Source organism: Ceratotherium simum, chromosome 24 (genome assembly GCF_057802395.1).
Source record: "Ceratotherium simum simum isolate JZ-2026a chromosome 24, ASM5780239v1, whole genome shotgun sequence".
Taxonomy (NCBI): Eukaryota; Metazoa; Chordata; class Mammalia; order Perissodactyla; family Rhinocerotidae; genus Ceratotherium; species Ceratotherium simum.
This window is the reverse complement of record NC_141923.1, coordinates 11402928-11544053: the sequence shown is the minus strand read 5'-3', so window position 1 is coordinate 11544053 and position 141126 is coordinate 11402928. Positions and strand designations below refer to the sequence as shown.

The 141126-nt window shown below is 48.1% G+C and overlaps 4 protein-coding genes and 2 long non-coding RNA genes across 14 annotated transcripts; 2 read left to right on the top strand and 4 right to left on the bottom strand.

The window, feature by feature from the left end:
- Nucleotides 1–17953: 17953 nt before the first annotated feature.
- LOC147913882 (alpha-1-antitrypsin-like) lies at nucleotides 17954–21683 on the bottom strand. The gene is made up of 2 exons (XM_087448546.1): nucleotides 21386–21683; nucleotides 17954–18195 (listed from the first exon to the last, which is right to left on the bottom strand). The coding sequence occupies exons 1-2, from the start codon at nucleotides 21681–21683 to the stop codon at nucleotides 17954–17956; spliced, it is 540 nt and encodes a 179-aa protein (XP_087304672.1).
- Nucleotides 21684–37053: 15370 nt separating this feature from the next.
- On the bottom strand, nucleotides 37054–42571 carry LOC147913881 (alpha-1-antitrypsin-like). Its single transcript, XM_087447751.1, has 4 exons — nucleotides 41953–42571; nucleotides 40227–40497; nucleotides 38681–38828; nucleotides 37054–37245 (listed from the first exon to the last, which is right to left on the bottom strand). The coding sequence occupies exons 1-4, from the start codon at nucleotides 42569–42571 to the stop codon at nucleotides 37054–37056; spliced, it is 1230 nt and encodes a 409-aa protein (XP_087303877.1).
- An 8202-nt stretch (nucleotides 42572–50773) lies between these two features.
- On the bottom strand, nucleotides 50774–90648 carry LOC101406319 (alpha-1-antiproteinase 2-like). Of its 7 annotated transcripts, XM_087447997.1 has the most exons (7): nucleotides 90303–90648; nucleotides 89737–89907; nucleotides 85125–85398; nucleotides 55100–55758; nucleotides 53412–53682; nucleotides 52085–52232; nucleotides 50774–51222 (listed from the first exon to the last, which is right to left on the bottom strand). In XM_087447997.1, the coding sequence occupies exons 3-7, from the start codon at nucleotides 85313–85315 to the stop codon at nucleotides 51034–51036; spliced, it is 1458 nt and encodes a 485-aa protein (XP_087304123.1). In that variant the 5' UTR covers nucleotides 85316–85398; nucleotides 89737–89907; nucleotides 90303–90648; the 3' UTR covers nucleotides 50774–51033. The 7 variants fall into 7 exon arrangements, with proteins under 7 accessions (XP_087304123.1, XP_087304125.1, XP_087304124.1 ...); XM_087447999.1 differs by lacking the exon at nucleotides 85125–85398; XM_087447998.1 differs by lacking the exon at nucleotides 89737–89907.
- Nucleotides 77659–83860, top strand: LOC106802463 (uncharacterized). The gene is made up of 3 exons (XR_015556116.1): nucleotides 77659–77748; nucleotides 79047–79111; nucleotides 83789–83860. It is a non-coding gene; the product is annotated as an uncharacterized LOC106802463 (long non-coding RNA).
- On the top strand, nucleotides 90493–97450 carry LOC147913880 (uncharacterized). 2 transcript variants are annotated; one of them, XR_015556114.1, is made up of 3 exons: nucleotides 90493–90642; nucleotides 90815–90880; nucleotides 92464–97450. It is a non-coding gene; the product is annotated as an uncharacterized LOC147913880 (long non-coding RNA). The 2 variants fall into 2 exon arrangements; XR_015556115.1 differs by lacking the exon at nucleotides 90493–90642 and having other exon boundaries at nucleotides 90693–90880; nucleotides 92464–92875; nucleotides 94367–97450.
- A 7920-nt stretch (nucleotides 97451–105370) lies between these two features.
- LOC147913879 (alpha-1-antiproteinase 2-like) lies at nucleotides 105371–119836 on the bottom strand. Of its 2 annotated transcripts, none has more exons than XM_087447995.1 (5): nucleotides 118793–119836; nucleotides 109829–110487; nucleotides 108119–108389; nucleotides 106780–106927; nucleotides 105371–105912 (listed from the first exon to the last, which is right to left on the bottom strand). In XM_087447995.1, exons 2-5 carry the CDS (start codon nucleotides 110481–110483, stop codon nucleotides 105709–105711), a joined length of 1278 nt encoding a protein of 425 aa, XP_087304121.1. In that variant the 5' UTR covers nucleotides 110484–110487; nucleotides 118793–119836; the 3' UTR covers nucleotides 105371–105708. The 2 variants fall into 2 exon arrangements, with proteins under 2 accessions (XP_087304121.1, XP_087304119.1); XM_087447993.1 differs by lacking the exon at nucleotides 118793–119836 and adding an exon at nucleotides 117321–117443 and having other exon boundaries at nucleotides 105373–105912.
- Between the last annotated feature and the right edge of the window lie 21290 nt (nucleotides 119837–141126).

The following is a 141126-nucleotide window of genomic DNA, read 5'->3' as shown; positions in this document are numbered from 1 at the left end:
CCAGTGACCCTCACCGTGTATACTCCCCACACTTTTGGGTCGGGGTAGACCCTGTGGATATGATGAGATATCACTCCTTAATTATGTTAAGTTACATGACAAGAGGGAGACTATGCAGGTGGGTCTGATCTAATCACAGGAGCCCTTTAAAAGCAGAGTGTTCTCTGCTCATCATCGAGAGGAAGTCAGAGATTTGAAGCAAGAGGGGAATCTGAGGGTTCTTACCACAGCCTCCAAATGGGAGCCAGGCTGGCTGGACCCTTGATTTTGGCCTTGTGAGCCCCTAAGCAGGGAGTGCAGTCAAGCCTCAGTCAAGATACTAAGTGGGTGTTATTTTAAGCCGTTTAGTTGGTGGTAATCTGTGACACAGGACTAGACACTAAGACAGCCTTGATACCCCAGCTCCCTTCACCAGGCTGAGGGCTCACTTGGGACTGGCTGAACTCACTCTGGCAGCCCCAGGATTTCTGACTCTCCCAGCTTCCATGGGCCCTGGGGCATTCTCTGTCCCTCTTGTGGCCAGGCGTGCTCAGGGGACTGGGCTCTGGCCTTGAGAGGTGAGCAGAAATGAAGTATGCCACTCTCCAGGCTGGCAGTTAGGGGGGTGGGTGGGCCTGCCTTTGCCTCTTGGCCCTTCCCATGGGCTCTGCTGCAGGCAGGGGAGTGGCCACCTTCACCCTGCAGATGAGAACAGCACCTTAAGCAAGGCAGAGCAACAAGACTGCGGGAGCCTGGGCCTCCGGGATCAGAGCCACCACCCTGCCTGAGACCTTTACACAACTGAGTAACAGAGGAAGAAAATCCTCTTGTTTAAGCTGTGGGAGAGCAGAATTGCCACCTCAAAATATGTCTCTTTACCTCGATTATTTTCTGAAAGACACTTTGACCACTGCCCCCACTAACTGATCCATAGACTGGGAGGGTTCTTGCAAAGCCCATTCTTATCAAAGTCCTGTTTACCAAACATTTACATTTGTAAGGGAAATCTCCATTTGTAGAGGTATCTCCCTCTCTGTACTGCGAAGAGGGGGGATGACCTCATCTAGAAACTTATCAACGTGCAAGGAGAGGCTGCAGAATAACCTTACTGTGCTTTCTGGTAATCTCCCATAACTGACTCCCCCACCCCCAGCATCCTCCTTTGTCTTGACATAAACCTATTTAAGAAGAGAACCTCCACCATTTTGTCAAGAAACTCCGTTTCCCTGGTTTTTCCCATGTAGCCATGTTATAAAGCTTTGTTTGATTTTCTCCTGCTATTCGGTCTCACGTCAATTTTATCTGTAGCCCGGCCAGAAAGGACCCAGAGTGAGTGGAGGAGAGTCTTCCTCCCCTTCAAAGCCAAAAGAGTCTCTTTTACAGCAAGCAAACATACATTTTTATGAACAGTGTAGGGAATCTTCAAATGGAAGACAGAAGACTCAGTCCAACAAAGAGGGTGTCTTTTATTCGTTCCTCACCAATGTACTTCTAAAATAACAGTAAAGGACTAAAGAAAGACTTAAACTGACATGAACAAAGAGAAGGGAAGAGAAGATGACAGTAACCCAATTCCAGGAGCCAGAAATCACATGGACATGTGGTTCCACTTGGCAGTGTCACGAAAGCTGAACCTAAAGTTGTCAGTGGAGAAGGGGAGAAAGAGGCAACTTTGCCCTGTAGCACCCCAAAGGCTCAGCTTCTAGAAGCTGGCATTAGGGTGGACTGGCAGCAAGAGGGCTGGTTGCAAGTCTGTTTAGGAAGCAGGCACCCCCGTCCAGCAGACCACTGGGCATTTATTTTTGGCAAGGTTGGGTCTCTGGGACAGGGGGCTCCAGGCACAGCTGAGAGCAGGGGCTTCATACTAAAGGTGAGAGTGTCCGTGTAAGTGTTGAGTCCCTCAGTCTTCATCGACAGGCACCCAGAAGGCTGGCAGCCCTGTATAACATCCAGAACGGGGGAAGAAGATTCTTCTGGGACTCTTACCAGCCCAAGAAAAGAAATGCTCACATGCTGACACCTGGGGAGAGGGGTGCCTATTGAAAGGCTCAGCCAGATGACAGTAGGTCCCTGAGTTGACAAGAGCCCCTCCTGTGGCAGAGCCTGTCATAGGGCATCTGTGAAGGCTCAGACATGAAAGGGGAGAGATGTAGCCCCTCATATCTCTGTTCTGCTCCCTCCTGTCACCCCCAGCTCTGGGCACTCACCCTCTGACAGAAGTGCAGCTTCATCACTGGCTTGCCCCCACCCCACGCCAGGAGACTAGACGACCTGAGGGGGACACAGAGGCTGGGCTGAGATTGAGGACAACAGTGGGTCCAGACAGGGGTCCTGAGGTGAGGGGAGTGTACCTCAGGAGGGATGTGGATGGAGGGGTTGTGACTTCCATGGCACCTACTGGGGGAGGGAGGAAAGGGCTTCTGTTTCCTAGGAGCCCTGCCCTCTGTCCTCTGGAGACCCCACAGCAACTTCTGAGACATCCCTGGGGCTCTCTAGACACCCACAGAGCAATCTAAACGTGCTGGAACAAGAGGATCAACACAAATAACATGAAACATGGATCCACTGCAGTCAAGACACTGCCCGCGATCATCACATAAAATGGGCACAGCACCCCAGCACAGGCCGTGCTGCGCCCCTCTCTTGTAGCTGTTGTTAGAAGAACCTGGAAGAAGTGATCCAAGTCCCTGACTCCTGCTGCTACTGATGACGGGCATCTTTCCACAGGCTGAGGATGGTCGACTTGTGGGTTATTTCCAGGAGACCTGGGCCCTTAAACTGGCTCCCTGCCCACCATTTCCCTCCCAGCTGCCTCCTCAAGCAACCAACCTGTGTTCGGGGACATAAAATTATTTTCATAATGAATCAGACAACTTCAAATTGATGAAGAGATTCAGGCTGGGGTGGCGGCGGGGGGAGGTGGAGTACTTCAACAGGTTCCGGCATCTTCGGGCCAGCCCAGCCAGGCTCTCTTGAGTGTCTTTGATAACAGGGATTTTCTAGAGGAAAAAGTAACTGAGAAGGAACATTTTTCAAACTGAAATTGTGCCAGGCTTTCCCTGACAGATTGCAAAGACTTAGGGACCCTCCACTAGTTTGAGAGATTTACCCTCTGACTCTTGGCTTGTGGCATTGTCCCGGGTAGCCTGGTTGGGGGGCCGGCCCCAAAGCTGAGCTGTGTTCTCTGCTGGGATTCCGACAGACCTGGGCCTGTCTGGGGTCCTGGCAGGTGGGTCACTATGAGACAGACTGTGGGGCCCCCAGTCTGAGCCGCATCCTGACGGAAAGCGATGGATAAGGCCGGACACAGCCAGATTTCAGGAACCATCTGCTAGAGTGCTGGCTGTCTCGGGTTCAGCCCCGTGGGCTCCTGAGTGGGGCCTGAGGGGAGGGCAGGAAGCCGTCTTAGGCTGAGACCCCGCGACAAGGATTTGAGTGGGAGGTGACCCCAGGGAGCACCTACAGGAGAATGGGAGATGAGACAGGGAAGGACAGGCAGCCAGGAAAGGGCCAGCAATGAGTGAGTTTGCACTGTGGGCCTCTGAGGCTCAATCCTGTTGGAGACCCCGAGAGACAGTGTGGGGCAGGCCTCAGAGTTGTCCCCCTCAGGGGTGTGTATCCGCAACTAAAATCCATCATTGGCTGAGGGCCATTCTGGGGGGACCCACACCCCGACACTTCCAGCCTGCCTTGTGGGCGTCAGGGGCGGGCCCTGGGAGGGACAGTCACAGGTGCTGGCAGTAGGCGCCCCAGGCAGGCACTGGGAGACTGAGTGCCGGGGATATGGACACGGCTCCTACAGCATCGCTGCAGCAGCTCAGGAGAGACACGGGACGGAACTTACACCGGGAATCAGGTACCCTCCTCCGTGGCCTGCAGCGGGAGGTCGGTCTTCTCAGGAGTTGAGCTGGGTCTGGGCTTTGTTGCTGCGGCTGCTGCCCGTGCTCCCCCAGCTTCACAGTGGCGCTACCTCGTGCTTCTGGCGGAGGCGGGATTTTCTGTGTGTGCTCCAGCCTCAGTTCAGACTTCCGTGTGCTGTGCATCTTGGAGAAGGTCCCTCTGGCACCTGCTCCTCCCGCAGTGTAGACATCTGTTGTTTGTTACTTGCTGGCCTGACGGCGGGGGCAATAGGGTTCTCTGTGGTCCCTTCCAGCCTCAGTCTGGGCAGGCCTTGGGGGCCTGGGCCTGGGGGTGGGGTCTTCTCAAAGCCCCGCCCCTCCCCTCGCAGTGGTGGGTTCCATCTGTCTGGGCCCAGGAAGGTTTAGCACCCCAACCTGAGCGGCAGAGGTTTTTTCTCTTTTTCTGTCCCATCTACGGTGATCTTCTCCCGCGCCCTGGGGGCTACAAGGTTTCCTGCGCCTCCCCAGCAGTGTAAGGGGAGAAGGAAGGTGGGGGGCTGCAGCTCCCCTCCTCCAGGCTTGCTCAGTGAGGGAAGTCTTCTCTGGGTTTCTGCCTGCCCGCAGTCTTCCTTGGGAGCTCCCAGCGGTCCTTGGAGAAGCTGCAGGTTGGCCTGAACCATCCTTGTGTCTGTAGCTCCCCGGGTTCTATGCTCGCTCACGCAGGCCCATACTTGCCCTTGAGCTCTCAGTTAAGACTTTTTTTAATGGTTTCCACATTTTATTTTATCTATTTTTACTTAATATTTTGTTTTGGTGAGGAAGATTGGCCCTGAGCTAACATCTGTTGCTAATCTTCCTCTTTTTGCTTGAGGAAGATGGTCTTTGAGCCAACATCTGTGCCCATCTACCTCCATTTTGTATGTGGGATGCCACCACAGCGTGGCTTGATGAGCGGTGCATGGGTCCGTGCCTGGGATCCGAACCTGCAAACCCCGGGCCGCCAAAGCAGAGCGCGCAAACTTAACCACTATGCCACCACCACCGGGCCGGGCCCTCAGGGAAGACTTGAAGCTGAAGTCTCACCTGCTGGCACTGCGGCCCCATCTGGCTCCACACTCTGCCCCAGGTGGCTCAGAGCTGTCCGTGGAGGCACTTGACCTTCCCGAGAGTTCGGGCCATCTATTGGCCTTGCACTTCAGCTCTCTCAGGGTTTCAAGAGAAGTTAATGATTTTGTAGGTCATCTGGCTTTTTCTTGGTGTTGGGTGGGAGTGACGCTCTCTCCACTTTCTACATCCTAAGTAGCCCTTCCTTCTCGACATGTCGATGAGTGGTCTACAAAATGCAGCGTGTGCACCTGGAGGCCTCCTCAAGACTCTCTATTGAGGTGTAAGCAGAAGTTGTAGAACTTCTATTTCTTTTTGTTTTATATCTTGTCCTTAAAAGAAACTCCAGAGAATGAGACCTCTCTGACAGGAAGTGAGCCCTCACCCTGGAGGTGAATGGAGACTGAGGGGACACCCAGAGTGCTTGTCACCAGTGTGGGAACTGGTGAATTTACCCAGACACGGCGTAGTGACTGTTCCTGACTCCGTCTCCTCTCCGTGAAGTGCCGGAGCCCCACTGCAACACTGGGCATCCTGTACTGTCCTGGTGTTTGCTCGTCAGCCTCCCCACAGGACTTGGAGGCCAGCAGGGAAAGGCGGGTATCTTGCTCATCTCTGCATGTCTAGTGCCCCTTCATGAGGAAGGGCAAAGGGCTCTGGGCTCAGTGGCTCAATATGTATCCTGTACCCCAGACCTCAGCCTCCTAACAGGAACCTCTGTCAACCCCATTGTTGAACGAGGGGTAAACTGAGGCCCACAGAAGGCCCAAGAATGGCCTTGGCTTATACAGCCCATCCCTTGTAAGACTAGGACCAACCAAAGCCTCCTGCCCACTGATTCTGTGCTTGCTCAGCCTGCCCCCTCCCACCGCCCCTCCACAAGGCAGGCTGGGGGAATGGGGAGAACTGGGAACCTCCAATTCACAACCCCCCAACCGGGCTGCAAGGAGCAAAGACAGGGAGGTGCATCTGCCGTGATCTTTATTTCTCAGGCTTCTCTGACCTGAGTGGGGGCTTTGGAGCTTCACCTTGGGATGCATTTTCTCCTGGCTGGTCGCCTTCAGCCTTGGCGGCCTTTTGTGAACCTCCCAGCAAGGGCCCCAATAGCTGACCCAGCGAAGCCCAGGAGGACGCTGGATGACGCGGAGAGTCCAGCTGCCCCTGGGGAAGAGACAGAGGGTGGGCACGGGGAACATGCCAGGGCCCCTCAGGGTCAGTGGCCAGGGCCCCTCAGGAGGCCTGAGGCCCAGAAATCCCATGTGGATCCCTCCTCCAGGTCCTGAAACCCCCAGGGCTCCGCTTTGGGCAGAGGATGCTGGGGGCGGCTTAGAGAGAGAGAGGAGACGGGGGAACGCATGGGAAGTGAGAGGCAGAAGAGAGTCAGCGACAGACTCCAAGAGCTACAGTTCCTCTCACCTTACTCAGGAGGCCCCTGAGGCCCAGAGAGGGGAGGGGCCCTGCCTAGACCACCCAGGCATCAGATTTGGGAGGGCTGGACCCCTGGGCTCCTTCCCTCCTCTCCCTCTCAGAACCCCTCACCCCTCCACTCCCACCGCAAACCTCACTCAGAAGGAGCCAGAAAGAGGACAGTGAGGGAGAGAAAGGACCAGTGATGCTGAGGACCAGGGAACTGGAGGGCGAGGCTGGGCCCTCCCTCAGGCTTAGCCTCTGGGCTGAATCCTGCCCTGGCTCTGGCCCTCCCCCTCGGGGCACTTACCCACCGACTGCAGAGTAGCCACCAGGCTGCCTGCGGCAACTCCGCCCCCGTTGGCGATGGCAGCTGCAGACATCATCTTGGCTGCTATGGAGCTGGCGGCGATTCCTGCCCCGGTGAAGCCCATGGCGCCCAGCACCACGGGCACAGCCGCCGCGGCCACAACTGCAGGGAAGGGGAGCTTTCAGGTTGGCCCTGTGAGACGGACTCCCCAGATCTCCCTGACATTTCCCCAGGGGGATGAAGTGGGGGGTCTGCTTTGCTCTTGTGAGAGTCATGGGGCAGGAATGTGGGCCTGAGGCAAAGGAAGGCTGTAGATGTGGACACAAGCGAGGGGACGGGCTCACAGGAGAACCTGGACCCCAGTTCTGTTTCGTGCCTCTTTTTTGCTGTGACCCTGGGAGGCTCACCCACCCTCCCTGGGCCTCGGTTCCCCCCGTGTGAAGTAAATCAGGTTGAAACACGCAGTGGTCTTCAGACTTCTCCTTTTGGCAGGGAAAACAGTCTCTCTCCCTCAAGCACAGGGTCAACAGAAGATCACATCAGAGCTGCTCCTCTGAAGAGGTGATGGGCTGGGACTTCTGCCCTCTGCCCCTGAGTGCCCCCCAGCGGCATGTGGGGGTCTCCCCAGGGCTCCTTACATCTATAGAGCAGTGCAGTCATAGAATTTTCCACAACGATGGAAGTGTTCTGTGTCTGCCCCATCCAATATGGTGGCCACATGTGCTATTGAGCACTTGAGATGTGGCTAGTGTGACAGAAACGTTTTTATTGTCTTCAATTCTGGCCACCCTGTTGGAGGACGCTGGTCAAGAGCACAGCTGGAAACCTCTGGGCTCACTGCATGAGCTCCCTGGGTTTGTAATAAGTTCTGAGGAACCAGACACGGCTCAGCTTACACGTTCCCTACAGCCCTCTGGAGGATCTCACCGGCCCTGCTTCCTAGGCGAGGAATCCTGGGCTCAGACAGATCGATGGCTGGCCCAGAATTGCGTGGTTTGCACTTGGGAGAAGCTGAGATTGGGCCTGGGATGCTGTTAATGGCTTTGCTTTGGTTCCTGTGCTTCAAGGTTCTCGTCACCTTGAGTATCCCACTGCTGTCCCCTCCCCACTCCACCCCTACCCACTCACGTCTTGGGGCTTGAGGGAATCCTGGGCTTGGTCAAGGCCGGTTGCTCCCAGAGGCCCAGGGCCAGGGGCAGATGGGGCTTGAGCTCCTTCCCAAAGAGACTCACCTCCTCCGATCATGGCTCCAGCAGCAACCCTGGCTGGAGACAAAAGGAACCTCGGTGAGCGCCCCTGCACTGGCCTCCCCCTGCATTCCTGGCTGCTGCCCTCAGCAGGGAGGGTCCTCTGGAGTTGGAATCAGAGGAGAGAACGGCCCCTGTCTGGCCTCTTTCTGCTTCTCCAGAGAAGTCCGACTTACTGAGAATGCAGAGGTGCGTGATATCCGGAGCTCTGGACGCTCCAGACGGGGAAGGGCACCTGCCTTGACAAAGCTCCACGCTGCTCTTAAAGCCAATACATTTGCTATCATTTTCTCAACAAAACAAAAACAAAAAAGCAAGAAAACATGCTGTTCTTATTTGCAGTGGAATAAACTAAACTGTTCCCTTCTCTCCCTCTTCCAGAGACTCTATCCCCATCCTAGGCCACAGGTTGGAGTGAAGGGCTCCAGGGCTGTCCTCCAGGGCTCAGATTCCTTGTCACCTTCTGCAGGAGGCCTCCCCAAGCCCCCCACCTGAAGTCACCCTGCCTCTTCAGTGTGTCCTGTCTTGTGGCGAGAGCCCCTTGCAGCATTGGACAGAGCACGCCTGGACCATCTTGAACTGTTTACAGCTCCTGGGGCCAGCGAGGACATCTCACAGGGACAGGGACTGGAGTGCTTGGGCAGCTGGGACCAGGAGTTCCGGGGATTTCAGGACCTGCGGGAGTGAGTCAGCCAGCTACCCGCCAAGAGGAGTCTTGGTCCCAGTCAAGGGAGAGAAGGCGCAAACTCAGCCTCAGGCCTCCAGGTCACGCCCAGCCATTTCTTGCAGATTGTAGCTCATGGCCCATCATCACCTCTCTCCAGCACTCCTCCTGGCCTGTCTTGATGGTTTCCATTTTTGCGTAGACGACACTTCCAACAAACCAGTCTTTCAGTTCTCGCTTCCCCATTTCCAAAGATCTTGGACTCTATGCCACACACACCGACGCTCACACCCTAGTCTCATGCCAGAATCCCATCCAGGACACCACATTACATTTTGTCTTCATGTCTCCTTAAGCTACTCTTGGCTGTGACAGTTTCCCAGACTTTCCTTGTTTTTGATGACCTTGCCGGTTTTGAGGTGTACTAGCCAAGTGTTTTATAGGATGCCCCTCTGGTGGAATTTATCCAATGGTTTTCTCATAATTATCCAGGGACTATGGGTTTTTGAGGCGAACACCAAAGAGTTACCATTTTTTTATATCATCTCAAGGGTGCATACTGTCAGAACGACTTATCACTGTTGATGTTGACCCTGATCTCCTGGCTGAGGTTGTGCTTGTCAGGTTTCTCTACTGTAAAGTAGTTACTCCCCACCCCCGCCCCTGCTTTCATACTTGGAAGGAAGTCACTATGCACAGCCCACCCTTGACGAGTGGGGAGTTATGATCCACCTCCTTGAGGGAAGAGGATCTACATAAATTCTTTGGAATTATTCTGCATGGAAAATCTGTCTCTTCTCCCCCATTTATTTATTTATTCAGTCATTTATTTATATCAGTATGGACTCATGGATATTTATTTTATATTTTGGGTTATAATCTAACATATATAGCTATACTGTTATATTCTATAATACTACTTTAATTATTTCTTTTTTGTTCAGATTGATCCAACTTTGGCTATTGGGAGCTCTTTCCATTGGTTCTGATTTGACATACCCCCCACCTATCACCGTGGGGTTTTTAATATTGCTTGTTCACTTTCTGGCAATACAGGATGCTCCAGGCTCATCTTGTATATATCCTGCCCCAGTCATAGATTCAGCCATTTCTTCAAGGATCCCTGGTTTCTTTTATTGGAGAATGGTGTTGGAAACCAAGATGTGGGCACTACACACGCTCATTGTTGCTGGGGTATCATTGCTTCTGGACCCTCTCAGCTGACAGGGCAGGGGAATATATGTATGCACATTAACCATGTATATACACATATCAATAAACATTTTTTATGTAACCGTCTGTATCTATATTAAGCTAAACATGTGTTCAACCTGATGTCTGCTACTCTAATATATAGATCATTTCAGTTTCCTCTTGCTCATCTATAATCTCCTACTCCAACCTGGCTCCCACCGTCCCCTATCCATTTACCTCATTTAGTTAGTTGCTCAATTCCTGTCTACATGTATTGTAGTACCAATTTTTAACCTGTGCTCTTGTGGGAAACGACTTTACTACCTACAGTACAGCGCTTATGTGCAGTTTCTTTTGCCTTTAGTCTTAATTTCACTCATTTCCAAAGTTACTCAGGTCAGCATCGCCCCCGCCCCACCCGCTGCTCCCTTCAGTGAGGTTTCATACATTTGAATCCAGTTAGATTGTTTTGTCACATTCTGCTTTCCACTCTGAGATTCTCGAATCTCCTAAATGAGTTCTTCTTTTAATTTGCATATTTTAGGTTAATATTCTGGGCTGCGAAGTTCTGTGGGTTTTGACAAATGCATAGTATCATGTAACCACAATTACAGTATCATATACAGTGGTTTCATCACTTTAAAAATTACCCTGTGTTTTGCCCAGTCATCTCTCTCTCCTCTCCCTGAACTCTTGACAACCACTGATCTTTTTACTGTTAATGTAGTTTTCCTTTTTCCAGAATGCCACATAATTGGAATCATATAATATTTAGCCTTTTAAGACTAAGTTCTTTCACTAGCTCTATGCATTTAAGGTTCCTCCATGTCTCTTTGTGATTTGACAACTCATTTCTTTTTATCACTTCATCTTTTTTTTTTTTTTGCAGGAAAAGATTTGCCCTGAGCTAACATCTGTTGCCAATCCTCCTTTTTTTCTTTTTTCTTTTTCCTGCCCAAAACCCCAGTGCATAGTTGTGTATCCTAGTTGTAAGTCCTTCTAGTTCTCCTATGTGAGCCACTGCCGCAGTACAGCAACTGACAGACAGGTGGTGTGGTTCTGCAACAGGGAAATGAACCCGGGCGGATGAAGCAGAGCATGCTGAACTGGAACCACCAGGTCATCAGGGCCGGCTCTATTGCTGAACTGGAACCACCAGGTCATCAGGGCCGGCTCTATCACTTCATCTTTTTATTGCTGATAACAGTTCATTGTATGAATGGACCAGTTTGTTTATCCATTCAAGATGTCAAAGGCCATCTTGATTGCTCCTAGTTTTTGGCAATTATGAATAAAGCTGCTATAAACATTTGAGTGCAAGTTTTCCTGTGGACAAAGTTTTCCTGTTAGCTGGGTAAATATGTAAGAGCATGACTGGTAGATCATATGATAAGACTGTATTTAGTTTTGTAAGAAATTTATGGCTTATCTTTTCATTTTGTTAACTGTATCTTTTGAATTATAAACATTTTATTTTAGTGAAGTCCAACTTACCATTTTTTAAAAATTCTTCTGTGGCTCGTGCTTTTTGTGTCATATCTAAGAAGCTTTTATCTAACCTGAAGTCATAAAAATGTTCTCCTGTGATTTGTTCCAGAAGTTTTATAGTTTTAGCTCTTACATCTAGGTCTATGATCCAATTCGAATTAATTGTTGTGTATGGTGCGAAGGGTTTAAATTCTTCTTTTTTTTTTTTTTTTTTGCATATGGATATGCAATTGTCTCAGTTCCATTTGTTGAAAAGACTATCCATTCACCATTGAATTTTCTTGGCACTTTTTTAGAAAATTAATTGAGCATAAATATGTCAGTTGATTTCTTATAAGTATAATTGTACATGCTACACTTAATCCTCTGGTTCTTTAGATAGTATTTACTGAATTAGTACATTTTCAGTATCTTTTCTCTCTCCCTCTCCCCTACCTGAGGGTCCCACATTTAGGGAGTTAGTTTAGGCAATTGTCATAATAGTTGAGAGGAGACATGATGCTGGTTTGGAGCAGAGGGTGGTAGTGGATGTGGTGAGAAGTAGCTGGATTCTAGATATATTGTGGAGGTCAGAAGGATGGTATTTGCTGATAGATGCAATGTGTAGTGTGAGAAAAGTGACGGATCAAGGATGACTCCAAAGATTTGAACCCAGGCAACTGGAAAGATGAATCACTATTAACTCCAACGAGAGACTGCAGGCGGAGCCAGTTTGGGATGTAGGCACCAGGAGCTCAGCTGTGCATTTGTTAAGTTTGAGATGACTATCAGGATTCAAACAGAGATGGCCAGTATGTAGTTGGCTGTGTGAGTCTGGAGTTCAGAGTAGACATTGGCACTAGAGATACAAATTTAGGAGCATCAGCATTTACACAGTTTTTACACTCATGAGACTGGATGAGATCAACTAGGGAGTGCACGTAGATAGAAAAGAAAAAATGCTCCGGACCTGAGTCCTGGGATGTCAAATGTTAAGAAGTTAGGGAGGCGAGGCAGAAGCAGTCAAGGAGGCTGAGAAGCAGCAGCCAGTGCGGGTGCAAGATGACAGGATAGTGCGGTGTCCTGCAAACCAAATGATGAAAATATTTCTAGAGCAGGAAGTGATAAATTATGTCAAATAATGCTAATAAACCAGGCAAGAATTGATAGAGGAATTAGCAATTGATCCTAGGTGCCGGGCCGAGAGTAGTTTGGTGTAATAGTGGTGGGAGTGGCGGGGCAGGAAGGGAGCCTAAATGAAGCATGTTCAAGAGAATGAAAAGAGAAGATTTTGTGGGATGCCCAACTGGTCCTGGTTTGTCTGGGACTTTCCTGATTTTAGCACTGAAAGTCCATGTCCTGAGATTGTTCTGGTTTTAAAACTGAAAATCCCATGTCCTGGAACCATTTCATTCCCAGGCAAACTTGGATGACTGGTCACCCTAATTTGGAGACAGGGGAATAAATCACTTTTTCAAGCAATGGTGTGTCAGCTGGAGGAGGAAATGATATATCTATATCTATATCTATGTCTATATCTACGTCTATGTCTATATCTATATCTATATCTATGTCTATGTCTATCTTTACCTATCTATCTATCTATCTATCTATCTATCTATCTATCTATCTATCATCTGCCTATGTACCTATCCATCCATCTCTCTACCTTAAGATGGAAGAAATAAGAGCGTGTTTGTATCCTGATTGAAAAAGTCTAGTAGATGGGGAAGATTCGTGATTGAGGAGATAGAGGGTGGGATTGCTGATGCGACGTCCTCGAGTGTGTGAGATAAAATACAACCAAAGGCATAGGTGGGGGGTGGCCTCCGCCAGGACATGACCAGGTGCTCCATTGTAACAGGAGGGAAGGTGGAGATGGGAGCAGAGCTGCAGGTGGGTGGGCGGGTAATTGCCTATATTTTGCCAGTGAAAAAGGAAGTAAGCTTATCACCTGAGAGTGATTGGAGGCAGGAGATGTCAGAGGTTTGATAAGAGGTGGAGGTATGAAAGTGAAGGTATGAAGTATTTACTTAAGACGGTGGGAGCACGAAAGGGCTCGAGCAGAGAGTGATTGCTCCCCAGGATCAAGGGCTCTCTTGAGGTTTAGTGATCACGAATTTAAAATGAGACCAGTCAGTGTGTTGTTTTTCTCTAGCTACATTCAGCAGTTAGAGTGAAGGCATGGAATGGAGGGAGAATGGGTGGGTCTTGCCAAGCAGCTATGATAAAGGCAGAGAAGGGCAAAGGAGCTGAGGGTACGACGGATCATGGAATTTAAGGAGGAAGCAAGGACCCGATTAAGAGAGGGAGCTGGAAACTGGTAGGATCAATGGATTGTGCATCCCAGTGAGGTTGAAGGATTGCTGGAGTTGAGTGTCAAAAGGAACAATCTGGAAAGAAAGGAGGTGGTGGAGAGAGAGCAGGATACTTGAGGTTGTGGAGGGATAGCGGCTGCGGTGACGGTGTGTATAGAATGACTGTAAAAGCCAAGTTCCCACGGACTCCTGCCAACTCGCAGCTGTTCTTGGGCACCAGTTTGATGTCAGGCTACACCCTGTCCTCTCTCACAGTGACTCAGGCTCTGTCAGTACTGGGATCCTCACCTATTCAGCTTAAAACTCCATCTGACCCGACTCCCAGTAAGAGCACGTACCCTATTTATAGCAAACGAGAACATATTACGCTGATTAAAACGTGCCCCCAGTCCAGGCGTGGTCGCAGTAGGCAGTGTGCTGCGCACACTCCCTGATGAGCTCTTTGAGGATGGGACCGTCTCCTCTACTCTTTCAGCCTTAGGATGGTGCCTTGTGCACATCTAGTGCTCGGTGGCTGCTTACTCGGATGATTTACACGGGATTGAATGTTGGATGGACACTTCCCTCCTGGAGAGTTTCAGGGACAGGTTTAGGGAGCATTTGTGCTGGGTCATCCTTTGCAGCAGCACGGCTGAGGCATGCAAATGCTTCCAAACACAAAACAATATTCAGTAGCCTTTCTTATCAAAGAGACCCCAAGAAGTTCCCTGTATGCTTTCCTTCTCAGCCCCCTGTGGAGGGGACCTGAGACCCGCTGGCACCTGGTAAACCTCTGGGCCTGTTGGAGGCCAGCAGACAGTGATGATAGGATGGTCCTACGTTCCGTGTCACCCAACCATGCTCCCAGGCCACTCTCAGTGGATTCTCCAAGTCCTGCCAGGGAGACTGCCTGCCCAGTGGCACCCAAACACCCTCACGCAAGGTTGTCATTAGCTGCTTTATGGAGCCAATTCCCCAAAGGAACACAGATCTGCTACAATTCAGGGCAAGGGAATGAGAGAACTAAAAGTAGGAGGAAAAATCCAGAGGCCAGCAGAGGATGTGAAGCTGGTAGGTCTTGAGAGTGACTTGGGTCTACAGATCCTCCCAGGAAGGGTGGCGCTGGGGCAACAGGTGTCTGTGAATCGAGGCTAATAACTCAGGGGGTTTTGTGCAGAGACCAGAAGACAGACTCGTAAGCTGTGTGCTTATGCCAGTGAGCTCTAGTCATGGTTTTCATTTTTCTTCTGGAGCCCAGAGCGTCAACAGCACGGGAGGATGATGAGAGTGGGGTGGAGGGCGTCACGCCTCTTGTCACCTGAGTATGACTTTGCTGTGGGAATCATCACTTTCCCCCATGAACAGGAGGCTGTGGCTGCCTTCCTAAAAAATTAATAGCAGGAAAGGTCTGTTGAAACAAAAGGGGGGGAGATGGGATTTGGGAAGCGACCGGAGGCCCGCGGTATCCTCCTCCTCTGCTCCTTTCTCATCCACGGTCAGCTCTGCCCTGTGCACCGCCTGCGAGGGACCAAGGTTCAGAGTGCTGATCCACTCCTCCTCTGGGGGCACCACACTGACCCTCGGTCTGAGCTCAGACTCTCTGGATGCTGGTGAGTAAGACCAGGTGGAGAGCTTTGTCCTGGGGTGCAGAGAGCACTGCCTGGGCCCTGGAGATCCAGAATCAAGTGCTGGTTCTGTCCCGACCAGATGCACGATCTGGCACACCCTGTCCCCGGTGGACACTCAGTTTCCTCATCCACAGGGGATCAAGGATGCTGCCTCTCTCCATCGGGCTCCGCACCCTTGGCTGGTCTCCCATCACTCTGCACCCGGAAGGGCACGCTGTCCCATTCTACCCGGTCCCTCCTCTACGACGGGGTCCCCTCTGCTCCCTGAGACTTGCCGTTGCCTTCACCACTTGTGCTTGTGTGATGAACGTGACTTGCACCACTTTCCCCCAACTGCCTCTCAGAGAAATATTTTCCTACTTATTCACTCCCTGCCCCCAAGCCAGCCACAGAAGTCCTGGTGTTTCCAGGTCCAAAATGCGTCTCCCTTCCAGCCCTCCTTTCTGTCTCTAGTGCCTCTCTCTGAGACCTGCGTTGGTTGTCACTTGCTATCTCATCCACCTGCCACCCTCAGAGCCTCAGGCTCTGATTTCCTTCTATGGGACAGTGGCCTGAGCTCCCTGAAGCTCAGATCCAATCCCGCCCTTGCTTAAAGCCTCCTGGTGTCCCCACCTCTAGCTCACAGAGTGACTCTGAGTGCCTTCGCCTGGCAGACAAGGCCCTTCTGCAGCTGGATCCAGCTCACAGTGGAGCCACACTCCCCATCCTCCCTACCCCCTCTTCCCACATCTTCCTTCCTCCAACTTGCCTTTTCCCAAAGCTGGTTAATATTTCTGGGCACTTCCTCTTTCTACTCCCCAGAGATTCCACAGTGGTGTTAAGACACCAGGTCTCAATCTAGGGGACCTCAGCCCCTCATCCTTGTGTAAACCCCCAGTCTTGTGAAACCTTCCCCCATCCTTGTGAAACCACAAGGGTACTTCCCCACCCCCAGGAGGGGTCAGTATTGCAGAAACGCATTGGACCTCACGCTCTCCACATCTCCTCCCCTCCTCCCTAGAGCAGGGGTGCTTACCTTAGTGAGGAGCTTAGGAAAGCGGTGTTACCCTCCCCCTTCCAGCCCCCGCCAGTCCTCAAGTCACTATTGGGGGTTGTAATTCACCATTTCCTCCTTTGACTTCCACCCCCGATGCGGAGCCCTTCATGGCCCAGCCCTGTGTACCCCAGAGCCTGGCACAGGGAATGGCATTGCCCACACACTGCAGTGCATGTTGAATGCGTGAGGAAGAGAGGAGATGCGTGCACTGTTATAAATGGCCCAACTTACCCTGGAGATCTTCAGGGGGATGGTTTGCTGAGAAATTCCCGTGATGCCTGTGCGGTACGTGAATATATCCGAGATGTCCACTGAGGGCAGGAGCTGGTCCAGTTGATTGTTCCCAGATAAAGAGAATTTTGGAAGATACAGCCTTCTCCTGCTACTCAAGGGAATGAGAGGAGAAAACAGAGCTGAAAGAATGTCATCTAATAAACGGCTCTGGCCAGCAATCTCACCGCAGGTAAGTTAGAATAAAATCAGCATCAGCTGTATTTAGCGGGTGCCTTCAGTGAACAGATCTGGTAATTGTATTTCTTCCTTACAGTGGTCCTGGGGGCTGGGTGCTAAAAATATCCACTTTACAGTAAGAAAATGGGGAGCCACGGGGTTAAGTGATTTGCCCAAAGTCACACAGTTCCTAAAGAGCAAGGATTGAACCCAAAACTAAAGCTCTCCCTCAACCTGTGCGGCTCCTCTAAGACTGTGGCCTGCCACTGGGCCCAGAGGAATAGGAGAGTCTCTGTCTGCCCGTCTGTCTACCTTTGGCTCAACATGTAGCCTTCCTTCCCTGTGAGTCAGCTCTGGGCAGGGCTGAGGGTCAGCACCTCCTGTTTCCTCCTGGTTCCAGGTGAACAAGCAACAGAGAGGAGAGCCGGCACCCCTCAGTCCTCCCTAGGGAAGGGCATGGGAAGTAGAGCGTACTGTCAGGGTACAAACCTCAACTCTCAGCTCAGTGCCGTTCCACCTGAAAGCGGTGGGACTTCCCTGAGGCCCAGTGGAGGGCTTCCCAATCTTTAATGTGCATGTGAATCCCCCGGGGATCTTCTTAAAATAAAGACTCTGAGTCAGTAGGTGTGGGGTGGGGCCTGACATCCTGTATTTCTGACTCCCAGATGAAGCCAATGGTGCTGGCCCGTTGACCGCACTTCGAGTAGCAGGGACCTCAACTACTCCAGGAAAGCCAGCGAGTGGACCACAGGGTGTGGCAAAGTGGAGGGCAGTGCAGGTGGCTGGAAAGCATGGCCGGGTGTGGAGAGGCCTGGTGCTGCTCCTGCTGGGTCGCCTACTGGTCACAATGGATGCGTCAGTCTATGAGCTGGGAGGACAGATCCTTGGTGACTATCCTACCATGGTTTCTGTGGAACTATCGTTTGTTTATAGGTCGTATGTTAAAATGTGTGCCATGTTCAAATCCCAAAAGCCAAGGTAAACATTGCTCAGTCCTTTACATCTTCTCAGTGCTGGGTAATGCTTAGACGAATTGTAAATCTCTCAGGGGAAGATGGAAGGTGACAATATGGCGGTGATGATGATGATGATGATGAAGATGTTGTGACGGCACACCTATTTCTATCTCTTGCAGGAATGGTTAGCTGAATCCTGCCTGGTGATTAGGGTGCAGTCTAGCACCACCCCCTCGTGTCATGGCCCAGAGACAGAAGGGGGTCCTAGCCCCCCAGCTGCAGAGGCTGAGAGGGCGGTTGTGGAGATAGTGGTCTTGTTGCACACGGGAGCAGGGAGAGCTGGGTTTTACCTTAGTGGGAGGGGCTGGTCCAGGATCAAAATTCCCCTTCGTCAGAGCCCCTCTGTGGCCCTGGCCTCCCCGGGTCAGGGAGGATGAAGACCCCGGTGCTGTCGCAGCTGTAGGGCAGCTGGAGGATGAAGCTGTGCTGGTGGTCGAAACACTGGAGCTGGAACCAGCCCTTCCGCTGCATCGTGGGCACCAGGACTGTCACCTCCTCACTCACTGGGAAAGGTCTGAGCTGAGTGAGCTTTGGGTCAAAGAGGATTTTCCATTTCCCTGATAAGAGAGATGGCAAGAATCAGAGGAGATCACCAGTATTCATAGCAGAGGGCACCAGATGTCAGGTATTTCATCCATTTTAGGGAGGTTTAGGAAGGGGCCACTATGCGCTGGGCACCATTCTGGGTGCAGGAAATACAGTCATGCACAGCAGACCCTTGTCTATGGGAGCTTACACACGGGGGAAACAAGGAACAAGATAGATAAATCATATGTTAGTGGTGCTAAGTACTAAGGAGAGAAATAAAGCAAAGGGAGATAGACAATGTCAAGGAAGGAGAGTTATAACTTCACATGAAGCCTCCCTGAGGCAGTGACATGGAGTAAAGACTAACAGGGCAAGGCAATGAGCCACGGCCTGTCAGGAAGAATATCGCAGAGAGAGGGGACAGTATTTGCAAAGGCCCGGTGGCGGGAATGGGTCTGGCATGTTCAGGGGACTTTGGGAAGCCTGTGTAGCTGAAGTGAAGGAGAGGGTAGTGGGAGGTGAGGCAGAGAGAATGGGGACCTTCAATGTCCTCAGGGCTAAACTGGGGGTAATAACATCTACTTTACTGGATATCTGTGAATGTTCTATGAGATGCTCTTAATAAAGTCCTGAGCACAATGCCCAGCACATTGTTGCTCAGTAATTCTTGGCTATTAATTTTATGATTACAGTGCTCATCGCAACTCTACACAATACAAGATGCCATATGCTTCCCTGGTACCTGTTGGAGAAGCTTGAACACAGGCGGCAGGTAAACCGTGGGTTCCCAGAGCCTGAGGAGCTTTGGCAGGGCTGGGGTGAGCCTCCTCCTCCTCCTGTGGGGCTGGCTTCCTACCTTCTTTCCTGGCAGCTGAGGCTTCTGGCCAAAAGTTGAGGGGCCCAGCTCTGAGGGCCTCTTGGGTAAGCTTGCAGTGCAGGAGGTGCTGAGGGGGCCCAGGAGGCTGAATTTCTGAGCCCTGCAATCTCGACAGTGTCGGATTCCAGTGAAGGTGGGTGTTATACAAAGCAAATTCTCCCGTATGAATGAGCCCACAGTCTTGGGGGGAGAGAGACGAGTCATCAGAAAATGACTATGTTGTGTGTTAAGTCTTCAGATCAAAGAAAGGACGTGGGGTTACCAGAACACAGAGGAGACACAAGCTTGTCCCCACCAGTGGCCCCTACCCCTTCTGCACGCTGAAGACTCCTGGGTCTCTCTGCCCAGTCCACGCCTCTCATGAGCTCCAGAGCGATTGCTTCACCGGCCATCTGGTCACCTCCAGCCAAGTGTCCAAGAGGTACCTCAAACTCAGCACATTCAAAACAAAAAACATTTCTTCCCACCACCACCTGCTTTGGTGGGCTGTGGGTAGGGTTGCCAGATAAAATACAGGACACTAAGTTAAATATGAATTTCAGAGAAACAACAAAAGTTTTTAAATATAAATATACCTCATGTTTTGTTTTGTTCCTGCCTCTGGCAACCACAGTGGTAGAGATTGTTAAGGAAGTCTTCCTGGGGCAGTGGCTTCTGAGCTGAGCCCTGAAGGATGGTACCTGATGAATGGGAACATGGAGGGGAGGTGGGACGCAAAGGGGTGGCCTGTGTAAAGACCCCTAGGCAAGAGGGATCGTGCAGTTCAGGAAAGGGGAGTTATTTCACGTGGCTAGCCTGTGGCACTTCTGGATAGAGGAACAGTGGGGAGGGTGACAAGAGATGTGGTTGAAGAAGTCAGCCGGGAACGGGTCATTCAAGGGCCTTGTGGTCCATCCTAAAGATGTGGAGCTTTATCCTAAGTGCTACAGTTGGGTTGGGGCTATGGTAGGTTTTAAGCAGTGGAGTTACAAAGTCAAATATGGCTTGTAGAATGGTCACCCTGACCACAGTGTGGACAATGGACTGCAGGTGGGGTGGGGGAGGCAAGCTGCAGACAGGAAGACCCGTTAAGAAGCGATTACAGTACTTTTGGTAAGAGATAATACGTCTTGAATTATGATAGTGACAGTGGAGAGGGACAATGGTGGACAGGTTGAAGAGAGATTAGGAAAGAAAAACCACAGGCTGTGGTTCCTGTTTAGCTGTGCAGTGTGGGAAAGAAGAGACGCTGATGGTCTGCCCAGCTAGACGTGAGTGGTGACGCCAAGGTTTCTGGTTTGGGCGGGTGCACAGAGTAGGAGCCATTTACTGGGACTTAGAGGAAAGGAGCAGGAAGAGGGGATTTTTGGGGGGTGGGGGAGATAGTGGAAAGAAACGTGTCTTGTTTTGAACATGCTGAGTTCGAGGTGCTTCCTGGCCATTTGGATGGAAGTGACCAGATGGCCGGTGGGGATGTGGGTGGAGCTCATGAGAGGGGTGGGCTGGTCATAGAGAGCTGGGAGTCTTCAGCGTACAGGAGGGTTAGAAGCCGCTAGAGGGGCCAAGCTCGCCCAAGGGAGATTGTGTAGAATAAGAAAAGAATATGGCTGAGGAAGAACTCTATGGAATGCCAACATTTAACAGCTCTACATGAGAGAGAGATGAGCTAAGGAGGCAGAAGTAGAAGGAGAATCAGGAAAGCCACGCTGAGCCCACAAGAGAAGGGTGTCAAGAAGGAGGGTCAACAAACAGAGTTAAATGTAGCAAAGCAAGGTGGATACAGAAGGCAGAGGCTCCCCAGCTCACAAGGAGTTTCTTTTTGGAGGTGGGTGGGACGTAGCTTCATAAAACAATTTGAGATGAGTAACGGTTCCAGAAGCAAGTCTTGTGTTTGGTGGAATGGGAGGCAAGTTGGGATAGCTTGTGTGGGAGGGCTGGCTTCAAGGAGGTGCAAACGGGGCTGTCAGAAGGGCACTGAAAGTAGTTTAATGTTCTGCTGTCCCCACAGTGAAATGTGATTTTTGAACCAGGACCCCACATATTTATTTTGCTATCGGCCCCACAAATTATGTAGCTGGTTTGTGTGGGGCACCCCTTCCTAAAACTTTGGTTGTGACGGGAAGGAGAGAGCTGGGACTATAGCTAGAGAGGGAACTGGAATGTGAATGTTCAGATGAAGGAACCAGAAGAGAGATTGTAGGTGTGGGAGAGGGAGGGGTTAATCGATAGAACGAAGTCTGGAAAAGGCAGGAGGGAATGCGATCCGGTGTGAGGGGAGAGGAAATGTTTATCTTGGACAAAAGATGGATTAACTTGGTAGTAAACTGCAACGGGGTCTAAATAATCATTAGAGAATTACTCACCTTGGAAGAAAATAAAGTCGGCCAGAACCAAGACAGTGTCTGGCTTCAACTCCTGAGCGAGCTTCCCAATTTTGCCGTGGGTCTGCTCCCTCGTGAAGTGGTCCGTCTGATCCCTGGCCATCTGGTTGTTCCCGAAGTGGGTGAGGAAGACCTCTGTGTGGTCCAGACTCTGGGCCGTGTCAACAAACTTCCGCACCAGGTTATGCTTCTGGTCCACAAACAGCAAGCTGCCCGTGTCTGGCTGGCACTCCGCGGGGGCGCGGCAGGAGGGCCCGGAGGAGCTGACTGCAGTGGGCATGGACCCTGTCCTCAGGGACCTGGGCGAGGCTCAGCCCCAGTCCCTCCAGGACCTGGGTGCGTGCTGCTGGCCTGGCCTGGAGAGCCAGCAGGGTGAGGGGAGTGGAGAAGCTCGGGGGGCGGGGAGAAGATGATGTTCCTGCCTGGGTCTGCAGCCGACATCTGCCTGTATAGGCTGAAGGCAAAGTGGGAATTGTTCACGCAGATTGAGGAGGCTGACAGGGTCACTGGGGTTGGACAATTTTCCTGGTCAGGAGCTCCTTGGCCACAGGCTTGAGGACCCAGTCTGGCCACCAGCAGCCAGAAGAACAGAGTGGGGTGCGCCATCCTGGACAACCAGAACAGAGACACAGCGTGCTGTCACCCAGCCCAGTAACGCGCAGCACCTCAGAACCCACCCTGCTGCTCTCCTCCTGCACCGAGTGCCCTGGGGTCAGTGATAGTGGGAAATTCAAGGGGAACAGTGAGTGTTGGGTAAGGCACAGTTTGCAGTTCAGACAGATTTGGGTTCAAATCCCGACTCTGGAACCATGTGAAGCTTGATGCGACAATACGGTTGGCAAAACACAACAGGTGTTCAACAAAACTATAGATGATAGGGAAAAAAGTCCTGACTGTACCCTGCAGGCCTCTTTAGATTTTAGTTATAATAATAACATTTCTATTTAAAATATAATATTTACAATATAAAGTAAAAACTCAGCTCCCCCTTGCTCACCCCAATCCTGCTCCCCAGAGGTAATCGGTGTTTAGAATTTGTTGTATGTTGGTCCAGAACTTTTTTTTGTATGTTTGGATCTGTATATGAATTGAATATGTAATATCTACACGTGGAACTACCTACTTGTGTGGATAATTATACACGCATATTTCAAAATCAAGTGGAGTTATCTTGTACATATTGTTTCACCACTTTTTTATTTAACAATAAATGGTAGATGTATTTCACTAACTTGTCAGTAAGTGCACATCACTTCAATATTTTAATGATTATATATATTGCACAGTAAGGATTTACTATAAATTATTGAATCATCCTCTATTGATGGGTATTGATTTTTTTCCTGCTGTTTCGAAAATGCTGCCATGAACATCTTTCTACATATATCAAAATATGAGTGATTCTACAGAGTTCATGTACGAAATTGGCATGCATATTTTAAATTTTCCTAGATACTGCCAATTTGCCAGCCAGAGTCTGTACAAATTATGTTCCTGCAAACTCTGGGTAAAAGTGTCTACTCTTTCATGCTCTTTCTGATGTTGAATGTTGGCATCGTTTTATTGTTGACTGTTTAATAGATAGAAATAGCCTTCATGGTCCTTCGTTGTTGTTGTTCTGTTGTCTTTTGCCCTCTTGTTTGGGTTGTAGGAAATTCTTACATACAGTCACAAGTCACTTAACAACGGGGACAAGTTCTGAGAAATGCGTCGTTAGGCGATGTCGTCGTTGTGTGAACATCATAGAGTGCACTTACACAAAGCTTTATGGTATAGCCTGCTGTACACCTAGGCTGTATGGTACTAATCTTATGGGACCACTGTCGCATATGTGGTCCCTCATTGACCGCAACGTTGTTATGCGGCACATGCCTGTGCATAATGGACATTAAACCTTTTTCTGACATAGATGCCGCAAACATTCTCTCGTCAATCTGCCATTTGTCTTTTAACTTTAGTCATCTTGTCTTTCATTATAAAGAAGTTTTAGCATTTTATGCATTCTGAATGCCAATGTTGTCATGCTGATGAAAACTTTCCCTGTCCCAAGATTATAAAAAACCGCACGCACCCATTTCTTCTTCTAGTATTTTTGTATTTTATAATATTATGTTTAGCTCTTTAATTTACTTGGAATTTCGTTTGCATTTGGTATAAAATAAGGATACAGGCATCCCATTCCCAAATGGACAACGGATCGAATTGATAGCACCTGGGGATTAAACCAAAGTTGCCTCGTGGATTTGAAAAGCCATTGTTGTCATATACAAAACTCCATTTATCACAGATTTTTCTGGACATTTTATATTGTTCCACACATATACTTGCCTATTTTTTCTGCCAGTACCATACTGCTTGAATTATTGTAGCTTTAAAAATACATTAGATAGCTTGCAAGGCAAATCATTTTTTTTCTTTTTCAAAAATTATCAGCTATTTTTGTGGATTTATTCCACCAGAGGAAGTTTAGAATCAATTTGCCAAATTGAAAAAATCCAGATGGGGTTTCAAGAACTATTAATTTGAGGGCAAATGTCTATCCTTCTAAAAGTGAATCTTTTAAACTAGGGATGCGATATAGCTCTCTAATAATATAGGCCTTTTAAAAGTAGCTTTTTGCCTCCGGGTCTGGCCCTTTTCCTGTTACACTTACCTTCCGTGTTGTACGGTATATTTGTGCGCATTTTTGTTGCCATTGTAAATGAGCTCCTGCAGCACGAGCTCCCCACCTCCGGCAACGCTGATTGGCATGGAGCGGGCGACTGACCCAGGAAGGCCAGACTCGTCCTTCAGAATTTGTCCTTGGGACCGAGTGGGCCTGCGCCTGTCCCATGGCCGCCTCCCCTGCCCTGTGAGCAGGGGGAACAGTGGTGCTTGCCACCACTGGATGGGAGAAGCTCGGGGGCTCGTCTGGAGAGAGAGGGGTGGGCAAGGGTTAGGCAGCTCCGTGGGAGATGGAGAGGGAGGACTCTGGGTTTCCCCAGCATTTCAGGCCCTACGTGGGGCTCAGGGCGCCCTGCCCCTCTCTCAGGCCCCGCAGGGGTGGAGGCCGGCCAATCCTCCACTGCCCTCTGCTGTGGCCATCAGTCTCCTCTACTCTGGAGGCTCTGTGCACAATACTTTACGATTTGGTCAAATACACAAGTCTGTTCTAAGGAAAACCCGGGGGTAGGGGCGGGGGTGGGAGTCACTGATCCCCCATTTCTTAAACACGTCCAGAAGCTGAATTCGCCTTCTGGGTCAGGGAGAAACTCCCTTAAACCAATGGTACAAGTTATACTGCAGTGAGTGCTTATGTGCTCAGGGCTAAGCTCCTTACGAGTCAAAATTAAATGAAATAGCTTATGTCCTCGTGACACCTCGTAGGTGCTAGCGAAAGTTGGCTATTACTGTGACTACTGTACTCGTGATATCTTTCCTGCAGGCTATTCTTCGCCAGTCCCCTGCCCAGAGCCATGGTCTGCCCTTTTCTGCCGTGTTCTGCGCTCTGGGAGGCTGACCCCTGTGGGCTGTACTGCCAGGCTCTCCTCTCCTGCCTTCTTCTTGGGTTTGTAGTGGGTGGGAGTTCTGGGCAGGAGGAGAGAGAGGTAGGGGTGTTTATCCCCATTCTTCCCTGCTTCAGCGCCGCGCCTGGAGGAGCTGCGTCCTGCCCCCACCTCGGGTCCTTCCGGGTCGCCCTCCGCCACGGCTCCTGCTCTCACCGTTTCCTCCCTTTGCTCCCTCAGCTCTGGGCGGGTGAGAGCCCCCTGGTTGTGCTAACCTCTGGGTGTCTCGCCGGAGACTCTCCTGTTTTTCCCTTAACCCTTCCCACATCTTTCTATGTAGTCCCTCCATAAAACTCTCATCCTTTGAACCACTGAGGGGACTCTGAGTAACACTCTATTTAATCCTCACAACCAGCCTCTGCAAAAACTTGAGTCCCAGGGAGGGGAAGTGGCTTCCTCAAGGTCGACAGCTAGCCAGTGACTGAGCCAGGATTGGAGTCCAGGTCTGCTGACTGTAAAGGCCAGATTTTATCTTTCTCCGGCTCTCTGTTTCAGAACAAAGTGACTCCACAGTTAGACCTACCTGCCCGTGAGCCCTGCGGGTCCTGTGGCGCTGCTCTGCTCCCTCCCCTTCCTGCCCCTCACCCCAGCCCACAGCCACACAGAGAGAGCTGTCTCCTCAGGTACTAGCTGGGGGCCATGGGGACCAGGGATGAGGCTAGGGGAAGGTAATTTTTACTTACAGGCCAGGTACTAGGAGTCTGATACAACCACAGCACCCTCAAGGCTGGACCATGTGGGCAGCGGTCCTGGGGAGAAGGAGAGAGGGTAGCCAACATCAACAGCTGATTCTGGTGGTCAAGGATGCAGAATCACACAAGCTGACCTCAGGCAAATGTTCCAGCCCTCAGCCCACTGCACGTACATCTTTTGGTGCATAGTGTGCAGTACTCGCTGGTGCACGGGGAACCAGAGGAACAGGAACTGCTGAACTCACTTGGCAGTGGATGGTGGCCTCACTACACTGTCAAAGAGCCTGAGGAGGAAGGACAGATGCCACATTCTGTGGGGAAAGTGTTTTCCCATCCTCCCATCCATCCTCTCATCCATCCATCCATCTGTCCATCTATCCATCTATCCATCCGTCCATCCATCCATCCATCCATCCATCCATCCATCCATCCATCCATCCATCCGTCCATGCGTCCATCGGTCCGTCTATCCATCGTCCCATCCACCAACCCATACATCCATCTGTATGTCCGTCCGTTCGTCCATCCATCCACCCATCCTCACATCCATGTATCTACTTCTGAAGCATTTGCTATATGCTTAACGCTGGGTGGGCGTTGAGGGGGGATTTAGAGTGATCTTATCACTGACTTCAAGAGGCATGTCTCACTTGAGGCTGTGGATACCTATTGTCTCCCTACTCAGATACCTCAGGGATGGATAGCAGGGTGTATGAACCTCTGGACTGGGGAAACTCTGAATTGACTGAAAGAACCCTGAGTTGACGAAGTTTATGTTAAACTAGTAGACTTCAACTATGCTTAACTGAGATTAAACTTCCTCCACTAGATAGAGTAGAGGCTAGAGTACTCAGGGAGCTTCTGTAAGGATGTGGGCTTGAGCGGGGTCCTGAAGGATGGCAGGATTTGGGCGGCCATAAAGAGGGGAGAGGATACACTGGCCTAGTAACCTCTGAGCAGTGCCTCAAGTGGACTCAGAGTCCACTGCGGTGTTCATCCAGTTTGTCCACCTGTCGTTGCTCCCTTTTGCTCTTCTCGGGGGCATGAGCAGTATCTTATTTCTCTGTGCAAAAGCCCGAGGACCGACAGAGCAATACAGATACAGTACTAATAATGATATTAATACATGCGAGGATAACAGCCAGTCTTATTTATTTGTTGAATATCTTCTAGGTGGTAGGATATATTCTATGTGCTAACGTGACCTGATAAGGAGGCATTAGTCTCATTTTGCAGATGAGCCCAGGAAAGACTGATTAAAGTTACTCAATCAAAAGCAAACAGCTTGTAAAGATTGAGGCAGGCTTGGCATGCAAAACTATGTGACACCCGGATCTATCCTGTCCTACAACAGGTGACTTCTTGGGAATAGGCACATTCTGAGGTTGCTGCAGAGGTAAGAGGAGAATTGGAATGGTGGTTTGAAGGCTTCATTTGTCTTGAGTATTGAAAAGAAAGCTATTCCTCTGGCACTGTTTTGAAGCACGCATAAACACACAGAGCTACTTTTTTCTTGGTTTAATAATTTGCTTTAAAGTTTCTCAGGACATATGTTCTTGGGATGAAATGGCCAATAGTTTTTCCCTGATACGTCAGTTTCAAGCAATTGGTAGGGGCTGCCTGGGAGACTGGGTTGAGAAGGCATTTGAAACTGCTTCTTCCTGTGTGGGAATGTCTTAATCTGCTAACCGTGACTCTTTGGAATAGGCAGAGGAAGTGATGAAAGAAATAATTTGTTATGAATTAATCCTGCTCTGGGGTCTCTAGGAGTTTTGAAAAGTGAAGAGAGTGAGAGAGATAGGTAGAGACAAAGAGAGAGAATTATTACTTGGAACCAGGTTACTTAAAGTAATGGAGTTACCAAAATCTAGGACCCTGGTGAGGATGTTGGATGTCTGGTCTGGGAGAAGGGGTGTGCAGCAGTAGGACAATAAAACAAGATGTAAGACCCCAGACAGTGAATAATTACCTCATGAAGTCTTGAAAGATGCAAAATAAAGTTATGTCTGGCCAAGAAAGCAATCAGGCTCAGCAAACACAGAAACTAGAAAGCTTTTTAAAGATCATCTGGACAGGACAGTAAATGGTTTCCATCCAAGCTGCCATCTTGGATATGTTGTAGTGGTTCCTGGAATATTATCTTGAGAAGGAGTCTGAAAGCGTGTCTGAATGAAGATGAAAACAGGGCCGTGGTTGATTGGTGATGCCAGTTGTGGACGTGAGAGCAGAAGGAGCTGTACGTGGCCTGTGTTTGCCATTTTTAGTCTAGTCCAACACTCTCATTTTACAGAGGAGGAACTGGAGGTTGGGAGAGGTAACAGGGACATACCAAGAGTACGTCCTGGGTGTGTATATGTCATATTTATACAGCCTGGGGCAAAGTGAGCATTAGAATCCCTTCTCTTGCCTTGTAAGCAAGTGTTCTTTCCACTGTACCACGCATTCTCTCAGGACTGACGAGAGATCACAGCCAATTCTAGTCTAATGGGAATAAACACCTGCTATCAGCCGAGTATTGATTTTGACATTCACAGTCCTGCTGACCTTCACCTGCAGCCATTTGTTGGTTGAACAAACAAGACTTTGAACCTGTTTGTTAGTCCTCACAAGGCTTATCTCAATCCTTTCTCTGGATTTTTGCCCCCATTTCTTGAGCACCTACTATGCGCTTAGAGCTTCGTGTGTAACACCTTGTTTAATCTTTGCAACATCCTGTGTCTTTGTGAATGAGAAAGTTGAGTTTAAGTGGCTTACCCAGATGATGTAGCTTGTGAGTGGTTAGTTCCAGGAATAGAACCAGACTCCAACCACTCTCTTTGCCCTGCTTGGTGGCTCGGGTTCCTGTGGGTCTTTAAACAACCTTGCAATGTGTCTTATTTGTAGGATTGTCTTGAGTGTCAAAAGCCAACAGTGGCAAGGCTCTTTGCTTATAGCCCCATGATTGGGCATTAGCTGCCCTTTAGATCCCAGTGGGCAATGACTTACCTTCATTATCACTCCCTTCATCCTAACGCAAACAGTGGCCCATGGTCAGATCCCAGCAACCCAAACCCCACAGTAGGAAGTCTCTCCACTAAAACACTGCCAAAATCCTGCTCTGGTTGTTCAAGGAGTTGATCGGGCCACTGCTAGCCTTCAGGTGCCTCCCTCCGTGCAGGCTAGGAAAAGCCATCTGTAGTGGTTTGCTAGGGCTGCATCACTAAGTACCACAAACTGGGTGCCTTAAACAACTGAAATGTATTGGCTCACAGTTCTGGAGGCTACAAGTCTGCAGTCAAGCTGTGGGCGAGGTTGGCTCCCTCTGAGGTCTGTGAGGGAAGGGCCTATTCCAGGCCTTCCTGCTTGGCTTGTAGACTGACCACCATCATGCTCACATGGTGTTCTCACTGTGTCTTTACATCGTCTTCCCTCTATGCTCATGTCTCTGTGTCCAAATGTCTTCCTCTTATAAGGGCACCAGTCAGATTGGATTATGGCCCCCCATCATGAGCTCATTTTAAGTTGACTACCTCTATAAAGACCCTAACTCCAAATGAGGTGACATTCTGAGGTACTGAGGGTTAGAACTTCCATGTACAAATTTTAGGAGGGATACAATCGAACCTCTGACAGCATCTCCCCGACCCATGCATAACTTGATGAGGAATAGCGTTCCACCCTTCCCAACATTTTATCATGACAGTGTTAAAATGTAGAGCAAATTAGAAAGGTTTTTATGGTGGATGCCTTAACTCTACCACCTAGATTCTACATTAACACTTGACTGTGCTTGTTATGACACAAGCTTGTTTTATGACATATGACGATACTTGTTTTATGACACACTCTCTGGAGTAATAGCATCTTCGTGCAAATTAAAAAGAACACCTTTTTACCAGATGAATGTCAACATGTACTAGCATGCACCACTTGGCGAGTGTAGCATGGGCTGGATTTCAGGCTCCATACTCCCTCTGCCAGGCACCTATGAGCAGTGCACAACCTGTACCACTGTCCTCATTGACCCCAAAGACAATCCTCTGAAGAAGCAGCAGGCAATAGTGTGTCTACAAAGTCCTTGCTACTTTTTACAAAGAAATTTGTAATTCATAATTATTCACTGAACTCACATGGAACTGACACATAGCACAATGGCTAGCCCAGGACTGGCACGTGGTTGGCACTGAGTACAAGAAGGTTGAATGAAAGAATGGCTGGTTGACTGAATCTACTTATTCATAAGCTTAGTTTCTGTGAGCAAAGACTAGGAATCAAAAAATGTCCAGACACAAAACACAGGGAGTGCCCACCAGGAAGAGTTATACTCTTCTTAGAAGCAGCTGTGATGGCACTCTGACTGAAATGTCTCAAGATGACAATTATCCTGAAGCCCTTTGGTTGACCATCCATGCTGCTTCTGGTGGGTTTTCTGCTCACATTCGTCCTCCACTAGGTTCTGCCCTGTCCCATGGGAGGAACGTTCCCCAACATGTAGCCACAGGGGATTAAAGCTCCATATTTATGGAGGACTGAGCAATCTAAGGCCAAGTGAGAAACGTTGAAGATCTAGCCAACAAGACGGGCAAGTCAACGTTTACCAGGGCCGCGACTCTGGAGACTGCTGATGTTTCCCCAGGCTGGGGGCTGAGTTAATATTAACAGCCCCAAGGTGATGTGGGCTTGTGTAACCGTGGGCCTGGCCACCTCCTCCCCCGCTGACCATCCTGTTTGTCCACCCTGCCTCCTGCTCCCCAGCTGCCCTCCAGTTAATGCCCGGGGAGGAGGGAGGCGGGCTGGGTCTCTGGGCAGCAACAGGTGGTGATGTCACTCTGAACCCAGAATGTCAAACGCCACTCTGCCACATTAGGACGCTTCCAGTGGATGCCACTGAGTCTCGGGGTGCGGGGGCATCTGGTATTTGAATCACTGCCTCTGGGGTTGAGGGCCTGTTAGCTCAGAAGGGGCGATAGATGTGTATGATAGGAGAGTAAGCCCACAGGTCCCCTTATACTTCATCTTGCCCTGCCAATCAATTCCCCCGCCCACTGCCTGCTGAGCTAACTCAAGGCAAGCATGTCCTTGCCCCTACCCCACGAAAGAGCCTCTTCACCTGCAGAGCGTTTGGCAAAGTGCACCCTGTGGGACCCTGGAGATGATTCACAAAAAATGGGCTCCATGGTCGAATAAGCTTGGGAAACGCTGCATCCTCTCTCTTCCACTTGGATGGTAATGTTTGAGAGGAACTGAGAAGTTCCTCAGTAAAGACTTATCCAGAATTGTCCCCACCCATTCTCCCAAGAACCTTTTCTGTGTAACACAAACTAACTCCCCAGGGAAGGCCTTGAGAATATCCCCTTCAGGACAGGCCCCCTGCTCCTCTGTCTAGGATAGAACCACCTCCCTGCGCTCTCACTTGCCCGCCCGCCTTTCCTAATCCCCCCGCATCCACTTCCATTTGATTCTTAAATTAATATTTAATACTTTTTAAATATAGAAAACTACCAAGAAGAAAACAAAATCATCTATGTTTTTATCACCCATATCTTTATGTGATTCTGTCAAACTGTCAATCACTGCCTGCCTCCGCTGGGAACCCTCTCTGGGCTCCAGGTCAGTCGGGACGAAAGCCAGTCCTTACAGGAGTGCAGTGTGTGAGCCCCTCCAGCCGGGCACTGCAGTCAGACCCCTGGCCTCTTCTGCTTCTCTCTCTCTCAGACTCTCTGCTACTCTAGGCACACTGCCTCCTTGCTTCCCCTCAACACGCCAGATACAGCCCTGCCCCAGGGCCTTTGCACTCCCTGGCCCCTCTGCCTGGCTGCACTTCTCCCAGACACTCACATGGCTTACTCTCTCACCTGCCTTGACTTTCAGATGCCACCTTCTCAGTGAGGCCTTCCCTGACCGCTCACAGTCTGAGCGTGTCTCACACCCGGCACTTCCCATCACCCACCCCTGCGTCAGTTTTGGCTGTGGGACTCCTCACCTTCCCCTATTCCGTGCAGGGTGTTGACTTACCCGGATTATGGCCTGCGTCCCCCATTGCGCTCCTGTGACTGGGATTTTGTTTGTGTGGGTCACAGCAGCACAGCCAGTGCCTGGCACATGGCGGGTGCCCAGTAAATAGGGGTCAGATAAAGGAACGTGTGTTCACAGAAGGAATCATATACGCACACTGCTCTGCATTTTGCTTTTTCCTGTATTTTTTGCTTTTAGAGATCTTTCCCTATCAGCCTATACAGAACTAGCCTTACTCTTTTTAAAGGTTGCATGACATTCCATTGTGGGGATGTGCCTAAATTTATATAATTGATTCCCTATTGATGGACATTTAGGATTTTTTTGCTCTTCAAACAATGCTGCAGTTAAAAAGAAAACTTTTCTTTTTTTTTTTTACATTTGTTCTTTGTTTGCAAATATTTCCACAGGGTAAATTTCCAGTAGTGGAGCTCCTGACTCAGAAAGGAGGTTTTTTTTTTTTTCTTTTAACTTTACTAGATGTTACCCAGTTACCTTCCAAAGAGGCTGTACAAATTTACACTCCCCATCTGTTGTATGAGAATCTGTTTCCTCACAAGTAAATCAGCAATCAATACTGTCAATCTCGAACATTTATGTCAATCTAAGTGGAAAATGGCGCTCTGTTCATTTGATTTGTGTTTTTAAAATTGTGAATGGGGTTGAGAATTCTTGCATATTTCCATTGGCAGTTCACATTTATTTTTCTGAGATCTGCCTGCTTAAGTCCTTTTGTTATTATTCTGTTATTTTACTGGGTTACTTACTGTCTCCTTATAGATTTGAAAGAGTTCTTTAAAGTTAAAATGATTCCCTGTTTGTCATATCTGTTATAAAATTTCTCAGTTTGTCCTTCAGCTTTGTTTATGGCATTTTTTGATATGGCAGTCGAATATATATTTTTTAACAAATTGATGTAAAATTACCATTAAAGCCATAAGATTATGAGGAATAGCTGAATAGGTCAGAAATTTCATTGGCTTATTTAGAAAATATTGGTCATACAATTATTATTGTTAAATTTGAAGATAGTTTGTATTATTTTGTTTTTAATTGTCATAGAACAGATATAACACAATTTACTGTCTCACCGTTTTTAAGTGTACAGTTCAGCAGGGTTAAGGATATTGACATTGTTGTGCAAACCAACCTCCAGGACTCTTTTCATCTTGCAACACTGAAACTCTATACCCTTTAAACAGCAAATCCCATTCCTCCCCCAGCCCCTGGTACTCACCATTCTGCTTCCTGTCTCTGTGAATTTGACTACTCTAAGTCCCTCATATAAGGGAAATCTTGCAATATTTTCTTTCTGTGATTGGCTTATTTCACTTAGAATAATGTCCTCAAGGTTCATCCATATTGTAGCATGTGTCAGAACCGCCTTCCTTTTTAAGGCTGAATGATATTCCATTGTATGTATATACCACATATTGTTTATTTATTCACCAGTTGATGGGCGTTTGGGTTGCTTCCATCTTTTGTGTATTGTGAATAATGCTGCTATGAACGTGAACGAACAAATATTTTTTTGAGATCCTGCTTTCAATTCTTTGGGGTATATATCCAGAAGCGGAATTGCTAGATCATATCGTAATTCAATTTTTAGTTTTTTGAGGAAGTGCTATACTGTTTCCATAGTCTGCGTCATTTTATGTTCCCACCAACGGTGCACACAGGTTCCAATTTCTCCATATCCCTGCCAACACTTGTTCTTTTCTTTTTTCTTTCTTAAAAATAATAGCCGTCCTAATGGGTGTGATGTGGTTTTAATTTGCATTTCCCTAGTGATAAGTGATGTTGAGCATCTTTTCATGTGCTTATTGGCCATTTATATATTTTCTGGAGAAATGTTTATTCAAGTCTTTGGCCCATTTTTTAATTGTTGTTTTTGTTTTTTGTTGTTGTTGAGTTGTAGGAGTTCTGTATCTATTCTGGATATTAACCCCTTATCAGATACATGATTTGCAAATATTTTCTCCCATTCCATGGGTAGTCTTTTCACTCTGTTGATTATGTCCTTTGATGCATAGAAGTTTTAAATTTTGATCTAGTCCAATTTATCTATTTTAACTTTTATTGCCTGTGCTTTTGGTGTCATATCTGAGAAATGTTGGCTAAATCAATGTTATGGAGTTTTCTTCTAAGAGTTTTATAGTTTTAGCCCTTATATTTAGGTTTTTGATAAATTTTGAGTTCATTTTTGTATACAATTTAAGGTAAGGGTCCAACTTCATCTTTTTACACTTGGATATCTAGTTCTCCCAGCACCACTTGTTGTAAAGACTGTCCTTTCCCCGTGAAATTGTCTTAACACCTTTGTCTAAAGTCATCCGATGATATATGTGAGGGTTTATTTCTGGCCTCTCTATTCTATTCCATCAGTCTACATGTCTGTTGTTAAGCCAGTACCACCCTGTTCTGATTACTGTAGCTTTGAAATCAGGAAACATGAGACCTCCAACTTTGTTCTTTTTCAAGATTGTTTTGACTATTCGAGTCCCTTGAGATTCCATGTGAAATAGGATGGACTTTTCTATTTCTATAAAAGATCCCAATGAGATTTTGATAAGGATTGCATTAAATCTATAGATTTCTTTGTGTAGTATTGACACCTTAACAATACTGAAATTTCCAATCTGTGAACATGGAATGTCTTTCCATTTATTTATATCTTCTATAGTTTCTTTCAGCAACACTTTGTAGTTTTCAGTGTACAAGTCTTTCACCACCTTGGTGAAAGTTTATTCCTAGATATTTTATTCTTTTTGATGCTGTTGTAAATGGAATTTAAAAAGAAATTGCTTTTTGGATTGTTCAATGTTAACATATGAAATGCCACTGATTTTTGCCTATTGATTTTGCATTCTGCAACTTTGCTGAATATGTTTGTTAGTTCTAACAGTTATAATTTTTTATAAGATCATGTTGTCTGTGAACAGAGATAATTTTACTTCTTCCTTTCCAACTTGGATGCATTTGATTTCTTTTTCTTGCCTAATTGTCTGGCTAGAACTTCCAATACTATGTTAAATAGAAGAGACAAAAGCAGGCATCCTTGTATTCTTCCTGATCTTAGAAGAACAACTTTCAGTCTTTCACCATGGAGTATGATGTTAGCTCTGGGCTTTTCGTATATGACTTTTATTATGTTGAGGTAGTTTCCTTCTATTCCTAGTTTTTCAAATGTATTCATCATGAAAAGCTGTTGAATTTTGTCAAATATTTTTTTGCCTCAACTGAGATAATCATGTGTTTTCCCCTTCATTCTGTTAATGTGGTGTATTGTATTGGTTGATTTTCATCTGTTAAACCATCCTTGCATTCCAGGAATAAATCTCACTTGGTTGTGGTGCCTAATCATTGTAATGTGCTATTGAATTCTATTTGCTAGTACTTTGTTGAGGATATTTGCATCAATATCATCAGAGATATTAGTCTGGAGTTTTCTTTTCTCATAGTGTCTTTGTCTGGCTTTGGTATCAGAGTAATGCTGGCCTCCTAAAATGAGTTAGGAAGTGTTCCCTCCTCCTCAATTTTTTGGAAGAGTTTGAGGAGGATTTGTGTGAATTCTTCTTTAAATGCTTGCTGGAATTCAACAGCGAAGCCATGAGGTCCTGGACTTTTCTTTGTTAGGAGGTTTTTGATTACTGATTCAATCCGCCCACTTGTTATACATCTGTTCACATTTTCTATTGCTTCGTGATTCAATCTTGGTGAGTTGTGTATTTCTAGGAATTTATCTATTTTACCTAGATTCTCCAATTTGTTGGCATAAATTTTTTGCATAGTATTCTCTTATAGTCCTTTTTATTTGTGTGAAATCGCTCATAACATCTCCTCTTTAATTCCGATTTTAGTTATTTGAGTCTTCTCTCTTTTTTTTCAGTCAGTCTAGCTCAAGGTTTTTCAATTTTGTTGATTTTTTTCAAAGAACCAATTCTTTGTTTTGTTGATTTTCCTCATTTTTTTTTTGTCCTCTATTTTGTTGATCTCTGCTCTAATCTTTATTTTCCTTCTGCTAACCTTGGATTTAGTTTATTCTTTTTTTTCCTAGTTCCTTAAGGTGTAAGGTTAAGTTGTTGATTTGAGATCTTTCTTCTTTTTTAATGTCAATGTTTACAATTGTAAATTTCCCTCTTAGTACTGCTTTTGCTGCATTCCATAAGTTTTGGTGTGTTGTGTTTTCATTATCACTTGTGTCAAGATATCAAGATATTTTCTAATTTCTCTTGCGATATCTTCTTTGATCCATTGGTTGCTTAAGAGTCGTTGCTAAATTTTCATGTATTTCTGGATTTTTCAGTTTTCCTTCTGCTACTGATTTCTAGTTTTATTCCATTTGGATGGGAAAAGATACTCTGTGTGACTTCAATCTTTTAAAATTTATTATAACTTGTTTTGTGGCCTAGCATATCCTAGAGGATGTTACACGTACACTTGAGAAAAATGTGTATTCTGCTGTTGTTGTGTGGAGTGTTCTGTATATATCTGTTAGTCCAATTGGTCTATAGTGTTGTTCAAGTCCTCTGTTTTCTTATTGGTCTTCTGTCTGGTTTTTCTATTGTTTGTTGAAAGTGGGGTATTGATTCTCCTGCTATATTGTGTTGCTGTCTATTTCTTCCTTTCATTTTGTCAATGTTTGCTTCATATATTTAGGAGCTCTGATGTTTGGTGCATATATATTTCTAATTGTTGTATCATCTTGGTGAATTGAATGGCATTTTTTGGTCATACAGTTTGCATTTTATAAAGGCAAATATATCCATCCTTATTTTACGACTTCTGGGTTTTCTGTCTTATTTAGAGAGGCCTTGCCCACTACAATATCAAGAAATAAATTAACAACTTCTTTCTTCTAGATCATTTGTGTTTTTTATGTTTTAACATTTGATCTAGCCAGAGGTCCAAACACCCATTACTTAATGTGGACTTGAGCCTTTGACACTCTGAACTGACTGTGTTCCCCCACATAAGTGCAGACCCCTTAGCTCTCTCCCTCTTGTGTGGTCTGCCTGGCTTAGCCTTGTCTTACTGTTGGCCTCTTTTCCTGCTCTTCTACCAAAATCTGAACAATTATTTAGGTGTTCCCTCCCACCTCCAGAGAGGTTCGTCTCCTGATGTTGCTGGCTCTCCGTATCTGTTAAGTAAATTGTGAGTTTCAGTCAACATTTTGTCGTGGCCTAGCACAGTGCCTGGACAGTGTAAATACATAATAAATATTGATTAAATGGTTACATAGAAGATTGCTGTGACCTGGGTTGCACACACATCCTGAGGAGGTAAAGGTAGACTCAGAGACAAGAAGATGAGGGATTTGCATGTCACACTCAAGGTTGGGCCAGGTCAGCCACTCTTTAATGTCACCTAGGGAGGCGGCCTGGCTTGGGAAGGTGAACGGCTGAACCCAGAGAGGCAGTTATTTTTGCGTGGGATTCATCACCTTTCCCATGAAGAGGGGAATGTTGGTGCTTTCATCTTTGACAATGACTAAGAGGGGCCTGTCGAACCTGATGGTCAGATGCCTATACCAGCCGCTGTCTCTCAAAGGAGTGTTCCCAGACAGTTCTGACCCATTCTCATCGATGGTCAATGCAGCCATATGCAGGGCCTGGAGGGAAGAGAGAACAGAGGCCTGTTTGAGGCAGAGACAGGCTGCACAGCCCCATCACCCAGCCTGGGAGCAAGGCCCAATGTGGAAGGAGCTGTGCTGGGAGCTCAAGGAAGGGCTCCCTCCAGGGCCCCGTTGAGGACCTGAGTCTTTCTAGCATTTCCTTGGTTTAAAAACCAAAACAATGACAAACAAGCAGAATCACCAGCTGGGTGTCTACCATTTGAGCATTTTTATTAAAGAACCACAAGATTCACAACTGAATCATCATGGTGTAGTGAAAGAAAATGAATTTCCATGACAGAGACCTGGGTTCAAATCCCACTTTTCCCACTAACTGTGTCACTTCAAGGAGATGACAAGACTTCTTGAATCCTCAGTTTCCTAAGTAGGAAAATCAGAGCTATGCAATATGATCACTCAAGGCCACTATGGTGCTTCACCCCACTCAGTATAGTTGCTCAATAAATGTGCATCTATGTGCATACGTGCCTGTGCTTGTGTGAGAAGTGTACTTGTATGTATGTGTAAACGAAGACAACAAAATTGAAGATCTTTACTTGGTAACTGTGGGGGTCAATCAATTCATCACACCTACTTACCCAGCCCCATCCCAGACTCCTCGCTTAACCTTTCACTTCCTCGGGGACTGGTCTCTTCCTTGTCCCTCAATACCATGCTCAGGCCTCTCTCATCAACTGGCCTGTCCCTCCCCATCCTCGTGCACCTTCCCTGTGAGGGGCACACCGAAATTTCTCCACCTCCTCAAGGCCGTTGCCTGACTGCACCAGCGCACCCTCACTTCTCCTCCCTCAGCAACACCCTCAGCCTCCCTGGGAAACAGCCCACAACCTCAGGAGGAGAAGATGTTCTTCACTTCATCCTCCTTGGCACGTCTCTTGTTTCTAGTAGCAGATTTTAAGCTCCTTGGGGACGAGGACTGTGACGGGCACCTTCACAGCACCTAGTCCACAACCAGGTACTCACTTTACTGTCATTGACCTGCAGTTGTCTCTTTGGTCACCTTGAATTCTCCTGAATAAATGGCATCTCAGCTGAAATCGCTCGTTAACTCGGACTCAGTGATTCGCCAATTGCTCCCAGCGTCACAGGACGCCGGGGCCAAATGTCCTCTGACATCCCCGAGCCAGGGCCTGTCTTTGTAAGGATGGTTCCTTCAAGGCCCAGAGAAGGGAAGGCCCTGAATGAAGACAAGACAGAGGGAGAGGCTCACCACCTCAGAGGAGGCCCCTACAATGCCCGAAGCCCGTGAGGCGCCTCCTGCACTCAGTCCTCTGACCGCACTCCAGTCTGGGTGACTCCAGTGCCGGTCCTCAGAGGACCTCCATCTGCAGGTGTGTTTGTTTGCTCACACTCACCCCTGAGCTGTGGCCTCCGGACACACTCTGACCTACAGACAGAGGGACAAACTCACCTTGGACACCACCAGGGCTGCTTCCTCAGTGATCCCCAAGAGGTCAGCCTGGTTGCTGAAGACCTTGGTGATGCCCAGGTTGCCCAGGACCTTTATCAGATCGTAGGTTCCAGAAATGGACAGTTTGGGCAAACGTAAATTGGCGAACCTGTCACAATGGTTAGAAAACAAAGGAGTTTCAGAGCATTGAAAGTGTTCCCTTTCTGGTCATTTCTCCCACTTAGTGCCACGAGGATGTGAGGTGAGCCTGTGTTTATTCTACTTTTAGCTCCTCCACACCTGTGTCAGAGAATGTTGGGATCACAGGAACCGTCTTGTCCTGCAAAGCCTCTCAAATGCCACCTCCTCTGAGAAGCCCTCCAGACGGCTCCAGCTGTCCTCTGGGAAGCACACTGTCCTGCAGGGTTCTGTCACCCCCAGAGTGGGAATTCTCTGGGCCAGAATCCAAGGGGAACATGGGGTGTGGTGTCAGGTTCTGAGTGACATTTTATGGTGAATGACGAGGGACTCTAGGGCTGATTTTCAGGTCTTGTCTTCCAAGGGAACAAAGTGTGGCCCCAGGAGGGTTTGACATGTGAGCTGACTGGCGTTTGGGCTCTGTCTGACCCGTTCTGTCAACCCCTCCTTGCTCTGTTCACTCAGCCTCTGGTGCAGGAACAAGGAGTTGGGTGGGAAGAGGTAGTAAAACTTCTATTCTTTTATTTTTTGGTGAGGAGGATTGGCCCTGAGCTAACACCCATTGCCAATACTCCTCTTTTTCCTTGAGGAAGATTGTCACGGAGCTAACATCTGTGCCAGTCTTCCCCTATTTTGTATGTGGGACGCCTCCACATCATGGCCTGACGAGCGGTGTTGACCCACGCCCGGAATCCAAACCCTCGAACCCGGGGCCACCGAAGCTGAGCACGCGAACCTAACCACTATGCCACTGGGCCGCCCCTTCTATTCATTTTTTTAACCTCATACTTTATATTTTCCTTTTCGTTTCATAATGTATATAATAGAATAGTACAGGGGGCATGGGCATTTTATGAATACAGAGATATGCACTAACGTGGGGTCCATGCTCACGTATTACTTCACTACGGCAGACCCAGTCAAATCACACTGATCTAGTGACAGAGGAACCTGAACGCCCTCAAACCTTCACTTTTCTGGCCTCTCCGAGCAGCTTCCCCTGCCCAGCCATGACTTTCCATCCTCTAACTCCACGTCAACTGCTCCCCTGCCGGGAAGCCCACCTCTTCCTTCTCGGTTCTCCCACGGCGTGTGTTGGTGTTGCTCGCCCTGCACTGGGCCCGGGCACTGGGGAGGGGCAGTGTCCATGCTGGGGAGGAAGTCCCCAGGGACAGGACTCTGGCCTCCTCACCTGTGGGCCTGTCCCTCCCACGGAGCCCGGCTGGTCTCCCTGAACTGACGCTGGCCTCTGTCTGGAAGCACAAGGTCGTGCACAGTGGCTGTGGCCCACGGGATGTGGGTCCACCCTCCCACCCTCTGGCCAGGCCTCGTGTGGCAGCTCCCGGGTCAGCCCTGGGCTGGGAATCACCGTCGGTCAATGAGTCTGAGGATGTTGAAGAGGTGCTTCTCAGAGAGCATGTCCTCCAGCTGCTGCATCTTCCCGGGGTCGGGCATGATCAGGAAGGCGGTGACCTTGCCCTGGTAATGCTGCAGCAGGACGCAGGAGGAGAGCACATCGATGCGGCGCACGTCAAACAGGCCCAGGCAGTTGATCGTGAGAACCTTGACGGTGGTCTTCTTGTCCACTTGGAAGTCTTCTTCCATCAAGTGCCCAGCCTCAAATTTATCCTTCCATTTGCCTGGAGAGAGGTGAAGATGTACATCAGCTGGGGGTGGGAAGAAGGTGTAGATAGGTGTGCTAGAGAAGGGAGCCCTGAGGCCCCCTGGTAAGACGCTTCTCTCTGAGCCTCAGCATTACCATCCATAAAATGGGGCTAAAATGAACCCATCAGGCTCCCGAAGGGCTTTGTGAGGATAATCTGAAGCCAGAGGAGGAACCAGAATTTCTGTATCACAGACACTAAACGGCGCTAACCTGGGTGCACAGAGCAGGCACTTTTCCTGTGATTTTATGTTTATTTATGGATGGCCTGAGGATGATTAATGAAACTTATTGGGGCCAGTTGGAAGCTTCCCAAGGCAAACTTGGCACCTCTTTGCCTGAGGTTCCCTGCACCTTGTTAGCGGGCAGTTCAAATCATTCAGGGAGATCACTCTTGTTCTTACCCTGATGGCCTTTTCCTGGACCAACACGTGAAATGTGGACGCCTGGGCAGTTCCCCTCTGCTAGACCAACAGAACGTCACCATCCTGCCAAGTCAGGATGGGCAGAGCCCCAGGGACCCCGAGCCCAATTTTCTCATTGGACGGGAGATGGAGATGGAGGCTGGAGAGGCGATGAGGCCCACCTCAAGCCCACAGCAGAGCTGGGACCTAGATGTGCTGACTCTGGCTCGGCCCTCTCCATCACACTGTTGCCTCAAGAGCAAGAAGCCAACAGTGTGAGGGAAGCAGCCCCTGGCCTTGACTCTCCCCTCCCCTACCCCCGGCTATTCCTGTGGACTGTTTAAACTGCCTGAGGATGCCCTCTGGGGCCCACAGGTTCCTGACAGTGTCAGCACTCAGAGGGAGGAAGGCTGAGACTCAAGTTTGGTTGAGCACCTACTATGTGAATGTATAGTCCGTATTCTTTGTAACTTGTTTTTTGAAAGTATAAAAATCTGACAAGGAGAACATCATTACATCCATGTTACAGAGAGGAAACTAGAAACTCCAAGTGGTAAAATGACTTGCCCACAGTCAAACAGCTAAGAAGTGATAGAGGCAGGATTTGAACCCTGGTTTTCTGACTCCAAAGCTGTCACTGTCTCTACTACACTAGAACTGTCAGAAGTGTGTCCCATAAAACTCTTCCCTTCATATACTCTACTAACATTTGTTTTTCTGGATCTCTATTTTGGGAGACATTGCTTATTGTACGTCCCTCCCTGGTAGGGATTTATAACACACATTAAGACATTAAAGGCACTGAGAAGTCCTGCAGAGAAGACAATGATTTGACTGTTGAACCCATCACTCCCTAACTTTAATGGATCATGGAAGGTATTTTAATGGCTGTGTGTATAGAATTGAGTAACACATGCTGAGATGCACTGCCATATCCTATCTTAGACTGCCAAGGAGATTTAAAGACTGTTTGTGAATATTTTTGGATGTTCCCATTTGAAACAGCTCAGGCTGGTGGTAAAACCTACCGTGAAAGAAAATGTAATTCACCAGAGCAAGACTTGTGTCGTTGTCAAGCTCATTGACCAAATCCACCATTTTTCCTTGGGTTCTCTTCTCTATAAACTTGTTGATCTCTTTCTTGGCCTCTTCAATGTTCCCAAAGTTGATGGAGAAGGCTTGTGAGTGGTACAGCTTTCTGACATCCTCTAAAAATTTATGCACTTGCTTCAGATTCTCATCAATGAGTAGTATATTGCTGGTGGTCAGCTGCAACTCATCACCTGGCTGGTTGAGGCTGTCGAGGAGATGTTGTAAGCCTTTGTGGATATCAGTCTGAACTGTCTCCTTGAAATTGAAATTGAGGCCCTGGGGGATCTGGATGTGAGTGGCACCTTTGGTCCCCAGGGAGAGAATCGCAAAGGCTATAGTGATGCTCACTGGGGAGAAGAAGATGTTGGTGGTGTAGGACTCACGGGCCAGCTCATGGTACAGGCTGAAGTCGAGGTCAGCCAGGTTGGGGGTTATGTTGGGGAGGGGTGGGTGCTGACGGAGATTTTGATCATGCTCTGATGCTTGCAGGGTGCCAGGCACCAGGCAGCACAGGCCTGCCAGCAGGAGGAGGCCCCACGTGATGGAGGATGGCATTGTCCTGCAAGAGAACGAATGGGCACCAAGCCCAAGTCAGGCCACAAGAGGAGTCCCTACGCCACTGATCAGCACCATGGAGAGCAACCACAGTTTCTCAAACAGCTACTATGTGCCAGGCCTGTGCCAAGCACTTTCTGCATCATCACCACTGAAAGACTGAGAACAATAGCAAAGACTTTGATGGTGCTCACCATATGCCAAGCTCCCTTCTAAACACTTGACTGTCTTAACTCGTTGCCCTCTTGTAACAATCCCATGACGTAGGTCACATGACAAGTCTCGATTTACAGATGAGGGGCCAAAGCTCCAAGAAGTTAAGTCACTTATCCAAGGTCACAGAGCAGTAAAGTAGCAGGACCAGAATCACCCAGCCAGGTAGTCTGGGTCTCGAATCCATGCTCTTGACGGCTCCACTAACATTAGCAATGACCTCGCTGTGCAAGTCCCACAGCCCTTATTTTACAAAAGAGGAAACTGAGGCACAAGAATCATACTGTCCATGCACACGATTACCCAGGAGGCAGGGATGATTGGGTCTGGAGCAGCCCTCGGAGGGCTGCCATTGAAGCCTGTTATTTAACAGACAGAGGCACTGTTGCCCAGAAAGGGAAGGATCCTGCCCAATGACACACAGCCAGAACCCAGCGGGGCTGTGAGGAACCCCATCCTGGCTGATTTGGTGCAGACTCTCCCTGACTCCACATACTTCGTCCCTCTCCCTCAGCGACTACAGCCCTCACCTTACAGGCCACTTGAGCCTGGAGCTGATTATCATCTGATCCTCCAACGTCCTGGGCCTGGGAATGCTGTTGAAAAATATCACACGAGAGCTCTCACCCTCGAGGCATCGCAGACGCTAACTTTGTCTCATGGGGTGTCTTGTTATCTTGCTGTTACACACTGTGAAAAGTAAGGCTTGGTGAGTTTCAGCAACTTGCTCAAGGCCACACAGCCGGTCAAGCAGAGCGGGGACAGACAACTCTCTCTGCTTCTGGTCTGGGGCTCTGTGTACGAGGGTGTTCCCCTGATAACCGCCCCCTGAGGCGGGATCTTGGTAGCTTCTCAAGGCCTGGCACTTGGGGAGTCAGGTGTCCCAGGCTCAGTACTGTTGACATTCTGGGCTGGGGAATTCTGTGCTGTGGGGCGCTGTCCTGTGCATTGTAGGATGTGTGGCCTCCTAGAGAAAACTAGATGCCAGTAGCAACCTCTCAACCCCCAGGTGTGACAATCAAAAATTCTCCAGACATTACCCAGCTTCCCCTGGTGTCAAAGTGCCCTGTGGAGGTCCCCTGATGAGGAGGAGGGCTCAGAGCACGAGGCCCACGTGAGCCTCCTCCTCTCAGGTTGGACAGACTTTTCTCATTTCAGAGTGAATTTGGCTCAAGTGAGTCCCAGCTGATTTGCTCATGGGGGCCAAAGTGCTCTTTAGACCTAGTCAGTTTGGGGTGTCCATTCTTCTTGGGTGGGGGCCCTGTCTGGGGATGCCAGGATTCTGCTGTGGGGTGTTGTGCCAGGCCTTCAGGAGACCACGGCAAATGTCCTCACCTGTCGCCTTGGGAGCTCGGATGCCCCAGTTGTCCTTCTAGCAGTGGGAGCTTAATGACAACCCCCTCTGAGTGCCAGCGGTGTCCCCACGAAACCCTCACACCCACCCACAGCCCTTACAAGCCTCTCCTGAGGTAGCTCTATGGTAAGTCTCAGGTCCTAGCCCCCTAATTGTCTGCAGTCCCTGCAGGCAGCTCACCCACCCCCCTGGGCACCACCTGCCCCCAAGCCCTGGGCTTAGATGACAGGGGCCTCGGAGATGCTGGTCCCTCCAGTGACACAGAGTGATGTGGCAGGAGGAGGAAAAGCATGATATTTAGCTTCAGACAGATCCGGCCTCTGATCTGCCTCTGTCACTTACCAGCTGTGGACCCAGGACAACATTTTAATCACTCTGAGCCTCCTCTCTGAAATGAGATTGTTGGGAGGAATGAACGAAGTCAGTCTAGTCATCAAAGCTCACAGCCAGAAGGGATCTGAGACGTCAGCTCTTTGGGGGAAGAGGGTGGTGGGTTTCGCAAAGGAAAGCTTTCAGGACCAGTGAGGAGTCAAAGGATGGGAGATGGGGCCATGAACCCAGATAAGAAAGGGGAGGAGGTGACAGAAAAGATAGCAGGGTTATCTGAGGAGTTAATGAACACACCTCAATCTTTCAGAGGAGGAATCCCAACAAAGAGTTCAAGGCCGGGGGTCCACTGTGCAGGAGGTGGGGGCTTGAGAGCAGACAGGGGAGACTATGGCCGTCCTCTGGAAATCTGGGGAACAGGCCATCATGGGGGAAACTAAAGGGCTTCTGCTTTCTCCAGCGAGATAGTTAAGTGGTGGGGCGTGGAATCTACAAGGCAAGGTCAAAGACTCTGCCTCTGCTGGAGTTGGAAAGAGCCAAGTGAGAAAGAAGGACCCTGAGGCAGAGAAGCACGTTGGAGAATAGAGGGCCCTCCAAGGGGACGTGTCCCTGCCTTCTGCAGGTTGGAGAGACACGGGTGAAGATCACCAAGACCACGGGGTCCTGTCCAAACTGGGGAGGCTGGGAGAAGGAGAAAAGTAACCCCAGTGCAGCCCCGCCCACCAGCATGGATCATTATAGCGGGCCTACTATGTGCTGGGAGTGTTTGAATGAGGCAATTGCATCCTCCTGGCTGACTGCTGAGTGGCACAGCAGAGGCTTGGCTGCCCGCCTTCGAGTCCTGACCCTGGCAGATCAGAGCCAGACCTGTCTGTGCCTCAGTTTTCTCCCCTGTCAAGAGGAGCTAATCATCCTAGCTCAGTGGCCCAGCCTCACCTACCCGCGTCAGCTCAGCAAGAGGCTGAGGGAGAACCACTCACCAGCAGATGGAACTCACTTGTTCCCCAGAGAGGCTTGCTGGGCTGGACTCGCCCCACAGGCTGTCCACACTCCCACACGGCTTCACCTACTTATGGGCAGTCTCGGGGGTTGGGACGCTCAGATAATAAGCCTGGGGTGCCTCCAGAGCTCAGCCAGCAAGGACCTGATATCACCTGGGGGCCTTGCTGTTCTCCCCTGAACTGGCCTAGTCCAGCGGAGCCAGCAGGTGCAAGGCCGTCTGGAAGGGTGGGGCGATGGGAGCCCCGTGGCCATGTAAGACCAAGGGTTCATCTCGCCTCGATGCCCATCTCACGGAGGAGTAAGTGACTGAAACATGTCTGGAGCCTGGGACTGTGCCTGATACTTGGCTGATCTTCTATAAACTTTACTGCAAGGTTCCAGATCCAGAAAACCTCACACTGGGAGCTGGAATCCGTGTCCTTCAAGCCCCAAAGCCCATTTGTCCAGGCACAGACGGGAGATGACAGGCAGCTGCCAAACGCCAAGGCTCAGAGGAATCAGTGAAAGAGGGACACTGGGCCCCCCTGCTGTGGTTACAGGCTTCCAGAATATCAAGACCTCCAAGGAACTTAGTGCTCAAATTTTGCTGGTGATAAAATGGAGGCTGACGGAGGGGAGGTGACCTCTTTGGGTCCCGGGGACGTGAAGGGGAGAGCTGAGAAAAGATCCCAGGTTGTCTGACTCCCAGCTCGGGGTCGTTGGTAACAAAATGTGTGAATATCTGTAATTTTCTGCCAGTGAATCAAGAGACAAGGGAAGCCAGGCGCCGAATGGTTGCTGAAAGGATCTACGGTCTAGATTAACGTTTACTCTTCAGTAAGAACCAGCACTATATAAAGACACTAGGCACAATCATCCATGGAAGAAACCAGTGAGTTAGGGCTCATTCCCCTCATTTTGCAGGAATGGAAACTGAGGCACACAGATCGAATGGCCTGCTCAGGGCTCCACACTAATTAGAAGGATGATTTGGGATTCCTGAATTCTTTCTATTTTGTCATACTCCTGTAGCATTTTTGTCCTAACATCTTAATGCTGAAAGTCACCTCAGAATGAAAGGAAATTACATTGACAAACTCAGAACATGTTTCGAGGCTATGGATAACTACTGACTAAGGAAAAAATCACTTTTTTAACTTAATACACATTTCTAACTTGCTCTGTTTGCTGTGCTGTCTGTGAAAGTTATGCTGTGGCATTAAAAAAATTCCAATGGCTCTGCTTTTTCATGATGTGGTGTTCACTTTGTTCCCAGATAAGTAGAGTGATGCCAAGTGACACCAAATGAGCACCTGGTGACAGAAAGGGGCTTTGACTCCTGAAAGGAAATGACCCAGGCAGTCGTCCGCCAGATCCACCCAGGCCCGACCCTTCCCTGCGGGACTGACTTGCTGTTGCCCTCTCTCCTGTGACTCAGCCCCACATACCCCAGGTATCCCGGCACACGCCCACCACCTCACTGGGCTGACATCCCCCCGCGTGCACTGAGCACTCCTTTTCCGGCACTTTCTAACGTGGCTCCCTCCTGAAGGGTGCCCTCCAGCCTTGCCTTGTCCTCCTCAGACCTCAGTCATCACTCCGGGCTTGCTTCCTCAGTGAAGATGTTGTGAGCGCGTCTCCTCGAGTTCCAGTGGTCTCGGTCAGGATGAGCGGGGCTGTGCTGCAGTAACAGAGACGCTCAGAACCTCAAGGGCTCAACACAGTGAAGGTGATGTCTCGCTCGCTCCACGTGTCTCCTGTGGGGCGAACGCGGGGCTCTGCCCCTCGTGGTGAAGCAAGGACCAGGCTGAAGGAGTCACATTCCTGCTCGGATCTTCCGTCTCTAGCTTCTGTGCTCAGTCCTCATGTAACGATTTCGATAGCAACAGCACCAATCACAAGACGGCTGCTGCCACCTGAGTGCCTGCTCTGGGCACCTGTCCAGCTTTATTAAACAGCCCTTCCTCCCCGCCTGAGTGGCAGACCAACTGAGGGAAAGGACAAAACAAGGCCTACGGGGACACGCAGCGCCTTCGTTTCTGATAAAGCTGGTATTGGAGCCTGGGGCTTAGTTCTGCGGGACAGCGGGCTTCCAGAAACTGGCCCCTGAAATAGCAGCTTCACGCCCCCCAAGCACTGTGAGATCGAGGCTGGGCCTCCCCATGGCACGACACCCAGGCCGCAGGAAGACTTCTGGGCTGCCAGGCCCAAGACAGGAGCCACTTTAGAAACAAGCCATCTCATGGAGTCCACATGGAAACTCCGCAAAGTAGATACTCTTTCTCACCTTTTGCAGATGGGGAAACTGAGGCACAGAGAGGTTGAGGAATCCCCCCAAAGTCGCACAGGCTGCTGTCTCAGAATACCTCTCGTGCTATAACAGAGCCAGTCTCCTGCCACCCTGGGCTGCTCCTGCGTCCTGCTGGGGAGGGAGCCGCCTTGGTGAGAGTGCCTAGCTCTGATTTCTCCGTCAGTCCTCCCAGACTTGGCTCAGTTTCATTCAGAAGCCGTCCAGGCAGGGCCTGGCTGTGAGTGCGGCCCGTGCTCTGCCTGCTGCCCCGATTGTGACTACCCAACAAGGAGCAGCAACAGAAAGGCCCCAGCCTCTAAAGGGGCTCCCACGTGGTTCAGCGTGTGGGTGTTTGTGGATCGTTTCTGAGGGCTCCGGAAGGGACTGAAGATGCACACTCCCCACGCGGCAGGGCTCTAAGGATTCTGCACCCGATTCCAGAGCGTGGGGGGTTTCCCACCACCAAGCAATTCTCCAACCCCAGCTGGGTGTCCTAATATTCAACTCAATTCCGACACTGTCCACCTGGAGACAGCACCTTATCCCACAGGTTAAGGGCTCAGTCCCACGAGACTGCCCCCCACACCCCACACTTCAGATGCCAATCGCAAGTCCAGGTTGTGACCTGTGCTTCTGACCCACAGGCTGTAGAATGGAGCTTCCCACAGCCCCCTCACTGAGTCAGTTAATTTGCTAGAATTCAGGGAAACATTTTACTTACTGGATTATTGATTTATTGTAAAAAGATTTAACTCAAGAACAGCCAGATGGAAGAGATGCAGAGAGCAGGGTCCGGGGAAAGAGCAAGGAGCTCCCGCGCCCTCTCCCAGCTCATCACTCTCCCAGCACCTTCACGTGATCACCAATTGGAAGGCTCTGGAACTCTGTCCTTTAGGTTTTTATGGAGGCTTCATGACATAGGCATGATTTAGTAAAATATTGGCCACTGGTGATTGATGTCAATCTCCAGCCCTCTACCCTCCCTGCAGGTCTGGGGTTGGTTCCCCTGGCAACCAGCCCCCATTCTTAGACGACCTAGGGGCTTTCACTTAGGAAATTCCAAGGGTTTTAGGATCTCTGTGCCAGAAACACGGATGAAAACTAAATATATATCTCTTATTATAAGTCACAGTATCACAGCCTCGTTCATTACCCCTTGTCCACCACCATTGACCACCGTCCATTGACCCCTCCACCAGGAGGGACCTGCTCTCCTTCTCCCTGTGTCCAGGATACTGCAGATACCCTGCAAATATTTGTTTTTCCTTGTGTGTGCCCACCCCATGGTTTGTGGAGAGGATCAAGTGAGCTCACGACACGCAAACCAACACGAGATCTGTGTTCCCCGCCTCTGAATCAGCGCACACGTGTGAGAGCCCAGAAGCACCCCTGACCTTTGTCCTCATTTGATGCTTGAGGCTCAGATGGCCCCACCAGTCAGGACAGAACTTGCACTTCAACTCAAATGTTCATTTATTTGTGCTTAAATCTCACTGGTGTGTCTTTTTCCTGCAAACTGTCAGAGAGGTGTAAATGTCACTACCGCGTCCTCCGCACCTGAGCCGGGGCCTGCTCGTGTGTTTCCCTCTTATGTGTCTCAGGGCAGAGCTGGGTCCCTGCCTGGAGATGGAAACTGATCTGGAACAGCCCAGAACACCCAGCAGCTGTGCTTCAGCTGGGGTTAGGGCAGAGAAGCGGACCCTGTGAGGACTGCGAGGTTGGAATGGTCCATACGGTCTGAGATGGACTGGAGAATGTGCACTGTCAGGGAAGCCCAGGCCTCAGAGTGAGGGACTTGCCTTCTGGGCTGTGCTGTCAGGTCTTCCAACCCACTGGGCCTCCATTTCCCCATCTGTAAATAGGGGATAACGATTCCCAGCCTGTGATCTTCAAGGACCTCTTTTGAGGGTGAGACTAGACAGTGAATACATTTAAAAACTCCAAAGAACAGGCGACGCTGAGGTTTGGGCTGTCCTGCCTGATGTGTGGCACTCTCTCGTCCTCCTGAGGACAAGGTTGCCCCAACGCTTTGCTGGTCCCGTGAATGGACCCTGGTGGTTCCCATATGAGCCCAGGAATTCCCCTCTGGGGGCTTGAAGTTGGTTTGAATTGGGTCTCTGCCAAGGAGAGTCCAAACCAATGTAATGACAGGCCATTCTTGGAGGTAAATGACGGTGTCTTAGGTGAGCGTCCTCAGCTCATTCAGCCTTCTTCACGCTCCCTGGACTCAGGAATCCCGCTGGCCTTGCACCTGTCCCTTTCCTCCCGCAGAGCACCAGTGTCGGGGACTGTGGGGTGTGGCCCAGGTTGCTTGCTCCGGGCTGTGAGCTCTTTAAGCTCAGGTGGGAAGAGCTCCAGAAGGTCGGGGGATCTTCTTGTTGCAGAGGCTCCCTGGGCGTGCGCTGCGGGTTCCCAGTGTTCTGCACACTTTGAGGAGGAATCTAGCTCTGTCTGAGTCCAGCATGGCCGTCTGGTAGGTGGTGTGGGTGACGTGGTGAGTTTTGGAGGAACAGGTGGAGCCCCTGCAGCCAGCTCTGCCACTAACCAGCTCCGTGACCTTGAGCAAGACAACCAGCCTCTCCGAGCCTCGGTTTCTTCATCGGTACAATGTGCCTATGAGAGGAGAGCAGCTGCACTCGCGACATCACAGGGCTGCTGTGAGATTAAACAAGAAAACGCTGGATAGCCCCTCCCAGGGAGCCGGGCTTACAGAGGGAGCTCATGGATGCAACAAGCACAGACCCTCCTATTGGCACCTGCTCTGCTATCCTTTAAATGTTGTTTCAACTATCTGAAGTGAACCTCACACCAACCCAAGGTAGGTTTTATAACCACGATGAGGACATGGAGGCTCAGAGAGGGTTGACAAGTCACTAAAGTCACACAGCTGGAAAGTGGCAGAGTCTGGGCTTGATCCAGGTCTCTAGACCCTCGGGTCTGGTGTGATTCTGGGTGCTGACGATGTTGGTGTCAGTAAAGGAACTGGTGGAAGGTGGAAGTCTCTAGGCAGAGAAAGCTCAAGAGGATATGAGACTCATTTGGGAAACAGTGAATTCTTATCCATTGTATTAAATTATGTTACATGACACATACGTGGCCATTTTGACTTAAAAGGTGTACATTTCACATGACTCAACCTAGGTCTTTAGGACCGCGGCATCCCCAGTGAGTGGCTCAGGCGGTGACAACTAGATTTGTGAGGGACGGGGCAGCCCTCCCACAGGACACGCACATTCCCCTGGGAGTTCAGGGAGTGGCTCCCTCAGTCTGGGGGTCCAGCAGGGCTGGAGGCAGTTACTATTTGGTGGGATCCACCACCTTTCCCACAAAGAGGGGAGCCTTGGTATCTCTGTCATAGATGATTAAGACGAAGGGCCTGTTGAACTCCACATTTTGGTCTATAAAAATGCGGGTGCCTTCCACCTCCGTGGCCGCGGCAGCTTCGGTCCCTTTCTCGTCGACGGTCAGCACAGCCTTGTGCACTGCCTGGAGGGGAGAGAGCACAGAGGCCTGTCCTGAGCAGAGGAAGGGGGCCGCCCTCCACCCGGGCCTGGGAGCAAGGCTGGTGAGGAGGGCGTGACTGGGAGGGCTCAGTCACTCAGGCCTTTCTCCACCCGGCCTGTCCCTCCCCGTCCTCGTCCACCCTCCCTGCGGGGTCACACAGGCCTTTCTCCACCTCCTCAAGGCTGTTGCTTGACTGCACCAGCGCACCCTCACTTCTCCTCCCTGAGCAACACCCTCAGCCTCCCTGGGAAACAGCCCACAACCTCAGGAGGAGAAGATGTTCTTCACTTCATCCTCATTGGCCCATCTCTTGTTTCTAGTAGCAGATTTTAAGCTCCTTGGGGACGAGGACTGAGACGGGCACCTTCACAGCACCTAGTCCACAACCAGGTGCTCACTTTACTGTCATTGACCTGCAGTTGTCTCTGATTACCTTGAATTCTCCTGAATAAATGGCATCTCAGCTGAAATCGCTCGTTAACTCGGACTCAGTGATTTGCCAATAGCTCCCAGCATCACAGGACGCCGGGGCCAAAAGTCCTCTGACATCCCTGAGCCAGGGGCTGTCTTTGTGAATATGGGTCTATCGAGGCCCAGAGAAGGGAAGGCCCTGAACGAAGACGAGACAGAGGGAGAGGCTCACCACCTCAGAGGAGGCTCCTGCAATGCCCAAAGCCCGTGAGGCGCCTCCTGCACTCAGTCCTCTGACCACACTCCAGTCTGGGTGTCTCCAGTGGCGGTCCTCAGAGGACCTCCATCTGCGGGTGTGTTTCTGTGCTCACACTCACCCCTGAGCTGCGGCCCCCGGACACACTCTGACCTACAGACGCAGAAACAAACTCACCTTGGATACCACCAGGCCTGGTTCCTCAGTCATCCCTGAGAGGTCAGCCTGGTTGCTGAAGACCTTGGTGATGCCCAGTTTGCTCAGGATGCTTATCAGATCGTAGGTTCCAGAAATGGACAGTTTAGGCAAACGGATATTGGCCAAACTGTCACAATGGTTAGAAAACAAAGGCGTTTCAGAGTATTGAAAGTGTCTCCTTTCTGGGCGTTTCTCCCACTTAGCGCCCTGTCATCCTGCCTACACGAGGACGCGAGGTCAGCCTGGGTTTATTCTATTTTTAGCTCCTCCACACCTGTGTCAGAGAATGTTAGGATCACAGGGACCATCCTGTCCTGCAAAGTCTCTCAAATGCCACCTCCTCTGAGAAGTGTCGGGGTCTGAGTGACATCTGCTTGGTGAATGTCCACTGACAGCAGGTCGGTTTCCATGGAAACAAAGTGTGGCCCCAGGAGGGTCTGACAGGTGAGCTGACTGGCACTCGGGGTCTGTCTGAGCCGTTCTGGATTCAGCCCCTCCTTGTTCTGTTCACTCAGCCTCTGGTGCAGGAACACCGAGGGGGTGGGGAGAGGTACTAAAACTTCCTGTTTCATCCTAACCTCTCCTCTTTTCTATTTTTATTTTCATATATATACGTTTATTATGTATTCTCTTATATATGATTTATTTCATCTATTTTTAATTCATTTGATTATTTATATATGTTTATATTAAGACTATTTATATATTTATGGATATTTTTATAATGTACATAATGGAATAGTGCAGGGGGCATGGGAATTTTATGAATATGGGGATATGCTCTAATTTGGGGCGCATGCTCTGGTATGACTTCACTACAAAAGCCTCGATCCAGCCACACTGATCTGGTGACGGAGGAACCCCAACATCCTCAAACATGTGCTGCAGGTCACCACTCCGGGCCTTCCCTTTTCCGGCCTCTCTGAGCAGGTTCCCCTGCCCAGCCGTGACCGTCCCTCCTCTAACTCCACATCAACTGCTCCCCTGCCAGGAAGCCCACCTCTTCCCTCTCCGTTCTCCCATGGCATGTGTTGGTGTTGCTCACCCTGCACTGGGCCCGGGCACTGGGGAGGGGCAGTGTCCATGCTGGGGAGGAAGTCCCTGGGGACAGGACTCTGGCCTCCTCACAAGTGGGCCCTGTCCCTCCCATGGAGCCCGGCTGGTCTCCCTCACCTGACGTTGGCCTCTGTCTGGAAGCACTAGGTCGTGCACAGGGGCTGTGGCCCGTGGGATGTGTGTCCACCCTCCCACCCTCTGGCCAGGCATCGTGTGGCAGCTTCCAGGTCAGCCTAAGTTGGAAAGTCACCTTGAGGATCTGTTTTCCAGGAACCTGGCGAGGATTTCCTTGCTGAGCGTGTCCTCCATGTGCTGCAGTCTCCCCTGGTCAGGCAAAATGAAGAAGGCGGTGGTGTTGCCCACGTAGTCCAGGAGCAGCACCCAGCTGGAGAGCGTGTCACAATGGTGGACGTCAAATAAGCCCTTGCGTTTCATCATGGGCACCTTGACTGTGGTGTTCTCGTCCACATGGAAGTCCTCGTCTGTGGTGAAATTAGCCTCGAAGGGCTTCTCCCATTTACCTGGAGAGAAGGGAAGGTGGGCATCGGCCGGGGTGGGAAGTGGTTTAGAAAAGTGTCGTAGAATAAAGGAGCCCTGAACCTCCGAGGTGAGACGCTTCTCTCTGAGCCTCAGCTTCACCATCTGTAAAATGGGGCTAAAGCAAAGTCAGTCTCCGGAAAGGACTTTTGTGAGGGTAACTCAAGACGGGAGTAGGAATTTCTATATTGGCGTCTGTAAGGGATGCCACTCTGGCTGAGGAGAGTAAGCATTTTTACTTGTATTTCATGTTTATTTATTTGAGGGTGGCTTAGGAGATTCTAAATAAAAATTATTGGCACCAGTCTTGATTGCCGCCTCCTTGCCTGAGGCTCCCTGCCCCTCGTTAGTGGGCAGTTCCCATCATTTGGGGAGATCACTCTCGTTCTTACCCTGATGGCCTTTTCGTGGACCAACACGTGATATGTGGACGCCTGGGCAGTTCCCCTCTGCTAGACCAACAGAATGTCACCATCTTGGCAAGTCAGGATGGGCAGAGCCCCAGGGACCCTGAGCCCAATGTTCTCATTGGACGGAAGATGGAGATGGAGGCTGGAGAGGCGATGAGGCCCACCCTAAGCCCACAGCAGAGCTGAGACCTAGATGTGCTGACTCTAGCTCGGCCCTCTCCATCGCACTGTTGCCTCAAGAGCAAGGAGCCAACAGTGTGGAGGAAGCAGCCCCCGGGTTTGACTCTCACCTCCCCTACCCCCGGCTATTCCTGTGGACTGTTTAAACTGCCTGAGGATGCCCTCTGGGGCCCACAGGTTCCTGACAGTGTCAGCACTCAGAGGGAGGAAGGCTGAGACTCAAGTTTAGTTGAGCACCTCCTATGTGAGCATGTGGTCCCATGTTCTCTGTAACATGTTCAATTCTTACAGCAACCTGACAACAAGGGAATTATTATGTCCATGTTACAGAGAGGAAACTAGAACTTTCAGGAGGTAAAATGACCTGCCCATAGTCAAACAGCTAAGAAGCGCTAGAAGGAGGATTTGAACCCTGGTCTTTCTTACGCCAAAGCTGTCACTGTGCTACTACACTAGAGTTGTTCAAAGTATGTTTCATTAAACACTATTCCCTTCATACACTCTGCTAAAATCTGTTTTTATGGGTCTCTATTTTGGGAGATATTGCATATCAAAGGAGATTTACAATGCACAATTAGACACTAAAGGCTCTGAAAAGTCCCACAGGGAAGACAATGATTTGACTATTGAACCCATCATTCCCTAACCTTATTTGATCGTGGAAAGTATTTTAGTGGTTGTGTGTGGAAAATCGAATAACATGTCCTGAGATCCTATCCTGCACTGCAAAGGAAAGTTTAAGAACGGAGTGTTTGAGAATATTTTTGGCTGTTTCTATGGGAAAAAGCTCAGGTTGGTTGTGCAACCTTACCTTTAAAGAAAATGTAATTCACCAGAGCAAAAACTGTGTTTGGTCTAAGTTCTTTGACCAAATCCACAATTTTTCCTTGGGTTTCCTTTTCTACATAATCGTTGATCTGTTTCTTGGCTGCTTCGGTGTCCTTGAAGTTGATGGAGAAGGCTTCTGAGTGGTACAGGTTCTTGATATCCTCCAAAAACTTCTGCACTAGCTTCTCACCCTCGTTGATGAACAGACCATTGCCCATGGTCAGCTGCAGCTGGTTATCCGGCCGGTTGAGGGTGAGGAGAAGATGCTGGAAGCCTTCGTGGATCTGAGCCTCTGCTTGCTCAGTGAGGTTGAAATTGAGGCCCTCCAGGATCTGGGTGTGAGTGTCACCCTTGGCCCCCAGGGAGAGCATCGCAAAGGCTGTGGCGATGCTCACTGGGGAGAAGAAGATGTTGGTGGTGTCGGGCTGATGGGCCACATGATGGTACAGGCTGAAGGCAAAGTCAGCCAGGTTCGGGGCAATCTTGTGGCAGGGTAGCTCCTGCTGGTGTTCGTGATCATGCTTGGAGGCATCTGTCTCCTGGACAGCATCTCCCTGGGGATCCTGAGCCAGGGAGCCAGGGACCAGGCAGCACAGGCCTGTCAGCAGGAGGAGGCCCCATGTGATGGAGGAGGGCATTGTCCTGCAAGAGAGAGAAGGGGCACCAAGCCTGAGTCAGGCCACACGATGAGTCCCTCGCCACTGATCAGCACCATGGAGAGAAACCACGGTTTATTAAACAGCTACTATGTGCCAGGCCGGTGCCAAGCACTTTCTACACCGTCATCACTGAAAGACTCAGAACTATAGCAAAGACTTTGACGGTGCTCACCCTATGCCAAGCTCCCTTCTAAGCACTTGACTGTCTTGTCTCCTTGCCCTCTTGTAACAATCCCATGGGGCAGGTCACATGACAAGTCTCGAATTACAGATGAGGGGACCAAAGGCAAGGGAGGTGTGAGTCACCTGTCCAAGGCCACAGAGCAGAGAAGTAGCAGGACCAGAGTGTACACCCGGGGAGCCCGGGCCTGGAGTCCACGCTGTTGACAGCTCCACTAACCTCGGCAATGGCCCCGAGGTGCAAGTGCCGCAGCCCTTAGTTCACAAAAGAGGAAACTGAGGCACAGGAAGCATACTGTACATGCACATGATTACCCAGGAGGCAGGCCAGATCAGGCTCAGGGGTGATTGGGAAAGCCTGCAGAGGGCTGCCGTGGAAGTCGGTTATTTAATGGACAGAGGCGCTGTTGCCCAGAGGGGAAAAATCTTGCCCAATGACACACAGCCAGAACACAGTGGAGCTTTGAGGAAACTCAGCAGGTGGTGAGGGGGGCCCTGTGCCTACACAACACCCAGGGTGGTCCTCAGCCCCTAGGAGATGTTCCTGAGCCACAGGGCTGCCCTCACGTGAGTCTGTGGCCTCAGCTACATGAACGGGCTGTGGTCCCTGCAGTCAGCTTAGCTGCTCATCCTGGCCACTGCCTGTGTCCCAGCTCTGGGCTCAGCAGTGACGTGGGAGTTAGAGACACTGGTCTCCCCAGTAAAGTGGGGTTTGTGTGTGTGAGGGGGTAGGGGTTGAAAAAGCATCTCTTTTCTCTTCAGAGAGAGCTGGGTTCTAATCTGGGCTCTGCCACTACCAGCTGTGTGACCTAGGACAAGTCATTTTGTCTCTTTGGCTCTCGTTTAGCCTCATATAGAAAGTGAGGTTGTTGAGACAATTTAGTGAAAAAAGTCTAGACACCAAACCTTCCACTGAAAAGATCTGAGGGAGCAGCTCTCTGAGGGAGAGGCTGGTGAGGGTGGCCAACTTGAAGGCTTCAGAGGATAAGCAGGGGCGGGAGATGTGCTCTACGGCTGGGGGAAGATGATAGGGAGCGGCAAGGCCCGTGGCTCAACCTGCAAGAGCAGGCTCTACCTGGTGATGGTCAAAGTCAGTGTCACCCACAGCAACACGGAGCCCGCCGCACCCCACGGAGCTCCTCTGCTCCAGACACGCCCCAGCCTTGGGCCACCAGTCTGCAGCCCCCTACGTGAACCTGCTCTCCTCACAGATGGGAAACTGAGGTCCGAGCAGAGGAGAAGTGCCTGTGACCACCTAGCTAGTTATTACTCAGAGAACTAAAACAATCGTTTTAATAAAATACAAAGACAAAGGAGTCCTTGAATTTGGAATATGAAAACCTGGGGGGAAAAGGTGGAAATAAGAAACACGGGGCTGCATCTACCCCCTCGGACTTTCGAAACATTCTTTCCAATAAAGCAACAAAATGAAGCTGGTTTCTCTCCATCACTTTTTTCTGGCCTTCATGCCTCTAAATAATTCAAATGGAGCAGATCACACGTTACATAATACGTGTTTATATTTTTCTTAAACTAGACAGTGGTTTTAGAGCTGACAATGGTGCTAGAATTTGTCCTGAATATTTGCATCTCCGTCAGGTTTCTCTTTGCTTAACCCACTGGATTTTGGTGTGATCCTTCCTGGTTTATGGAAATTTCCTGTCTTTGCAGGGATCAGAGATCCTGAGGGATTTCGGCCTTCAAAGGGTGGGGACACTAAATATGCCGAGCGGTCTCAGGGCCAGAGGCGGTGGCTTGCAGCCCCGACAGGACGACTACTGCCCTCCTGGCCTTGGCGAGCACCGTCTGGTCCTGGGCCCTCGCTCTCCCAGCTGTGTCAATCAACGTGGGCAAAGACCTAGATGAGGTCCCTGTGCACTGATGCTGGATTCTTAATTTAAGGGGTACCTGGGTTTGGTGGAGAAAATGGACTGAGACTTCCCACGAGGAGGGCTGGGGTGAGGTGCCCCCCACTCAGGGGGCTGCTGGTCTCCTGGAAGGTGCAAGGCTGGCTGGGGCTGCGATGGAGAGGGGCTGCAGCTGGGGTGAGCACGTGCCACCCTCCCCCATCCAACTTCCTGGATGGTACGTCACCTACATGCATGGGCCAAGCTTTAAACAAGAAGAAGGAAGGTGTCACAGTGACATGTCCAGAGCCCAGGGCAGGGGAGCATCTTTCCCAGGAGGGAGGGTGAGGTGAGTGTCCCCTTGCCTAACCTCACATTATTTCCTCTCAGGAGCATAAAAGGAGCGACCAAGAGCAACCCAGCGGGGTCCAGGGACATCACTGCGGCACAGGGTCATGACCTGCTGTAACCTGGCACTGAACAAACCCAGGTGTGAGCCAGGCCTGCCACTTACGGGCCAGCGGCCTTGGCAAGTGACTTCACTGCTTTGAGCCTCGGCCTCCTGTCTGTGAAGTAGGGAAAAGAATCTCCTGCGGGGCAGACATGAGGGACAGACAGGTGATGGGTGGGCGGAACCCCCAGGTGTGGAGGCCCTCCCCACACCTGCTCACAGGCGGGGATGACACCTGAGCACTGGCGGATTTCTTCCTGGCCGGTTGCCCCCTCGCCCAGGACCAGAGAAGGGGCCCCTGCTCAGCACTGAACCGCCTCTGAGTTTGGAAATTTAAAAATTCAGTTCTCCAAGTATTTAGTTACTGCCTCTTAGCTGTGAAGCCCTGTGCCCGGCCAAGGTCAGCATCACCATCACCGTCCTCAGTGTCACACTTGGTCACAATGGGTGTTTCATGTGCACTATCTCATCTGCTCTCCCCTCTAGCTCACCCTAGGAGGTGGGAATTATTATTAGCCCCGTTGTATAGATGGAGAAACTGAGGCCTACTGAGGTTAAGTCACTTACAGAAAATCACAGAGCTAGTTGCTTATGGGACTGGGATTTCATCCTAATTGGCATTTAGATTCCAGACCCTTCTGTGTGTATAAAGCTGAATCCAGAGGGCTTGAAAAAGAAAACCTCAAAGGTGGCATGGCTGAATGAAGAGGGGCAGCATCGCTCTGTGGCTAAGGTCAGAGGCTATGAGGCCAGAATCCCTGAGTTCAATTCACTATCATCTGTGTGACCTTGGAAGAGTTACTTAACCTCTCTGAACCTGAGTTTCCTGGAGATGATAAGGGTGCGCTTGCTCATGGAGCTGTTGTGCAAACTAAATATACACAAAGCACCAAGGAATGCCTGGCACACAGCCAGCTCCCAGGCAGCATCAGCCGCCACAGACGTTCTTGTGGGTCTTTCGGAGCGCTGGGTGGTGGTCTGGCCATGGTCATCTTTGTAGGCCCCATCTCCAAAACCAACGACAGAAAAATCACATCCTTCCAACCCTCCAGAGACCAAGGCCGGTGGAGGTGGGGCGAGGGGAAAGAGGGCAAAGGTCATCCACGTTTTGCCAAAGAGGACAGAGAGGTTGAGCGACCGTCCAGGGTCACCCAGCACCAGAGAAGCCTGGAGGCCAGCCCCGGCTTCCCGTTCCCCAACTGGCGCCTGACACCCGAGAGGATTACGCTGACAGTAGCAACGGGATGGGGAGCGCGGGTTCTAGAACTAGGCGGCCTGAGTTTGAATCCCGGATGCTGTGTGATTTGGGGCAAGTATGAGCCTCTCTGTCCCCAGTTTCCTCACCTGTAGACGGGAATACCCGCGGTAACCACCTCAGGAGGTTGCTGTGGGCCTTAAACGCGCGACTGCAGGCAAGGAGCTGAGAAGCCGCCTGGCCGGAGCGAGGGCCCAGGAACCCAGCTCGAAGCCCCGACGAGAGTGTCCCTCTCAGGGCTTCCCGTGTCCCCAACTCCCAGAGGCCCCCCGTGCACAGGGAGGCCCACTCTGCCACCTCCAGGCTGAGGCCTGGCACGGTTCTGTTCGGGGCAGGTCTGCAGAGGATGGAGGCCCGGTCGCGGCTGGCACCCTGGGCCTCTGGTCCGGCCCGGCCTCCCCACCAGGTCCCTGCTTGAGCCTGGGCTCCCCACTGTCCCTCTCTGGGCCCGTCTTTCCCATCTGTAGAAAGGGAGGAAGAGACGCACCCCAGCAGTGGGGGAGGTGCTGAGGCTGCGGGGGACACTCTACAAAAAGGCAGGAGCTGTGGCAGCAGAAACGCACCCTCTCCTGGGTCCCCTGTCACCAGAGCCAGACACCCACTCCCGCTTCTGCGTACAGAGGCCAGCTCATTCACCAGCAGGTGCTGGGGAGGCCCTGGGCAGGCTGGGGGATCAGGAAGGGACCTCCAGGGCTGCTGTTACCATGACGACAGGACCCAGCCCACCCCGCTCCATCCTCCTGCACCCCGGGGCCTGCCCGAGCAGCACAGGGACGCGGAGGCCTCTCTGGGGCTCTGGCCAGCGGAAGGCAGACTTACGATTCTCTGTCCCAGGCCAAGGCTGGTGACCAAGGCTGAGGAGACAGACCCCTGTCCTCGTCGGTATTTAACCAGTGGCCCCAGAGGGACAACGGGGGAGGGGGTTGGTAAATATTAACCAGGGTCACCCCAGTTATCAGAAGAGCAAACAAGGACTAAGTCCGTTGGCCGGACACTGAGCTGCCTGCCCATGCTGCCCGTAGGTGCTCTGCCGGGGCAGCAGGCAGCCCTCTGCTCCGTATCCCAAAGGAGGTCATTGTGTCCGGCTCATAAACCGCAGCGTCCTGCGTCCAAGGTGGGGGGCCATGACTCAGGCCCTCTTTGGGACAGCATTACTTCGCTGGCCTACGCTCCCGCTGGGGAATTCTCAGTGCCCGCCCCACTGGGAGCAAGAGCTACCATTTACTGGGCCACCTTGAAATGCCTACTGCTGAAGATGCTGCCCTGGTGGGGTCGGAGTAGGTTATGAGCCCATTTGGCAGATGGGGAAGTTGAGGCTGGGAGTGGAGAGGCTGCTCATCCCAAGTCACCAAGCCAGCCTCAAATACGATAACTCTCTCAACTTCCCGAGGAGGAAACGGGGCATGACTGATGCTGACACAGCCACTTTAGGCTGGCGTGGGTGGCCATGGCACAGGCCGGGAGTCAGAGAGTAAATCTATCAGGAAGCGCTGTGCTGCCTCTGGCAAGCTGCTTCCCCTCTCTGAACCAGGAGGTGTTTTCATCTGCATTATAGGGATCTGGAAGTCCCACTTCCTAGCGTGGTTGTCATGGTTGTACAAAATAACTTTTGTACAGCGCCTGGCAGACAGCAGGCTCTTTATTTTGGGTCTGCACACCCTCTGCTCAGCCCTGTTCCCCAGGTTTCTCTGGGCAGGAGGAGGCTCAGTTCCCGGCTACCCTCGGCCTGTTTCTGTTTTCACTGGATGAGGCTCCTGGCAGACTAATGGGATAGTCTTTACTAAGACCAATCCACACACTGCTGGAATTTTCCGCTGGAACGTGGCCCCGATCTGGGACTGTTGCCGGCCCTTCAGTTAACTGGTGGGGGTTGGGGTGGTGGCGCATGGTTGAGGCCAGTAGGTCCCTGCTTGACTGTGATCCCTTTGAAAACCTAAGGCAGGCCACATCACACTCTGTGCACCCCCCGTGCCTGCTTGGCTCAGTGTGTCCTCCAGAGGCATCTGTGGAATGAGCCGATGAGTGCATTTCTGTCCCTTCTCTCATGCCCCCAGTCCCCGCTGTGGGACTCTGCCAGGTGGGTGACCTGCAGCTTCCTCTGGCACACAGGGTCAGGCCCGGGAACCCCGCTCTCCCATTCATTGGCTGTGAGATCTCAGGAGAGCTGTTTAAGCTCCTGGTGCCTCAGTCTCCCCATCTGTGAAATGGGGACGGTGACAGTACCTACCTCATTGGGCTGCTGCAGGGAATAAACACAGTGGTTCAACGTAAGCTCAGAGCCCAGTGTCGGGTACACACACTCAGCCCTTTATGATGGTGCTCTCCCTGTGCCGGTGGGTCTCCCTGATGTCAGTCCCAGTGGGTGTGTGAGGGGAGCATTCCAGGAGCTTCCTCCAGGCTTCTCCCATTCCGTACCCCCAGCCACCCTGTGAGGGGAGAACGCACCACCGCCCACATGGGAGCAGAAGGAGCTCAAAGAGGGCAGGGCTCTCCCTTCCACTCCCTCCCGACTCCCCAGTTATACAGTCTGGCTTCGGGGTCCCAGCTCTTTCCCCTGAGCTGGCTGAATGGGCATCTCCCCCTGGGGCACTACATCCATCCACAGCTTGGAGAGCTGGGCTGTGGTGGAGGTGAGGCCGGCCCTGCATGCCTCCTGGGCTTTTCTTCCTCACCCTGTGCCTCAGTTTCCCCATCTGTGCGTTGGCCTCCCTCCCTGCCCCATCTACCTCCAATTCCAGGCTCTGCAGTGGTGGCCACACCTCCTGCTGCAGCCCGACCTCCTCCTCCTCCTTCAGTGGGCCTCCGACTGCTCTGAAGGGCTCTGAGGGCTACAGTGTGGAAGTCTCATGCGCCCTGACACAGCGCCCAGTCTCTGCCTGCCCCGCCCAGGAAGGAGGAAGGAGGGAGGGAGGAAGGAGGGAGGGAGGAAGAAGGGAGGAAGGAAGGAGGGAGGGAGGAAGGAGCCTCCTGGTGGTGGAGGCAGCAGGTCCAGGAGGGGAGGGGAACTGGAGCAGGAAGCTGCCTCACACAAAGCTGCCAGAAACCAGGCAGATGTCAGACGGCCCTTCCTGGCCCAGTCTGTCCTCGTGTCACCTGCTGTTCCTGCTGAGTTCCAGCCTGTGTGACCCAGGTCGAGCCAGTTCCTCTGAGCCTCTGTAAGAGGGATGGTCACAGCCAGCTCGGAGGATTAATGGAGATGACAGGCATCGCCCTCCGGGCCCGTGGCCTGGCACCAGCATCTTGGCAGGTTTCCAGGGCCAGCTGTAGAGGGAAGAGGGCTGGGCCACCTCTGAAATGTCCAACGGGAGCCCCGCGGAGTCTGGGAAGGGTCTGTGTGTATGGGAGAGGCGTGTGTCACAGACCCTGGCTGGGTGCAGAAAGGACACAAGACATCACTTGGTGGACTTGGGCATTAGTAGGAGAAATGAAGACAGCGCACCCAGCAGGCGGAGTTGGAGGAAGTAAGGGGCTCTGCCTCTTCTGGGGCCCTGCCCCTTTCGAGTCAAGGGCTTCCCTTGTCTCCTTATCTTAGCTTTCCATATCTTCTCATCCATTAGTATTTCTGACTCCCCACTCCACTAGTATTTCATGCTGCAGAGAGCTCCTCTGGACATGCATCCTGGGGAGAAAGGGTGGAATGATCTGGGAAAATGAGCAAGGGCAGAATTCCCGGGATGGGGGGCATCCAGCGGCCATTCTCGAGGGCGCTGTGTCCCATGAACCACAAGCCACGGTGGGGGAAGTCTTGTCCACTTGATTACTTCTGGAATTGTCGATTGCAGATTGAAACTGGGCTGATTCCCTGGGAATTAATGCATCATAGGAAGATCCTGTGGGCTGGTTGTAAATAAGCGGCATTGGGGGAGACCCTGCCCCTCCATGGGCCCTGCCTGGAGACGGCAGTGGGATGGAGAGAAGCATGAGACCTGAGGTGTGGGATCTGCCAGAAGGGACTGAGGGAGAGGGGTGTGCAGGGGGCTCTGTGCCAAGTAGACCGAGGACCAGAGACCTAGACTGGTCAGGAGAGTGATGGTGGGCTTCAGCGCACTGCACCCGTTGGCAGAGTTCCCCAGATAGTGTGGGAACCAGCCTACCAACTGCCCCACGCACACACACACAGACACACCACACGCACCCCCACTGTCAGATTCCCCCAGACTCACCATGGGATCCCCCTCCAGGCACCAGCTCCCTTCCTCAGGGGGCAGTGTGGGTCAGCGGTTAAGGCCTGGGCTCGGGAGCTAAGTGTCTGGGTTCCAGCCTTAACTCCATCACTCTCTTTCCGTGAGATCTTGGCCACTTAACCTCTCTGTGCCTCAGTTTCCTCATCTGTGAGATGGAGGATGAGGATGGTCACTTCCACCAGGAATGTGAAGAGTCAGTGAGGTGATAGCGTGTGAGACTTGGGGCAGCCTCGAGCACAGGTGGGCCGTGAGATGAAGCCCACCCCCGAATGATCTTTGGGGACATGTCCAGGGTCTGGGAAACCTTTCAGACGGGTCTGGGGGCTGAGCAGGAGAAAGACTTGGGGAGCAGTGGTCCTTGTCCAGGGAACCTCCTCAGATTCGAGCTTCAGCTTATCCCAAAGGCCACCAATGCCCTCTCCCGGGGGCTGCGCTCATTTTGCTTCCTGAGGGCCCAGGGCCGGGTGCAAATAGTATCTTCCTGAGCACCTGTGAGGGCCGAGTCGGGCATGGGGTGGTTGGAGCCCAGCTGACTCGGATTCAGGGGAGGACTTCATCTCACCTCTCTGAGCCTCAGTTTCCTCATCTGTAAAATGGGAATAGGGAGAGTGTCTTGCTCAGATAGTTGTTGTGAGGCTTAAATGAGGGCATGCTTGTGGGGTGTTTACCACCAGGCCCGCTGTTAGCATAAGTGGCACCCGCGTCTGTCGTCTCATAACTCATTTAAATTAGTCGATGTTCCAGGTCTGCTCGTCCCGGAGATGAATTGAGTTTGCACTATCAGTTCGCCTCCTCTTGGTGTCTTGCAAATTTACCAACTTGCAACATCTTAGCGGATGCTCTTCTCTCCTGCACATGACCTTCAGCGCCACTTCCATTGCGTGGTTGATTCTCGCTTTTTCTGGAACTATCTGGCTTGTTCACAGCTTCTCATTTTCACTCTTCCCTACTCAGAGAAAAAGAAGGCAGATCAATGCTTCGTAAGTGACAATATAGTTGATAGAAGCAAGAAACACTATCTACAGCTTCATCTCCCACTTGTTAAAATTATAAAACCAATGTTGTTATTATAATTTACCATTTCTACACTTTATTTTCACTTTACCCTTTGAATTTATGGACCATTATGTCCGTTACGGACTTTCAGCCTTTAGGAGACTCAGCCTGTGCTGTTGAACTATAACGAGTATTTCCTTTTGGATGTCAAATTGTCGCATTTTGGCCGATAGGAGCCCCGTGAAGTTATCTCCTGTCTCCTTTCTGCATCCCTTGCTGACACTCCAGAAGGCACACACTTGCTTTCCAGCAATGACACCGCGGCCCAGGCCCATCTTCACCTTCTCCTGCCCCAAGACATGGCATCACGATCCTCTCTGGGGGAGGAAGAGGGCAGAAGGTGGCACCAGTCCTTCTGGGAACCACAGGCAGGACTGGGAGGGCAGGACTCGCCCCTGCAGGGCAGAGGGAGACCTCACAGCACCTTGGGACTTGTTTTTCAGAAATCCATGCCCTGCGTGGGTGGCTCAGATAACAGAGAGCAATAGGGCTCTCCAAACTTGCCCTCATCGAGCGCAGACCTCGGGTTGAAATGGTTCGATTCACCTTGTCTTTATCATGTTGACTTTAAGCATGTTTGTTTGCTTGGTTTTATGGAGTCTCTCGTATTTCATTTTACAATACAAATCCCCAAACTGCCTCCAGTGCCCGGCCTGTCACCACCTGCATCATGGCTTGTAATCCTCAAGTGCTCACTGTCTGCCAGGCTCTGTCTTAACGCCGTGTTTTGGGTACCATGGTTGTTCCCTTAGTACAGATAAGGAAACTGAGGCACAGAGAGTTACCATGATGCTGACGATGCAGCCAGTCTGCCTCCCTTGTCTCGCCCTCCCTCTCTTCCCTTCCTTCCTCTGCCTATAATGAGCTTATGGGGTCATCTTCCTTAATTTCCCCCATCTATTAATATATCTGTTCATTTATTCATTCACACACTAAACATCATGTATTGATCACCTACTAGCTCAGAGTTTGCAAAGGTGAAAAGAAGTGGTTCTCACCGTCCAGGAACTCACATCCTGGTGGGGCCAAACCTGGGGACCACAGAGGCCCTTTCAGATGTCCTGGGAGGGAGGATAAGGCAGAGAGATGGAGACGATGAGTGGGTTTGGGGGATAAACAAGAGGCAGGAGCAACAGATGAGGGTTGACTTTGGGGATCAGTGCCAGGAATGGGGCTGACCCTGTGCTCCCTGGAAGCTGTGCTGGAGTCCACATCTCCACACATTCTGTTCAGTTCTCTCTCTGCCAACACACCCACCTCCCTAGATAGAGTGTCTCAATCCTCTTGTGACAGGAGGGAGCAAAGACTCCAAAGGCAGGTCCACAGCCAGCTGGCAAGACTCTGCAGATGATGAAATGCCCCTTGTTGGGGGGATTACACAGGGTCTTTCCTATTTGCCTCTCATTTCCACTCCATCTCAGCTCTGGGGCTCAGGCCTCCATCTCCCATCCAATAGCCCCTCCTCCTCCTGTGTACCAGGCAGGCAGCTGAGACCCAGCTTCCTCAAAGAACTTGTTTGTCCTGAAGGCCTCCCCAGTGGGGGCTGTTTATCCCCCAACATCTCTGACCCTGGGTACCACAAGAAAGTCCGATTCTCCTAGTCTCACCGCTACCTCCAAACCTCTCCTTCCCTAGCATTCACGTAGCCACCTCCTCGGATGGCCCCACGTTCTCCCAGCCTCGTCCCTGACATCCACAGGCCCGTGGATCACATTCTCCATCACAGGAGAAGGGCATCTGGGCCCAGGCTGGTCTTCTCTGTGTCACTAGGCATCCTTGTAGATGCTCTTCTGAGCTCCTGGCCAGATATTTCTGCCCTTACCATTTAATTACAGAAGGTAAGGCAATGGAATTAACTTTCACAATAATAAACATGAGAGGGTTACTTTCCTGAAAGAATTTATCAACTCAAGAGATAATACAAGCTAATGCCATAAATATGATGAAAAAATATATAATTATATTAATGGGATTATGAATCTACAGTGGATTATTCCGGAGTACAGCTCCTATCTTGAGCACATGTCACATGAGGAAGTTAGTCTGTCCCATGAAAAATCCATGGTATAATGTTTATTAAACTGAGGTATTTGTATGGGAACCTCTGAGGAAGCTCTACAGAGCTTTGGCCAAAAATGGAATAGCTTACTCTGGTCGGCTTTTTAAGATGGGAAGTAATTTTATTTAAAATTGATATTTCATGGCATAAATTTTGGAAATTTCATAAATTTCAGCATAAAAATAAAGCTTCAAAGAAATATTATGTTTTCAGTGGATAGCTTTGGGCGTGTGAACATGTGACTGTTCTTTATTACGGCCGCCCGAGTTCCTCCTGTGGAGGAGGGCTGGCCTCTGTCAGAGGCACAATATGGATTGGATGGACCAGTGTTTGATTGAAATAATTTGTTTCAGACTAATGTATTCTGAGAGACAAACACTAAATTGAGGAATACTTTCAGAGCAAAGTCTTTTCTATTGAGAATGTCATAGTGATTCAAAAATTTCATGTGGGAGTGAGATCAGCATCATGGCAGAGTGATCTTTCACGTAAACTCTCCCTGGATAAGACACAACGAATACGACATGCGCATACCAACAAAGGACACTCACACAACACAAAAGGGCATCTGAGAGACCATCGCAGCAGCACATCTGAGAGTGGACGTGCTGAACCCCCTGGAGGAGTGGGGAGAGGTAAGGAGAAATGCTCCCGCACCCCATTCGATCTGTGACTCTGGTTCATGCAGGTCCCATATGGGGGGGTGTAGGGGCAGCCCTCTGTGGGAAAACCATCACTCTCCAAGTTCTCTCACAGCCTGTGGGAAAATCCCACACAGAGGAGTCTGAACCACAGTGGCGGTGCCGTCAACATCTGAGCACCCCAGGAGAACAGATAGCGAGGGAAGAACCAGAAGATCCCCGGGATCAGGCAGGCAAAAGAGAGACTCCCCTCGCCCCCACACGCCCCGTGCTCCCGCACAACCAATAAGCTGGAGCACTCACAGATGGCAGTGGGCTCAGAATACACAGACCTTGACCCCCACCCAGTGGCGGCATGTGGAAACAGCAAGCAGAATTTGTTAAGATGAGGAGAAACAAGGCAACTTCAGCAGGCATGATGCAAAAATGTGTTAAATCTCCAGACCTGACGGAATGTGACGAGCACCCAGAAATCAACGCTGAAGGCACAGAAATGTATAACCGAAATGACAGAGAACTCAAAATAGCTATCATAAAAAAGCTCAATGAATTACAGGAGAACACAGAATTTCTTCACAAAAGAGATTGAAACCATAAAAAAAAACAACCAATCAGTATTGTTGGAGATGAAAAACACAATGGAGGAGATAAAGGAAAATCTGGAATCTTTAAAAAACAGAGCTGACAACATGGAGGAAAGAATTAGCATTATTGAGGATAAGAATGCAGATATCCTCCAGATGAAGGAGGATAGAGAACTAAGACTAAAAAGAAATGAAGAAATTCTCCGAGAAATATCTGACTCAATTAGGAAATGTGATATAAGAATTATAGGTATTCCTGAGGGAGAGGAGTGGGAAAAAGGAACAGAGAGCTTATTCAAGGAAACAATAGCTGAGAAATTTCCAAATCTGGGGAAGGAGCTGGAAATACCAGTAAACGAAGCCAATAGATCGCCTAAATATATCAACAGGAACAGACCCTCTCCAAGACATATAGTAGTAAAGCTGGCAAAAGTCAATGACAAAGAAACAATATTAAGGGAGGCTAGACAAAAAGAAAAAATAACATACAAAGGAATTCCCGTCAGGCTCTCAGCAGAAATTTTACAGGCTAGGAGGGACTCGAATGACTTATTCAAAATTCTGAAAGATGAATCTTTCAGCCAAGTATACTCTATCCAGTGAAAATATCCTTCAAATATGATGAAGAAATAATAACATTCCCAGATAAACAAAAGCTAAAGGAATTCATGGCCACGAGACCCCCCACTATAAGAAGTGCTCAAGAAGGCTCTCATGTCAGAAAAAAAAGAGAAAGGGAATGCAAAGCTTCAACCAAGGAGAAAAATAGGTAGACAAAATCAGAAAATTAGTAGCTCTCTATCAGAATAGGTTAGCAAACACTTCAATACCAAAATCAAAGATCAAAGGAAGGAAAACACTGAAAATAAATATAACCTCATCACTTTAGACACTCACAACACAAGATGGAATAAGTTGCGACAATAATAACTTAGAAGGGGAAGAGGAAACGGATCGAATCGACTTAGTCTAAGGAAATAAGTGGTCATCCAATAATGGGCTATCTGATCCATGAGATTTTTCATACAAACCTCAATGCAACCCCTAAGCAAATAATCAAAACAGAATCACATATGATAAATAAAAAGAAAACTAAAAGAGTCATCATACAGAACTACCAAACTGAACTGGTCCAAACACACGGGTTGAGAAACAATGGAAATGCAAAAGAACAGGAAAATAAGTGATAAAATAGCAACAGTAAGCCCTCATATATCAATAATGACTCTAAATGTAAATAGATGGAATTCTCCAATTAGAAGACACAGAGTGGCGGGATGGATTAAAAAGCAAGACCCAACAATATGCTGCCTCCAGGAAACACATCTCAGCTCTAAAGACAAACACAGGCTCAGAGTGAAAGGATGGAAGACAGTACTCCAAGCTAATGGCAAGCAAAAGAAAGCAAGTGTTGCCATACTCGTATCAGACAAAGTAGACTTCAAGATAAAACAGGTAATGAGAGACAAAGAGGGGCAATATATAATGATAAAAGGGACACTCCACCAAGAAGACATATCAATTATAAATATATATGCACCCAACATAGGAGCACCAAAGTACATAAAGCAACTATTATCAAAACTAAAAGGAGATATTAACAACAACAGTAAGGGATCTTAATACCGCACTTACATCAATGGAGAGATCATCCAGACAGAAAGTCAATAAGGAAAGTGTGGACTTAAATGAAAAACTAGATGAGATGGACTTAATAGACATATATAGAGCACTCCATCCAAAAGCAGCTGACTACACATTTTTCTCAAGCACACATTGAACATTCTCAAGGATAGATTCCATGTTGGGAAACAAGGGAAGCCTCTATAAATTTAAGAAGGTTGAAATCATAATAAGCATCTTTTCCAACCATAATGCTATGAAACTAGAAATCAACCACAAGAAAATAACTGGGAAAGTGACAAAGATGCGGAGATTACACAGCATGCTACTCAACAACCAATGGATCATCAATGAAATTAAAGGGGAAATCAAAAAGTATCTGTAGACAAATGAAAATGAAAATATGCCATACCAACTCATATGGGATGCAGCAAAAGCAGTCCTGAGAGGGAAACTCATAGCAATACAGGCCCACCTTACAAACAAGAAAAACCCCAAATAAGCAAGCTTAAAGTACGCCTAACAGAACTAGAAAAGGAAGAACAAAGCCCAAAGTCAGTAGAAGGAGAGAAATAATAAAAATTAGATCAGAAATAAATGAAATTTAAACAAACAAACAAAAAAACAATAGAAAAGATCAATGAAATAAAGAGTTGGTTCTTTGAGAAGATAAACAAAATTGACAAACCCTTAGTCAGACTCACTAAGAAAAAAAGAGAAAAGTCTCAAATAAATAAAATTACTAACAAAAGAGGAGAAATTTCAATGGAAACCACGGAAATACAAGGAAGTATAAGAGAATACTATGAAAAACTATACGCCAACAAATTGGACAATCTAGAAGAAATGGATAAATTCTTAGACTTATACAACCTCGCAAAACTGAACCAAGAAGAAATAGAGAATCTGAATAGATCGATCACAAGTAAAGAGATTGAAACAGTAATAAAAAACCTCCCACAAAGTAAAAGTCCAGGACCAGATGGCTTCTCTGGAGAATTTTACCTAACATTCAAAGAAGATTTAATACCTACACTTCTCAAACTATTCCAAAAAATAGAGGAAGATGGAATGCTTCCTAACACATTCTATGAGGCCAACAGCACCTTGATACCAAAGCCAGATAAGGACAATACAAAGAAGGAAAACTACAGACCAATATCCCTGACGAACGTAGACGCAAAAATCCTCAACAAAATATTGGCAAACCGAATACAGCAATACATTAGAAAGATCATACACCATGATCAAGTGGGATTTATACCAGGGACACAGGGATGGTTCAACATCCACAAATCAATCAATGTGATATGCCACATTAACAAAATGATGAATAAAAACTGTATGATCATCTCAATAGATGCAGAGAAGGCATTTGACAAGATCCAACATCCATTTATGATAAAAACTCTCAACAAATCGAGTATAGAAGGAAAGTACCCAACATAATAAAGGCCGTATATGACAAACCAACAGTCAACATCATACTCAATGGGGAAAGTCTGAAAGCCATTCCTCTGAGAACAGGAATAAGACAAGGGTGCCCACTCACCACTCTTATTCAACATAGTACTGGAGGTTTTGGCCAGAGCAATTAGGCAAGAAAAAGGAATAAAAGGAATCCAAATTGGCAACAAAGAAGTGAAACTCTCACTAATTGCAGATGATATGATTTTATATGTAGAAAACCCTAAAGAATCCATTGGAAAACTATTAGAAATAATCAATAACTACAGCAAAGTCGCAGGGTACAAAATCAGCTTTCAAAAATCAGTCACATTTCTGTATGTCAATAACGAACTAACAGAAAGAGAACTGAAAAAGATAATTCCATTTACAATCACAACAAAAAGAATAAAATATCGAGGAATAAATCTTACCAAGGAGGTGAAAGACCTATACAATGAAAACCATAAGACATTATTGAAAGAAATCGATGATGACATAAAGAAATGGAAAGATATCACATGCACAAAGATTGGAAGAATAAACATAGTTAAAATGTCTATATTCCCTAAGGCAGTCTACAGATTCAGTGCAATCCCAATCAGAATCTCAATGACATTCTTCACGGAAATAGAACAAAAAATACTAAAGTTCACATGGGGCATCAGGGTAATGTCGGCTTCATAGAATGAGTTAGGGAACTTCCCCCCCTCCTCAATGTTTTGGAAGAGTTTGAGAAGGATAGGTATTAAGTCTTCTTTGAATGTTTGGTAGAATTCACCAGGGAAGCCATCTGGTCCTGGACTTTTATTTTTGGGGAGGTTTGTGATTACTGTTTCGATCTCCTTACTGGTGATTGGTCTATTCAAATTTTCTATTTCTTCTTGATCCAGTTTTGGAAGGTTGTATGATTCTAAGAATTTATCCATTTCTTCCAGATTGTCGAATTTGTTGGCATATAGCTTTTCATAGTATTCTCTTATAATCTTTTGTATTTCTGGAGGGTCCGTTGTGATTTCTCCTCTTTCATTTCTGATTTTACTTATTTAGCCTTCTCTCTTTTTTTCTTGGTGAGTCTAGCTAAAGGTTCATCAATTTTGTTTATCTTTTCAAAGAACCAGCTCTTGGTTTTATTATTTTTTTTTTTTTTTTTTTTTTTAGTCTCTATTTCATTTATTTCTGCTCTGATTTTCATTATGTCCCTTCTTCTAGTGATTTTGGGCTTTGTTTGTTCTTCTTTTTCCAGTTCCTTTAGGTGTATAGCTAGATAGTTTATTTGAGATTTTTCTTGTTTGTTGAGATAGGCCTGTATTGCTATAAACTTTCCTCTTAGAACCGCTTTTGCTGTATCCCATAAATTATGGCATGTCGTATTTTTGTTTTCATTTGTCTCCAGGTATTTTTTGATTTCTCCTTTGATTTCTTCATTGACTCAATCGTTGTTCAGTAGCATTTTGTTTAATCTCCATGTATTTGTGGTTTTTCTGATTTTCTTCCTATAGTTGATTTCTAGTTTCATACCGTTGTGGTCAGAAAAGATGCTTGGTATTATTTCCATCTTCTTAAATTTATGTAGACTTGTTTTGTGGCCTAATATGTGATCAATCCTGGAGAATGTTCCATATGCATTTGAAAAGAACGTGTATTCTTCGGTTTTTGGATGGAATGTTCTGTATATATCTACTAGGTTCATCTGTTCTAGTGGCCTTCACTTAAGGCCAATGTTTCCTTATTTATCTTCTGTTTGGATGATCTATCTGTTGGTGTAAGAGGAGTGTTAAAGTCCCCTATTATTATTGTGTTACTATTTCTCTTTTTATGTCTGTTAATAATTGCTTTATATATGTAGGTGCTCCTACGTTGGGTGCGTAGATATTTACAAGTGTTATATCCTCTTGTTGGATTGTTACCTTGATCATTATGTAATGCCCTTCTTTGTCTCTTTTTACAGTTTTTGTTTTAAAGTCTATTTTTTCTGATATGAGTATTGCTACCTCAGCTTTCTTTTCAATGCTGTTTGCATGGAGTAACTTTTTCCATCCCTTTACTTTCGGTTTGTGAGTGTCTTTAGGTCTGAAGTGTGTCTCTTGTATGCAGCATATATAGGGGTCTTGTTTTTTTATCCAATCAGCCACCCTATGCCTTTTAATTGGAGCATTTAGTCCATTGACATTTAAAGTATCTATTGATAAGTATGTACTTACAGCCATTTTTTAACTTTTTTTTTCTCAGTATTTTGGTAGTCCTCTGTTCCTTTCTTCTTCTATACAGACTTGATGGTCTCTTTAGTTTGACATCTGTCTGAAAGCTCTACTCTTTAATTCCCCTCCTCCCTCATTTTATGTTTTTGATATCATATATAACCTCTTTTTTGTGCATTTGTATCCATTACCCTCTTATCATGGAAATAGGTAATTTTTCCTACTTGTAGTCTTCTCTTTTCCCCTTCAATCAGTCCCTTTAACATTTCTTGTAGCACTGGTTTCTTGGTGGCAAACTCCTTTAATTTTTGCTTGCCTGGGAAACTTTTTCTCTCTCATTCCATTTTGAATGATAACCTTGCCGGGTAGAGTATTCTTGGCTGTAAGTTTTTTCCATTTAGCATATTAAATATATCGTGCCACTCTCTTCTAGCCTGTAAGGTTTCTGCTGAGAAGTCAGCTGATAGCCTTATGGGGTTTCCTTTGTATGTAACTTGTCTTTCTCTTGCGGCTTTTAGGATTCTCTCTTTATCTTTAATTCTGGATATTTTGATTACGATGTGTCTTGGTGTGGGCCTCTTTGGGTTTATCTTGTTTGGTGCTCTCTGTGCTTCCTGTACCTGGATGTCTGTTTTCTTCCTTAGGTTAGGGAAGTTTTCATCTATTATTTCTTCACCTAGATTCTCTGCCCCCTTTGTCTAGATCTTCTCCTTCTGGGACACCTATAACACGGATGTTAGTGTACTTGATGTTGTCCCAGAGGTCCCTTAGACTGTCCTCACTCTTTTTAATTCTTTCCTCTTTTACCTGTTCAGCTTGGGTGATTTCTTCTAGTCTTTCGTTCAGCTCACAGATCCGTTCTGCTGTATCCTCTACTCTGCTTTTGAGTCCCTCTAGTAAATTTTTCATTTCCAGTATTGTATTCTTCATTTCTGATTGGTTCTTTTTTATATCTTCCATTTCTTTGTTGACATTCTCACTGAGTTCATTTATTCTTCTTCCCACATCAGTCAGCATCCTTAACACTCTTTGTTTGAACTCTCTGTTGGGTAGGTTGCTCATTTCTGTTTCACTTAGTTCCTTTTCTGGGGTTTTCTCCTGTTCCCTTACTTGGAATGTATTCCTTTGCCTCCTCATTTTGCCTCTTTCCCTGTGCTTGTGTCTATGTATTAGGTAGGTCAGCTACATCTCCTGCTCTTGTATAGGTGACCTTATATAGGTGATGCCTTAGGAGGCCTACAGTGTGCTTCCTTCAGTTCTCAATGTTCCAGGAGTGACCCCTATGTGGGCTACGTGTGTATTTCTGTTGTGGCATGTTTGTTCTCTCTGTAGGTGCCCAGGGAGGCTGAGTTATGCTCCTGGTGAGCTGTTGTAATGCTCAGCTGCTTGTAGTTGTTGTGGACCCTTCAGTCTCTTTATCGGGTGTGGGGAGCCCCAGCACAGTTGGCTGCAAGTTCTAATACCACATTTGTGTTGCAGTATTTCTTTGAAGTGAGTAGGCCCCCAGCATGGCAGGTTGTTAAGCTCAGGGGCTTACAATTGCTATAAGCCTCCAGGTTTTAGGTCTCTTGTCAGCTCTCTGAGGAGTGCAGCTGGGTGGGGCTTGCCTCAGGCACAGGAGCACTCAATTGTTTCAGGCTTTGGAAGGTGGGCCAAACCCCCTATGTGAGTCTTTGAGAAGCACAAGTCTTCTACAACTGACAAGCCCCCCTGCCCACAGGACCACACACACAGTCAACACAGTCAACACAGTCCTGCCTGTGTGTGCACCCTGACCTCCTGAAGCGGACCCAGTCTCTCCATGGTGGGAACCCCATACACTGCACCACTGCCCCACACTCTCCACCCACTCCTTGTGCACGCCCTGCCCCACTGAAGTGGGCTCAGTCGCCAGGCTGCAGAGAATCCAGTCCCCAATCTATGCAGGCCCACAAGTTGCCTGAGGGCTTATTGTTGGGTGGGGCCCATCCCTAGAGTGGGCTGCCTGCCCTGGCTGAGCTGGATTAAATTGGTGCTCTAGTGGGTGGGGCAGATCCTGGGCTAGCAGGCCCCAGGGAGAACTCCAATGTGTCTGCTTCAGCACGCCCACACCAGGCCACAACAACGGCTGCTGCCAATGTCCCAGTCCCTGGAGAGGTCTAACCTCTCACTGCGATGCCCTCAGAGCCTATCAGGTGAGTCTCTTTTCACCAAAGCACTGTGCACCTTTTTTTCTGGTGATTTTAGGTTGCTTTCTGAAATGAGTGAGTTTCTGTGTGGGCCCTTTAAGAGCCGGTTTTAATTTCTTTGTGAACCAGCTTTTTTGGGGGTACTCCCCAATGTTTTAGTAGCAGGCAGAGTCAGATATTATGCCACTTGTCTCAATTGTGCTGGGTCCACAAAATGCCTACAGCGGGTGCGCTCCCCTGCTCAGGGCCCCGCTCCTCCAGGGAGGGCTGTGGACCTGTGGGCTGCTCCCAGGCAGCCGTGAAGCTGGCGTTTTTTCTCTCCAGAAGGGAATTTTTGCCTCTTCCACCTCGATTAGGATTGTTGTTTGTTGCAGTAGTTCCTCTTATCCAGTTTTCAGTTCTCTCTCATGGGTAATTTTTCTATGATTGTAAATTGGCTGTGTCTGCAGGAAGAGGTGAGTTCAGAGTCTGCCTACACCACCATCGTGACATCTCCATTTGGTTCTTTTTTATGCAGTCCAATTCTATGTGAAACTTTTTATCTTGTTGTCTGTTTTCTCCGTCTTTTTCTTTATTTTTATCTGCACTTGACAAGAGTGTGTGTTCTCCAGTTGTTGAGTGTAGTGTTCTGTACATGTCAGTTATGCCAAGTTTGTTCAGAACTTGATGTGTCTATTGATTTTCTTGCCTACTTGTTGTGTGGGGATGAAGGACTCATGAGTTTTGGTAACATTTTGTTTCTTGATTTGGGAGCTGGTTATATAGATGTGTTCCTTTTGGGAAAATTCAAGGAGCTGTGCACTTATAATTTATGCACTTTCTGTATGTACATTATACTTCAATAAAACATTTAAAAATATTCAAAAGACCATTTTCTTTTCTGTCAGTCTTTTTAAAGAAAAAATATTATTTTGCCAGTGACAGTTCAGAAACAGAAATGACCAATAGTATCAAATATTTTGCTGCTGAGAATTGGTGAATACCTTCTAGCAATTAAAGGCTCATTACAACAATGGTACTAAACTCATTGTTTTAGCTTGACAAACGTCCAAGGGCACAATTATATGGATGTTAAAAGGACACAAATCTGAAAGACCTTTGACTTCTTTAGACACTAATTTGGGGGAAAAATACTTCTTTTAGGCATTTTTGTGAACTATATTTGTATCTGTCAAGCTTACAGTAGTTTCTCATTAGAACAATTTTCTGTCTATTTATGCTTACCTTTAATGCTAAGATACTCTTTTAATAATAGGAACGATTAGAGAAAGAGAAACCACAGAATGATGGAAAGCCCATGAGTGATAAAACCTTTGAAAAGAAACGTAAATAGTTTTCCTGTGTCTTCACCACTAAGTCACACAAGTGGTGTTGCATCCTGGCATTCTGAAAGACCATGCTGATTTTTTACTTTGATCTGGAAAATTTCTCTACATTCTTTCATTTGTTTTAAAAGTTGATTTCAAAAATTGGCTGCTTAATGTGGTACAGATTTAGGAATATGTGCAAAACGGTGGGGGTCCATGTGGAGGTTCAGGTCCTTCAAGGGGAAGCTTCAAGTTTGATAACAGCAATGGGATTGTGAAATTGATCACTGACTAATGATCTGTTTGATGACAGCAATAAGACTGTGAAATTGATCACTGAATAACTAAGACTGAAATATGTAAATATATAATCAGAATATTTGGGAAAGAGTGCTGCTAGGGAGGGATAGTGATTCTTATTCTCTGTGTTGTCTTGTACGTTTATGGAGATTAATAAGAACTCGGAGGACATTATAGCACTTAAAAGAGTTTGTTTTAGGTAGAGACACTAAGACACCAACAACTCTGCTCAAGAGCATCCCCATTTCTGTTCTGGGCCCTCTTCTGGCACCCCATCAACAAGTAAGGAACAACTTCTTTTTATGTCCCCTTTTTTCCTTTTATAAAAATTAATTATTGCGAAAGTCACTCTATTAGGTGAGATATATTCTTCTAAAGCCCTTTTGCCTCTTATAGTTCATTGTTTCGGGAGTTCTTAATGGTCAATAGGGATCAGAGATACTCAGTCAGCTCACACTAAGGAAAGGAAGCTAGACCATGTGTTTTACTGAAAATGCTGGGAGTTGGAGAGGGAATGGGGTTGGGGTAGCTAAGCATGAACTGAACAATTGCCTTTTCCTTCTGTTTACTACTCTAGGCAAAGAAATCAAGAAATCCAAATTGATTTGAAGCCAGTCTTTTAATAATCAAGATTTTCATGCAAAATATGGCAACTTAGACGAGTGTGCTAGGTATGATCTGTCAGCTATTAAGTTTTAACAATTTTTATTTTATAGTCAAGCATCTTTATGTGAAATATTTACATTATTATTTAAAATCAGAATTAAGTTTGAGTTTTTAATACATCAATAATTTGTAAGTTTTCTTCTGTGAAGATTATTATATTAAAAAAATAGTAGTTTACCCATTTCCATAAGAATAGGTATCCTGGCATTCTAGGAAGACTACTGCCATGACACTATATAATAACATCAAAGAATCTGAGTGTGGTTTTATGAGGAAGGTGGTGCTGTGTCACATATGCCACTTAACTTCTAGATGGGTGTGTACACGCCCCATTTGCTAAATGGATGTGGACATCCATTTGCTGTTAATATTGTTTGTGGCTATAAAGGAGCCACTGCCATGTTTCTATGGTAAAGCGATCACAACAGAATTCTCCTGAAAATAGGGCAATGTTTAGTTTCCCCTTGGGCCCCACAGGCAGAATTATAAACAGTTAAGATTAGGAGAGAGTCAGCATAACGTAAACGACCATGATTTTTTATATATGTTGCACACATATAGTGTATAACAACTGCATACCGATTGACAAGCAAAGTAATTTTAAGGAAACATAAATATCTTTAAAATTATTTATCGAGCCAGTGCCGATGGTTCGGTTCCCAGACAAGGAACCACACCACTCGTCTGTCAGTAGCCATGCTATGGCGGTGGCTCACACAGAAGAACCAGTAGAACTTACAACTATACACAACTATGTAGTGGGGCTGTGGGGGAGGAAAGGAAGAAAAAAAGAGGAAGCTTGGGATCAGATGTTAGCTTAGGGCATATGTTCTGCAAAAAAAAAGTATCAAGAAAAATAACATGTCATGGAAAAAAACATGTTTTTCTTTCATTAAAGATAGACTATTCTCGATTTTCAGCTATATTTTTGGACATTATCTATAGATCTATTTAGAATTCCTAGCCAATAGGGTGATCTCAAGATGGACAAAAGAGATTAGAACTAAAGATAAGTTATTTTCAGGAAAACTTTGTCCATATTACCTGTCTTGGCTGAGCATCGAAAGAAAAATTGTTATTCTGATGTAGAAAAAGTTTAAGGAAATACTTTTTTTAAAAGAATACAGAGTAATTGTTGTGAGGCATGGAATGTGAAAAATAAATGAGAAATAAAAGTCACAAGCATGTTTCATAAGAGGTAGAGGAAAGCATTAAAAAAAGATTGGAAAAGACCAAGTGCTGGTTGACTGGGATTGAGAGAAGCATGTTCTCGTATTTTAAACTCAATCATGTTCTTTTCTAGTAAAAGTTCTGCAGCAGTATATACACCTTCCTTCTCAGCAAAGACTTCTGTGATATCACTAACTGGTAAGTAAAAATCTGAGCTCTTCAAAAATTTGCTCAATTTCATAAAATATGATTTTCTTTAAATGACCTATTTCTTTATTTCTAGATACAAGGTTTTTCCTAAATTTATATCTTTATCAAATACCTAAAAAATTAAATTTTTTCCTAACAATTGAGAAAATACTTGACTATACTATTTTGTCTTCACTGTGTCAAGACGCAGAGTTCAATTCTTGTAGAAGAGGAAAAGGACGGTGACAGGATAGGATTTACCGTGTCTGCGGACCTGCTGAGGCACAGACTAAGTGTTTGTGCAGTAATTTTTAAGGAAGTTAAAAACAGTAGGGATCACCGTGGATCATATGCAGCTAAAATTTACAATATTAGAGATTTGAAAGTTTATACCAGGGACTGACAAACTTTTTCTGAAAGGGCCAGATAGTAAATATTTTCGGCTTTGTTGGGCAAAGTGGTTTCTGTCACAATTGCTCAACTCTGCTGTTAAGTGAAAGCAGCCATACACAATATATAATGAGTAGGTGTGGTTGTGTTCCAATAAAACTTTATTTACAAAAACAGGCAGCAGGCAAGATTTGGCCCACAGCCTGTAGTTTGCTGACCTCTGTGTTATGTAATACAACAGAGAATTATACTATGAATAAGGGAAAATATACTCTTAAAAATTTCTAGTGGCTGTAAGTATAAGTTTTAACTTTTTGCCTTGGAAATATTCATTGAAAATTGTAATATTGACCTATGGCAATTTTTTAGTGTAAATAATAGCAAATATACTCAAAGGTCTGAATTTTTTTTTTCAGGCTGTTATAACTTCAAGCTCTTTTTTTTTTTTATTGAGGTCATAATAGTTTATAACATGGTGAAATTTCAGTTGTACACTATTATTTGTCAGTCACCATATAAATGTGCCCCTTCACCCTTTGTGCCCACCCCCAACCGCCTTCCCCCTGGTAACAGCAAAACTATTCCCTCGGTCCGTGTATTAGTTTATCTTCCAATACAAGTGAAATCATGTGGTGTTTGTCTTTCTCTGCCTGGCTTATTTCGCTTAATATAATACCCTCAAGGCCCATCCATGTTGTTGCAAATGGGACGATTTTGTCTTTTCTTATGGCTGAGAAGTATTCCATTGTATATTTATACCGCATCTTCTTTATCCAGTCATCAGTCGACAGACACTTGGGTTGCTTTCACTTCTTTGCTATAGTGAATAATGCTGCAATGAACGTAGGGGTGCAAAATCTCTTTGGATTGTTGATTTTAAGTTCTTTAGATAAATACCCAGTAGTGGGATAGCTGGGTCATATGGTATTTCTATTTTTAATTTTTTGAGAACTCTCCATACTGTTTTCCATTTAGTTACATTTCCTTTTTAGATTACCTTTTGAGTATTCTTTCTTCCTCTTACTTCTTATTGTGTTCTTACTATTCTCACGAAGAAAATATATGCACTCATTGGCTCCTCTGTAAACAGTGGGTTTTCATTTGCCAGAACAGAACATCTTTCTAATATTAAAGCATTGACATTCATATACAGTATACAGAGCAGTTCTCCAAGGTAGACTGACTATCAGAAGAAACCTGAAAGAATTTGATAACAGTTGAACTGAAGTTATCAACATTTCTTGAAGTGAGGGCCATAGATAATAAAACCAAATGTTGAATTCTTTAGGGAACATTTCAGGGTTTGAGAATTTTATTTACAATATAGAGTGCCTTTAAAAATTGTAAATGTGTATGGAAAGTCAGTTTGAATTAGTTCAATTTGGAGCTAATGGTACAAATGATTATAGATGTCCGTGAGGGGTTCTTCAAACTTGGATGGGTCCCATTGGCCTCTTGGAGATGACTTCACCCAGCTATAAATGAAGATATTTATTCATGAACTTGTAACGCTTCTTGCCAAGAAATTTCTTTGCCTAAATCATTAAGAATATTGATTCAGAACTGGTTTTTAAAAGTTTTAATTATGTGCATTAATTTCTTTAGTTTTTACTTTGCCACCTCCTGTCACCTTGAGAATCAAGAGAGTGTTGATGACGTACAGATCCTAAAATTTAACATCCAAAGTCTTAAATAAAAGTGTGTATTTTATAAGGGTAAATCTTTTACTAAAATATTTGGAAAATACTCTATCCCCGTCTCTATTTGGGGGACAGAGAATATAGGTCGAATGAATTATCTCCTAGGTTATTATTATTTATTACTCAATGAAGTACAGAGTGAGGAAAATGTCACTATACAATTACACATCTGATCTATGAAGAGAAAATGGGAGCAAAATGTCTCCTAACAATGGATTCGGTATTCGCATGGAGAAGAGATTTTATTTACTTGTGGGACTTAAGACGGGCGTCAAGACAATTGTGTCATTGAGGTGAACCTTCAGTGTGCTAGGATTTTGAGAGGCAGGGACGAGTGTGGAATAGCACCCCGTGCAGAGTATGTGTCATCAACAGGAGTGGGTGGCGGTGTCTTCAGGGAGCACCTGCAGGCCGGTTTGGCTGGAGCGTGCAGTGAGTGTAGGAGAGTGGTGCTAAGTGAAACGGAAAGGAAAGATCAGTCATAGCTTGGAAGATTGAACTGAGTACTTTTCCCTTAACGTGAGGCCATCATTTCTGTTTGGTGACCTAGGCCTGTCGTCAGCTACAGCATTCCATCCAAGGCTATGTGGGCTCAGCAGACTGGAGGAAATAGAAAGAGAGTGCTAGGAAGGATTCAGGGAAACGAACTGCGGCGTATCCATTGTTCGTGGGTGTGAAAATCCATGGAACTTTTTAGAAAGCAGTTGGGGAAAGTTTATCAGGAATCTTTTTAAAAATACTCTTTGACTCAAAAAATCTCATTTCTAGTGATCTATCAGGAAGCAATAAAATAAAATACATAAAATGTGATAAAAATATGTCATAATGTGTACCCTTGATATGATGCGATGAAAATAGCACTTTACCTCTGTCATCCTCCCTCAAACACATAACCCTAGTCTAATTGTGGAAAAGCATCTGATAAATTCTAATAGAGGGGCATCCTACAAAGTATTTGACCAGTACCCCTCAAAACTTTTTAGGTCATCAGAAACAAGGAAAGGCTAAGGAATTGTCACAGACAGGGAGAGCATAAGGAGACCTGACAGGTAAATGTAATGTGGTATGCTAGATGGGATCCTGAGACAGAGACAGACATTTAGATAAAAACTAGGGAAATCTGAACACTATGGATTTTAGTTAATAATAAGGTATCACTCTTGGCTCTTTGATTGTAACAAGTGTGGCGCACTAATGTAGGTGTTAATAGTAGGGGAAACTGGGTGAGGGGGTAGATGGAGATTCTTTGTACTATTTTCTCAATTTTTCTATAAACCTGAAGTGTTTAAAAAATAAAATCTATTTTAACAAATAACATTTACAATAACTTTAAAAACATTAAGTGCTCATGGATAAATTTAACAAAATGTGTGCTATGTGTACACTAAAAAATTCAAAACATTGCTGAATGAAATTAAAGAAGACCCTATATAAATTGAGAAATGTACCACGTTTATGGATAGGAAAACTTAATATTGTTGTGATGTCAATTCTTTTTAAATAGAGCCAGAGATTTAATGCAATCCTGGTCAAAATTCGAGCAGTCATTTTGTAAAAATTTACAAGCTGTTTCTAAAATTTATTTTGAAATTTACAGAACTGAGTATAGCCAAAATCGTTTTGAAAAAGAAAAACAAATTTAGAGGACTTAAACTACCTGATCTCAGCACTTCCTAGCAGACTCCAATAATTAAGACCATGTGGCTTACACTGACACATATATTCAGTTGAGTTTCGACAAATGCTCCAAGATGAATCAATGGGGACGGGATAGCGTTTTTAAAAAATGGTGCTGGAACAATTGGATATCCATATTAAAACAACCTGAAAAACTGAACCCCAATTCTTATCTCATACTATACACAAAATTAACTCAAAATGTATTATAAACTTAAGCATAAAAGCTAAAACTATGACATTTCTGAGGAAAATATAGAAGGAAGTAAGTCTTTGATTTTGGAATAGACAAAGATTTCTCCAAACCATAAAAGAAAAAGTTAACATATTACACTTTATCAAAATTTAAAACTTGTGCACTTTGATATAGAGGATTAAAAAATAAAAGGCAGAACAGAGATTGGGAGAAAATATTGATATTACACATACGTGACAAGAACTCACATTCAGTGTACACACAGAAATCTTTAAGCTAATTTTGTTGTTAGTGCTGTCGAGTGGATTCCAACTCCTAGCCACTCTGTGGACAGCAGAGCGGAACCCTGCCCGGTCTTTTAGCGCCATCCTCTCACCTTCGGGCGCTGTATCAGACAGCGCTCCCGGCTATTCACAGGATTTTCATGGCCAATTTTTTCAGAAGTGGGTGGCCAGGTCCTTCTTCCTGGTCTGTCTTAGTCTGGAAGCTCCACTGAAACCTGTCCCCCATGGGGGACCCTGCTGGTATTTGAAATACTGGTGGCATAGCTTTCAGCATCACAGCAGCATGCAGCTGCCACAGTGTGACAACCGACAGACGGGTGGTGTGGTTCTTGACCGGGAAACGAACCCGGGCCATAGCGGCGACAGCCCCAAATGTTAACCACTAGACCACCAGGGCTGGTTGTCTATATGCTGATGACTCCTAAATTTCTGTCTACAGTGTGGACTTCACCTCCAGATCCAGCTGCCTTCCTGACATCTCCCCCTGGATATCCAAGATGTATTTTTTTTTCTGGTTTTTTTTTTTTTTTTTTTTTTTTTGCTGAGGAAGACTGGCCCTGGGCTAACATCTGTGCCCATCTTCCTCTACTTTATATGGGACGCTGCCACAGCATGGCTTGCCAAGAGGTGCATTGGTGTGCGCCCGGGATCCAAACCGGCGAACCTCGGGCCACTGCAGCGGAACTCACGCACTTAACCGCTTGTGCCACCAGCAGGCCCCCTAATAGGTATTTCTGAGCCAAATGTTTCAGTCTGAACTTTTGAACTTGCCCCCAGACCTGTTCCTCCCACAGTCTCCCCATTTTGGTAAATGGCAAGTTGTTAAGGCCAAAAGCTTTGCGATCATCTTTGCCTCCCCTCTTTCTCTCTCCCCCACTTCCAGTCCACTAGCAAAGCCTGCCCCCTCTAGCTTCCTAATAGATCCAGGGCAACTGCTCCTCATCACCTCCACTCCACCACACTGCCCGAGCGGCAGCACCCTGGTCTGGATGGTCACAGTGACCATTTGACTGGTCTCCTTGCTTCCTCCCTCGTCCCCCTAGCATCTTTTCCAAGCTCAGGGGCTTGTGCGGCCCTTTAAAACGCAGGTCAGACTGTGTGCTCCTCTGCCTGGCTCCTGTGCCTTCTCATCTCCCTCAGGAAAAGCCCATCTTTTCCAGGGCCTGAGACATATGGTCCTAGATGCCGGGGCTGCTGGTTCCTCCGTGACCTCATCTCCAACCGCTGAAGCCTCACCGGCCTCCTTGCTGTTCCTCCAGCTCAGCAAGAACACTCCCATCCCAGAACCTTCACACTTGTGCCTGTAACTCTCCTCTCCCCCCAAGACAGCCACACAGTCATCCTCCTTCTTCTGGTGTTTGCTTACCGCTGCCTTCTCAGTGAGGCCTTCCCTGGCATCCACCCGTGCCCTGCTGGCACTGTCTGTCCCTTCCCTGCCCTGTGACTTGTTTGTCTCCCTTCTCGAGAATGTAAGCCCCGTGATATAAGCTTACACGATATAAGCACTGTGTATTATCACAGTGCCTGGCACATGGGAGAACATTATTAAATGCTGGCTGAGTGAAAGAAGAAGCCAGGCGCTGTGATAGACGCTGGGAAAGAGTGGGAAACAGGACAGATGCAGCCCCCACCCTCAGGGAGCCCACAGCTCATGAGGGAGATGGGCATTAGAACCACGCAATTAGTCGGGCATTAGAACCACGCAATTAGACGGGCATAAGTGCTCATTAGGACGGGAAGGCTGAGCTTGGGTCGGGCAAGGGGAAGAGCCGTACCTGGTTTTCATGTTTCTGAGCCACGTGTCCACCAGGTCTGCAGTCAGATAGTCTTCCAGGGCGAGGTGGTCACCTATTTTCTCCATGAGGACCACCAGCATGGTGGCGTTTCCACGGTAGGGCAGTTTGAGGACGTGGCAGTGAAAATTCTTATCAAAGATGGAGGCAAACATGCCCACCTTGTACATCATGGGCACCTTCACCGCCTTGTACTTGTCCGGGTGGAAAGTGTCAGTCTCAGTAAGGAGAGGGTCAAAAGGGGTCAGCCACGTCCCTGAATGGGTGAGAAAAGAACTCGTTGTGGAAACCGCCCTCCTCGAAAGCATCGTTCCTGCTAAAATAATCGAGCGCCAGGGTTCCATCCCCCTTCCTGCCCCACTAGGAAAGGCATTCCCCTATCGCGTTGGTTTTGACCACGCGTCGGGCAAGCAAAATTAATCCCCCAAAGATCAGCCTTTGCCAGGCCTCTTTCCCAGCTGGTAAAACCCCATCCACCTGCAGGCCCTGTTGGAATCACACACAAAAGCAAAGAGGAGTCTCCTAAGGATCCCTGGCTCCCTCGTTGTTCTGGACCCGAACAGATGCGCTGATTCCAGCCCATGCTCTAAGGACCCAGGGCCTTCTGCACTCGCTCCCTGGTGGTTAGCTCCAGCCAAGAGAAGACTTTGGGCCTCTCCCTCCCCTGCTTGACCGCCACTCTGTCTAGGGCTCCCCCATGTGCAAACAGTCCACTGTGGCAGAAGTAAGGACGGTCTCGCTGTGTAGGGTGGTTCTGAGGGAAGGGATGTGTCCCTTGCTGACAAATACCACATGATCCACAGGAGGCCACCAGCGTGTGGGCGCAGGACTCTACACAGACGTCTGCCCTGGGTGTGTGGCCTGACTGACTGGAAGCACGTCCTCCTCCTAGACTTTGCAAGTGGCCTAGTGTCACCTTTCTGTTACAGTGGTGGCCACACAAGTCCAGTGCTCCATTAGCCAGGCAGATGGAAAGAACCGGGGATGAGGGTGTCAGGAGCTCCTCCTTTGAGTCTGGCCTCTGCCCTTTATCATGTGACCTTGATCAACCTAACCTTTCTAAGCCTCACTTTCATATGTACAGTAGGAGGGAGTATCCCCATTTTCTATATTAAGAATCTGAAGACAAGACACTGTCACTTGCCCCAGGTCACAAAAGTAGAGAGTGAAGGAGCAAAAATGTACCCCTAAATCTCCCAGAAGGTAGGCCTTTTTTTTTTTTTTAATGACCCAGAAGATTTGCTGTGTCAGAATGTCAGAGGGGAGCTGGGTGGAGGTGCTTGGAATACTGTAATGTCTACCAGCACATGGGGTCACCAGTGCTGAATGAAAACTTCGTCTAGCGCTGTGCCTGGAACATCCTACATGTTTCAGTCTGTTTGTGGAACCTGAAAACATGCTCACAGAAAAACATCTGGCATTAAGCATACACGGGCCAAACAGAGGAATGGAAGAGACAGACGCAGAGGCCGTGACTTTGGGAAAGCAGAACGTTATCGAGGTACCTTTGAGCGAGATGTAATCCACAAGAATTAATTTGGTGTCAGGATGAATCTCATTGAAGATTTTGGGGATCTTCCCCTGAGTCTCCTTGTTAATGTAATGATTCATGAGCCCTGTGGCCTGTGAGGCATTGTGGAAATTCATAGTCACACACTCTGTACCGAAATACCTCTTGGAAAAATTGAGGAAGGTCTCTTTGACATCAAAATCCTTGTGGATGAAGGCAAAGCTCCCCTGGGCGAGGCCGAGCTCCTGGTTGCGGGAGAGGCTCTCTCTGAGCTGCTTCAAGAGGGCAGGCACGCCCAGGGGCTGGTCTGGTTGGGGACCTGCAGGTGGAGCCCACTCTCCAGCTGGGCTTTGGTCTGCCCTCTGGCCGCCAGCATCAAGGCTGCCACAGTCAAGGACAGGCCGAGCGGGGAGAAGACCACGTTGCTGTCATGCCTCATGGAGATCTTGTGCAGCAGGCTGAACCCGAAGTTGGAGGTGGTCTCAGAGAGCTGCTGCCTGCTGGCCATCAGCCAGGGCTCCTCCTTCTCCTCCTCCTCCTCCTCCTCCTCCTTCCCCACCTCCACCACCAGCACATCCTCCTCCTCCTCCTCCTCCTCTGGAGTCCGCATGCCCTCGCTGGTCTGGTTCTGGGCAGTGGGGTCTGCGGAGTCTCCAGCCCTGTCTGGGCCTGTGGCGACGTGGGCCAAGTGGCCGAGCCGGGCACCAGCCACAGCGGGGCCAGGAGGCAGGGGAGCAGGAGGCTCAGCACGGCCTTCATGTGGGCAGCCGCCGAGGCCACGGGGCGCTTCCCTTCAGCGGCGAGACTCCTCGGGAGGAAAGAGGGCAGAGGTGGTGTTTAGTGCCTGACGCGATGCCTCTCCGCTGTGTCCTGGTACAATTCCGCCAGTGACCCCGCTTCCTCCCTGGGGGGCCGGGGCCTGTCTCCGGGCTCATGCAGCCGAGCCCTGCCTCAGGGAGACCCGGAGCGAGGAGGGGAGGCCTTTGTTCCCCAAGGAGGAGGCGCATTAATTCACAGAGCCACACCTCCCCCGGTTCCCAACCCCGCCAGACCCTCGGGCGGCTCCTGGTCTCCCCAACTTTTCCACTCGTTCCACTGACTCCCAGAAGGGGAGGGGATTAAAGAGCGTGCGTCCTGGGCCTGCCCTGACTGGGGGCGGGTCAGAGCAGGGCTGGAGTCCGGAGGTCCTCACAGACCTTTCGTTGATCTGCTTCATTCATCGCTCTTGTTCATCGGGCCGTACAGTAGCCCGTCCACGCCGGGCTGTGGGGCCTGGGTCTGGACGCGTGTTTGGCTGGGGATTTGGGGGGTCTGGGTGGCCATCAGAGCAAGGAAAAGGGACAGTGCTGAGATGGCCTGCTGTGCTGATGGAAGTCTTCCCTGCCCCTCTCCTGCAGCACCCATCCCGCCCCGGGGCCCGTTGCAGGCCCCTTCCTTCACTAGACCTGGAGCTGCCCCCATAGAGGCAGACGACCAGCCAGTTCATCCTGCCCGACGCCTGGGCTCGGCTCCACCTGGACGGTCTCATCTACTCCTCACAGCCACCTGTGAAGTGTGTCCTCGCTCCCGCCGCCCCAGTTCCCACATCCCAGTGGAGCCAGCCTTCCAGCACCTGCAGTGGGTCTCCAAACCCCATGCTCCTCACCACTAGCTGCGCCCGCCCCACCACTTCTTCCGGCTCCCTCGCATCCCCGGCACAGCCTGCTCCTCAGCACCTGCACGTTTTCCCTCTGAATGAAGACCTGTGGGCTGGGCTGTGCCCGGGGCTGTCTGCACACTCAGTTTCTGGTGTTCAGCGGCCAGCTCCTGACCTGTGTCCCAGAAGCGGCTGGGCAGGTCACCAACACGCACCCTCACTCTCTCCTGGGACCACCCGGTACAGTGGGGAGGGGAGAGGGTGCAGTTCCCATGGGCATAGACCCTCATTCTGAACCAGGCCACCTGGAGCAAAACGTGACAGGGTGAAGTTCCAGGCCTCTGCTCCCTGATGCCGGGGGCTGGGTCCTCGTCTGTGCCTCGTATGAAACGACCCCAGTCCTGGGACTCAGTGCATTGCTCCTTGATTATGTTAAACAGCACCTTAGAATTCAGGGCCTCACTCCCCCACAGCCCGAGCAGCACTACCTTCCTCAGTTTCCTAAACGTCAGTGTTCAGGGATCCTGTCCGATTTGGAATGGCAAGCGTGGGTGCACTTGGTCACTCAGTGCTGTAAATGCTGGGTGAGCTCGTCCTGCAGTGTACCAACGAGCCCAGGTTCATGCCTTCACTACCTTACAGTATTTAGCACTACTTTGTAAATTAATAATTTAATCCTACACAGGCTACTCCCGAATTCAGAGTCGCTTCTCTCTGTGAGAGTTGTGGGAGATCAAGATTTGGCCACCTTGAAATCTATCTCTTTACCTTGGTTGTTTTCTCTAGGGACATTTGACCTCCCCCACTAACTGCCTAAAGAATTTGACATGGTGGCTCCTTCCTGGAACAGATCTATCATGATGGCTGTAAAGATAACGTAGGGTAAATGTTACAATAGGAAAGGCACCAACAAGCCCCTCTTATCAGAAGTTCTGTCTCTCTGGCCACGTTTTCTGGATTACCCTGCGAAGAGTTGCCAGACAATCATTTACATTTATAAGGGAAATCTCCATTTGTAAAGGTATCTCCCTCTCTGTTTGGAGAAGAGAGGGGGATGAGCTCATTTTTAGTAACTTGTCAATGTGGAAGGTGAGGCCTTGAGCTACATAATAACCTTACTCTTGTTTACTGTGCTTTAGTGGTAATCTCCTGTAACTGACTCCCCCCACCCCCAAAATCCTCCTTTGTCATTGGCTGAACATGGTATTTAAGACGAGAATTTCTGCTATTGTGTTGAGAAACGCAGTGTCCCTGCTTTCTCCCATGTATACATGTTATTAAACTTGGTATTATTTTCTCCTGCTAACCTGTCTTGTTGATTATTTGGCCAGCCAGAAGAACCTTAAGGGAAAGGGCAGAGGGAGATTCTCCCTCTTCCCCCGACAGAGTCATTAGGAAATGATCCTGGCCCACCATAGATGTCACCCCTTCCGATTGCTGAGTCTCACCTGAGGCTCCTCCTTCAGTGCAGCGTGCAGCCCAGGAATACGCGGGCGCCACTGCACGCTGCCTACTGGACGGTCCCGTGTCCCCTGAGGTCTCTGTTCATCCACTGATGGAACAGGATATAGGCAGGGTGCACCCCCTCAAACACTAGGTGCCATCAAGCGTGCATCATCCTAAATGGAACCCGAGCGATAAGATATCAACCACTCGCCTGCCATTTCTCAGCCCTGGAGGTACCGGGAGCAGCCCCCACGCCCCAGCCCTGGGAGGGACAGCGGGCTCGCCTGGGCACGGGGGTCCCTGGGAAGAAAGCCAGGGACTTGAGTGTGGCTTGCACAGTGAGTGTGGTGGGCATGAAATCTCAAGCCTTAAGAGCCTCTTCCCCACAGAGGAAGCCCCCTGTGTCTATAACCCGCCTCTCACCCCACCCCTCTCCCCTCGCACCCAGGAGTGAGGGCCTGGAGCAGCCCAGACACCCACCCTGCGCCTTGGAACCCACCCACAGACGAAGAGAACATCTCTTCCCATCCCTCGCTGTTAGACCCTCCTTTAAACTGCAGGCTCTTACCAGTGAGCGGCCCCCTGGTGCCTGGGAAGGTCCTTCATTCAGAGCAGAGACAGAGGTTAGGGTTTGCAGCTGAAAGCCTGCGGTAAATATTTGCTATTCCAAAGTATGCTCCTGGGTGGGACTGTTACTGATTAACACTCTGATTGGAGATGGTGGCGTTTCTGGAAGAGCAAAGACAGAGAGAGAGGCTTCCCGCGTCCCCCAGCAGCTCCTCCAACCCCGAAGAGACAGAAATCCACCAGGACAGCGTCTGTCCCTCCACTCAAGGAGTTGCCCCAGTCAGATCCAGCTCCTCGTGGGAGGAGCCGCTCCAGGCGCTGAGCACCTCGGGGGAAGGAAGGCGATGGCGGATCCCACGGGGGCCTCCTGAGTCCCCAACCTAGGGCTGGGCATCATGGGGGGGGGCGGGCAGAGATGATTAAGCCCCACCCCCCCAACGCCCAAGGGCCTTTCAGTCCAGTGGGAGAGGCAGACAGGTGAATCACGACCAGTGACACAAAGCCTATTTCAAGGTCAACTTACTACTTCACGATGGCGATGGACTCATGAGACTGAATCCTCCAGGACCCAGAGTCAAGGTGGGTCGAGACCCTTTAACACAAAAATTCTCAGACCTATTAGACTCTTTTTAATATATAAATATTTTGTTATGTGCCCCTTACTGCCCTGAAGTGAAATTTATAGTGACTATAACCCACCCACAAAATTTTTTTAAAAACGAAATAATGCTCTAACTATAATATGAGGGGAAATAAAAGTAAATTATAAGAAAATAATGTTTCTTTTAGTGTATAAATCCCCTGGCCGGTTAGAAGGCGCAGCAGTGCCGTCAGATGTGGGACCAGCCAGAGAACCTCTGCTCCCCGCACCCCTGCTGTGTCAGCCGTTCGGTACTATGGCCAGAGTCACTACAGCTGTATGATTTTCTGCAGTGGTGGATCATGCCTGGTGAAGTTCCAAAACAGCAAAATACAAATCTCCCTCTGATTTACATGGCAGTTGTCCTCATAGAAAATTCAGTGGGGATTAAACCCTTGGGGGGCAATGGTGTTTTTATATGAAATAAAACAGTGTGGGACTGGGAGGGTCTAGGCCCAGATAATTTATGAATGGTGTTTTCACCCATATGGACTTGCCGTGGGACATTTGATTCATGCGGGACCCGGGTCACTTAACTGTGATGGACGGTCCTGAGTGTCCCTGTATGTCTGGGCGTCTCTGGTCCTCACTGGCGAAATGCAATAGTGCTCCCCCAAGTCGTTGTGAAAAGCAGAAGTGATCCAACAAGTTTCCAGAATGTTCCTTTGGGGCAGTACCTGCTCTGTGGAGAAGCACTGCCCGAGGAGGTCAAGGCGAGGGGTGCAGGTGGGCGAGGCTGGGCTCAGATGGCACGGGAGCCAGCAGTGGCCTTCCCGTCTCCTTTGTCCTGCAGCTGGGGGGCAGCACTGCACCCGGGGAGCAGGGGCTGATCCTGCAGGCTGGGGGGTGTCAGCTTCTCCAGACGTCTGGGAGGAACCGTGAGTGTGAACACTGTGGGGCGTGGCGTCCCTGGGGCTTCAGAGGTGCCATCAAGTCATCGTGGTGCATTTGATCATCTAGGAGGCTCTTAAAAAGCTGCCGGATTTCAGAAATGGATCTTTATACGGGCAGGCGGCAGAATGTATGGGAAAGAGTGTGAAGGCCTCTGTCTGGCACCCCTGGGCTTGAGTCCCAAGTCCTCCACCCCAGAGTCCTAGCTGCGGGATCTTGGGAATGTAACTTAACCTCTCTGAGCTTGGCTTTTTCCCCTCTGTGGGAGGCCAGAACCACACCTCTGGCCTGTGAATATCTCAGCAGCACCCAGGAACCAGGAAAGAGATGGACAATGTTGCTTCCAAGGCCGTGAGCCCCAGGAAGAGTGGCTCAGAAGCTCTCGGCCGTCAGCGAGGACACGAGTCCTGCAGGCTCCCAGCAGGTCACTCAATGCCCGCCACTGTAGCTGAGCTCTTGCACAGCTGTGTGACCCTGAACAAGCTCCCTAACCTTCTTTGCCTCAGTTTCCTGATCTGTAAAATGGGGCTCTCAAGGCTGAGCTGTTGGGATGGTTGTGAGGATTCAGTGAGGTAAATGCTTGGGACCTGGTAGGAAGCACTGATGGATGGTATTTGTTGTACGATTTTAGAGCCGGAATGAACCTCAGAGGAGACACGGACCCCAGATCCGGGCTTTACAGAGGAGGCAATGCAGGCACATGCCCATAATGCCTTTCCTGCCAGCGTTGGAACCAGAAGAGAACCAGGCCAGCTGACTTCCAGTTTGCACTCGATTTCAGCTCACCTCATGCCTCCGCAGAGACAGATTGGGAAAGATCTGATAGGAAGGGCTCTGGGGATGGCAGTGAACTCAGAGGAGAAGGGACAATCCTTCCTGGAACTCCCCTCAGGCCGGAAGCACAGGCTTCCGAAAGCCACCCCGCAGGGCGAGATCAAGGGGCCTCTAAAGCAATATGTCCTGGCACCGAAGGGGCTAAATATCTGAAAACCACCAGGGCGGGTTATTGGCATCATCAGGCTTCAGGGAACAGCGAGAACCAGGTAGTTTGCTCTGCGTGGGTCCGAGCAAGAGGAAAGCTTGGGCAGGGGTGTTAGCATGGAGGTAGGAAAGAAAGGCTTCCTGAGTCCTTGCAACACGCACACGCCTGTGCCAATGTCCCGCTGTTGCTGGGAGCCTCTCTCTCACCCCCTTCCCCGTTGGCCTTTGATCCCCCGCTTCTGCCCCAGACTGCGCTCCGCGCTGCCTCGCCCGGTGCAGGGACCCTGACACGATTGCAGACTGATCCGCTCTGTCCCCAGTGCTGTCAGCACGATTTATGGCCCAGCCTGAGGCAGAGGGATGGACTGGTTGACTGCCCAGGATTCAAAGTGCTACCTCCAAGTGTGAGGGTGGGGGTAAGGATGGGAGCGAATGGTTGCTTAGTTACCCACAGATCTTGAGGGAGCTCACCTAGCAGAAACACAGACTCGGGATCTTATGAGCTCCTTCCCAAGGCTGGTTGGAAATTCCCCATCCAGCCACGTAGCTTCAGGTCCAGGGACACAGGGACACAGTCCTGGACCCCGGGTGGAGGGAGGAAGGAGCCTTCTGGTCAGTGAGGAACCAGACTGCCTGAAACTAGGACACTGTTCCAGGCAGTTCACTGGGCATCTGGGCCCTCCCCACCACCACTGGTGAGCACGTGTGCATACACGCACACACGCAAACACACACACACCATGTATGCGTGCACGCACCTCTATAACAGTCTGGTTATGTCCTTTCCCTATTTTTCTTTTGACTTGCTGGTCATTATTTATGTATTTCAGTTCTTAACTTTAAAAATTTTATTTTTAACTAGTTTCAAACTTAAGGTAAAATTGCAAGAATAGTTACAAAGACTCCTATAACCCTTTACCCCAAATCACTAATTTTAAACATTTCCCATGTATGTTTTACAATTCTCTCCTCTTTATAGATCTATATCTGCCCCCCTATTATCTTAATCTGAACCATTTGAAATGCTTAGATATTCCCGAGAACAAGAATGTTCTCTTATGTAAACAGTATCAAATAATCAAATCCAAGAAATTTGATATTGTTACCATACCTGAAGCTACAATCATAGTCCGGTTTCACCAGCTGGCCCCGCACTGTTCTTTGTGGCGTTTTGATCTTCGGGATAGGATCCCGTCCAGGGCCGTCCACTGCACTTGATGCCCTGTCTCCCTAGTCTCCTTGAATCTGGGAATGTTGTGCGGCCCTGCTTTTGTCTTTCATTATGTTGACATTTTGACAAGTTCAGGCCACCTATTTTCTAGGCTCTCTAGATTTGGGCTGATCTGATGTATCCCCACAATTAGCCTTAGGTTGTAGATTTGGGGCAGGAATACCATAGAAATGATGCTGGGTCCTTCCTAGAGCATCACATCCAGAGACACCTGACATTCATTTGTCCCGAGTTGGTGACGTTGATTTATTTTTATTTATTTATTTTATTTTATTTATTTTTATTGTGGTGACACTGGTTTATAACATTGTATAAATTTCAGGTGTACATCATTGTACGTCTATTTCTGCGTAGATTACAGCACGTTCACCATGGTGATGTTAATTTTAATGACTTCGTTAAGGTGATGTCCATTTCTCCAACTTATAGCTACCACTTCTCCTTTTGTAATAAGTAACTGGTGAGGAGATACTTTGACACAAATCCAAATATCCTGTTTCTCATCAAATTCTCCACACTCCCAGATTAAGCGTCCATTGAATCTTCTTGCCTGAATCGCTTTTTACTATGATGGTCTAAATCCGTCATTCCCTTCATATTTATTTATCAGCATTATCAGTGTGAATAAGAGGACAAGGCTGTGTGGGGACGGAAGCTGAGATAGGAGCACAGGTCTACAAGCCATGGAACGCCAAGGACCACCGGCCGCCACCAGAAGCTGGAAGAGAGCGTGGAAGGACTCCCTCTCAGAGCATCCGGAAGGAATGAATCCTGGCGACATACTCATCTCAGACTTCTGTCTCCCAAACTCGGAAAGAACTTATTTCTGTGCTTTAAGCCACCTAGTGTGTGATAATTTGTTACATCAGTCTTAGGATACGAATACATTTTATATTGCCAAATTCCCGTCCACAGAGGACTTTTTGCGTTCCCACTAGCAGTGTATGAGAACGACTGTTTCCACACAACCAATAGAGTCTTTTGTGAAGCTTTCAAATTTTTGCCAATATGATGAATATGAAATGATCTCAGTGTAGTTTTAATTTGCTTTTTTTTATTATAAGTGAAGTTGAGCATATTTTCAGATGTTGAATCACCGTATATTAGGGATATCATCTCTTTATCAGTGACATAGCTTGCAAATATTTCTCTCAAATTTTCCTTTCTTTTGACTTTGCTTATGAATTTTTTGATGATGCAATTAACACAAATTATTTTGTGTGCAGTCAAATTTGTCAATCTTTTCTTTAATTTCATCTGGACTTTGAGTCATGGTTAGAAAACATCTGAATTATAAAGGAATTTGCCCATGTTTTCTTCTAGTACTTGTATAGTTTCTTTTTTGTCGTTTTTTTCATTTAGATCTCTGATTCTTAGTTTATTTTTGTGTGTGGTGTGAGGAATGGGTCTCATTTCATCCTTTTCTTTTTTCCAAATGGCTATCCAGTTGTCCCAATACCATTTATTTAAAAATCCTCTATCAAATATTAAATTTTCATTTGTACTTGAGTCTATTTCCAGACTTTCTAACCTATTTCATCGATCTGCCTATCTATTCATGTACCAGTCCCACAGATTTAATTAAAAAATCCGTGTCGTATGCTTTAATATCTGGTTGGGCTAGTTCCCTATCCTCCCTCCCATATTGTCTATCTCCTGAAAAATAATTGTTAGTATTTTTATTGGGATACTATTAAATTGCTAAATTAACTTAGGAAAAGCTGATATCTAGATGATGTTGAGACATCTTATTCAAGGAGGAACATCGTTCCATTTGTTCAAGTCCAATTTTGCATCTTGTAGGAGTATTTTATAATTTTCTCAATATAGGTTTTACACATTTCCGGTTTATTTCTAAGTGTTGTATCTTTTTTGGTTGCTATTCGGTTTTCTCTTCCATTATAGGTTTTAAGTGGCTGTTATTTGTGTATACGAAGGCTATTGTTTTTGCATGTTAATTTTCTATCCTTATATCTTGCTGAATTCTTTTACTGTTTGAGTTTATCATTAATTTGCTAGAGTTATGCAGGTATATTATATGTCATCTGCAATCAGAGACAGTCGTACTTCATTTTTTCCAGTTCTATGGGTCTGCTACTCTAATTGCACGTCTAATAGTCCCGGACAATGTGAAATGGTTGTGGATGTAACGAGCAGCCTCGTCTTACTCCTGACTTGGTGGGAAGGCATTTAGTGTTCTCTCATTAAGATGCTGGCTTTAGGATCCAGGTGTATATGTGTATATATATCTTTGTGTGTGTGTATATTAGAAAGGTATGGATATGTATATTTAAGGAAGTATCTTTCAATTCTTATTTCTCAAGATATATGCCTTATCTATCTATCATCTATCTCTATCTATCATCTATCATCTTTCTATCATCTATATATCTATCATTTATGTATCTATCATCTATCTATCTATCTATCTATCTATCTATCTATCTATCTATCTATCTATCTATCTATCTTTCTATCTATCATCTATCTATCATCATCATCATCATCTGTCATCTATCTATCCATTCTTCTATCCATCTGGTTCTTCTTTACTTCATTTAATGCTTTTCATTCTGAACCAGGATGGTCCGGCCTCTTCCTCCTGAAATGTCTCTCTCGCGCCCTCTAGTGACAAATCTTAACACCATGCCCAGGTGGCAAAGTAAAGGTATTTAAAAGGTTCATTTTGCAGAGCAGCAACGAAGGGAGGATTTGGAGTTGAGAAGCAATAAGTTGCAAATTATTTTTGCTTTAAACAGTTAATTATATTTTAAAGATATTTAAAAAATATTATATACTTATCCACATATTTGTCCTTTCCAGTGCTCTTCATTCTTTCGTGGGGGTCCAAGTTTCCGTCTAGAATCATCTTGTTTCTGCCTAAAGAACTACTTTACAAATTACTTTAGTGAAGGTGATAAACTTTCGCACCTTTTTTTGTCTGAAAAACATCTTTATTTTGCTTTCATTTTTGTAGGATTTTTTTTTTTTTTTTGCTTTTTGAATGATAATATGACGTTTCCCCCCCAGCACCTTAAGGACATCTTCCTATTGTGTTTTGGCTTGCATGATTTCTTCTTTTTAAACTTATTGTCTAGAAATAACTGCAAACTTACAAAAATAATAGTTTCCATATACCCTTCCCCTAGCTTCCACATATTCCATAAGCACAAGGATCAAAACCAGGAAATCAGATTGGTACTAGATTATAATGATATTCTTCAAGTTTTGTCAATTGCCCCACCCTTCTCCTTCAACACCCTGTCATCAGTCTCAATGACAGCTACTTCTTACAGGAAGAGGACCTGGGGCAGACTGGGGGAACCTCCCCCTCCCCAGAGCATTTCTGTGGGGTCCCCCGTGTCCAAAGTCAGACGGCTCTGCGGCTCCTGGGGGCGCAGCCTTAGGTGGGATTCACAACCTTGATGAGGAAAAGGCTACTCCACGTGAAGTGGTCGAAGACCAGGAGGAGGAAGGGCCGGTCGAAGCGGACGGTGAGGGGCTCGGACACCGCGTGGGCGGTGATCGCGGCGGGGGCGTTTGCCCTCGCGCCCTTCTCGTCCAGCTGCAGCCTGGACTGATGCAGCACCTGTTGGGTGGGGACGGGAGGCGGTGGCGGAGCGTCCGCTCTGCGTTGGGAGCCTTCCTCGCCGCCTCGCCCGGGCTCCTCCCACCCTCGGTTTTAGGGACGGGACAGCGAAGCGGAGGCTCAGAGAAGGTCACCTGCTGGCTCCTCGTCTAAGTGGCGGCCCCAGGACTGGAGCCGAGGCCTGTCCGCCTCCAGAACGCGGGCTGCTGGACTGCCTCCCCAGAAAGCCCGCGGGTGGAGCCTCTCCGTGGAGGTCGGGGGTCTGGCGGCCCGAGCTGGACTTCAGCGTCCGTGTGGGCGCTCCTGACCGGGCCCTGGGCGGGCACAGGGAGACCTTTCCACTCTGCTAGGTAAACGCCAGGGTTCAGGTTATGCAAAGTGCCCGCGCCTGCTCTGTGTGGAAAAGGGCCATCTCTGACTGCTGAAACGGTTCTTGTGATCACAATTAGAAGGAAAGCAGCAAAGCGCTTGAGTAGCTTGTATCAAGTCTCGGATGGATCAGAACTGGCTAATTAAATAACACACCCTATGGGCGGGGGACTCGCATTCACTGCACAGCAAGGAACTGCAGGCTCTGAGCGGCTCTGGAAATAGGCACGTGGCTGGGCAGAAGCTGGGATAGGAACCCCTGCGGTGTCTCAGAAATCTGAGGTTTTGAGTCAAATAGAGCCTAGGTCAGATGTCAGACTACTTCCTAGCTCTGTGAGTTATTACCCTCCCGGAGCCAGAGATTCCTCCTCCGAGAAACTGGGATAACCCCCACCTAACACGGAGGTAGCTGTACTGACTCAGTCCCCACACACCGCGCATCTTATCCAGCACGTCCCGTGTGCCAGGGAGCACGGGGTCAGAGCCTGTGCTTGAGGGAGGGGGCTGCCACTACAGCCTCCTCCTGTCCTCTCTGTTTTGTCACCTGTAAGGTCCTGTGCGGGCAGGGCCACGTGTGCGCAATGGAGGCAGACCCAGTGCCTAGCACAGTTTGGGGCCCACAGTAGATGTTCAGTAGATGTTTTCTGAATGTGTGAATGAATCACAGACCACGAAGCTGAAGACGAGGACAATGAACGTAATGGCAGAAGGCTCCTGTGACCTCGTGTAGACAAGTCCCCACTTCCCGGTTCCTTTTTGTGGGGGGCCGCTCACAGTGCAGCCACGACGACTGTGTTGTTCACAATGCCCCCTCGGAGTGGCCTGGTAGAACAGGCAGACGTCCAGACTGCAGCCCTCCCTTGTCACCATCTTCCTGTGTGACTTCAGGGACGTCACATTTCCTTCTGAGCCTCCACCAAGCCTCTTGTAGGACTAGGGGCTGGGACAAGCCCTGGGGCTCCCAGCCTGGGGCCTAGAGGCCTCCTCATGAATGGGTTCCATGTTCCTTATTATTATTTGTATTGCGAATTTGGGGAGAAAGATGGGCTCTAGAGACACTTACCTTCAGCCGGGTGGAGACACTAGCCTCTCTGGTGATGCCTGAGAAATCTGCCCGGTTGTCATGCAAGTCTGCAATGCCCAAGTCCCTCAGGATGTCCCCGAGGTCACAGGCTCCGGAGATGGAGACCTTCGGGACGTACAGGTTCAGGTGTCTGCTCGGCGGGGAAGAAGATGGGGTTAGACCTTCCCGGGGCTGGGCCTGGCCAGCCCGACCCTCATTCACCCTGTGATCCCTCCAGACCCTGCCTCCCAGCAGGACATGCTCTTTGGGGAGGCGGAGGGGGCAGGACAAGAGGCAGGATCGTCTCTCCCCCCACCACACAGGCAGCTTCCTCTTTGGGCCTCTGAATTGCAAACTCTTTTCTTCTCAGATCTTTCTTTGAGCTGACTCCACCTGTGATACAGCTGGACCACTGGACATTGAAGACAAGGGTCCCTAAAGGAGTCCTTGTGGTCCCCCAAGCACCCCCTGGCAGACGCTGAGGAGTCGAGGAGGCAGCCGGCTGGGAGCAGGGGTCCTGGCCCCAGTTATGCCACCCATGCTCTGTGGCTTTAGCCAAGTCCTGTCCCTCTCTGTGCTCGTGTCCTCATCAATACAGCGAGGCAGCACAGCACAACAAGGGCCTCTCTCAGGGCCCTGCAGCAGGTTCCAGTGGATACAGCAGGTTTCTAGAAAGGTAGGTGGAATCAGGCTGGGGCTGGGGCTGGGGTGGGCACCTGCACGTTTTTACCTATCAAGGCAGTAGTTTCATTTAAAAATTTCTTCCTTTTCCTGCTCTCCAGAGGGAGAGAACATGCCAGAAACCCTGAAGCTGGGGGTATCAGCCACAGGGCCTGGGCTCTCCAGCAGGAGCAGGGAAGGCACGAGACCTTCTCTTCACTAAGCAACAGCAAAAACTATTCCCTTCATATACTCTACTAAAATTTGTTTTTCTGGATCTCTATTTTGGGAGACATTGCTTATTGTATGTCCCTCCCTGGTAGGGATTATAACACGCATTAAGACACTAAAGGCTCTGAGAAGTCCTGCAGAGAAGATGGTGATTTGACTGTTGAACCCATCACTCCCTAACTTCATTTGATCGTGGAAGTATTTTAACAGTTGTGTGTAGAAAACTGAGTAACATGCTGAGATGCACTGTCATGTCCTATCTTACACTACCAAGGAGATTTAAAGACTGTTTGTGAATACTTTTGGATGATTCCATTTGAAAGAGCTCAGACTGGTGGTAAAACCTACCGTGAAAGTGACCCCAAATGAGCACATGGTGACGGAAAGGCAGCTTTGACTCCTGAGAGGAAATGTCCCCGGTAGTCATCTGCCAGCTCCCCCTAGACACAGCCCTTCCCTGCAGGACTGACCTGCTGTGGCCGTCTCTCCTGTGACTCAGCCCCACGTGCCCCAGGTCTCCCGGCACACGCCCACCACCTCACTGGGCTGACATCCCCCCGCGTGCACTGAGCACTCTATTTCCGGCACTTTCTAACGTGGCTCCCTCCTGAAGGGTGCCCTCCAGCCTTGCCTCGTCCTCTTCAGACCTCAGTCATCACTCCGGGCTTGCTTCCTCGGTGAAGACGTTGTGAGCGCGTCTCCTCGAGTTCCAGTGGTCTCGGTCAGGATGGGCGGGGCTGTGCTGCAGTAACAGAGACGCTCAGAACCTCAAGGGCTCAACACAGTGAAGGTGATGTCTCGCTCTCTCCACGTGTCTCCTGTGGGGCGAACGCGGGGCTCTGCCCGTCGTCGTGAAGCAAGGACCAGGCTGAAGGAGGCTTCATCTGGTCACATTCCTGCTTGGATCTTCCGTCTCTAGCTTCTGTGCTCAGTCCTCATGTAACGATTTCGATAGCAACAGCACCAATCACAAGACGGCTGCTGCCACCTGAGTGCCTGCTCTTGGCACCTGTCCAGCTTTATTAAACAGCCTTTCCTCCCTGCCTGAGTAGCAGACCAACTGAGGGAAAGGACAAAACAAGGCCTACGGGGACACGCAGCGCCTTTGTTTCTGATAGAGCTGGTATTGGAGCCTGGGGCTTAGTTCTGCGGGACAGTGGGCTTCCAGAAACTGGCCCCTGAAGTAGCAGCTTCACACCCCGCAGCACTGTGAGACCGAGGCTGGGCCTCCCCGTGGCACGACACCCAGGCCACAGGAAGACTTCTGGGCTGCCAGGCCCAAGACAGGAGCCGTTGTAGAAACAAGGCATCTCATGGAGTCCACATGGAAACTCCCCAAAGTAGATATTCTTTCTCACCTTTTGCAGATGGGGAAACTGAGGCACAGAGAGGTTGAGGAATCCCCCCAAAGTCGCACAGGCTGCTGTCTCAGAATATCTCTCGTGCTATAACAGAGCCAGTCTCCTGCCACCCTGGGCTGCTCCTGCGTCCTGCTGGGGAGGGAGCCGCCTTGGTGAGAGTGCCTAGCTCTGATTTCTCCGTCAGTCCTCCCAGACTTGGCTCAGTTTCATTCAGAAGCCGTCCAGGCAGGGCCTGGCTGTGAGTGCGGCCCGTGCTCTGCCTGCTGCCCGGATTGTGACTACCCAACAAGGAGCAGCAACAGAAAGGCCCCAGCCTCTAAAGGGGCTCCCACGTGGTTCAGCGTGTGGGTGTTTGTGGATCGTTTCTGACGGCTCCGGAAGGGACTGAAGGTGCACACTCCCCACGAAGCAAGGGCTCTAAGGATTCTGCACCCGATTCCAGAGCGTGGGGGGTTTCCCACCACCAAGCAATTCTCCAACCTCAGCTGGGTGTCCTAATATTCAACTCAATTCCGACACTGTCCACCTGGAGACAGCACCTTATCCCACAGGTTAAGGGCTCAGTCCCACGAGACTGCCCCCCACACCCCACACTTCAGATGCCAATCGCAAGTCCAGGTTGTGACCTGTGCTTCTGACCCCCAGGCTGTAGAATGGAGCTTCCCACAGCCCCCTCACTGAGTCAGTTAATTTGCTAGAACTCAGGGAAACCTTTTACTTACTGGATTATTGATTTATTGTAAAAAGATTTAACTCAAGAACGGCCAGATGGAAGAGATGCAGAGAGCAGGGTGCGAGGAAAGAGCAAGGTGCTCCCACGCCCTCTCCCAGCTCATCACTCTCCCAGCACCTTCACGTGATCACCAATTGGAAGGCTCTGGAACTCTGTCCTTTAGGTTTTTATGGAGGCTTCATGACATAGGCATGAGTTAGTAAAATATTGGCCACTGGTGATGGATCTCAATCTCCATCCCTCTACCCTCCCTGCAGGTCTGGGGTTGGTTCCCCTGGCAACCAGCCCCCATTCTTAGACGACCTAGGGGCTTTCACTTAGGAAATTCCAAGGGTTTTAGGATCTCTGTGCCAGAAACACGGATGAAAACTAAATATATATTTCTTATTATAAGTCACAGTATCACAGCCTCGTTCATTACCCGTTGTCCACCACCATTGACCCCTCCATCAGGAGGGACCTGCTCTCCTTCTCCCTGTGTCCAGGATACCGCAGATACCCTGCAAATATTTGTTTTTCCTTGTGTGTGCCCACCCCATGGTTTGTGGAGAGGATCAAGTGAACTCATGACATGCAAACCAACATAAGATCTGTGTTTCCCGCCTCTGAATCAGTGCACACGTGTGAGAGCCCAGAAACACCCCTGACCTTTGTCCTCATTTGATGCATGAGGCTCAGTCAGGACAGAACTTGCACTTCAACTCAAATGTTCATTTATTTGTGCTTAAATCTCGCTAGTGTGTCTTTTCCCTGCAAACTGTCAGAGAGGTGTAAATGTCACTACCGCGTCCTCCGCACCTGAGCCGGGGCCTGCTCCTGTGTTTCCCTCTTATGTGTCTCAGGGCAGAGCTGGGTCATTGCCTGGAGATGGAAACTGATCTGGAGCAGCCCAGAACCCCCAGCAGCTGTGCTTCAGCTGGGGTTAGGGCAGAGAAGTGGACCCTGTGAGGACTGCGAGGTTGGAATGGTCCATACGGTCTGAGATGGACTGGAGAATGTGCACTGTCAGGGCAGCCCAGGCCTCAGAGTGAGGGGCCTGCCTTCTGGGCTATGCTGTCAGGTCTTCCAACCCGCTGGGCCTCCATTTCCCCAGCTGTAAATTGGGGAAAATGGTTCCCAGCCTGTGATCTTCAAGGACCTCTTTTGAGGGTGAGACTAGACAGTGAATACATTTAAAAACTCCAAAGAACAGGCGACGCTGAGGTTTAGGCTGTCCTGCCTGATGTGTGGCACACTCCCGTCCTCCTGATGACAAGGTTGCCCAAACGCTTTGCCGGTCCCGTGAACGGACCGTGGTGGTTCCCATATGAGCCAAGGAATGCCCCTGTGGGAGCTTGAAGCTGGTTTGAATTGGGTCTCTGCCAAGCAGAGTCCAGAGTAATGTAATGACAGGCCACTCTTCAAGGTAAATGACGGTGTCTTAGGTGAGCGTCCTCAGCTCATTCAGCCTTCTTGGCGCTCCCTGGACTCAGGAATCCCGCTGGCCTTGCGCCTGCCCCTTTCCTCCTGCAGAGCGCCAGTGTCGGGGACTGCGAGGTGTGCTCCAGGCTGTGAGCTCTTTAAGCTCGGGTGGGAAGAGCTCTAGAAGGTCGCAGGATCTTCTTGCAGAGGCTGCCTGGGCGTGTGCTGTGGGCGCCCAGCATTCTGCACCCTTCGAGGAGGAATCTAGCTCTGTCTGAGTCCAGCGTGGCCGTCTGGTAGGTGGCGTGGGTGACGTGGTGAGGTTTGGAGGAACAGGTGGAGCCCCTGCAGCCAGCTCTGCCACTAACCAGCTCCGTGACCTTGAGCAAGACAACCAGCCTCTCCGAGCCTCGGTTTCTTCATCGGGACAATGTGCCTATGAGAGGAGATCAGCTGCACTCGCGACATCACAGGGCTGCTGTGAGATTAAACAAGAAAATGCTGGATAGCCCTTCCCAGGGAGCCAGGCTTACAGAGGGAGCTCATGGATGCAACAAGCACAGACCCTCGTATTGGCACCTGCTCTGCTGTCCTTTAAGACCTGTTTCAACTATCTGAAGTGAACCTCACACCAACCCAAGGTCGGTTTTATAACCACGATGAGGACATGGAGGCTCAGAGAGGGCTGATAACTCACTAAAGTCACACAGCTGGAAGGTGGCAGAGTCTGAGCTCGATCCAGACTCTAGACCCTCGGGTCTGGTGTGATTCTAGGTGCTGACGATGTTGGTGTCAGTAATGGAACTGGTGGAAGGTGGAAGTCTCTAGGCAGAGAAAGCTCAAGAGGATATGAGGCTTATTTGGGAAACAGTGAATCCTTATCCATTGTATTAAATTATGTGACATGACACATATGTGGCCATTTTGACTTAAAAGGTGTACATTTCACATGACTCAACCTAGGTCTTTAGGTCTGCGTCGTCCCCAGTGAGTGGCTCAGGCGGTGACGACTAGATTTGCGTGGGACAGGGCAGCCCTCCCACAGGACACGCACATTCCGCTGGGAGTTCAGGGAGTGGCTCCCTCAGTCTGGGGGTCCAGCAGGGCTCCCTGACGGCTGTGGCCCTTCAGCAGGGCCCTGGAGGGTGGGAAGGAGCCACGTGGCCCTTCCTGAAAAGGGCTGCTCCCAGGACGGCCTCTAGCGGTGGCGCAGGAGCTGTGGTTTCCCTCTGAAGACCCCAGGGTGGGCCAGGGAGCAGGTTGAAATGTGGCCCCCATCATAACTTAGCCTAGGGAGGGCCGGTGGGGCCAGCGAGGGTCAGTGGTCTGCTGTACTTTCTCTCCCACGACCCAGGGATCGTCAGAATGACTCTCCAGAGCCATCCGGGGCCCCTTGGCCAAAGGGTGAGGGAGGAGGAGAGCACACAGGGCAAGAGTCTTGGGGGCCTGACAGTGCTGGGCGAGTTTGAGCAGGTGATGCACCTTCACCTGGGTCTCCTCACCTGGGGAGAAGAGTAACGTGGTCGAGGATTCCTGGGGCAGAGGTGAAGTGAGGAGGACAGAAGTGTGTACTCCCAGTCCAGCCCCACTGGACAGGGCTCTAGGGAAATCAGCCAGAGCCATTTACAGAAAAGACCCGTGAGCTGTTGGGGTCCAAGCCTGGCTCAGGTGACGATGCAGGATGGGAAGGGGACCTGCTCTTCTCCCTCTGCTGCTGCAGATGTGGCAGCTCCATGTCCCCGCAGAGCTGAAGGCTCCGGGGGCAGCAGGGAGGCAGCCTCGTGGGCGGCACTGGCCGCCCCGCAGGGTGAGGGGCTCGCACAAGGCGGCGGGGGGTGCAGTGAGCACTGGCAGGGGTGGGGGCTTAGCAGGTGGAACTGGTGGACGCGTGGTGGAGGTGGGGGCCTCGGGCTGGTCTCTGAGCCCGAGAGAGTCCACCTTGGGGATTCCCAGACAAGACTGAGAGGCCTGGAGCTTTCCCATGTCAGTAAGCTGTGGGTTTCGGCCAACATTTCATCGTGGCCTAGCTAGCACAGGGCCTGGATGGTGTCAATGCCTAATTGATATTAATACAGCGGACACAGGAAAGATTGCTGTGACCTGGGGTCACACACATCCTGAGGACGTAAAGGGAGACTCAGAGACAAGAGGATGAGGGACTTGCACGTCACACTCAAGCCTGGGCCAGGTCAGCCATTCTTTAATGTCGTCTAGGGCGGGGGCCTGGCCTGGTGTGGGGGCTGAACCAGAGAGGAAGTTATGTTTTGGTGGGATCCACCACCTTTCCCACGAAGAGGGGACTCTTGGTGTATCTGTCGTAGATGATTAAGACGAAGGGCCTGTTGAACTCCACATTTGGGGGTGACAACACAGCTGACGACCCAACGATGAATTCCACGAGAGTGGCCCCGGCAGCTTCAGTCCCTTTCTCGTCGATGGTCAGCACAGCCTTGTGCACTGCCTGGAGGGGAGAGAGCACAGTGGCCTGTCCTGAGCAGGGGAAGGTGGCCGCCCCCCACCCGGGCCTGGGAGCAAAGCTTGATGAGGAGGGCGTGACCGGGAGGGCTCAGTCACTCAGGCCTTTCTCCACCCGGCCTGTCCCTCCCCGTCCTCGTCCACCCTCCCTGCGGGGGTGCACAGGCCTTTCTCTACCTCCTCAAGGCCTTTGCCTGACTGCACCAGCGCACCCTCACGTCTCCTCCCTGAGCAACACCTTCAGCCTCCCTGGGAAACAGCCCACAACCTCAGGAGGAGAAGATGTTCTTCACTTCATCCTCCTTGGCACGTCTCTTGTTTCTAGTAGCAGATTTTAAGCTCCTTGGGGAAGAGGACTGAGACGGAGATCTTCACAGCACCTAGTCCACAACCAGGTGCTCACTTCGCACTGTCATTGACCTACAGTTGTCTCTTTGGTCACCTTGAATTCTCCTGAATAAATGGCATGTCAGCCAAAATCACATGTTAACTTGGACTCAGCGATTCGCCAATAGCTCCCAGCGTCACAGGACGCCGGGGCCAAAAGTCTTCTGACATTCCCGTGCCAGGGGCTGACTTTGTAAATATGGGTCCATCGAGGCCCAGAGAAGGGAAGGCCCTGAACGAAGACGAGACAGAGGGAGAGGCTCACCATCTCAGAGGAGGCCCCAACAATGCCCGAAGCCCATGAGGCGCCTCCTGCACTCAGTTCTCTGACCGCACTCCAGTCTGGGTGACTCCAGTTTTGGTCCTCAGAGGACCTCCATCTGCAGGTGTGTTTGTGTGCTCATACTCACCCCTGAGCTGTGGCCCCTGGACACACTCTGACCTACAGACACAGGGACAAACTCACCTTGGACACCTTCAGGGGCACTTCCTCAGCGATCCCTGAGAGGTCAGCCTGGTTGCTGAAGACCTTGGTGATGCCCAGGTTGCCCAGGACCTTTATCAGATCGTAGGTTCCAGAAATGGACAGTTTGGGCAAACATAAATTGGCGAACCTGTCACAATGGTTAGAAAACAAAGGAGTTTCAGAGCATTGCAAGTGTTTCCTTTCTGGTCATTTTCCCCACTTAGCACCCTGTCCCCCTGCCCATACGAGGACGCAAGGTCAGCCTGTGTTTATTCTATTTTTAGCTCCTCCACACCCGTGTCAGGGAATGTTAGGATCACAGGGACCATCTTGTCCTCCAAAGCCTCTCCAACGCCACCTCCTCTGAGAAGTGTCAGGTTCTGAGTGACATCTGCTCGGTGAATGATGAGTGACTGCGGGGCTGGTTTTCAGCCCTAGGTTTCCATGGAAACAAAGTGTGGCCCCAGGAAGGTCTGACAGGTGAGCTGACTGGCACTCAGGGTCTGTCTGAGCCGTTCTGGATTCAGCCCCTCCTTGTTCTGTTCACTCAGCCTCTGTTGCAGGAAGACGGAGGGGGTGGGGAGAGGTACTAAAACTTCCTGTTTCATATTAACCTGTCCTCTTGTCTATTTTTATTTTCATATATATACGTTTATTATGCTTCTCCTATATATGATTTATTTTACCTATTTTAATTCATTTGATTATTTACATGTATTTATATGACATATGTTTATATATTGATGGATATTTTTATGGTGTCTATAATAGAATAGTGCAGGGGGGGTGGGCATTTTATGAATATGGGGATATGCACTAATTTGAGGCGCATGCTCAGGTATGACTTCACTACAAGAGCCCCAATCTGGCCACACTGATCTGGTGACGGAGGAAGCCCAAACCCTCAAACACGTGCTGCAGGTTGCCACTCTGGACCTTCCCTTTTCCGGCCTCTCTGAGCAGGTTCCCCTGCCCAGCTGTGACCTTTCCTCCTCTAACTTCACGTCAACTGCTCCCCTGCCGGGAAGCCCACCTCTTCCCTCTCGGTTCTCGCATGGCGTGTGTTGGTGTTGATCACCTTGCACTGGGCCCCGGCACCGGGGAGGCGCAGTGTCCATGCTGGGGAGGAAGTCCCCAGGGACAGGACTCTGGCCTCCTCACCTGTGGGCCCTGTCCCTCCCACGGAGCCCAGCTGGTCTCCCTGAGCTGACGCTGGCCTCTGTCTGGAAGCACAAGGTCGTGCACAGGGGCTGTGGCCCGCGGGATGTGTGTCCGCCCTCCCACCCACTGGCCAGGCCTCGTGTGGCAGCTCCCGGGTGAGCCCTGGTGGGAAAGTCACCTTGAGGATCTGTTTTCCAGGAACGTGGCGAGGATTTCCTTGCTGAGCGTGTCCTCCAGGTGCTGCAGTTTCCCCGGGTCAGGCAGGATGAAGAAGGTGGTGGCGTTGCCCACGTAGTTGAAGAGCAGTACCCAACTGGAGAGAGTGTCAGAGTGGTGGACGTCAAACACGCCGTGGCCTTTCATCATGCGCACCTTGACTGTGGTGTTCTCGTCCACATGGAAGTCCTCGTCTGTGGTGAAATTAGCTTCGAAGGGCTTCTCCCATTTGCCTGGACAGAAGGGAAGGTGGGCATCAGCCAGGGTGGGAAGAGGTTTAGAAAAGTGTCGTAGAATAAAGGGGCCCTGAACCTCCGAGGTGAGATGCTTCTCTCTGAGCCTCAGCCTCACCATCTGCAAAATGGGGCTAAAGCGATGTCAGTCTCCGGAAAGGACTTTTGTGAGGATAACATAAGACGGGAGTAGGATCCAGAATTTCTAGATTGGTGTCTATAAGGGATGGCGCTCTGGCTGTGCAGAGTAAGCATTTTTACTTGTATTTCATGTTTATTTATTCGTAGGTGGCTTGGGAGATTCTAAATGAAAATTATTGGCTCCCATGGTACTTGGCACCTCCTTGACTGAGGCTCCCTGCCCCTCGTTACCGGGCAGTTCTCATCATTTGGGGAGATCACTCTTGTTCCTACCCTGATGGCCTTTTCCTGGACCAACACGTGAAATGTGGACGCCTGGCCAGCTCCCCTCTGCTAGACCAACAGAAAGTCACCATCCTGCCAAGTCAGGATGGGCAGAGCCCCAGGGACCCTGAGCCCAAGGTTCTCATTGGACGGGAGATGGAGATGGAGGCTGGGGAGGTGATGAGACCCACCCTAAGCCCACAGTAGAGCTGAGACCTAGATGTGCTGATTCCAGCTCGGCCCTCACCATCGCACTGTTGCCACGAGAGCAAGGAGCCAACAGTGTGAAGGAAGCAGCACCCGGGTTTGACTCTCACCTCACCTACCCCCTGGCTATTCCCATGGACTGTTTAAACTGCCTAAGGACGCCCTCTGGGGCCCACAGGTTCCTGACAGTATCAGCACTCAGAGGGAGGAAGGCTGAGATCAAGTTTAGTTGAGCACCTACTATGTGAGCATGTGGTCCCATGTTCTCTGCAATGTGTTCAATTCTTACAGAAACCTGACAACAAGGGAATTATTATGTCCATGTTACAGAGAGGAAACTAGAACCTCCAGGAGGTAAAACGACTTGCTCATAGTCAAACAGCTGAGAAGCAGTAGAGGAAGGATTTGAACCCTGGTCTTTCTGACTCCAAAGCTGTCACTGTTTCTCCTACACTAGAGTTGTTCAAAGTATGTTTCATGAAACACTATTCCCTTCATACACTCTGCTACAATCTGTTTTTCTGGATCTCTATTTTGGGAGACATTGCATATGGAAGTCCCCTCCCTGGTAGGCATTTACAATGCATAATTGGACACTAAAGGCTCTGAAAAGTCCTGCAGAGAAGACAATGATTTGACTGTTGAACCCATCATTCCCTAACCTTATTTGATTGTGGGAAGTTTTTTTAGTGGTTGTGTGTGGAAAATCGAATAACACATCCTGAGATCCTATCCTGCACTGCAAAGGAAAGTTTAAGAATTGAGTGTTTGAGAATATTTTTGGCTGTTTCCATGGGAACAAGCTCAGGTTGGTTGTGCAACCTTACCTTTAAAGAAAATGTAATTCACCAGAGCTAAAAGTGCGTCTTCGCTAAGTTCTTTGACCAATTCCACAATTTTTCCTTGGGTTCCCTTTTCTACATAATCGTTGATCTGTTTCTTGGCCGCTTCGGTGTCCTTGAAGTTGATGGAGAAGGCTTCTGAGTGGTAAAGTTTCTTGACATCCTCCAAAAACTTATTCACTAGCTTCGCACTCTCATTGATGAACAGACCATTGCCCGCGGTCACCTGTAGCTGGTTATCCGGCCGGTTGAGGGTGTGGAGCAGATCCTGGAAGCTTTCATGGATCTGAGCCTCTGATTGCTCAGTGAGGTTGAAATTGAGGCCCTCCAGGATCTGCGTGTGAGTGTCACCCTTGGCCCCCAGGGAGAGCATCGCAAAGGCTGTGGCGATGCTCACTGGGGAGAAGAAGATGTTGGTGGTGTTGGGCTGACGGGCCACATGACGGTACAGGCTGAAGGCAAAGTCAGCCAGGTTCGGGGCAATCTTGTGGCAGGGTAGCTCCTGCTGTTGTTTGTGATCATGCTTGGAGGCATCTGTCTCCTGGACAGCATCTCGCTGGGGATCCTGAGCCAGGGAGCCAGGGACCAGGCAGCACAGGCCTGTCAGCAGGAGGAGGCCCCACGTGATGGAGGAGGGCATTGTCCTGCAAGAGAGAGAGGGGCACCAAGCCCAAGTCAGGCCACACGATGAGTGCCTCGGCCACTGATCAGCACCATGGAGAGCCACCACAGTTTATCAAACAGCTACTATGTGCCAGGCCTGTGCCAAGCACTTTCTACATCGTCATCACTGAAAGACTCAGAACAATAGCAAAGACTTTGACGGTGCTCACTGTATGCCAAGCTCCCTTCTACGCACTTGACTGTCTTATCTTCTTGCCCTCTTGTAACAATCCCATGAGGCAGGTCACGTGACAAGTCTCGATTTACAGATGAGGGGACTAAATGCGAGGGAGGTGTGAGTCACCTGTCCAAGGCCACAAAGCAGAGAAGTAGCAGGACCAGGGTGTACACCCAGGAGCCCGGGCCTGGAGTCCACACTCTTGATGGCTCCACTAACATCAGCACTGACTCCGAGGTGCAAGTGCTGCAGCCCTTAGTTCACAAAAGAGGAAACTGAGGCACAGGAAGCATACTCTACATGCACATGACTACCCAGGAGGCAGGCCAGATCAGGCTCAGGGGTGATTGGCAAAGCCTGCAGAGGGCTTCTGTGGAACTCGGTTATTTAATGGACAGAGGCGCTGTTGCCCAGAAGGGGAAGAATCTTGCCCAATGTCACACAGCCAGAACACAGCGGAGCTTTGAGGAAACACAGCAGGGGAGTTGTGCCCACTTACCACCCAGGGTGGTCCTCAGCCCCTAGGAGATGTTCCTGAGCCAGAGGGCTGCCCTCACCATGAGTCTGTGGCCTCAGCTACATGAACGGGCTGTGGTCCCTGCAGTCAGCTTAGCTTCTCATCCTGGCCACTGCCTGTGTCCCAGCTCTGGGCTCAGCAGTGACGTGGGAGTTAGAGACGCTGGTCTCTCCAGTAAAGTGGGGTTTGTGTGGGGGGGAGGGTAGGGGTTGAAAAAGCATCTCTTTACTCTTCAGAGAGAGCTGGGTTCTAATCTGGGCTCTGCCACTATCCAGCTGTGTGACCTAGGACAAGTCATTTTGTCGCTTTGGCCCTCATTTAGCCTCATACAGAAAGTGAGGTTGTTGAGAAAATTTAGTGAAAAAAGTCTAGACACCAAACCTTCCACTGAAGGGATCTGAAGGAGCAGCTCTCTGAGGGAGAGGCTGGTGAGGGTGGCCAACTTGAAGGCTTCAGAGGATAAGCAGGGGCGGGAGATGTGCTCTACGGCTGGGGGGAGACAATACGGAGCAGCAAGGCCCGTGGCTCAACCTGCAAGAGCAGGCTCTACCTGGTGACGGTCAAAGTCAGCGTCACCCACAGCAACACGGAGCCCGCCACACCCCACGGAGCTCCTCTACTCCAGACACGCCCAGCCTCGGGCCACCAGTCTGCAGCCCCCGACGTGAACCTGCTCTCCTCAGAGGTGGGAAACTGAGGTCCCAGCAGAGGAGAAGTGCCTGCGACCACCTAGCTAGTTATTACTCAGAGAACTAAAACAATCGTTTTAATAAAATACAAAGACAAAGGAGTCCTTGCATTGGGAATATGAAAACCTGGGGGGAAAAGTTGGAAATAAGAAACACGGGGCTGCATCTACCCCCTCGGAATTTTAAATATTTCTTTTCAATAAAGCAGCAAAGTGACGCTGGTTTCTCTCCACCAAATTTTTTCTGGCTTTCATGCCTCTAAATGAGCCAAATGGAGCAGATCACACATTACATAATACGTGTTTATATTTTTCTTAAACTAGACAGTGGTTTTAGAGCTGACGGTGGTGCTAGAAGTAGTCCTGAATATTTCCATCTCCGTCAGGTTTCTCTTTGCTTAACCCACTGGATTTTGGTGTGATCCTTCCTGGGTTATGGAAATTCCCCGTCTTTGCAGGGCTCAGAGGTCCTGAGGGATTTCGGCCTTCAAAGGGCGGGGACACTAAATATGCCAAGTGGTCTCAGGGCCAGAGGCGGCGGCTTCCAGCCCCGACAGGAGTACTCCAGCCCTCCTGGCCTTGGCGAGCGCCGACTGGTTCTGGGCCCTCGCTCTCCCAGCTGTGTCCATCGACGTGGGCGAAGACCTAGATGAGGTCCCTGTGCACTGATGCTGGATTCTTAATTAAAGGGGTACCTGGGTTTGGTGGAGAAAATGGACTGAGATTTCCCATGGGGAGGGCTGGGGTGAGGTGCCCCCCACTCAGGGGGCTACTGGCCTCCTGGAAGGTGCAAGGCTGGCTGGGGCTGCGATGGAGAGGGGCTGCAGCTGGGGTGAGCACGTGCCGCCCTACCCCATCCCTCTTCCTGGATGGTACATCACCTACTCTGGCGTCTCCTTTTACAGTAAAGGGTCTGAGGCCCAAGGGTCGGGGCCTCGCCAAGGCCACACAGTGAGTCAGTGACAACGGTGGACCAAGCCTTGGTTTTCCATCCACTCCAACTGCAGAGGGAGACGGCCATGTCCTCAGGTCTCAGACTTTGTGGATATCAGAATTGGGCCCTGAGGGACCCTGACGTCAGCCTTGAGCCTCCTGTTGGCTCCCTTTTGACCACTAATCTGTTCCTTACTACTTCAGGGGCCGGAGTTTTCTGCTGTCTCCTAGCACTTCTATCAAAAGTAGCACCCCACATCCCCAAAACCTCGTGTGGGGGAGCCAACCAGAGATGAGGCAGCAGATGGGGAGGCACCCAGAGGTGCATGGTGCCTTTAAACCAGAAGAGTTAAGGCGTCACAGTGAATGTCCAGAGCCCGGGGCAGGGGAGCATCTTTGCCAGGAGGGAGGGTGAGGTGAGCGTCCCCTTGCCTAATCTCACACCATTTCCTCCCAGGAGCCGGAAAGGAGCAACCAAGAGCAACCCAGCGGGGTCCAGAGACATCACTGTGGCACAGGGTCATGACCTGCTGACACCTGGCACTGAACAAGCCCAGGTGTGAGCCAGGCCTGCCACTTACGGGCCAGTGGCCTTGGCAAGTGACTTCACTGCTTTGAGCCTCGGCCTCCAGTCTGTGAAATGGGGAAATGAATCTCTTTCGGGGCCGACGTGAGGGACAGACAGGTGATGGGTGGGCGCACCCCCCAGGTATGGAGGCCCTCCCCACACCTGCTCACAGGCGGGGATGGCACGTGAGCATTGGCGGATTTCTTCCTGGCCGGTTGCCGACTCGCCCAGGACCAGAGAAGGGGCCCCTGCTCAGCACTGAACCGCCTCTGAGTTTGGAAAATTTAAAATTCAGTTCTCCAAGTATTTAGTTACTGCCTCTTAGCTGTGAAGCCCTGTGCCCGGCAACGTCAGCATCAGCATCACCGTCCTCAGTGTCACACTTGGTCACAACAGGTGTTTCATGTGCACTGTCTCATCTACTCTCCCCTCTAGCTCACCCTAGGAGGTGGGAATTATTATTAGCCCCGTTGTATAGATGTAGAAACTGAGGCCTACTGAGGTTAAGTCACTTACAGAAAATCACAGAGCTAGTTGGTTATGGGACTGGGATTTCATCCTAATCGGCATTTAGATTCCAGACCCTTCTGTGTGTATAAAGCTGAATCCAGAGGACTTGAAACAGAAAACCTCAAAGGTGGCCTGGCTGAATGAAGAGGGGCAGCATCGCTCTGTGGCTAAGGTCGGAGGCTGCGAGGCCAGAATCCCTGAGTTCAATTCACTATCAGCTGTGTGACCTTGGACGAGTTACTTAACCTCTCTGAACCTGAGTTTCCTGGAGATGATAAGGGTGCGCTTGCTCATGGAGCTGTTGTGCAAACTAAATATACACAAAGCACCAAGGAATGCCTGGCACACAGCCAGCTCCCAGGCAGCATCAGCCACCACAGATGTTCTTGTGGATCTTTCGGAGTGCTGGGTGGTGGCCTGGCCGTGGTCATCTTTGTAGGCCCCATCTCCAAAACCAACGACAGAAAAATCACATCCTTCCAACCCTCCAGAGACCAAGGCCAGTGGGGGTGGGGTGAGGGGAAAGAGGGCAAAGGTCATCCACGTTTTGCCAAAGAGGACAGAGAGGTTGAGCGACCGTCCAGGGTCACCCAGCACCAGAGAAGCCTGGAGGCCAGCCCCGGCTTCCCGTTCCCCAACTGGCGCCTGACACCCGAGAGGATTACGCTGACAGTAGCAACGGGATCGGGAGCGCGGGTTCTAGGACTAGGCGGCCTGAGTTTGAATCCCGGATGCTGTGTGATTTGGGGCAAGTATGAGCCTCTCTGTCCCCAGTTTCCTCACCTGTAGACGGGAATACCCGCGGTAACCACCTCAGGAGGTTGCTGTGGGCCTTAAACGCGCGACTGCAGGCAAGGAGCTGAGAAGCCGCCTGGCCGGAGCGAGGGCCCAGGAACCCAGCTCGAAGCCCCGACGGCAGTGTCCCTCTCAGGGCTTCCCGTGTCCCCAACTCCCAGAGGCCCCCCGTGCACAGGGAGGCCCACTCTGCCACCTCCAGGCTGAGGCCTGGCACGGTTCTGTTCGGGGGAGGTCTGCAGAGGATGGAGGCCCGGTGCGCGGCTGGCACCCTGGGCCTCTGGTCCGGCCTGGCCTCCCCACAAGGTCCCTGCTTGAGCCTGGGCTCCTCACTGTCCCTCTCTGGGCCCGTCTTTCTGGTCTGTAGAAGGGGAGGAAGAGACGCACCCAAGCAGTGGGGGAGGTGCTGAGGCTGTGGGGGACACTCTACAAAAAGGCAGGAGCTGTGCCAGCAGAAATGCAGCCCCTCCCGGGGTCCCAGGTCACCAGAGCCAGACACCCACTCCTGCTTCTGCGTACAGAGGCCAGCTCATTCACCAGCAGGTGCTGGGGAGGCCCCGGGCAGGCTGGGGGATCAGAAAGGGACCTCCAGGGCTGCTGTTACCATGACGACAGGATCCAGCCCACCCCGCTCCATCCTCCTGCACCCCGGGGCCTGCCCGAGCAGCACAGGGACGCGGAGGCCTCTCTGGGGCTCTGGCCAGCGGAAGGCAGACTTACGATTCTCTGTCCCAGGCCAAGGCTGGTGACCAAGGCTGAGGAGACAGACCCCCGTCCTCGTCGGTATTTAACCAGTGGCCCCAGAGGGACAACGGGGGAGGCAGTTGGTGAATATTAACCAGGGTCACCCCAGTTATCCGAAGAGCAAACAGGGACTAAGTCCGTTGGCCGGACACTGAGCTGCCCGCCCACGCTTCCCGTAGGTGCTCTGCCAGGGCAGCAGGCAGCCCTCTGCTCCGTATCCCAAAGGAGGTCATGGTGTCCGGCTCATAAACCGCAGCGTCCTGTCTCCAAGGTGGGGAGGCATGACTCTGGCCATCTTTGGGACAGCATTACTTCGCTGGCCTACGCTCCCGCTGGGGAATTTTCAGTGCCTGCCCCACTGGGAGCAAGAGCTACCATTTACTGCACCACCTTGAAATGCCTACTGCTGCAGATGCTGCCCTGGTGGGGTCGGAGTAGCTTATGAGCCCATTTGGCAGATGGGGAAGTTGAGGCTGGGAGTGGAGAGGCTGCTCATCCCAAGTCACTAAGCCAGCCTCAAATATGATAACTCTCTCAACCTCCCGAGGAGGAAATGGGGCATGACTGATGCTGACACAGCCACTTTAGGCTGGCGTGGGTGGCCATGGCACAGGCCGGGAGTCAGAGAGTAAATCTATAAGGAAGCGCTGTGCTGCCTCTGGCAAGCTGCTTCCCCTCTCTGAACCAGGAGGTGTTTTCATCTGCATTGTAGGGATCTGGAAGTCCCACTTCCTAGCGTGGTTTTCAGGGTGTACAAAATAACTTTTGTACAGTGCCTGGCACACAGCAGGCTCTTTATTTTTGGTCTGCACAGCCCTCTGCTCAGCCCTGTTCCCCAGGTTTCTCTGGGCAGGAGGAGGCTCAGTTCCTGGCCACCCTCGGCCTGTTTCTGTTTTCACTGGATGAGGCTCCTGGCAGACTAATGGGATAGTCTTTACTGAGACCAATCCACACACTGCTGGAATTTTCCCCTGGAACGTGGCCCTGATCTGGGGCTGTTGCAAGCCCTTCAGTGCACTGGTGGGCGTTGGGGTGGTGGCTCAGGGTTGAGGCCAGTAGGGCCCTGCTTGACCGCGATCCCTTTGAAAACCTAAGGCAGGCCACATCACACTCTGTGCACCCCCCGTGCCTGCTTGGCTCAGTGTGTCCCCCAGAGGCATCTGCGGAATGAGCGGATGAGTGCATTTCTCTCCCTTCTCTCATGCCCAAGTGCCCGCTGTGGGACTTTGCCAGGTGGGTGACCTGCAGCTTCCTCTGGCACACAGGGTCAGGCCAGGGAACCCCGCTCTCCCGTTCATTGGCTGTGAGATCTCAGGAGAGCTGTTAAGCTCCCTCTGCCTCAGTCTCCCCATATGTGAAACGGGGACGGTGACAGTACCTACCTCATTGGGCTGCTGCAGGGAATAAACACAGTGGTTCAACGTAAGCTCAAAGCCCAGTGTCGGGTGCACACAGTCAGCCCTTTATGATGGTGCTCTCCCTGTGCCGGTGGGTCTCCCTGGTGTCAGTCCCAGTGGGTGTGTGAGGGGAGCATTCCAGGAGCTTCCTCCAGGCTTCTCCCATTCCGTACCCCCAGCCACCCTGTGAGGGGAGAACGCACCACCCCCCACACGGGAGCAGAAGGAGCTCAAAGAGGGGAGGGCTCTCCCTTCCACTCCCTCCCGACTCCCCAGTTCTACAGTCCGGCTTCGGGGTCCCAGCTCTTTCCCCTGAGCTGGCTGAATGGGCATCTCCCCCTGGGGCGCTACATCCATCCACAGCTTGGAGAGCTGGGCTGTGGTGGAGGTGAGGCCTACCCTGCATGCCTCCTGGGCTTTTCTTCCATACCCTGTGCCTCAGTTTCCCCATCTGTGCGTTGGCCTCCCTCCCTGCCCCATCTACCTCCAATTCCAGGCTCTGCAGTGGTGGCCACACCTCCTGCTGCAGCCCAACCTCCTCCTCCTCCTTCGGTGGGCCTCCAACTGCTCTGAAGGGCTCTGAGGGCTACAGTGTGGAAGTCTCATGCGCCCTGACACAGCACCCAGTCTCTGCCTGCCCCGCCCAGGAAGGAGGAAGGAGGGAGGGAGGAAGGAGGGAGGGAGGAAGGAGGGCAGGAGGAAGGAGGGAGGGAGGAAGGAGGGAGGGAGGAAGGAGGGAGGGAGGAAGGAGACTCCTGGTGGTGGAGGCAGCAGGTCTGTCCGGGAGGGGTGGGGAATTGGAGCAGGAAGCTGCCTCGCACAGCGCTGCCAGAAACCAGGCAGATGCCAGAGGGACCATCCCTGCCCTGGCTGTCCTGCGTGTCACCTGCTGTTCCTGCTGAGTTCCAGCCAGTGTGACCCAGGTCGAGCCAGTTCCTCTGAGCCTCTGTAGGAGAGATGGTCACAGCCAGCTCTGAGGATTAATGGAGATGACAGGCATCGCCCTCCTGGCCCGTGGCCTGGCACCAGCATCTTGGCAGGTTTCCAGGGCCAGCTGTAGAGGGAAGAGGGCTGGGCCACCTCTGAAATGTCCAACGGGAGCCCCGCGGAGTCTGGGAAGGGTCTGTGTGTATGGGAGAGGCGTGTGTCACAGACCCTGGCTGGGTGCAGAAATGACACAAGACATCACTTGGTGGACTTGGGCATTAGTGGGAGAAATGAAGACAGCGCACTCAGCAGGCGGAGTTGCAGGAAGTAAGTGGCTCTGCCTCTTCTGGGGCCCTGCCCCTTTCGAGTCAAGGGCTTTCCTTGTCTCCTTATCTTAGCTTTCCATATCTCCTCATCCATTAGTATTTCTGACTCCCCACTCCACTAGTATTTCATGCTGCAGAGAGCTCCTCTGGACATGCATCCTGGAGAGAAAGGGTGGAATGATCTGGGAAAATGAGCAAGGGCAGAATTCCCGGGATGGGGGGCATCCAGCGGCCATTCTCCAGGACGCTGTGTCCCATGAACCACAAGCCACGGTGGGGGAAGTCTTGTCCACTTGATTACTTCTGGAATTGTCGATGGCAGATTGAATCTGGGCTGATTCCCTGGGAATTAATGCATCATAGGAAGATCCTGTGGGCTGGTTGTAAATAAGCGGCATTGGGGGAGACCCTGCCCCTCCATGGGCCCTGCCTGGAGACGGCAGTGGGATGGAGAGAAGCATGAGAGCTGAGGTGTGGGATCTGCCAGAAGGGACTGAGGGAGAGGGGTGTGCAGGGGGCTCTGTGCCAAGTAGACCGAGGACCAGAGGCCCAGACTGGTCAGGAGAGTGATGGTGGGCTTCAGCGCACTGCACGCGTTGGCAGAGTTCCCCAGAGAGTGTGGGAACCAGCCTACCAACTGCCCCACGCACACACACACAGAGACACCACACACACCCCCACTGTCAGATTCCCCCAGACTCACCATGGGATCCCCCTCCAGGCACCAGCTCCCTTCCTCAGGGGGCAGTGTGGGTCAGCGGTTAAGGCCTTGGCTCGGGAGCTAAGTATCTGGGTTCAAGCCTTAAATCCATCACTCTCTTTCCGTGAGATCTTGGCCACTTAACCTCTCTGTGCCTCAGTTTCCTCATCTGTGAGATGGAGGATGAGGATGGTCACTTCCACCAGGAATGTGAAGAGTCAGTGAGGTGATAGCGTGTGAGACTTGGGGCAGCCTCGAGCACAGGTGGGCCGTGAGTTGAAGCCCACCCCCGAATGATCTTTGGGGACGTGTCCAGGGCCTGGGAAACATTTCAGACGGGTCTGGGGGCGGAGCATGAGAAAGACTTGGGGAGCAGTGGTCCTTGTCCAGGGAACCTCTTCAGATTCAAGCTTCGGCTTACCCCAAAAGGCCACCAATGCCCTCTCCCGGGGGCTGCGCTCATTTTGCTTCCTGAGGGCCCAGGGCCAGGTGCAAATAGCATCTTCCTGAGCACCTGTGAGCACAGAGGGCCGAGTCGGGCATGGGGTGGTTGGAGCCCAGCTGACTCGGATTCAGGGGAGGACTTCATCTCACCTCTCTGAGCCTCAGTTTCCTCATCTGTATAATGGGAATAGGGAGAGTGTCTTGCTCATATAGTTGTTGTGAGGCCTAAATGAGGGCATGCTTGTGGGGTGTTTACCACCAGGCCCGCCGTTAGCATAAGTGGCACCCGCGTCTGTCGTCTCATAACTCGTTTAAATTAGTCGATGTTCCAGGCCTGCTCTTCCCAGAGATGAATTGAGTTTACACCATCAGTTCGCCTCCCCTTGGCGTCTTGCAAATCTACCAACTTGTAACATCTTAGCGCATGCTCTTCTCTCCTGCACATGACCTCCAGCGCCACTTACATTGCGTGGTTGATTCTCGCTTTTTCTGGAATTATCTGGTTTGTTCACAGCTTCCCATTTTCACTCTTCCCTACTCAGAGAAACAGAAGGCAGATCAATGCTTCGTAAGTGACAATATAGTTGATAGAAGCAAGAAACACTATCTACAGCTTCATCTCCCACTTGTTAAAATTATAAAACCAATGTTGTTATTATAACTTACTATTTCTACACTTTATTTTCACTTTACCCTTTGAATTTATGGACCATTATGGCCGTTACGGACTTTCAGCCTTTAGGAGACTCAGCCTGTGCTGTTGAACTATAATGAGTATTTCCTTTTGGATGTCAAATTGTCGCATTTTGGCCGATAGGAGCCCCATGAAGTTATCTCCTTTCTCCTTTCAGCATCCCTTGCTGACACTCCAGATGGCACACACTTGCTTTCCAGCAATGACACCGCGGCCCAGGCCCATCTAAACCTTCTCCTGTCCCAAGACATGGCATCACGACCCTCTCTGGGAGAGGAAGAGGGCAGAAGGTGGCACTGGTCCTTCCGGGAACCACAGGCAGGGCTGGAAGGGCAGGACTCGCCCTTACAGGGCAGAGGGAGACCTCACAGGACCTTGGGACTTGTTTTTCAGAAATCCATGCCCTGCGTGGGTGACTCAGATAACAGAGAGCAATAGGGCTCTCCAAACTTGCCCTCATCGAGCGCAGACCTTGGGTTGAAATGGTTCGATTCACCTTGTCTTTATCATGTTGACTTTAAGCATGTTTGTTTGCTTGGTTTTATGGAATCTCTCGTATTTCATTTTACAATGCAAATCCCCAAACTGCCTCCAGTGCCCGGCCTGTCACCACCTGCATCGTGGCTTGTACTCCTCAAGTGCTCACTGTCTGCCAGGCTCTGTCTTAACGCCGTGTTTTGGGTACCACGGTTGCTCCCTTAGTACAGATAAGGAAACTGAAGCACAGAGAGTTACCATGATGCTGACGATGCAGCCAGTCTGCCTCCCTTGTCTCGCCCTTCCTCTCTTCCCTTCCTTCCTCTGCCTATAAACAGCTTATGGGGTCATCTTCCTTAATTTCCCCCATCTATTAATATATCTGTTCATTTATTCATTCACACACTAAACATCATGTATTGATCACCTACTGGCTCAGAGTTTGCAAAGGTGAAAAGATGTGGTTCCCAGAGTCCAGGAACTCACATCCTGGTGGGGCCAAACCTGGGGACCACAGAGGCCCTTTCGGATGTCCTGGGAGGGAGGATAAGGCAGAGAGATGGAGATGAGGAGTGGGCTTGGGGGATAAACAAGAGGCAGGAGCAACAGATGAGGGTTGACTTTGGGGATCAGTGCCAGGCGTGGGGCTGACCCTGCGCTCCCTGGAAGCTGTGCTGGAGTCCACATCTCCACACATTCTGTTCAGTTCTCTCTCTGCCAACACACCCACTTCCCTAGATAGAGTTTCTCAATCCTCTTGTGACAAGAGGGAGCAAAGACTCCAAAGGCAGGTCCACAGCCAGCTGGCAAGACTCTGCAGATGATGAAATGCCCCTTGTTGGGGGGATTACACAGCGTCTGTCCTATTTGCCTCTCTTTTCCACCCCATCTCAGCTCTGGGGCTCAGGCCCCCATCTCTCATCCAATAGCCCCTCCTCCTCCTGTGTATCAGGCAGGCAGCTGAGACCCAGCTTCCTCAAAGAACTTGTTTGTCCTGAAGTCCTCCCCAGTGGGGGCTGTTTAACCCCCAACATCTCTGACCCTGGGTACCACAAGAAAGTCCGATTCTCCTAGTCTCACCGCTACCTCCAAACCTCTCCTTCCCTAGCATTCACGTAGCCACCTCCCCGGATGGCCCCACGTTCTCCCAGCCTCGTCCCTGACATCCACAGGCCTGTGGATCACATTCTCTGTCACAGGAGAAGGGCATCTGGGCCCAGCCTGGTCTTCTCTGTGTCACTAGGCATCCTTGTGGATGCTCTTCTGAGCCCCTGGCCAGATATTTCTGCCCTTACCATTTAATTACAGAAGGCTAGGCAATGGAGTTAACTTTCACAATAATAAACATGAGAGGGTTACTTTCCTGAAAGAATTTATCAACTCAAGAGATAATACAAGCTAATGCCATAAATATGATGAAAAAAATAATATAATTATATTAATGGGATTATTAATCTACAGTGGATTATTCTGGAGTACAGCTCCTATCTTGAGCACATGTCACATGAGGAAGTTAGTCTGTCCCATGAAAAATCCATGGTATAATGTTTATTAAACTGAGGTATTTGTATGGGAACCTCTGAGGAAGCTCTACAGAGCTTTGGGCCAAAAATGGAATAGCTTACTCTGGTCGGCTTTTTAAGATGGGAAGTAATTTTATTTAAAAAGGATATTTCATGGCATAAATTTTGGAAATTTCATAAATTTCAGCATAAAAATAAAGCTTCAAAGAAATATTATGTTTGCAGTGGATAGCTTTGGGCGTGTGAACATGTGACTGTTCTTTATTACGGCCGCCCGAGTTACTCCTGTGGAGAAGGGCTGTCCTCTGTCAGAGACACAATATGGATTGGATGGACCAGTGTTTGATTGAAATAATTTGTTTCAGACTAACGTATTCTGAAAGACAAACAGTAAATTGAGGAATACTTTCAGAGCAAAGTCTTTTCTATTGAGAATGTCATAATGATTCAAAAGTTTCGTGTGGGAGTGAGATCAGCATCATGGCAGAGTGAACTTTCACGTAAACTCTCCCTGGATAAGACACAACGAATACGACATGCGCATACCCACAAAGGACACTCACACAACACAAAAGGGCATCTGAGAGACCATCGCAGCAGCACATCTGGGAGTGGACGTGCTGGAGCCCCTGGAGGTGTAGGGAAAGGTAAGGAGAAATGCTCCCGCACCCCATTTGATCTGTGACTCTGGTTCATGCAGCTCCCAGATGGGCGGGTAGGGGCAGCCCTCTGTGGGAAAACCATCACTCTCCAGGTTCTCTCACAGCCTGTGGGAAAATCCCACACAGAGGAGTCTGAACCACAGTGGGGGTGCCGTCAACATCTGAGCACCCCAGGAGAGCAGATAGCGAGGGAAGAACTAGAAGATCCCCGGGATCAGGCAGGCAAAAGAGAGACTCCCCTCGCCCCCACACGCCCCATGCTCCCGCACAACCAATAAGCCAGAGCACTCGCAGATGGCAGTGGGCTCAGAATACACAGACCTTGACCCCCACCCAGTGGCGGCATGTGGAAACAGCAAGCAGAATTTGTTAAGATGAGGAGAAACAAGGCGACTTCAGCAGGCATGATGCAAAAATGTGTAAATCTCCAGACCTGAAGGAATGTGACGAGCACCCAGAAATCAACCCTGAAGGCACAGAAATGTATAACCGAAATGACAGAGAACTCAAAATAGCTATCATAAAAAAGCTCAATGAATTACAGGAGAACACAGAATTTCTTCACAAAAGAGATTGAAACCATAAAAAAAAACCAACCAATCAGTATTGTTGGAGATGAAAAACACAATGGAGGAGATAAAGGAAAATCTGGAATCTTTAAAAAACAGAGCTGACAACATGGAGGAAAGAATTAGCATTATTGAGGATAAGAATGCAGATATCCTCCTGATGGAGGAGGAGAGAGAACTAAGACTAAAAAGAAATGAAGAAATTCTCCGAGAAATATCTGACTCAATTAGGAAATGTGATATAAGAATTATAGTATTCCTGAGGGAGAGGAGTGGGAAAAAGGAACAGAGAGCTTATTCAAGGAAACAATAGCTGAGAAATTCCCAAATCTGGGGAAGGAGCTGGAAATACCAGTAAACGAAGCCAATAGATCGCCTAAATATATCAACAGGAACAGACCCTCTCCAAGACACATAGTAGTAAAGCTGGCAAAAGTGAATGACAAAGAAACAATATTAAGGGCAGCTAGACAAAAAGAAAAAATAACATACAAAGGAATTCCAGTCAGGATCTCAGCAGAAATTTTACAGGCTAGGAGGGACTCAAATGACTTATTCAAAATTCTGAAGGACAAATCTTTCAGCCAAGAATACTCTATCCAGTGAAAATATCCTTCAAATATGATGAAGAAATAATGACTTTCCCAGATAAACAAAAGCTAAAGGAATTCATGGCCACGAGACCCCCCACTATAAGAAGTGCTCAGGAAGGCTCTCATGTCAAAAAAAAAAGAGAAAGGGAATACAAAGCTTCAACCAAGGAGAAAAATAGGTAGACAAAAATCAGAAAATTAGTAGCTCTCTATCAGAATAGGTTAGCAAACACTTCAATACCAAAATCAAAGATCAAAGGAAGGAAAACACTGAAAATAAATATAACCTCATCACTTCAGACACTCACAACACAAGATGGAACAAGCTGTGACAATACTAACTTAGAAGGGGAAGAGGAAATGGATGGAAATGACTTAGTCTAAGTAAATAAGTGGTCATCCGATAATGGGCTATCTGATCCATGAGATTTTTTATACAAACCTCAATGAAACCCCTAAGCAAATAATCAAAACAGAATCACATATGATAAATAAAAAGAAAACTAAAAGAGTCATCATACAGAACTACCAAACTGAACTGGTCCAAACACACAGGATGAGAAACAATGGAAATGCAAAAGAACAGGAAAATAAGTGATCAAATAGCAACAGTAAGCCCTCATATATCAATAATGACTCTAAATGTAAATGGATGGAATTCTCCAATTAGAAGACACAGAGTGGTGGGATGGATTAAAAAGCAAGACCCAACAATATGCCGCCTCCAGGAAACACATCTCAGCTCTAAAGACAAACACAGGCTCAGAGTGAAAGGATGGAAGACAGTACTCCAAGCTAATGGCAAACAAAAGAAAGCAAGTGTTGCCATACTCGTATCAGACAAAGTAGACTTCAAGATAAAACAGGTAATGAGAGACAAAGAGGGGCAATATATAATGATAAAAGGGACACTCCACCAAGAAGACATATCAATTATAAATATATATGCACCCAACATAGGAGCACCAAAGTATGTAAAGCAACTATTATGAAAACTAAAAGGAGATATTAACAACAACACAATAACAGTAAGGGATCTTAATACCGCACTTACATCAATGGATAGATCATCCAGACAGAAAGTCAATAAGGAAAGTGTGGACTTAAATGAAAAACTAGATGAGATGGACTTAATAGACATATATAGAGCACTCCATCCAAAAGCAGCTGACTACACATTTATCTCAAGCACACATTGAACATTCTCAAGGATAGATTCCATGTTGGGAAACAAGGGAAGCCTCTATAAATTTAAGAAGATTAAAATAATAATAAGCATCTTTTCCAACCATAATGCTATGAAACTAGAAATCAACCACAAGAAAATAACCGGGAAAGTGACAAAGATGCAGAGATTACACAGCATGCTACTGAACAACCAATGGATCATCGATGAAATTAAAGGAGAAATCAAAAAGTATCTGTAGACAAATGAAAATGAAAATATGCCATACCAACTCATATGGGATGCAGCAAAAGCAGTCCTGAGAGGGAAACTCATAGCAATACAGGCCCACCTTACAAACAAGAAAAACCCCAAATAAGCAACCTTAAAGTACGCCTAACAGAACTAGAAAAGGAAGAACAAAGCCCAAACTCAGTAGAAGGATAGAAATAATAAAAATTAGATCAGAAATAAATGAAATTCAAACAAACAAACAAAAAAAATAGAAAAGATCAATGAAATAAAGAGTTGGTTCTTTGAGAAGATAAACAAAATTGACAAACCTTAGTCAGACTCACTAAGAAAAAAAGAGAAAAGTCTCAAATAAATAAAATTACTAACCAAAGGGGAGAAATTTCAATGGAAACCACGGAAATACAAGGAAGTATAAGAGAATACTATGAAAAACTATATGCCAACAAATTGGACAATCTAGAAGAAATGGATAAATTCTTAGACTTATACAACCTCGCAAAACTGAACCAAGAAGAAATGGAGAATCTGAATAGATCAATCACAAGTAAAGAGATTGAAACAGTAATCCAAAAACGCCCAAAAAGTAAAAGTCCAGGACCAGATGGCTTCTCTGGAGAATTTTACCAAACATTCAAAGAAGATTTAATACCTACCCTTCTCAAACTATTCCAAAAAATAGAGGAAGATGGAATGCTTCCTAACACATTCTATGAGGCCAACAGCACCTTGATACCAAAGCCAGATAAGGACAATACAAAGAAGGAAAACTACAGACCAATATCCCTGACGATCGTAGACGCAAAAATCCTCAACAAAATATTGGCAAACCGAATACAGCAATACATTAGAAAGATCATACACCATGATCAAGTGGGATTTATACCAGGGACACAGGGATGGTTCAACATCCACAAATCAATCAATGTGATATGCCACATTAACAAAATGATGAATAAAAACTGTATGATCATCTCAATAGATGCAGAGAAGGCATTTGACAAGATCCAACATCCATTTATGATAAAAACTCTCAACAAATAGAGTATAGAAGGAAAGTACCCAACATAATAAAGGCCATATATGACAAAGCAACAGTCAACATCATACTCAATGGGGAAAGTCTGAAAGCCATTCCTCTGAGAACAGGAATAAGACAAGTGTGCCCACTCACCACTCTTATTCAACATAGTACTGGAGGTTTTGGCCAGAGCAATTAGGCAAGAAAAAGGAATAAAAGGAATCCAAATTGGCAACAAAGAAGTGAAACTCTCACTAATTGCAGATGATATGATTTTATATGTAGAAAACCCTAAAGAATCCATTGGAAAACTATTAGAAATAATCAATAACTACAGCAAAGTCGCAGGGTACAAAATCAGCTTTCAAAACTCAGTCGCATTTCTGTATGCCAATAACGAACTAACAGAAAGAGAACTGAAAAAGATAATTCCATTTACAATCACAACAAAAAGAAGAAAATATCGAGTTATAAATCTTACCAAGGAGGTGAAAGACCTGTACAATGAAAACCATAAGACATTATTGAAAGAAATCGATGATGACATAAAGAAATGGAAAGATATCACATGCACAAAGATTGGAAGAATAAACATAGTTAAAATGTCTATATTCCCTAAGGCAGTCTACAGATTCAGTGCAATCCCAATCAGAATCTCAATGACATTCTTCATGGAAATAGAACAAAAAATACTAAAATTCACATGGGGCATCAGGGTAACGTCGGCTTCGTAGAACGAGTTAGGGAGCTTCCCCCCCTCCTCAATTTTTTGGAAGAGATTGAGAAGGATAGGTATTAAGTCTTCTTTGAATGTTTGGTAGAATTCACCAGGGAAGCCATCTGGTCATGGACTTTTATTTTTGGGGAGGTTTGTGATTACTATTTCGATTTCCTTACTGGTGATGGGTCTATTCAAATTTTCTATTTCTTCTTGATCCAGTTTTGAAAGGTTGTATGATTCTAAGAATTTATCCATTTCTTCCAGATTGTCGAATTTGTTGGCATATAGCTTTTCATAGTATCCTCTTATAATCTTTTGTATTTCTGAGGTGTCTGTGGTAATTTCTCCTCTTTCATTTCTGATTTTACTTATTTGAGCCTTCTCTCTTTTTTTCTTGGTGAGTCTAGCTACAGGTTTATCAATTTTGTTTATCTTTTCAAAGAACCAGCTCTTGGTTTTATTATTTTTTTCTATTGTTTTTTTTTAGTCTCTATTTCATTTATTTCTGCTCTGATTTTCATTATTTCCCTTCTTCTAGTGATTTTGGGCTTCGTTTGTTCTTCTTTTTCCAGTTCCTTTAGGTGTATAGCTAGATAGTTTATTTGAGATTTTTCTTGTTTGTTGAGATAGGCCTGTATTGCTATAAACTTCCCTCTTAGAACCGCTTTTGCTGTATCCCATAAATTATGGCATGTCGTATTTTCGTTTTCATTTGTCTCCAGGTATTTTTTGATTTCTCCTTTGATTTCTTCATTGACTGAATCGTTGTTCAGTAGCATTTTGTTTAATCTCCATGTATTTGTGGTTTTTCTGATTTTCTTCCTATAGTTGATTTCTAGTTTCACACCGTTGTGGTCAGAAAAGATGCTTGGTATTATTTCCAACTTCTTAAATTTATGTAGACTTGTTTTGTGGCCTAATATGTGATCAATCCTGGAGAATGTTCCATGTGCATTTGAAAAGAACGTGTATTCTTCGGTTTTTGGATGGAATGTTCTGTATATATCTACTAGGTCCATCTGTTCTAGTGTGCCACTTAAGGCCAATGTTTCCTTATTTATCTTCTGTTTGGATGATCTATATGTTGGTGTAAGAGGAGTGTTAAAGTTCCCTATTGTTATTGTGTTACTATTTCTCTTTTTATGTCTGTTAATAATTGCTTTATATATGTAGGTGCTCCTACGTTGGGTGCGTAGATATTTACAAGTGTTATATCCTCTTGTTGGATTGTTACCTTGATCATTATGTAATGCCCTTCTTTGTTTCTTTTTACAATTTTTGTTTTAAAGTCTATTTTTTCTGATATGAGTATTGCTACCGCAGCTTTCTTTTCAATGCTATTTGCATGGAGTATCTTTTTCCATCCCTTCACTTTCAGTTTGTGAGTGTCTTTAGGTCTGAAGTGTCTCTTGTATGCAGCATATATAGGGGTCTTGTTTTTATATCCAATCAGCCACCCTATGCCTTTTTTTTTTTAATTTTTTGTTTATTGCAGTAACATTGGTTTATAACATTGTAAAAATTTCAGGTGTACATCATTGTACTTCTATTTCTGCATGGACTACATCATGTTCACCACCAAAATACTAATTACAACCCATCACCACACACATGTACCGAATTATCCCTTTCACCCTCCTCCCTCCCCCCTTCCCCTCTGGTAACCACCAATCCAATCTCTGTCCCTATGTGTTTGTTTATTGTTGTTATTATCTACTACTTAATGAAGGAAATCATACGGTATTTGACCTTCTCCCTCTGACTTATTTCACTTTGCATTATACCCTCAATGTCCATCCATGTTGTCACAAATGGCTGGATTTCATCGTTTCTTATGGCTGAGTAGTATTCCATTGTGTATATATACCACAGCTTCTTTATCCATTCGTCCCTTGATGGGCACTTAGGTTGCTTCCAAGTCTTGGCTATCGTGAATAAGGCTGCAATGAACACAGGGGTGCATGTACCTTTGCAAATTGGTGTTTTCAAGTTCTTTGGATAAATACCCAACAGTGGAATAGCTGGATCATATGGTACTTCTATCCTTGATTTTTTGAGGAATCTCCATACTGTTTTCCATAGTGGCTGCACCAGTTTGCACTCCCACCAGCAGTGTATGAGAGTTCCCTTCTCTCCACATCCTCTCCAACACATGTTGTTTCCTGTCTTGTTAATTATAGCCATTCTGACGGGCGTGAGGTGATATCTCATTGTAGTTTTGATTTGCATTTCCCTGATAGTTAGTGATTTTGAACATCTTTTCATGTGTCTGTTGGCCATCTGTATATCTTCTTTGGAGAAATGTCTGTTCAGGTCTTTTGCCCATTTTTAATTGGGTTGGTAGTTTTTGTTGTTGAGATGCATGAGTTCTTTATATATTTTGGAGATTAAGCCCTTATCAGATGTATGGTTTGCAAATATCTTCTCCCAATTGTTAGGTTGTCTTTTCGTTTTGTTGATGGTTTCCTTTGCTGTGCAGAAGCTTTTTAGTTTGATGTAGTCCCATTTGTTTATTTTTTCTATTGTTTCTCTTGCCCGGTCAGATGTGGTGTTTGAAAAGATGTTGCTAAGACTGATGTCGAAGAGCGTACTGCCTATGTTTTCTTCTAGAACTTTCACAGTTTCAGGTCTTACATTCAAGTCTTTAATCCATTTGGAGTTAATTTTTGTGTATGGTGTAAGGTAAGAGTCTACTTTCATTTTTTTGCATATGGCTATCCAGTTTTCCCAACACCATTTGTTGAAGAGACTTTCTTTTCCCCATTGTATGTTCTTGGCTCCTTTGTCAAAGATTAGCTGTCCATAGATGTGTGGGTTTATTTCTGGGCTTTCGATTCTATTCCATTGATCTGTGTGTCTGTTTTTGTGCCAGTACCATGCTGTTTTGGTTACTATAGCTTTGTAGTATATTTTGAAATCAGGAGTGTGATACCTCCAGCTTTGTTCTTTTTCTCAGGATTCCTTTAGCTATTCGGGGTCTTTTGTTGTTCCATATAAATTTTAGGATTCTTTGTTCTATTTCTGTGAAAAATGTTGTTGGAACTTTGATAGGGATTGCATTGAATCTATAGATGGCTTTAGGAAGCATGGACATCTTAACTATGTTAATTCTTCCAATCCAAGAGCACGGAATATCTTTCCATTTCTTTGTGTCTTCTTCAATTTCTTTCAGCAATGTTTTATAGTTTTCAGTGTACAGATCTTTCACCTCTTTGGTTAAGTTTATTCCTAGGTATTTTATTCTTTTTGTTGCAATTGTAAATGGGATGGTATTCTTAATTTCTCTTTCTGCTACTTCTTTGTTAGTGTACAGAAATGCAACTGATTTTTGTATGTTGATTTTGTATCCTACAACTTTCCCATATTCGTTTATTACTTCTAAAAGTTTTCTGGTGGATTCTTTAGGGTTTTCTATATATAAAATCATGTCATCTGCAAATAGTGACAGTTTCACTTCTTCCTTTCCAATTTGGATCCCTTTTATTTCTTTCTCTTGCCTGATTGCTCTGGCTAGGACTTCCAGTACTATGTTAAATAGGAGTGGTGACAGTGGGCATCCTTGTCTGGTTCCTGTTCTTAGAGGGATAGCTTTCAGTTTTTCACCATTGAGGATGATATTAGCTGTGGGTTTCTCATATATGGTCTTTATTATGTTGAGGTACTTTCCTTCTATACCCATTTTATTCAGAGTTTTTATCATAAATGGATGCGGAATCTTGTCAAATGCTTTCTCTGCATCTATTGAGATGATCATGTGATTTTTGTTCTTCATTTTATTAATGTGGTGTATTACGTTGATTGATTTGCGAATGTTAAACCATCCCTGCATAGCTGGAATAAATCCCACTTGATCATGGTGTATAATCTTTTTAACGTATTGTTGTATGCGATTTGCTAGTATTTTGTTGAGGATTTTCGCATCGATGTTCATCAGTGATATTGGCCTGTAATTTTCTTTTTTTGTGTTGTCCTTGTCTGGTTTTGGTATCTGGGTAATGTCAGCTTCGTAGAATGAGTTAGGGAGCTTCCCCCCCTCCTCAATTTTTTGGAAGAGTTTGAGAAGGATAGGTATTAAGTCTTCTTTGAATGTTTGGTAGAATTCACCAGGGAAGCCGTCTAGTCCTGGACTTTTATTTTTGGGGAGGTTTTTGATTACTGTTTCAATCTCCTTACTGGTGATTGGTCTATTCAATTTCTCTACTTCTTCTTGATCCAGTTTTGGAAGGTTGTATGATTCTAAGAATTTATCCATTTCTTCCAGATTGTCGAATTGGTTGGCATATAGTTTTTCATAGTATTCTCTTATAATCTTTTGTATTTCTGAGGTGTCTGTTGTAACCTCTCCTCTTTCATTTCTGATTTTACTTATTTGTGCCTTCTCTTTTTTTCTTGGTGAGTCTAGCTAAAGGTTTGTCAATTTTGTTGATCTTTTCAAAGAACCAGCTCTTGGTTTTATTAATTTTTCTATTGTTTTGTTGGTCTCCATTTCATTTATTTCTGCTCTGATTTTTATTATTTCCCTTCTTCTACTGATTTTGGGTTTTGTTTGTTCTTCTTTTTCCAGTTCCTTTAGGTGCATTGTTAGATTGTTTATTTGAGATTTTTCTTGTTTGTTGAGATAGGCCTGTATTGCTATAAACTTCCCTCTTAGAACCGCTTTTGCTGTATCCCATAAATTCTGGCATGTCGTATTTTCATTTTCATTTGTCTCCAGGTATTTTTTGATTTCTTCTTTGATTTCTTCGTTAACCCAATCGTTGTTCAGTAGCATTTTGTTTAATCTCCATGTATTTGTGGCTTTTCTGATTTTCTTCCTATAGTTGATTTCTAGTTTCATACCGTTGTGGTCAGAAAAGATGCTTGGTATTATTTCAATCTTCTTAAATTTATGGAGACTGGTTTTGTGGCCTAATATGTGATAAATCCTGGAGAATGTTCCATGTGCATTTGAAAAGAACGTGTATTCTTCGGTTTTTGGATGGAATGCTCTGTATATATCTCCTAGGTCCATCTGTTCTAGTGTGTCGTTTAAGGCCAATGTTTCCTTATTTATCTTCTGTTTGGACGATCTATCCGTTGGTGTAAGTGGAGTGTTAAAGTCCCCTCCTATTATTGTGTTACTGTCTATTTCTGTTTTTATGTCTGTTAATAATTGCTTTATATATTTAGGTGCACCTACATTGGGTGCCTAGATATTTACAAGTGTTATATCCTCTTGTTGGATTATTCCCTTGATCATTATGTAATGCCCTTCTTTGTCTCTTTTTACAGTTTTTGTTTTAAAGTCTATTTTGTCTGATATGAGTACTGCTACCCCAGCTTTCTTTTCATTGCCATTTGCGTGGAGTATCTTTTTCCATCCCTTCACTTTCAGTTTGTGAGAGTCTTTAGGTCTGAAGTGTGTCTCTTGTATGCAGCATATATAGGGGTCTTGTTTTTTTATCCTGTCACCCACCCTATGCCTTTTAATTGGAGCATTTAGTCCATTGACGTTTAAAGTAGCTATTGATAAGTATGTACTTACTGCCATTTTTTAACTTTTTTTTTTTCCTCAGTGTTTTAGTAGTCCTTCTCTGTTCCTTACTTCTTCTATACAGAATTGATGGTCACTTTAGTTTGACTTCTGTCTGAAAGCTGTACTCTTTAACTACCCTCCTCCCTCCTTTTATGTTTTTGATATCATATCCAACCTCTTTTTTGTGCATTTGTATCCATTACGTTCTAATCGTGGAAATAGATAATTTTTCCTATTTGTGGTCTTCTCTTTTCCCCTTAAATCAGTCCCTTTAACATTTCTTGTAACACTGGTTTCTTGGTGACAAACTCCTTTAATTTTTGCTTATCTGGGAAAATTTTGATCTCTCCTTCCATTTTGAACGATAACCTTGCTGGGTAGAGTATTCTTGGCTGTAAGTTTTTTCCTTTTAGCACTTTAAATATATCGTGCCATTCTCTTCTAGCCTGTAAGGTTTCTGCTGAGAAGTCAGCTGATAGCCTTATGGGGTTTCCTTTGTATGTAACTTGACATTCTCTTGCTGCTTTTAGGATTCTCTCTTTATCTTTAATTCTGGACATTTTGATTATGATGTGTCTTGGTGTGAGCCTCTTTGGGTTTATCTTGTTTGGGGCTCTCTGTGAATCCTGTACCTGGATGTCTGTTTCCTTCCTTAGGTTAGGGAAGTTTTCATCTACTATTTCTTGAAATAGATTCTCTACCCCCTTGTCTCGCTCTTCTCCTTCCGGGACACCTATAACACGGATGTTAGTGCGCTTGATGTTGTCCCAGAGGTCCCTTAGACTGTCCTCACTCTTTTTAATTCTTTTCTCTTTTACCTGTTCACCTTGGGTAATTTCTTCTAGTCTTTCTTCCAGCTCACAGATCCGTTCTTCTGTGTCCTCTACTCTGCTTTTGAGTCCCTCTAATGAATTTTTCATTTCCAGTATTGTATTCTTCATTTCTGATTGGTTCTTTTTTATATCTTCCATTTCTTTGTTGACATTCTCACTGAGTTCATCTATTCTTCTCCCCAGATCAGTGAGCATCCTTAACACTCTTAGTTTGAACTCTCTGTCGGGTAGGTTGCTCATTTCTGTTTCAGTTAGTTCCTTTTCTGTGGTTTTGTCCTGTTCCCTTACTTGGAATGTATTCTTTTGCCTCCTCATTTTGCCTCTTTCCCTGTGCTTGTGTCTGTGTATTAGGTAGGTCAGCTACATCTCCTGCTCTTGGATAGGTGACCTTATGTAACTGATGCCTTAGGAGGCTTCCAGTGTGCTTCCCTCAGTTCTCAATGTTCCAGGGGTGTCCCCTATGTGGGCTACGTGTGTCCTCTATTGTGGCCTGTTAGCTCTCCCTATAGGCACCCAGGGAGGCTGAGTTATGCTCCTGGCCAGCTGTTGTAATGCTCAGCTGCTTGTAGTTGTTGTGGGCCCTTCAGTCTCTTTATCAGGTGTGGGGAGCCCCAGCACAGTTGGCTGCAAGTTCTAATACCACATTTGTGTTGCAGTATTTCTTTTAAGTGAGTAGGACCCCAGTGTGGCAGGTTGTTAGGCTCAGGGCCTTACAATTGCTGTAAACCTCTAGCCTATTAGGTCTCTTGTCAGCTCTCTGAGGATTGCAGCTGGGTGGGGCTGCCCTTAGGCACAGGAGCACCCAATAGTTTCAGGCTTTGGAAGGTGGGGCAAACCTCCTATGTGGGTGTTTGAGAAGCACAAGTCTTCTGCAGCTGACAAGCCCTGTTGCCCACAGGTCCACACACACAGTCAACACAGTCCTGCCCCGTGTGATTGCCCCGACCTCCCCAAGCGGACCCAGTCTCTCCACGGCGGGAGCCCCACACACTCCGCCACCACCCCACACTCTCCACCCGCTCCTTGTGCACACCCTGCCCCGCTCAAGTCAGCTCAGTTGCCAGGCTGCAGAGAATCCAGTCACCAATCTATGCAGGCCCACAAGTTACATGAGGGCTTGTTGTTGGGTGGGGCCAGTCTCCAGGGTAGGCTGCCTGCCCTGGCTGAGCTGGATTAAATCGGTGCTCTAGCGGGTGGAGCAGACCCTGGGCTAGCAGGTCTCAGGGAGAACTCCAATGGCGTCTGTGTCAGCACGCTCACACCAGGCCACAACAATGGCCGCCGCCAATGTCCCAGTCCCTGGAGAGGTCTCACCCTTCACCGAGATGCACTCAGGGCCTATTAGGTGAGTCTCTTGTCACCGAAGCACTGTGCACCTTTCTTTCTGGTGATTTTAGGATGCTTTCTGGAACGGGTGAGTTTGTGCGTGGGCCCTTTAAGAGCCAGTTTTAGTTTCTTTGTGAACCGGGTTTTCTGGGGGCGCTACCCAATGCCTTAGTAGCAGGCACAGTCAGATATTATGCCGCTGGTCTTGACTGTGCTGGGTCCACAAAATGCCCACAGCGGGGGCGCTCCCCGGCTCAGGGCCCCGCGCCTCCAGGGAGGCTGCGTACCTGTGAGCTGCTCCCGGCGGCCGTGACGCAGGCAGATTGTGAAGGCGGCGTTTTTCCTCTCCAGAAGGGAGTCTCTGCCTCTTCTACCCCAGTTAGGATTGTCCGTTGTTGCAGGAGTTCCTCTTATCCAGTTTTCAGTTCTGTCTCAGGGGTAATTTTTCCACGAGTAGTTGTAAATTGGCTGTGTCCACGGGAGGAGGTGAGTTCAGAGTCTGCCTACGCCGCCATCTTGACTCCGCATCCACCCTATGCCTTTTAATTGGAGCATTTAGTCCATTGACATTTAACGTAGCTATTGATAAGTATGTACTTACAGCCATTTTTTAACTTTTTTTTTTCTCAGTATTTTAGTAGTCCTCTGTTCCTTTCTTCTTCTATACAGAATTGATGGTCTCTTTAGTTTGACCTCTGTCTGAAAGCTCTACTCTTTAACTCTCCTCCTCCCACATTTAATGTTTTTAATATCATATCTAACCTCTTTTTTGTGCATTTGTTTCCATTAGCCTCTTATCATGGAAATAGATAATTTTTCCTACTTGTAGTCTTCTCTTTTCCCCTTCAATCAGTCCCTTTAACATTTCTTGTAGCACCGGTTTCTTGGTGACAAACTCCTTTAATTTTTGCTTGTCTGGGAAACTTTTTCTCTCTCCTTCCATTTTGAATGATAACCTTGCCAGGTAGAGTATTCTTGGCTGTAAGTTTTTTCCTTTTAGCACTTTAAATATATCATGCCACTCTCTTCTAGCCTGTAAGGTTTCTGCTGAGAAGCCAGCTGATAGCCTTATGGGGTTTCCTTTGTATGTAACTTGTCTTTCTCTTGCGGCTTTTAGGATTCTCTCTTTATCTTTAATTCTGGATATTTTGATTATGATATGTCTTGGTGTGGGCCTCTTTGGGTTTATCTTGTTTGATGCTCTCTGGGCTTCCTGTACCTGGATGTCTGTTTCCTTCCTTATGTTAGGGAAGTTTTCATCTATTATTTCTTCAACTAGATTCTCTGCCCCTTTGTCTAGCTCTTCTCCCTCTGGGACACCTATAACATGGATGTTAGTGTACTTGATGTTGTCCCAGAGGTCCCTTAGACTGTCCTCTCTCTTTTTAATTCTTTTTTCTTTACCTCTTCAGCTTGGGTGATTTCTTCTAGTCTTTCGTACAGCTCGCAGATCTGTTCTGCTGTATCCTCTACTCTGCTTTTGAGTCCCTCAAGTGAATTTTTCATTTCCAGTATTGTATTCTTCATTTCTGATTGGTTCTTTTTTATATCTTCCATTTCTTTGTTGACATTCTCACTGAGTTCATCTATTCTTCTTCCCACATCAGTGAGCATCCTTAACACTCTTTGTTTGAACTCTCTGTCGGGTAGGTTGCTCATTTCTGTTTCACTTAGTTCCTTTTCTTAGGTTTTGTCCTGTTCCCTTACTTGGAATGTGTTCCTTTGCCTCCTCATTTTGCCTCTTTTCCTGTGCTTGTGTCTATGTATTAGGTAGGTCAGCTACATCTCCTGCTCTTGGATAGGTGACCTTATATAAGTGATGCCTTAGGAGGTCTGCAGTGTGCTTCCCTCAGTTCTCAATGTTCCAGGAGTGACCCCTATGTGGGCTACGTGTGTACTTCTGTTGTGGCATGTTTGTTCTCTCTGTAGGCACCCAGGGAGGCTGAGTTATGCTCCTGACCAGCTGTTGTAATGCTTAGCTGCTTGTAGTTGTTGTGGGCCCTTCAGTCTCTTTATCGGGTATGGGGAGCCCCAGCACAGTTGGCTGAAAGTTCTAATACCACATTTGTGTTGCAGTATTTCTTTGAAGTGAGTAGGCCCCCAGCATGGCAGGTTGTTAGGCTCAGGGGCTCTAAATTGCTATAAGCCTCCAGTCCTTTAGGTCTCTTGTCAGCTCTCTGAGGAGTGCAGCTGGGTAGGGCTGGCCTCAGGCACAGGAGCACTCAATTGTTTCAGGCTTTGGAAGGTGGGCCAAACCCCCATGTGAGTCTTTAAGAAACACAAGTCTTCTGCGGCTGACAAGCCCCCCTGCCCACAGGACCACACACACAGTCAACACAGTCCTGCCCGTGTGCGCACACTGACCTCCTGAAGTGGACCCAGTCTCTCCATGGTGGGAACCCCATACACTGCACCACTGCCCCACACTCTCCACCCACTCCTTGTGCACGCCCTGCCCCACTGAAGTGGGCTCAGTCGCCAGGCTGCAGAGAATCCAGTCCCCAATCTATGCAGGCCCACAAGTTGTCTGAGGGCTTATTGTTGGGTGGGGCCCGTCCCTAGAGTGGGCTGCCTGCCCTGGGTGAGCTGGATTAAATTGGTGCTCTAGTGGGTGGGGCAGACCCTGGGCTAGCAGGCCCCAGGGAGAACTCCAATGTGTCTGCTTCAGCACGCCCACACCAGGCCACAACAACGGCCACTGCCAATGTTCCAGTCCCTGGAGAGGTCTAACCTCTCACTGTGATGCCCTCAGAGCCTATCAGGTGAGTCTCTTTTCACCAAAGCACTGTGCACCTTTCTTTCTGGTGATTTTAGGTTGCTTTCTGAAATGAGTGAGTTTCTGTGTGGGCCCTTTAAGAGCTGGTTTTAATTTCTTTGTGAACCAGCTTTTTTGGGGGTACTCCCCAATGTTTTAGTAGCAGGCAGAGTCAGATATTATTCCACATGTCTTGATTGTGCTGGGTCCACAAAATGCCTACAGCGGGTGCGCTCCCCTGCTCAGGGCCCCGCTCCTCCAGGGAGGGCTGCGGACCTGTGGGCTGCTCCCAGGCAGCCGTGAAGCTGGCATTTTTTCTCTCCAGAAGGGAATTTCTGCCTCTTCCACCTCGATTAGGATTGTTGTTTGTTGCAGTAGTTCCTCTTATCCAGTTTTCAGTTCTCTCTCAGGGGTAATTTTTCCATGATTGTAAATTGGCTGTGTCCACAGGAGGAGGTGAGTTCAGAGTCTGCCTACACCACCATCGTGACTTCTCCATTTGGTTCTTTTTTATGCAGTCCAATTCTATGTGAAACTTTTTATCTTGTTGTCTGTTTTCTCCGTCTTTTTCTTTATTTTTATCTGCACTTGACAAGAGTGTGTGTTCTCCAGTTGTTGAGTGTAGTGTTCTGTACATGCCAGTTATGCCAAGTTTGTTCAGAACTTGATGTGTCTATTGATTTTCTTGCCTACTTGTTGTGTTGGAATGAAGGACTCCTGAGTTTTGGTAACATTTTGTTTCTTGATTTGGGAGCTGGTTATATAGATGTGTTCCTTTTGGGAAAATTCAAGGAGCTGTGCACTTATAATTTATGCATTTTCTGTATGTACATTATACTTCATTAAAACATTTAAAAATATTCAAAAGACCATTTTCTTTTCTGTCAGTCTTTTTAAAGAAAAAATATTATTTTGCCAGTGACAGTTCAGAAACAGAAATGACCAATAGTATCAAATATTTCGCTGCTGAGAATTGGTAAATACCTTCTAGAAATTAAAGGCTCATTACAACAATGGTACTAAACTCATTGTTTTAGCTTGACAAACCCCCAAGGGCACAATTATATGAATGTTAAAAGGACACAAATCTGAAAGAACTTTGACTTCTTTAGACACTAATTTGGGGGAAAATACTTCTTTTAGGCATTTTTGTGAACTATATTTGTATCTGTCAAGCTTACAGTAGTTTCTATTAGAACAATTTTCTGTCTATTTATGCTTACCTTTAATGCTAAGATACTCTTTTAATAATAGAAACGATTAGAGAAAGAGAAGCAACAGAATGATGGAAAGCTCATGAGTGATAAAACCTTTGAAAAGAAACGTAAATAGTTTTCCTGTGTCTTCACCACTAAGTCACACAAGTGGTGTTGCCTCGTGGCATTCTGAAAGACCATGCTGATTTTTTACTTTGATCTGGAAAATTTCTCCACATTCTTTCATTTTTTTTAAAAGTTGATTTCAAAGATTGGCTGCTTAATGTGCTACAGATTTAGGAATACGTGCATAAACGGTGGGGGTCCGTGTGGAGTTTCAGGTCCTTCAAGGGAAAGCTTCAAGTTTGATAACAGCAATGCGATTGTGAAATTGATCACTGGCTAATGATCAGTTTGATGACAGCAATAAGATTGTGAACTTGATCACTGAATAACTAAGATTGAAATATCTAAATATATGTAAGAATATTAGGGAAAGAGTGCTGCTAGCGAGGGATAGTGATTCATATTCTCTGTGTTGTCTTGTACGTTTATGGAGATTAATAAGAACTTGGAGGACATTATAGCCCTTAAAAGAGTTTGTTTTAGGTAGAGACACTAAGACACCAACAACTCTGCTCAAGAGCATCCCCATTTCTGTTCTGGGCCCTCTTCTGGCACCCCACCAACAAATAAGAAACAACTGCTTTTTATGTCTCCTTATTTTCCTTTTATAAAAATTAATTATTGGGAAAGTCACTCTATTAGGTGAGATATATTCTTCTAAAGCCCTTTTGCCTCTTATAGTTCATTGTTTTGGGAGTTCTTAATGGTCAACAGGGATCAGAGATACTCAGTCAGCTCACACTAAGGAAAGGAAGCTAGACCACGTGTTTTACTGAAAATGCTGGGAGTTGGAGAGGGAATGGGGTTGGGGTAGCTAAGCATGACTGAACAATCGCCTTTTCCTTCTGTTTATCACTCTAGGCAAAGAAATCAAGAAATCCAAATTGATTTGAAGCCAGTCTTTTAATAATCAAGATTTTCATGCAAAATATGGCAACTTAGACGAGTGTGCTAGGTATGATCTGTCAGCTATTAAGTTTTAACTTAATTTTTATTTTATAGTCAAGCATCTTTATGTGAAATATTTACATTATTATTTAAAATCAGAATTAAGTTTGAGTTTTTAATAGATCAATAGTTTGTAAGTTTTCTTCTGTGAAGATTGTTATATTAAAAAAATAGTAGTTTACCCATTTCCATAAGAATAGGTATCCTGGCATTCTAGGAAGACTACTGCCATGACACTATATAATAACATCACGGAATCTGAGTGTGGTTTTATGAGGAAGGTGGTGCTGTGTCACATATGCCACTCAACTTCTAGATGGGTGTGTACACGCCCCATTTGCTAAATGGATGTGGACATCCATTTGCTGTTAATATTGTTTGTGCCTATAAAGGAGCCACTGGCATGTTTCTATGGTAAAGTGATCACAACACAATTCTCCTGAAAATAGGGAAATGTTTAGTTTCCCCTTGGGCCCCACAGGCAGAATTATAAACAGTTAAGATTAGGAGAAAGTCACCATAAAGTAAACGACCATGAGTTTTTATATATGTTGCACACATATAGTGAATAACAACTGCATATCGATTGATAAGCAAAGAAATTTTAAGGAAACGTAAATGTCTTTAAAATTATTTATCAAGCCAGCCCCGATGGTTCAGTTCCCAGACAGGGAACCACACCACTCGTCTGTCAGTAGCCATGCTATGGCGGTGGCTCACACAGAGGAACCAGTAGAACTTACCACTATACACAACTATGTAGTGGGGCTGTGGGGGAGGAAAGGAAGAAAAAAAGAGGAAGATTGGGATCAGATGTTAGCTTAGGGGATATGTTCTTCAAAAAAAAAGTATCAAGAAAATTAACATGTCATGGAAAAAACCATGTTTTTCTTTCATTAAAGATAGACTATTCTAGATTTTCAGTTATATTTTTGGACATTATCTATAGATCTATTTAGAATTCCAGCCAATAGGATGATCTCAAGATGGACAAAAGAGATTAGAACTAAAGATAAGTTATTTCCAGGAAAACTTTGTCCATATTACGTGTCTTGGCCGGGCATCGAAAGAAAAACTGTGATTCTGATGTAGAAAAAGTCTAAGGAAATACTTTTTTAAAAAAAATACAGAGTAATTGTGAGGCATGGAATGTGAAAAATAAATGAGAAATAAAAGTCACAAGCATGTTTCATAAGAAGTAGAGGAAAGCATCAAATAAAGATTAGAAAAGACCAAGTGCTGGTTGACTGGGATTGAGAGAAGCATGTTCTTGTATTTTAAACTCAATCATGTTCTTTTCCAGTAAAAGTTCTGCAGCAGCATATACACCTTCCTGCTCAGTAAAGACTTCTGTGATATCACTAACTGGTAAGTAAAAATCTGGGCTCTTCAAAAATTTGCTAAATTTCATAAAATATGATTTTCTTTAAATGACCTATTTCTTTATTTCTAGATACAAGGTTTTTCCTAAATTTATATCTTTATCAAATACCTAAAAAATTAAATTTTTTCATAAC

Excerpts from the sequence above, each read along its gene's own strand:
- LOC147913882 (XM_087448546.1), bottom strand. The coding sequence starts at position 21,683 with ATGCCCACTGCAGTCAGCTCCTCCGGGCCCTCCTGCCGCGCCCCCGCG. Across the intron at positions 18,196-21,385 it reads CGACTTTATTTTCTTCCAAG|GGAAATGGAAAATCCTCTTT; the intron begins GTGAGTAATTCT and ends CTCTCTTATCAG.
- LOC147913879 (XM_087447993.1), bottom strand. The coding sequence starts at position 117,442 with ATGAGACTTCCACACTGTAGCCCTCAGAGCCCTTCAGAGCAGTTGGAG. Across the intron at positions 110,488-117,320 it reads TGCAGAGCCTGGAATTGGAG|GACAATGCCCTCCTCCATCA; the intron begins GTAGATGGGGCA and ends TCTCTCTTGCAG. Across the intron at positions 106,928-108,118 it reads CTGGAAAACAGATCCTCAAG|GTTCGCCAATTTATGTTTGC; the intron begins GTGACTTTCCCA and ends CCATTGTGACAG.
- LOC147913881 (XM_087447751.1), bottom strand. The coding sequence starts at position 42,571 with ATGCCATCCTCCATCACGTGGGGCCTCCTCCTGCTGGCAGGCCTGTGC. Across the intron at positions 40,498-41,952 it reads GAATTACATTTTCTTTCACG|GCAAATGGAAGGATAAATTT; the intron begins GTAGGTTTTACC and ends ACCTCTCTCCAG. Across the intron at positions 37,246-38,680 it reads CAGCCCTGGTGGTGTCCAAG|GCCCTGCATATGGCTGCATT; the intron begins GTGAGTTTGTCC and ends TCTTCCCTCCAG.
- LOC101406319 (XM_087447996.1), bottom strand. The coding sequence starts at position 86,789 with ATGAATTTCCACAATGCCTCACAGGCCACAGGGCTCATGAATCATTAC. Across the intron at positions 55,759-85,124 it reads CTCAGAAACATGAAAACCAG|GACAATGCCCTCCTCCATCA; the intron begins GTACGGCTCTTC and ends TCTCTCTTGCAG. Across the intron at positions 51,223-52,084 it reads CAGGCCTGGTGGTATCCAAG|GCAGTGCACAAGGCTGTGCT; the intron begins GTGAGTTTGTTT and ends TCTCCCCTCCAG.